Source organism: Drosophila montana, unplaced genomic scaffold (genome assembly GCF_035044405.1).
Source record: "Drosophila montana isolate Dmon_TW-CO22-7 unplaced genomic scaffold, ASM3504440v1 contig_3257_1, whole genome shotgun sequence".
NCBI classification, from domain to species: Eukaryota; Metazoa; Arthropoda; class Insecta; order Diptera; family Drosophilidae; genus Drosophila; species Drosophila montana.
Window position 1 is genome coordinate 108 of NW_026998140.1, and position 144,179 is coordinate 144,286.

Below are 144,179 nucleotides of genomic sequence, written 5' to 3' on the forward strand. Positions count from 1 at the left end.
GTTATACCATTTTCGACTCGTAAGGATGAGTACTATCAATTTGCATCAAAATCGATGGGTTAAAAAAGTTATTGATTAAAAAACGATTCGTTTATAAAGTCAACCTTTCTTGATGATTTTTGGAATATCTCGGCCAAATAATGTCTGATTTCGGAATGTTATACCATTTTGGACTCGTAAGGATCAGTAATGTCGATTGGAATTAAAAAATGGAAACCCCGTTTTTCGACATAAAACGTGATGATGAAATTGCCTTTTGATGAAATGTCGTCAAAATTTAGAATTTGAATGCAAATCGGTAGTATCGAAAATCCAAATGGTATGAAACTCTAAAATCTAGGTTTTTTTACCGAGTAATGTAAATAGGATATTTGAGGGTTCCATTTTCACATGAATTTTGACCATGAATACTGTTGCCAGACTAAGATGCCAAATTGATCTAGTTAGTCAGACAGGGGTTTTGTTTTTAATGTATTAAAGCTTTTAAATTAAATATGATAATGATTATTTAAAATATAATATTATTATGATATAATATATACATTACTCAGCAGGTTCAAATCTAGCAGAAATTTGCAATTGCTATATTGCTATATTTATTTATAACATTTGTTATTATTGACAAAGAAAATAGAAAATTCTTTTACCTGTGCATTATTTAAGAACCAAGCCAGCAATTGACATAGTAATAAGGAAACGAATACAAAGCATAAAAACAGACTTGAAGATTTTTGAAGAGTTTATCTTAAAAGTATTTCTTAAGGGCTGCGCAATTTTGAGTAATTGTTTGCACACACTGCCAAGTCATGGCGATTACATGACTGAATGGATAATGGCAAGTGGAGACCGAGAGAGAAGAGGGGAGGAGCGGCAGGGCACCATAAGGAGGCGATGAGTGGGCAAATGGCTGAGTGGATGAGCCACAGCAACAAGCTGTGCGGCAGCAGCAGCTGCGTCTCTTGGCCATAAATTGAGACGCTGGCCAAAAAGAGTGCTGCCAAATGGCTTGCATAAAGCTGGTCAACTCAATTCAATTGCTGAATGGCCATTTTGTGGCCTGGCCAAATCGATTTGGCCGCCACACGCCGTCTAGACACTGTGCCAAGTTCTTGACACCCTTCAACCCAATGCAGCTGCAACTGTTGCAGCTGTTGCACCTGCTTGGGTTTATTGTGGCAAATGCAGTGGCACATAACTTTTGATATTGGCCATGTTACCTGCTCTACTTAGCTTGTATTTAAATCAAATTCCCACTGGCTGCCACAATTATGTAGCAGCTCAACAAGTGGCAAAGGGTGCCCCGCCGCCGCCGTCGCCTGCTGCCGGCTGAGCTCAATAACTCAGTGCTGTGGAAAATTGCCTCCGGTTGTTGCTGACGTGTTGCATTGCATTTTTAGCATGTTTTTTGTTTAGCTATTTTTTCTCTCTTCTTTTTAGCTTATTTTCGCACACACAATTTGCATTTTTGTAGCTGCACATGCAATGGGCGTGATTAACTACTTCCCTTCGTGGAACAGGAATTGCCTTGTTCCACAGTTGGTTAGCTTCAAATTCAAATTGCAGTTGACACTTGAGCTGATTGCAATTGTTGTCGTCTAATTGTTGGGTAATATGATACGCGTAATAACTCAACTTGTGCACGGTTAAATATTAGAGAAAAAGTCCTTTTCCAGTTACAAAGAAACGGAACAGAAAAGTAGGATTGTGATTCTTCTTTCCCATGGGTATTTATTGTCCTATCGAAATGAAATTTTCAGGGAAATAAATATGAAAGCCAAATATGTCTCAATACCAGAGCCCAAGGCTATAGCTCTACTATTAAGTATGTCACTTCTTTTTCGTATTTACGTATATCTTTTCAGATATTAATGCTGATCACGAGGTTGTATACCTTATAATGTCGGCAGTCGGTCGGTGATGATGACAAAGTTTCCATTATACTAATATATAAAGAAACTTTTCACATAGTGAAAAACCCAACATTTATGCAGAACTAAAGTCCAACGATGAAACTGAAGGCAGAACAATAGAAGTTCATACAAAATCGTAAAAAATAATTCTAATTTAAAAGCTGATGAAGTCATATATAAGAATATTTATCAGTAATTTTTTACCAATATAGCTAAAATGCGGATGCAATGATTAAAATATAAATTTTTATAAATAAAATTGTTTGTTTTTTTCAGTTGACACCTTAAAGATACTTATGATAATTTGTATTTAAGCTCAGAAAATCATGATGAGCTCAAAAAAAAAAAAAGAAAACAAGAAGCTGAGTCACAGATCAAGAAATTCGTGATGAACAACTACGTGAATTGTCTAGCTTTTTGTGATTTATTTGCACTCACGAATCAAATAGATAAATATTAAGTGACTCGTCTATTGACTTGCACTTAACTCACAAATCTGAATACCAAAGGCCATAATGAACATATTAGTTGGCAACCAAAGCTGAGCTGCTCTTCAGATGCTTCACTTGGCGCACAAACATTTAATTAACGCTCTAAAAGCAACAATTTTGGCATCAATTCGAGTGCATTACCAATTTGAAGTGGACGTAATTGCTAACTGGATTGTGATTAAATGTTTTTGCGCCTTTGGCTGCCAATTAAGAGAAACACAACAACACAGAACATTAAATAGACAAATGTGCGGGAATAGAAACTGAGGAAAAGCACGTGGGCTGAGCCGTTAAAGTTGGTCTGAGATCCTTAAAATAAAAGCGAGAATATATATCTTTATATAAAAGTATTCATTATTGTATTTATTTATTAATTGATTTAAATAAATGAATTGACAGCAAAGAGTTCTGGTGTATAAAAACTTAACTTTATAAAAAATAAATATTTGCTCTAGTTAAAAAAAAACTTTTAACATGTTTTAATCTCAATTTATAGACAACTTTTATGGAAACTATTTTAGTTATATATTTATTTTATACATTTAGCTTATATTATTTATTATATTTCTTATTTAAGTAAATGAAATGTAAATATATGCAACCATAAATGTTTATTTAAGTTGAACTTTGGGTTAATAGCTGTCAATACCCTATATGAAGGGTAGAACAAAAGTGCAATCACACTTACTTTTCAATGTATTCCTATTTAAAATCAACATGAACAGGCAAGTCTATATTGTAGGCTATACAGTACGCTTAACTATACGATTTTCAAGAATTGTATAGATGACTTATCAATATACGTCACATAAGATAAGTTTAGATATAAAAATATTAATCTCAGTATACTATTTTAGTGTACTGTCTGCAATACAGGGCATTTGTTAGTCGAGCACATTGTATTCAAAACTTTCTTGTTTGCGTCTTTTCAGATAAAAAGATATTTAGTTCTAATCTAAAGAGTCGGCTGTGCGGTAAGTTTTTCCGCTCGCAAATGTGGAAAATCATTTACTGTCTACCTAGAAGTGCAAAAAATGTACCTGCAGTAAAATTGGGTTGTGAATTTTGCCAGTACCTAAACGAGCGACAAGAAATCTAAATCTAAATATTTGTTAGGATCTACTTGGGTATTCAGGGGAAATTTTGTTGATAGAGCAACAGACATGGGAATTGGCTGGAAATTGTGGAAATTTTGTAACATCCAAATTCCCCTCGAAGAGCAGACCGCAAGCAGGTAAAAGCAGAAGAGCTTACTTTTAAAATCGCTGATAAATTTGAGTATGTTAACATTAGATTATACTTCACAAAGTACTTCCTAAGTCTTATTCTAAGGCACTTTAGTTTGTTTCTATCAAATTTAAAAGGCACTTAAGATATAGATATAGCTTATACTCTTTTGAGCTGGCCTTGGCTTGATCGTTGGAAGGTTTTTTAGTTCTTCTTGATAAAAATCTTTTTCTTTATCAAAATATCTTTACTTATCTTGGTTTTTACTATTTTTTTTTTATACTTATATATATGCGCACAATTATATTAATATCGGAAGAGAGAATTGGTGCCAAAATATATTTATTTTATGAACAAAAATTTCTCTTTTGAGTACACTCAGCAACTGTGAGCTTCACTCCTAGCACATCTGCAAGTCACGGCATATAGAGGTTCCTTCTTGTTTTCAGTTTCCAATCGAACAAATATATAACAAATATATTGAAATATGCCGCGATTTGGCTGCAAGGGCATTTAATCTTCGATGTGCTGTACAGCTGTTTTATTGTAGTTATTGTTTTATTTATCAGCAGTGCAATCAATTATATGTAGCTTAGTTTTGAGTGCCTCCCCATCCAGACATTGTCTCAGACAGTTGACATTAAACGCTGCTCGGGATCACAGACAATTTTCGCACCAAGGTCAGTTTCCAGTTAGCCCTGATCGAAAAAGGCAAAAAAAAACCCTGCCACTTTAGACATAATACAGGCAGAACACGCCAGATCCAGTTTTTTGAGGTATGTAGTACAACTAATACCGAGTGTTAGTTGCTATAGAAAGTGTATACATAAATGATGAAATAATTATATACAGCTTATCACTATGGAGGCTGCTGCTGCAGTGCGCCGGAGCGAGAGGGAGATATGTAAACAAAAAACTGTTCAAACTGATACTGGGCACTGATAATAGCAAGAAGCAGAGGCGCCTGGTACAGCTGCTGCTGTATAAATTACTATCAGGACGCGGGCAGAGACAGAGCTCATTATCAGCCGCCTGGCTGCGAGAGAGTGAGAGAGCGGAAGATGCAGAGAGATATAAAGAGGGATTGAGGGAGAGAGAGAGAGAGGGAGAGAACTGGAAGGGCGATAGCAGTTGGTTTCTTTTCAGATTTTTTTTTTGTTCTGCTCTCACAAATTTTTGATATTTTTGGTCAGACAGAGCTGACTTGTTGCCCCGAGGAGCAGAGCAGAGCAGAGCGGACGATCGAGCCGAGCCGAGAGACTGAGACTGAGACGTGACTTTCGGATTGTGCCACAGGCAACCTGTCATAATTATCTGGGATACGCGCACTCAGTCAGTCCATCAACGTCTGCTTGTGCCTCAACATGTGGCTGCTGCTGCCGATACTCGTCTACTCGCTGATCTATCTATATGTTCGGCACATCTATAGCTACTGGCGGCGCAAGGGCTTCCCAGGCGAGACGACCGCATTCTCCTGGCGCTATTTGAAGCAGTTCTATCGCCGCGAGTTCCGGCACGTGGAGGCCATATGTGAGGCCTACCATCAGGGACGCGATCGTCTGCACGGCATCTATTGCTTCTTTAGGCCCGTGTTGCTGGTGCGTAATCCGGAGCTGGCCGGCAACATATTGCAGCAATCGAATGGACATTTCAGTGAATGCAAATGGGATTATGTGAAGGGCTATCGGCGCTTCAATTTGCTGGAGAAGCTGTCGCCCATGTTCAGCTCGAGGCGTTTGTCGCCGATGTTCAACAATGCCCAGCACGTGGCCCAGCACATGATGCAACATTTGCTGGACAGGGAGCAGCAGGGCAATGTGGAGCTGGATCTGCAGCGGCTGCTGCGAATGTGAGTAACAGGGACAAATCAAGTCCAACTCAAAACTAAACTTCTTGAAACCTCTCCCAGCTATGCTGTGAACATGATGGGCAATCTGGTCTACGGCCTGGATGTGAACAACTTTGAGCAAACGGATCACATACTCAACAGCTATGTGCAGCATCCCTCGCAATACGGCATGCTGCAGTCCTTGTAAGTATCCGTGCAGCGTCTCACTTATTCCGTAATAAACAGATTCCATGCCTAGCACTTTGAGAGGCACGCCACAAGACTCGAGGCTAAGTAGTCGCCTCAAGGACCTCATCAAGCAGAATGTGGAGCTGCGCGAGCAGAGCGGCATCATGCGCAAGGACATGCTCCAGCTGCTGGTCAAGTTTCGCAATGGCAACGATCTCGCCAGCGACAAGTGGCAGGTCGATCATGCATTCGGTAAGTTGCCCTCTCTCTCTCTCTCTCTCTGTCTACCCTATAGCATAGCTTACGTCTTTTTCAGCTACAGAAGAGGACAAGCTGATGTCTGTGAAACGCCTGGCCAAGGTAGCTGAGGATCTGCTGCACTCCGCCTTGGACAGCATTGCTTCGACCATAACGATGACGCTCTACGAGATCGCGCAGCAGCCGCTGATTGTGGAGAAGCTGCAAACTGAGATTAAGGAGCTCAACTTTGTGGATGGTCAGCTGACGTTTGAGCAATTGGAGGAGCTCAAATATATGGAAATGTGTCTGAAAGGTGAGCATATTAAAGTAAATTTACTTTGGCTTTATCATACAATATAGCTTACGTTTAATCATTGTACTCCTTAAGTCTTATCCCAGTCAAAAGTACTTTAACTTCATTCTATTTATAAATAATCGTACTGCATGAAAAACGTACTTTTGATTCATCCCATTCCTTGCATAGCGTACTTACGCTTCATCACAACTCTCGAACATGTTGCAACTCGAGCAGTTCGAACTTCAGTTAAAGAGTTCGGGTTTGATGAATCGTCTATTTGAACTCGAGAGTTCGAGTCTGACGCTTTTCGCTTAAATCGACTGAGCTTATTGCAAATTATTTATCCTACACTCGGGTCTAACTTAGACAATCGTAGGTCATTTTAGAAAAGCGTGATTTAGCCTCCTCCCACCACTTTAGATTAACTTCACGCCTAACGTAGCATACTCTGAGGTTACCTTTAACCCTTTACCACTTACATAACGTCCCTTAGGCTTTATTGTGGTTGCCATCTCAATTTGAGTAACCTTCATCAATCCCAACTAAATATCCCATTGTTCTGCTCCACAGAAACCCTTCGCAAGTATCCGCCAGTGCCCATTATAGAACGCATTTGTCGCAAGTCCTACACTTTGCCCGGCACCAAATTCAGCATTGGGGAGGGCAAAACGCTGATGGTGCCACTGCTGGCCATACAACGAGATGGCAAATACTTTGGAGAGCCACTGAAATATAAACCACTGCGTTTTCTGCATGACAAGAGCCAGGATATCGGACAGCGACGTTCGGCCTTCGTGGGCTTCGGCATCGGCGGTGCACAATGTGCGGGTAAGTGGCGAGAAGAAAGGTATTTTTAAAGGTGAACAAAATTAAGCTGTGTTTTCCCCTCATTCGTTTTACGTTTCCGCAGCACAAAACTTTGCCAAAATGGTCATTAAGCTGGCGCTTGTTAAGCTGCTGCAGAACTATCATCTGGAATTGGATGCGAGTGCTACAGTCGAGGTCTCACATCTGCCGGCGCCGTTCATAAGCTCCAAGGGCGGTCTCAAAGTTCAATTAAAAGCGCGTGCAATTTTAACACAAAGCAATTATCTTAAAAGTTCAAAACAAATTTAATTTATGCAACACGTGACGTATTTTCTTCTCTCTATATATATATTTTTGTATACTTTTCCAACACTTTATTTGGGTATTGTGTTGCTAGCTGTGAGCACCTAAAAATATGCCATAAATAAAATCAGTAAATAATGACCTGAAATTGCGTTGTTCTTGATATTATACCCTGTAACCAATGCGAATACGTAGAAGAGAGCATATAGTTTTGGGCGAATGTATGTTACAGGTGGGAGAAGACGTCTGCGACTCAATAAAGTATATATATTTATATTCTTGATAAGGACGACGAAGAAGACGTCGAACTCGGAAGCTAATTTTCAATATACATATGTCATTAACTTTTTACCATATCGATATATATCGATTTTGAGATTTTCTATGTATAACTTGTAAGTCGTAAGAGATAGATACGCCCAAATTGCTATGTAAGTATTTATGTATTAAAGGACAAATAAACATCAAAGTCATTGAAGAACACATTTTTCATATTGTGGGGGGGGGAAGAAGAAGCAAGGCAGCTCGAAGTTGGGTGCAGGGTATCGACTAGTCGGGCACTCTAGATTTAGAACACTTTGACTTGTTGTCTGTTCATTTCGCCTCGTTAGCAACGTGCACAAAGCCAAAGGTCCTTGGTCCTTGTGACGCGCACACGCTGCGTATACGCAACGGCGTTAAATTAGACATTCCATGTGTTTGTTGTTCGTGTTGTTGTTGCTGTATCTGTGGGAAAAACTCATCAGGCGTAAAAGACATGTTCAAGCACATGAGCTTATCATTAAATTTGATTTGCTTTATTGCCAATACACATGACATGCGGCATTGTCTCATTGGCACCGAAATGGAAATCTGGAAAAGTCGCATAGACACAGCAGCCCCTCGACCCCCCCAAAAACCAACCAAGGCAAAGTTTCGAACATCTCACTTAGTTGGCCATTAACGAGGCCACAATTAGGCCGCATTATGAACTCATTTATCAAGCTGCCAGAGGAAGAGATACCAGTACGAAAAGCAATTGCAATCAGTGTAAAGCATTTTGCAAAATTAACAACCAGGCTAAGCAATCGCCGTCAACCCATTCCAAGTCTTATGACCGAGACATCAAATTAATTGAGCTCTGTGGGTGACCAGAATCAGAGGACAGACTTTGAACTTCGAACATAGAAGCAGCGGGCAGCGAGCTGCTTGTAATGAGCCGGAAATTGTGTGCCTTGCTTCTAATGGCAACCGAATTATTAATTGCGTATACGCCTCCATGGACAAGGCCTGACTCGACTTATTGAAACGCTTTAAGCCAAAAGAAGACGCAGATGAACAGGTGGCTGGCGAAATTAAACGACTACGCAATATTCTGATGATTAAAACAGACGAAAAGAGTTCCAAGGATTACGGAATTCCAAACTTTCTGAACTATGTATATGCATATATAATATAGTTATATAATATTATACAAATAAAACTTATCTGCTTTCTGTCAGTATTTAAGATTGTTTAACTCTAGATATATAAATGATTGAGCTGTGTAATGTTCTTATAATCGCTAAGTAAAGCTCAAAAATAACCAAATCGATCATTATCGATTTCTATGAAATTGGGGGTTATCGATAATTTAAAATCTCTCAAGTTAACTCAAATAAAAGGAGGCTTCTGCCTCGATATTTATCGCTTCCGATATTGAATTATACTTGGTCTGCAAAATATTTATCGATTTCGATTAAATTGATAAATCGATAAATCCAATTGAAATTCGAGCATTACACACAACCAATATACCCCCTTAGCACTTTGCGAACAGCGCATAACAATTTAAAGAGCACACCGAATACGTGAGTTTTCAGTTACAACAACAAGAAGAAGAAGAAGACGAGGAACAGAGCTCTTCACATGCACTGACCCAGTTGCCACATGTCGAGGCACCGAATATAAATTGCTTGGCAGATTCGCTGCAAGATTTCCTCGTAGATTTGCCCAGGCCCCCTAGAGCCGAGGGCGTACAAAATAAAGCGATGCCCTGGCATTGTCCCGATTACATTTAAATATAACACATTGCATATTAAGTGGTCAAAATGCCAGGACCTCCCCCCCACCGAACTCCCTGTCAGCCCACTTGTTAAGCTTAAAGTGCGCGCTACAAAGCAGCCGACGCGGCGTGAAATATGCGAGCGCATAAGAATTTCATTTAAATGAGAGAGAGACACAGATAGTGAGAGGAGGCGAGAGAGAGGAAGTGGCATAAGTTAGGACATATTTCTCTCTTGGCGACATTTGACATGGAAAAATTACTTAAGTGTTTGCTAATTTTTTATGTAAATTTAATTTTTTCTTTCCTCCATTTTTTTGGCGCATAATTGCCATGTGAAAAACGCGCTGAAAGAGAACCCCAATTAGCAGCGTATTTACTTACCATAATTTAAGATTTAAGCTTTGCTCTGCAAACAAATTCCAACTGCAAAGAGGAAAGAGAAAGAAAATGTTGAAAGTTATTACGATTTGTATTGCTAATGAGTTTGCTTTATTAAATATCAAGTGTTATTTTAAGATACTTGGTTTTTTTTTTGGGTTGTAGACAAGTTCGTTACAAATAGTTTGTTATTGAATAACAATTTGTAAAAGTTCATTCCAGCAGTTTGTTATTGAACTTTTGGCATAACTTAGGCAAAAAAAAAAAATAAATTCAATGAAAACTTGAACTGCATTTGGTAAAAACAACAAGCGACAAAAGAGAAAGATACAAAAACAAGCAAGTTAGAGTGCTTTAGAGGAGTGTGTGCTCGACTGGGAAATACCCTATACCTCATTTTGCAGCTATCATAAATGTGATAAATTACAGAGTGTGTGCTATACAAGCGTCTATTTATTAAATTAGGACTATCTACCTCTTAAAAGCGTCGAGATATGCTCAAATAAATCAATCGATATTTATCAATTTCATTGAGGCAAGGCAATATAATATATTAAAAGATTTATGTACCTTAAAATGTGAATGCCATAGGAGAACTATAAGATTCTAGCTGATATGGTCTCTGGTATCACATGCTCCTATTAACACAGAGATATACAACCCTATCGATACTCATCGATTCTGTGAATATCGACTCGTTTATACGAAGAGAGAGATTGACATTGCTTCAGCTGTTCATCAGAGAGAGTCGTAGAACCTTACCTATGCCTGTGACATACGTTCGCTCTAAACCATCATGCCCATTCTCAATAGCTACAGGGTGCACAAAAAATGTAACGACAAAAAACTACACGATCTGACATAAAAGGTTATCAGCGACGTATCTTTTAATTAACCAATTGACATATGACTTTTGTCTGGCAGCTTGTTGTTCTTCTGCTTCTTCATATTTTTACAACAATAGATGTTGTTGTTGTTAAATATTGTTGGACAAAAGTTGTGCAAACTTTTGAAAACTTTTTCAAGCCAACAATCAGTAGACAAAGCGAATTCAATATTATATAATAAAAGAGATTAATAACGTGCGGGTTTTCTATAAAAATTTCTCTGCACATGAAATTTTAAGCAGTTGTCTAACTTGTGAAATCTGAAGAAATATTATGTCATTATAAAGAGGCGGCACCTAGCTGAAATCTCTGTCCCTCTTAAGCTTTACAAATGAGTTCTATTCACTTTTCCAAGTATTTTATGCGAACTTAATGAGCCAAGAACTCAGCTTTTGTTTATGTTCGGCTGAAAAGTCATTTCAACTGGAGAACTTGGCGCTTGTGCATTAAACTTAAGATTTAAAGGTGTGCGAATAATTTTTGTGGCAACTGTATGCGGTTTCTATGGGATTTGACTTGAAAATAAACAAATTGTACTTTTTATTACAACGAAGCAAAATAATGTTTTTAAAAAGTGTTGAAGCACTACAATTTTAGATGAGATTTATTTTATAGATGTTTGTTAAGTTTGCTTTAAGTTTTTTTAGTTTTGTTAAAAGCTATTCTTGCAAAGAATTCTTTTTTACAATTTTTATCGTTCACTTTTAAAATTACATTCAAAATATAGAAATAATATTTATTTCGAATCAGTCTAAGCTTGTACTACTTCTCTCTTCGTGTTTATTTGCTTAACATGGACACGCACGAGTTACAATTATTAAACACGAACACGATAATCGCTCCACACCAACTGCATAAATATAAGTATATTCTTTTTGGTTCCCACTCAACTTGAAGTCGTCTTAACTGGGAACTCTGAGCATATTTTCTGCATATTCATTTTACCACTTCTGTTAATTCGACACTTAACTGTGCTCCGGACTTCAAGAGCGCCCAAGCGTCGACCCACGCGACCTCAGGGCGACACAGTAATAAAAATAAATAAGCGTCAACCGTTCTTTACACACATACACACATACAACCCATATTATATACTTATATACACTCTTTTTTCATTTTTGTATTTGTTTAACAATTAAATTCTGTGTGTATTTTTATCATGATGATCTTGGTGTGTAAATGCTAAGCAGACAAACAGAATGACAAATTGTGAGGGACAATTGTTGTTGTCGTTGTTGTTATTGTGCTCCTACTTAAATATAATATGTATGCAACAACATATACACTCGAAGAAATCAAGAGCATTTCGTACTTAAATCAAATTTAGGCAAAAACTAGCCGAACTAATTTTAGAAATTTCAAATAAAATGAAAAATGTTTGATAATAATGATCGAAACTGAAATGGAAATTTCCATTCAAAATAAAATTAATATAATTAAATTAAATTTCTAAATTAAAGCAAGAAATATTGGTTAAAGAATTTAATTAAAATACATAAATAAGAACACTTCAAATAAACACAAGATTCTTTTTTGAGGAAATCTAAGTCCAATTTAAAAATTTCCAAAGACAAAAGACTTTTTTACAATATTCAATCCAAGAAACAACCAAAAAACTGTGAGCTTTCTTTTGAGAGCAAATCATACTCATTTTAAGTGTAAAATGTCTTATAATAAGTAAGATATATTCTATACTCATATCATGGCTGCTTTTTGCTCTCCAATAAGTATAGTCCACTTATTTCAGGACTGCTTTTTACTCTATAGTCTAATTTTGATATCAAATTTCATAAATTACTTAGGAATTTTCAGAAATAAAATATAAATACTTGAAATTGGAAACAAAACTGGTATACTTTAATATATAAAATCTATACATATAAATTAATAATTGTTCTCTAAGTGTATTTATATACATAACTAACCCCATCATCGTCGTTCATTTGTAATACAATAACTTTTCTCCAAGTGTATTTGTTTTGTAACTCCCATCATCCTCATGCATTTGCTATACTATAACTCCCATCGTCCTCATGCATTTGCTATACAATAACTTTTCTCTAAGTGTATCTATGTAGTAAACCCCATCATTCATGCCTACAATAAAATTTCTCTAAGTGTATTGTAGCAGTGTAATGTAGCAAACCCCATCATACTTTTCGATTAGTGTATCAATGTAGTAAACCCTATCATTATGCATACAATAACTTTTCGCTAAGTGTATCTATGTAGTAAACCCCATCATTCATGCATACAATAACTTTTCTCTCAGTGTATTTATGTAGTAAGCCCCATCATACTTTTCGCTAACTGTATCTATGTAGTAAACCCCATCATTCGTGCATACAATAACTTTTCTCTTTCATCATCGTCATGTTTTTCTAATACAATAAATTTTCTCTAAGTGTATTTACGTCATGCACTGGCTCTGTTGTTGCATTGGATTTCTTGATTCCCGGTTAACTTCGCTGGTTAGTTAGCTCGTTTGCCGGCTGTGGGGTTGACTTTTTCAATTTGTGTGCGGCGTTGCATACACATATATGTGTAATTGTCGCTGCAACGTGCAACGTGCAACATGCGGCAAAAGATGACGCGGCTGCTTCTTTTGATGCTGCTGCTGCTTTTGCTGCTGCTGATGTTCGGCGTTGTGCGTGCAGCTGTTTTGCTGTTTGCTTTGTTTATGCTGTTTGTTTTGTTTGTTGGCCTGGTTCTCGATGTTGTTGTTGTGCTTGTCACAATTGTTGCTGCTGTTGCTGTTGCCGGTGTCTGCGCACAGTTGCTTTAATTATTGTCGCAACACTCGCCTGCATGATTGTGTGTGTGTGTGTGTGTGTGTATGTTTACTTATTTATATTTATGTGTATATTTATATCTGCTTCCGACTTTTAATTAATTTATGTATATAGTATGTGTGCTTCTGCCTTGCATTCCCCGAGGCGCTTAAACAGTGCGTTGAATTCAGCCAACAGTCCGCAAAAGAACACTTCAATTACATTTATTTACAATGCACATCCATACAAAAAAAAAACAATGCGAATTAAGCAGTTAAAACCAAGAACAACCAGAAATTACTGCACAAAAGTAATTAGCAGGCAAAGTAAAATACATGTACATTTACTTTACGTGTGTGTGTGCAGGATTAAAGCGCTGAAAAACTAATTTTTTATATAACGAATAATTTATGTTTGTGTGAAATTAATTAATAATTGACAAAAAAAGTTGTACATAAAAATATTTTTGGTCTGAATATTATTGTCAAAAGGAAAAAGTAGAGCAAGCTTTTTAGTCATATTTACTATCTAAAATCGCAAATGTATCTGCAAGGCGATACTTTTTCTCATCCGACAGCAGAAACGTCTTCAGGGTACACTTAAATATTATCAATATTATTATTGTTATCTATTGTCATCTACCAGCAGAATTGCTGTCAAATTATTAATGCTGTTAAGTATTAACGAAAAATGTTTGAAAGTCGCAAATGTATCTGCCAGGCGATAATTATTCTCATTCATTACTCATCATTGAAACTGATACCTTAATATTGAAAACATTATTATTAGTTAATCTTAAATATAATATATCTTCCAGGCGATACCTGTTCTTATTAACTAGGCGATACACCTACCTAGGCGTAACGCCTTTATGTATCCCCAAAATTATCTTTCGCCTTGGAAGATAATAGGGCGAAATGTTAGCGATAGTTGTGATGAGCTGCTGTTTGGATTTGCATTCTTTTTGGCTGCCCAACATTCCCAACCGAAAATTAATATATGTGACCTATTTGGCAGGACTCCAGGCACACTTCGATTGAGGTTATGTGACCGGGGCGCAACTGTACTTTTTAAAATATATATTTATGCCAAATCAGCGCAATTATGAAGCGTAATGCAATAAATTGTTACAAATTGTGATTTACTCGCGTCATAAATTCAGAAACTGTTGCCAAATGTGCGAAACTTTCATTTAAATTATGCATTGGCCGTGCCAGAGGGGAGTGGAGAGGGGGTGAGGGGGAGGCGTGCCAAAGTTTAAATGCGATTATAATGATAATTAATTATGCATTTAAATTAATTAAATTAGCACGCACAGCGAATCGCGGACTTTGCATAATGCCAGCTAATGCTGCCGCAAATTCAATTGTATTTCCAGATGGCCAATAAAGCAATTGGTGCTAATGTTGTTGTTGTTGGTTGTTGTTGTTGTTGGTTGTTGTAGCGCATAAATTAATAAACATAATTTACACCTGTGTATGTTTGCCCATAGCATGCCCCAGAAATGTGCAAATTATGAATTTCAATTTTGAACAGAGTTACAAATTCACGCCCCCAACGAAAACTCGTGAATTTCATTTTTTTTTTCGTTTGCCAAAAATATTAAAATCCCAAAATGGCATGCACCATGTTGCTGTTATTGGTGTTGTTGTTGTTGTTATTGTTATTGTTGTTGTTGTTGTTGTTGTTGTTGCTATTGTTGTTGTGGTTATGGTTTTTATTCTTATATGGTCTTTCATGTGACAAACTTGGGCAATTTCCGTTGCACGGAAATGTGCACAATTTAATTCCTTTCCCCCATCTAATTTTGTTAAGCCCTAGCAACTACTGGGTATTATAATTAAGTCTACAAATATGTAACAACTTGATGGAGACATTCTCGGACTTAATTCTTATGCTCTGGTTGCCTTAAATTATAAGCTATTTTGATAAAATGTGTAAATATAAATAAATTGGTATACTCTTCCATGGCTAAATTATTAAGTAGCTTATTATGCAAGGAATATCTTTTCCAATTTCAAATATCGTTTGATATTGATGATTTTTAAAATTTTTAAGCATCAATCGAAACTTATATGAGCTAGGTAACTTATATGAAACTTATATGAGCTAGGTACAGCAACTTTGGTATGCAGATTTACATATAGTAGTTGCCCCTTCCTCCGAAATAGCAAAGAATCTCATCTGAAAGCTAGACCCTTCCTCTTTGGAATTCACAAACAATTGGGTGTCATATTTAATCCCTGAAAGTTGTACTATAATCGGATAACAAATACCGGAGCTAAGTAGGAACGCATTTCCCACGCATTGTGCTTAGAAGAAAGCTGAAATTCTTGTAAAGGCAGCTTGTCTCTAAGTTGAGGGCATCTTCTAGTCGTTCAGTCCCGCACAAAGCGCTCTGACTTGCTTTTCCTGCAAAAATGAAGGCATTTGCAGCGACATCTTTTGGTCGCGAAGCCAAGCAGAAGCTGTTTAGATGTTAATGTTTGATGGTTGTATTCGAGCACTTAGATCTCCCCACAGAGTTGATAATTTTCCGCATGAGTTGGACTCTCGGTTGGCTCGGTGCTAACAACTTCACTTGCTGTTGCTTTTAATTAGAATCAGAAAACTTGCCACAACATGAGAATCTCGCTGAGACTTCGTTTGCTTCGTACGCGCTTTAAGATAATTTTTGCCGTGAAAACATAAATTCAACTTGTTTTTATGTACAGGCACACACACACACACAGAGACACACGCACACACGCACACACGCTTTTGGGCAGACCTTCCATTTTGGGAGCCACAGTAATGCCTGCCTCCCTCCCTCCCTCCCCCTCCACAACCCCTGGCACATTGAGATTTTCTTGGAAAATTAACAGCACTCGTGGCTTTGATTTATCGCGATAAGCGGATGTGTGTATGTTTTACATTGTTGTTGTCTTTGCTGTTGTCGCTGTTATTGTTGCTTCTGTGTCTCACAGCGTACATTTTAGATGGGAGGGTGGCGAGGGGGGGGGGGGGGTAGCTCGGTGCTTTGGGGCACACAGATTTTGGCAGCACGTTGCCTGCCTCTCATAAACATGTGTATGCAGATTGACTTTGGCTTGAATTCGGTTATTTTTGCTTTCATCGCAAAAGAGCTGACATTAAACGGAAATCCTGTCTCCAGATTATCATCAACTTTCATAGCCTCGACGAAAGACAATTGATAACAAAATTTAAGGCATTTAAATTGGAATTCATATAGGTATTAAGATCTATCTTGAACGATTCTGGGAGTGTTAATTTAACATATTTAGACATTTTTATAATGACACGAAATGTGACTTTTAATAATTGGAAGTTCCTAAGGAATCCTTTTTAGATATTCATACCATTTTGATATAACATTTTTTAATTCTTATAAAGGGTATAGTCATTCCGTCATGAAATGTGAAGGAGACATCTCCGACCCCATAAACTATATATGTTCTAGATCAGCATCAACAGCCGATTTGATATATCCATGTCCTCCCGTCCGTCTGTTTGTTTCTATGCGAACTATTCTCTCAGTTTTAAAGCCAGAGTCTTGAAACTTGTCGAAACCGGACGTATCGTACCAATATAAATGTATATATATTCATATATCTGCTAAAGGAAAGATCCGCCGAAAAGTAGGTTCTTTCATGGAGAAAATATTTTCTTTTCATAGATATTATAGTAAGTAGTAAAGAAAGTATTAAATTTTCGACAAGCAGAAGATATCCTTACTTTCCCGTTTTTACTTATTTTGCCTAAACTTTTCTCTTTTAATCAACAAATTGAATTTCATATAAACATCCATTTAGTCAAAATATCTTCTTAATTACTTTGTTTTTCTTTTAAGTAAAAGTCGAAACTTTAAGGACAGTTGGCTTAGTTTTCAGGTAACTCTCGACCAATTCGAAACTTTACGATATTAGAGCTTGCGCAACTTTTGTGCAACATTGTGGATATATGCAGCAGTTGCGTAATAAACTCAAGTTTTCACCTCTGACCGGGCAACTAAGAAACTACCACAACAACAACAACAACAAGAAGAAGAAGAAGACGAGCAGCAATTGTGCGATTTCTTTGGTGCTCTGCGACTCACACACATCGCTGCACTTGAGATGCAGTCAAACTTCCAGTTTTGCCAGGCTTCTTCTTCTTCTTCTCGTTGTCGTTGTTGTTGCTGGTACAGTAAACATTGTCGTATATTAACCAAACTAACGATACGAGCTGTGCGTTTGCGGTTATGCAAGTAATCTCCGAGCCAAGTTAACTTCAATATCTAATCGTCAAGCGAACCGCCCCTTCCCTCAAAGTGCACTCCACCAACCTAATGCCCCGTTGAAACTTTTCCCCCATTGTTGTTACATTTTGCCCAGGCCAGAAGGTAACTGGCAAGCGGCATTCATGCGCCTCCTCCTCCTCCTCCTCCTTCTGCTCCTCCTTCTCCTCCTCCTGCGTCACAACCTAATCAAATGTTACATGGAACCAGCAATTTTTATTGTTGCTGCCGCTGGGCAAAAGCTACAAATATATTTATACTCTTGAAGCACATGTTCGTACTACATACTAACTAGAGGGAGGCGACGACATATGCTAAGATATACACTGAAAAAATAAGGGATAAGTATTTCTGGCTGTCTTTTGGACTTTGCTGAAACTTGATTGCACAGGTGTATACAAAATATATATAAATATTTAAAATATATTTTGTAGGAAATTCTAGGCCTAAAATTTAGAACAGATGCCTTAGGAAACTATTTATTTATGTATGTACCTTTAGTAAGGTAAGTGCACGATAAGATCGGGTATTGGCAAATTCCACATGCGAGTGTGGAAAATTCGCGGAATATGATTAAATGCAATTTTTTTTTACCACCCGATCGACCTTAAGCTATTTTCAGCAATATTTGTGAAAACTAAGTTAAGAGGAGTTTTACACATTTCGCAATGTCTACACTTGCTGGTAGGGTCAAAGAGCGAAGGAAGACGAAGGTTTGGGTTCAAACATTTACCAAAGATCTTTATGAATAATATATTTTAGCTTAGAACTCGTTTGCATACTATGTGACATGTTACTTGCTTTTATTAGAATTAATTTTTCAATTTTTCGTCTCATTCGCATACTTTTTTTACATTTACATATCCCACAAATAATCCATGGTTACATTATCTGTTTACTTACAATAGGAAAACAGCTTCTACATATAAATCTATGAAAATATGACATGCTGAATCCAGTCAAAAACTTCATCAGCTTAACATTTTATCAACCACAAATTGCACATGTTCTCCATGGTCACATTTTATGAATAAGTTAGAAGTCTGACAGTTCTATTTAGACTTTAATTTATATAAAAAAATAAGCCCAACTTTGGCACATTTCCTTAACATGCAACAGCTAACAGCTGTCCTCCATGGTCACATTTTGACTTTTTCATTAGTTAGTTAGAGGTCTGACTATTTTACTTAGACTCATTCTTATGCATTTCAAAATTAGTCTAACTCTAGATTTCCTCATTTCCTCAACATTCAACAGCTAACAGCTGTCCTCCATGGTCACATTACCTCATTTATATTAGAAAGTGCCTGATTTTGTCTTAAATTAAAGTCTCTTCTTAGCTGTTGAAGCTGATTAAGTATTCGTCATGCCTAGTCACATATTTGCGTATGTGCTCCATGGTCACATTGTCTATAAGCCCTAACAGGGAAATAACTTTAGTTGGGCTTAAAAATAAAAAAAAGAAAAGGTTCTCTCTGTGTGTGCGGATAGCGGGCACATGTGCTGTCGTTGTTGATGTTGTCATTTGGTCGCTTTTGTTGGGCCGGGCCCCCCCCCCCCCCCTGCAGCCCTTTGTAGGTGAGTTTGCCCCATTGATTTGATGCCGGCGCCGGAAGGCAATCGAGCTGCGGTGCGCTATTTGTGCTTGGCTACATGGTATCAACTTTAACTTTATTTACGTGCTTGATTAAAAGCTGGCGGCAGGCAACCAGCCGCAGCCCTGTCTATGGGGCTATCAATCCAACTGAAGAGCCGCCCCACATTTGACACCTCTAGCCCGAGGGGGAGGAGGGGGGGGGGGTGCTGTCTATTGTTATGACGAGGTAGCTACCGATCCCAGGCGCTTATCATTGTGCAAGCGCGAACTTAATTGAACGACATTTGACACAATTTAAGAGTTTGACTTTGTCGCCAGTTTCTCAGTTTCTCAGTTTCTCTGGCTCGTCTCGAATTAGTTTCACTTGTCTCTCGGTCACAAATCCCACGCGAAATTGCGCATCATCAGTGAGAAAGGGGCAAATTGAGTTGGAGACAACAGTTGCGAGTTGTGTGGAGCTTGTGACATGGAAACCCAAAAAACAAAAAAATTAGAAACTAGAAAGATATGGAGTTCCTCTAGATAAGTTGCATGTGCGGTAGGCAAATGTCATGCCACAAGCCAGCAGCGATTGCATGCGCTGCCGTCTTTGGGTGCTTTCCACTGATTGCAAAACCCAAGTAGAGCTTTTCATTTGGCACTCGAGCAGTGGCAGCTGCAGCTGGAGCTGCCATGTTGCAGCTGCAACTCGAATTCAGCAGCTCTTAAGCTTGCCATTTGCAACATGCAGCAGAGGGCAGACAGCAGGCAGGCTGAAATGTTGTCAATGCAACTTCAGCAGCAAGTTCAAAGCTCAAAGGGTTTCGGAGTGGCGTCCAAAACTCTTCCTGCAGCTAGTCGTGGGATTGAGTTATGAGCACGGACTGCAGCAGCAGGAGCAGGGGCAGGCGGGGCATGCCACATAAATGAGATGAAACTCAGGCAGCAGCTGAGACCTCAACAGGAGTTGCAAGTGCAAAAATTGTGCATTCTGCCTGGCATCAAATGAAATACTATATTATTGTTTTTCACTGGAATTAGAAGCTTAGCAGCTTTTCTTTAGTGCATACGAAATACATACGAAAGGTGGGAAGAATTCTGTGAAAATCAGGATATTTTAATTCAGAGAGTGCAAGTTCCATAAATAAATGATCAGCATATGAGTAAGAACATATCTATGGAATCTATTTTCTTTTATATAATTGAAGTCTTTCATTATTTGACAATAGATTAACAAGTTAGAAGAGTTTTGACTGTATTCAAGTTTACCTGGAAGATCCCTACTCTATCGTCTTTTCCTAAACAGGTAAAAAAATTATTTTGCTTGTTAAAACTTATCTTAGCCAAATTACCAGTTGTGCCTAGTCTATTCCAATATCAAGTATACATTTTATATTTTCTTAATATTATATAAAGTATATTTTTATTTGAATATATGTTAACAAACTGCGTTAGTAGAGCTTTTACTGCATTCAAGTTTACCTGGAACTTCGATACCTTAACGCTTCTCCCTGAACAGGTGAAAAACTTATTTTGCTTGTCAAAACTTGCTTTTGCCAACTTTCCAGCTGTGTGTCTTATAACTCTTTTCCAAAATCAATTTCTTAACCGATCCCTCACATAAGTTCCATCTTTCCACCAAAAATATCCCACTGTCTCTCTCTCTCTCTCTCTCTCTCTCTCTCACTCTCTCTCTCTCGCTCTCTTTCTGCGCCCTCTTTCTCCTTCCGCCTGTTTCAGTCATTTCTCATCGCAGGCGGTTTAACTTTTCCACGTGAATAATGTCATCATAGCGAAAAGTTATTGTCTTACGCGCTGAACTGCGCTTCAGCTGTGCCCAGCCCCTTTCCCTCCCCCCCGTCCCTCCCCTCCTGCCACTGTTGACTTCACCCCTTGCCATACAGTGCGCTGCATGTGCTGCTTTATGTTGGCTGCTATTTTGAGCGCATCATCAGCGACGTCGTCGAGTTTATTATGCAACGCCAAAAATTTAGTGCCATTTGTTGTCAACACGATGAATGCAGCAAAAACAACAACAACAACAACAATAACAAAATAAGCAGCAAAGTTTTACGACAACAATGGATGAGTTTGGGTCTGTTTTGGGGGGCGTGGGGATTGTCAAGCGAATTGCGCTGCATTTGCGCAGTCATTGTAATGAGTTTCAAAGCAGCAGCAGCAGCAGAGGCAGAAGCAGAGGCAGCACGGGGGCAGCAAACATCGTCTGCCACATCGAATGTTGCAATATGTAAAATTAACGGCGCAGCTGCCAACGAAGAAGCTGCAGAATTTTCAGTTTCCCCCATCCCAGAAAAAAAAAAGGAAACCCCAGAAAACAGTTGCCTTTGTTGGGAGCTTGCAGAAAATTTGTTAGCAACTAAAATGTTGTACCCTTTGAAAATCAGGCAGAATGGGTATGATAAAGTTAAGACAATATGTGTAACAGACAGCAGGAGGCATCTAAAGGTATGTATAGCTTATTCCCCATTAGAAAGATAGGATCAGTCGATCTGCCCATCAATAATATCATGAGTACTAAAAAAATTAGGAAACTTAAGATTTGAATCCAGTTTATTGCAGAACCAGTTTATCGCATACCTCAATAACTTTTCCATGCGATAAATATCGATTTTTTGCCCAATGTTTTTCAGCATATCTCGCTAGATATTTCCAATTTTATATAATCGTTGTATTCGCAATTAGATATGGTAGAAAGTTCGACAATGTCTTACAGCAATAAGCAGCTAAGTACAGGGCATATTCTAGTCGAGTACTCTCAAATGAAGCACTCTGCGTTGATCATTTTGGTCAATTTGTGTTTGTTGTAATTGACGTCTATTTAATCATGGCCTCTGTGCATGATAGATGCCATTGCACCTAGTCCCCTGCTCCCCCTTTTACACAATACCCCCTGTCATCGTACCGGTTGCAAGTTTGCCGTTTATTGCATTTCGCACGAGCGTCAAAAAACTCATAAAAATAAACAGGAGAGCTCCAATCGAGAGTGCACGACTAGGAGATGCTCTGATAATGGGTAGAGGTAGCCAAAATGTGGGATAAAATATCCTACATCCTAAATTTGATGTCTCTTGCTCCCAAAAGCTTCAAGATAAGGTCAATGAATAGTATGTCGATGTCGATTTGAATAGATTTTATAGAAACGGGTCGATCCTTTCCTTATAGTCTCTATAATACGGGACGACGGACAAACATACGGATATAGCTAGATAGACTGCCCTGTTGTTTCTGATTAAGAATATATATTCTTTTTGGGGTCAAGGAAATCTCCTTCTGCCTGTTACATAAATATGCAGAAAATCGATACACCCGTTTAAAACATTTCCAATTGGTGCAGGGTATACAAGCTGACGTGCAACGCATGCGAATGCCAGCCAAAATGATTGATTGATTAATGAACTGACCAAATTGCCGTACAGACATTATTGTCGTCCAATTAATGCCATGATAACAATCAAATTTATGCTAATCGACGCCATCAACTGACATTCAAACTTTTACAAACATTCAAATCGATCCAAAAATTCCAAATCAAAAACAAGATAAAAGTGAAATTCCATGAACGTTGGGGCACATGTTGCGGTTTTTAGCCTTTTTGGCTTCTGAGCGCCACCGCAGCATCCATCAAGCGCCGGCGCTGGACACGCCGAATGCTCTACGAGATCAATGCTCGTGAAAATCAAAAAAATCCAACAAAAATAAATAAAAATTGAAAATAAAAAAAAGAGTGAAAGTCTATTATGTGTGTGTTTGTTATGGGCAGGCGAGAGCCATAAGAAATGCCAGCGACATCTGCAGCACATCGCAAAACTTTGAACACCAGCTCAAAGATCTGCGCCATGCATGTCAAATTATTTACAAGACTCAGTGTGTGGCAGCCCGCAATCGATTGACCACGCCCTTTAAATCAACTGACTTAGATTCATGTATATCTATTTATAGTGCACAAGACAATTGATTTAATTGCACTGATTGATTGATTGACTGACTGCTGAGATACCCTGTATAAGGGTTTGAGAGGAGCTGTAGGTGTCACATTAAGTGCAGCCAGCAAAATTGTAAATAAATTTAGGTAAGTAATTTTATTTAAGTGATTGATTGATTGACTGACTGATGAGACGCCCTGCAGAATGGTTTAAGAAAATGTGTAACTAAAGCATTCATTCATAGTCAGTGAATACGACACGTGTACAAATAAGTAATATTATTGTACTGATTGATTGATTGACCGATTGATGGAACACCCTGAATAATGGTTTAAGAAGAGCTCTAAAAACAGCATTCAGTGTTTCAGAAGAAGTGTACATACAGTACACAACCTAGCCAGTTAAGCTATTCGAATGCAGCGATTGATTGATTGACTGATGATAATATAATATAAGCACTTATTGATGTACTGCCCTACACTGAAATTTACCACCTAAGGGCACTTTTAATTTCATTTGCGTTCACCTCTGTCTTACTTAACTCTATACTTTATTCGTACAGCCTGCTTACAGCTTCAATAGCTTAATATACCCTATAAAGTAGCTGTCTAGAGGGTACTTGAACTTTCTTTTGACGCCCCAACCTTAATAAGCGCATATTGTGTGGCCTTTTCCGTCACAGCAAAGGCCAGCAAAAGAAAAAATGTGTGTTAAATAAGAAGAAAAAATAATTAAAAACATAAAAAACACAATACGAATACCATAAAATGTCAGTTTTCTGCCTCTTCTTAGTTGTTTTTTTTTTATTTATATTTTTTTTCGGACAAGACCTTCAAAAGCTGAAAGCGAAAACTTTGCAATTGCTGAAGATTTGGACTTCTTTTGGAAGACAATGGACAAACACACACACACAGTCATCCGTTGTGGGTGTGATTTTATAAATGTAACGGCAACAATTGTAAGCCTCTTGAGCTGTCCATCAATCCAGCCATAAATCAATCAGTCAATCAATCAATCGCCCAAACACTAATTAGCATGCAATTCACTAAGCAATTGTAAAGTGCGACTTTGATGTCGGCGTACTATATATAGCTGATTGTTTTTGATATGTATATATATTATATGTATATATATATATATATATATAGTAATGCCTCGTAATGCCCACATTCAAGGGCTTTGCAAACGTGACGCGCTTTACAAATTGCAAACAATTTCTTGATGACTTGCAAAGGTCGCGCATTCACGTTGTCGGAATTAACGCGCTTTTGTTATAAATAAAATGTATATATATTATATATTTGTGCACATCAGCTTTGATTTTTTGCTTTACATTTAGCGAATCTGCGTTAATTTTTACACAAACACACACACTGAGCCAGTGAAAGAGGGCGTCAGGTAAGAGGCGAGGGAACAAGTTCTGATGCCCAGAAATTACTCTCAACTGCCAGCAAAAGTCTCCCGAAATAAAACCGGCTTCAAATACGCACGTTTCCTGTTCATATGCAACCCGTTTTTGGTTATACATTTTTTTCTTCTCTTTGGTGCCTATCGCATAACTCAAAGGCATTTTACAGCGCCCAACTCTCTGCACTCGCCCAAAAAAAACAAAAAAACAAAAAAAAACAAAAAAAAAACTAATTAAAAACTCTTGTTTCAATACACTATCGGGTGAAAAACCGAACCGACTACATTCCAATTTGATGTGCGCTTTGTGATAAGCAACAATTTTCGATACTTATTATAAATGGGCAGAATGGGTATGATATGTTTGATGAAGAGTATGTAAAAGGCAAGTGTGACCTTATACTTTTAGAAATATATGTGTAAATAATTTGAAAAAATATTCTTAAAGGAAACACCCTGCACTTTGGTGTGCACACTCTTTTTTATGGCATTTTGAAGCACTGCAAATTTCTTAGAGATCGGACTATAAGCACCGAGTCAAGGTTGAGTGAGGGGTAAAGGAAAGAAGATGCATAGCCGCTGCTTGACAAGCGAAGCTTGAGATGTATATTTTTGTGTATGTATGTATAGAAGGCAGCTATAATATTTGTAATGGGTATCTTCTAGTCGTTCACTAGAAAACTCTTAGTTGCACGTTTCTGTTTTATTGATGTGCTGCACAGATATTGTTGACAAACGTAGAGAACACACAAAACGAATATACACGAGCCAATAAAAAACACACACAACACACACATAATATACGTATGCATGTGTGTGTGTGTGTGTGTATGTATATGCATATAGATATAGTCCAATTCACTTTGTGCCAACTGCAGATGAGGCAAAAAGAGTGGCCCAAAAAATTGAGTTGACTTTCAGCGTCACGTGACATTTTGAATGCGAGCAGCACAAAACATATCCAAAACAAATTTATTTTTTTGGCACATAAAAAATGCCAATCTATGCAAATAAGTGGCACACATCCATATTCCAGCCAGAGCCCGGCCAATACTTCAATATTTCAATATTCTATGAGCTACGCACTGTCAAGATTTATGCGTGTTTTTCATATTGACAGCATTTAAACAATCAACAGCTTTATATATGGTATACATACATATCTATTTATTTATGTTTGCCATGGCAACTGCTGTTGATTAAATGTGTCAGAAATTGTTATTAAATTTGAGATAGTGTGTATTTGATTTGCTGCAAGCATATTGAGTTCTTGTGAACTCCAACTAAAATCTTTTGCCTAAATATAAAAAAGGAAGAGGTTCTAGTCGGGAGCTTCCGACTAGGGGATACCCTGAACCCTCTTCTTCCAACAGGCGATAGGTATAAAATTAAAGATACTTGATATATATATGCTATTCTGGAAGCTGCATGTTTAGTTTGGTAACTCTAGCTCATATTATTTACCGAAATTTCCCAGAAAACAGGATTTCGATATCGATTTTTATCGATAACTTGGAAACGGGGTAAGTTATCGAATATCAGAAACAAAATCGATCTGCGCGGGGACTAGGAGGATCTACATTGCAAGTCTCTAGCTCTTATAGGTTCTGAGATCCTTGCGTTCATACATACGGACAGACGGACAGACGGGCATAGCTAAATCGACTCGGCTGTTGATGCTGATCAAGAATATATATACTTTATAGGTTTGCCTGTAACATACATTTGCAGGAATACAATATACCCTTTTTACACATTTTCAATGGGTTCAGGGTATAAAATAATAAAAAAAATAAAAATAATTTGATGTGTAGCACGAAGTTTGTGGTTCGAAACCCTGCTAAAAAATCGTTAGTAATATTTATATTTCTTTCATTGCATTCTCTCTCTTAAGCTTTATTTACATTTTACATTTATATGAACTCTTTCATAGCTCTTGTACGCATTTAATCGTAATGAAAATCTGTGTCTTTTGATTGCTGCAACGGAGCCCGGCCTAATGATAGACACGCTCAGCAAAACTGGCTCGAATGCGCCTTTTAGCTGGAAATTGAAATCGTGCCGGCGCGCCAGAGCTTTAATTAAAGTTGGTCTTAAAGTAACATGGCCTGCATTAGATCGCAGCGACTGGGACAACGCCTAAACCCAACAACAACAACAACTGTAATAAACATAACAACAACAAAAAATCACCCAAATTAAGCCAACGACTTTCGCCTGGTCAACCGCAAAAAATTGTTCGAGCAATTTGTATAGACTGAAATATAAAAAATTTAAGTAACCAAAAAAAAAAAAACAAGTGAATATTGGCAATAAATCTGTAGAGAAAAAGAAAACTGGTTGGGGTAGAAAGCACGCACCGCGACTCGGAAGCTGGGAAGCGTTGTGTCTTTGACCAGAAAGAAAGAAAGAAAGAAGCTGAAAAAAAAACCCCTCAAACAGGTTAATCTTAATGTGCAGCAAAGCCCATAAACAAACATAGATCTGGTTGGTATGCGAGATACCGCAACGCGTCATGTTACTTTTTTTTCTTTTTTTAGGGGTGGGGTGGGGAGGAGCTGAACAACTATTGCGTGAATCGACGGCTTCCGACAGCTTGACATGCAAATCAGTTTTTGGCAACAGAGCATAAATAATCCTTAACAACATTGGCATAAATGTTGCTGTTTCATAAACACCTGTTAATCGAGTCAAAAATAAATAAATAAAATAGCTCGAAATAAAAGCAGCCAAAACTTTCTCGTCGCAAAAATTGCTTGGGTCTAGACAAATTGAACTCTCACTTACTCCCACGCTAACACCTCACCTGACAAAGCTGTCCACTGAGAACCCAAAAACTGAGGCGTCAACACAACCTGACCATTAGATATACATATACACACACAAGATAATGAATGCGTAAAGCAAACCAAACAAATTTGTTGTAATGAGCAGCGGGCAGTTTGTTTATGTCTGGCAATTGGAGGTAGACGGAAATTTTGTTTATATACCCTGTAACCACTGGAAGTAGGTAAGAGAAGGGTTGTGCATACGCATGTAAATTCGAATTCTCCATATCTCTGCTTCCATCGAAATGCGATTTTCTTCGATAACTCTCCTCATTTTCTCACAATCGATAAATATCGATGTTCAGTCTACATTCTATGGACGTAAATCTGAAAAAATGAGCGTTAGAGACAAACAATATTGTACTTTCTTTTATAACATACAGAGCTTAAGAATACGTAATTTCTTTTCACACCTTTAGCAAAACCTTTCCCTATCTAAACCTTTCGCTATTCTTTCCCCAACTCAAAACAAAAAAACCTATGTTGAGTTTTTATTTACAGACAATTGAAGATCATCGTTGGGCCTTAATGTTGTATAATGATCGTACTACATCTTTCCCTATTTATACTTTTAACCATTCTTTTTGCAAATCAAAAGAAAAAGCCTAGGTTCAGCCTTCTTTTGGTATACGCAGGCAATTGAAGATCATCTTAGAGCACTGAATATTTCGTAAAGATCGGACCATAAAAACATGAGTTACTTAAGACTACATTTTCCATAGTTTGGCCTCAAGTGAAGAGGAGCCAAGAAACTTTAAATATTATTCACAGACATTTCCAACTCGGGTACAGGGTATCACTTGTGACTAACACTCACTTGTACAGTTTTCCAGTGGCTCAGTTTTCACTTTCACAGGCAGGCAGGCAGGCGAAAATCTTTGGCCCACATGGCAGCTGCGACAGACTTGTATTCTGATTGCAAGGCCTGCTTTCATTTTCATTGAACAAAAACTGAGACACCAAATGCGGCAATGTTGGCGTTGCGGCCAATTGCAACAGCAACGGCTGCAACTGACAACCGACTCGTGGCCTGGCCCGGCCCGGCCAGTTGCTTAACCCAATTTTGATATCATTTGGCTCGTGGGCTACGCAACTGTTGGCAAAAAGCTGTCGATGCGGCTTGAACGCATTTTTTGCTTTGCTTAAGCCAGAGCTAAACAAAAATCATGAGCTGCACCTGTCTGTGGGCAGCTGAAATATGAAAGGAATGCGTAGCTGGGCCAGCCTCAAGTTGGGAGCGCACAGTTCAATTGAACTGGTTCAGTATTTATTCATGTATTTGCCAGGTAAATTAAATAAATATTTGGCCAGCTATTGGATTTGATTTCCATAATAATTATGGAATAATTTCAGTTTATTTAAATGACAGCAAAATAAATAAATATTTCCATGCCTCACGTATGGAGCACACGCACACTGAAGCTTTGTGAGCTGAAAGCTCTGTTTAAGCAAGAATAAGCAGAACTTTTTCAAAGCTCACTAATACATAAATAATATGTATATGTATAATATACACAAATAAATGAATGAAATTGCTTGATCAAAACCTACATATTTGTGTTATTTTGGCAACTGATTCGAATGGTTAAATCTCTTAATTTCCTTGCCAGCACCTGCAAATACACATCGAAATGCTTGTGGCACGAAAACAGATGCCATCAAATGCAATTTCATTGAACCACAAAAAAAATTATACATACATAAATGAAAACAAACAACATGCATTTCAAAGGCTTAAGCAAATGAATGTGCGCACAGAATGTAAACAAAGTTTTGTGTTTGCTTAAAAATTAATGACTTTCAATTAAAATATGCATATTGAACAAATACAAATTGTGCGTATTAAAACAAAATACATGCATGCATATTAAATCTCCCTCGCTTTAAAAATTTGCAAAGACCTCACAATACAACAACAATCCACTCATTCGTTCGCCCAAAGCTACGGGGCCTTTGGGAGCCAACCAAAATTGTAGCTCAATAAATCAAAAATGAAATCTTTAATTAATCTTTGCAACAAATATGAAAAAAAAACTCGAAAAAAAAATTAAATAAATGGCATAGAGCTTAAATGAAATGCTCAAAGCAGAGAGCGGAAAACATAATAAATGATTTTTAATGTGGCTAATAAAAAAAAGGGCATTGCATTTTGCTTTGATGAGGTCGGTAAAAAGTGTGTATGCGAACATAGTTAAAAATATAATGGAACATGAGGAACAATAAAACATTTTGCTATAAAACTCTATTCATAAAAACTGCAGCTACAGCATCATTATAAGCATTATGCATAATTAAATAAAATTCTTTATTTTTTATTTATTTTTATTTATTTTTTTTGGTTCCCACCAGACGACGGCAGAGCTGCTCAGGGTCACATGTGTGCGATCGCGAATCGAGTTAGTCGCCAAGTTCCTAAGAATAACTCAGACTCGGTCGCAGTCTCAGACCCAGCTCTGCCCCTGCATCTGCCCCTGCTCTATACTCATTCCACATAATTCAATTTTCAATTCAACGTGACGCTAAAAGCTTCATTTACAGTTATTATTGTCTGTCTATAGAGTATTTGCAAATGTATTCATGTTATGCATATGCATTCATATGCATACACTCGCGAATACTCGTTTAGTATTTATTTTTATTTTTTTTATATTGAGATGTTCTCGCAGCAGTACTTATCTTTAAACTCTTACGTCAGACATAACCCTTAGAATATGGCACGTCAATATGGCTGTGAATGGGTTTTTTATTCACTTTATTCGCAATGAGTATTACGAGAATTGCATGTGCAATGGGCCGCTTGGCGGGCAACAATTTCATGTTCACGTTGCTTTGAGACCTGTGTTAGTACATGTTTTTATTATAAGCTGACTTTAATGTCAGTGAACTGTAAATAATATATGTTATTTAAGTTTAAGAAGTTTTTACGCCCCATTTAACTTTAAGGTTATCGTTTTGCGTAATGAATGTATTTTAAATATGTATATTCAAACTTATTCAGATCTTTTTATTCTATATGCACATCCGAAAGAGTATATACATACATATATTCTGGATCAGAATCAATTAACTTAAAAGTTTCTTGACCCAGAATAATTATAATTAGTTTAAGACATTTTCCAAAACCTTTCTTCCTTATTTAAGGTGAATTTTGTATATAAAAAATGTATACATACATATGTAAACTATTCAAAAATTTAGATAATCCGGAAGTCCGAATGTTTTTTATTGACTTGTGAAAACTTTTAAATAAACTTCACCTTTAGTTGAAAATTTCGCAAATGAAACTTTTTTGCATGTTAAACTGAAAACTCGATCCGAAGCTTTCAAATTAGCGAGGGACTACTGTATCAGCAACAAGTATGCCTGATAAATTCTTATCAAATTCGACAAGATCTCTTGTTAAAAGAACTTTTTTTTGAATGGCAGGACACATAAATAACTTTGAAATAATTTCATTACCTCAACAAAGCTGCCAAGCTTTTCAAATAATAAATCAACAGCCTGAGCTGCTTCCACTTCTCTCATTTTTTTTGCGAATTCTCTATTCAGAATGCAATTTAAAGATTCTCCGAATTTTGAGTAAGCGAGAAGGCAACTTGGCAGGTAGATACAAAACACAAAAAAAAAACTCCAAAACAAAACCTCAACAAACTTCAGAGTTCGAAAAGCATCATAAATTATGTCAGAAAGTTAAACTACAATTAGAAGCCACACAAAGTGCGGAGCTAGGGAGGGTTCAGCAAGGGGGAGGCGGGAAGGGGAGGGGGTTGTGCCACGTGAGGTTTACCCAACAAGTGCACACATTTCAAGATTTTAACGAGCTTTTCAACGTCGCGAAGACTAATTATTAGTGGAGCCCCGTGAAATGGAAGTTCACAAACTTGCGGATCATACATTTATGTGATACGTGAGTAAATGAATGCAATAGTCAAGCGGAGTTGTCACATAAAATGACGAAATTTAGTGCGTCACGTAAAATGCACAACCCAATTAAATAGTCGCAAATGGATTTGGGTTAAATGAGAACAGTTAAATGAAGATTTGAAAGCGGGGGGAACTTACATTTCCGCAAGCGCACAAATGGCACAAGACAAAGTCGAGAAGTCGTCAAATCTGGAAAGAAAGAGAGGAAAAAGCAAACATTTAGCATAAATTAAATACATATTACAATCTAAAACAATTTGCTAAAAATAAAAACTTTTTTCAAGCGAAAAAAGACGAAGATTTATCTAACAAAAACTGCGCATTGCGCGCGCAACGAACGGAAGCGACTGCACACAGATATCGTACCAGACAAAGTACATATATGTACTATATACACATCTTATAATATGTTTGTATATATACATAAACAAATTAGTCGCGGCTTTTGTTATCTTTATTTTTTTTGTGAAGCCGCCATTTGAGGCGGAACACAAGTTCAAGGTGAGCTGGGGGAAAAACTTTGAGTTCATTAAAATTAATTTAAAGCTGCGCTGAGAATTACGCTAAATGACTGCAAGTCAGACTAACTGACTGATCAATCAGTTAGTCAATCATAGAGAACAACGTAATATGACTGCTAGTCAGTCAGTAAGTCAATCAGTCAATCAGTCTGTCAGTCCGCCATTCAATCGGAGAAACCTACGTAATATGACTGCTAGTCAGTCATATAGTCAATCAGTCTGTCAGTCGGCCTTTAAATCAGAGAGAATTTTGTAATATTACTTCTAGTCAATCAATCAGTAAATCAATCAGAAAGAACTAAGTAATATGACTGCTTGTCAGTCAGTTAGTCAATCAGTCTGTCGGTTCGTCAATCAGTCTGTCGGTTCGTCAATCAGTCTGTCAGTCAGTTAGTCAATCAGAGATTGAATCAGACTGCTAGTCAGCAAGTCAGTCAATCAGTGAGTTCATCAGTCAGTCAATCAGAGTGAACAAATTATGACTGCTAGTCAGTCAGTTAGTCAATCAGTCACTCACTCAGTCAGTCAGTCAATCAGTGTTGTTGAGTTTGTCTCTAGGCTTTTCTCATTAATCTCTCAATTAAATGCAAATTTTTTAATTATTTAAGAACACACTGCAAATTGAATTGTGTGCGCCTCGAAGCGAGACCTACCGCAGTTGTAGTCAGATTCGAGTGAACTCTTTTATTCCCAGCCCCTAACCCCCTCCGCCTCCTATCTCCCTTCTGCAATCTGCTGGCTGTCTGTCCTGGCTGGTATTAAATTTCCAACTCATTAAAATTTTGCGCACTGTGTGCGAAAAACTGGCGTCCAAAACCAGCAGCAGCAAAAGTAGCTGCGGCATGAGAAATAATTATATGGTCGCAGTACCCTGTGGTGGAGTTGTCTCTCAGCCCCTTTCCCTCTCACCCTCTCTCTCCCCATCTCTATAGAGAGCGAATTTACAGAGTGTTTGCATTTGCGCTTTTGCCCTGGCAAATGGAAAAATGACGCAGCTTGTCACTCATAAATGAAGCGCATACAAGAAAAAACTGGAAAAGATTTACATTTCATATAGTCAAAGCTTGAATTCCCTACAATATAGTTATATGTTTATTAGGGAAAGATTATTAGAGGATTTAAACCATCAAATTTGGAATATTTTTTTAAGAATAAAACGATAGTTTTAGATAAAGTTTAAGATGGATTCATCATAACAAAGATTTTACTTCTTGAATTTAAAAAAAGAAAACTTTTAAGACAAAATATATCTCTTTATTTATAAAGCTTCACAATTATCGAGTTTCCATTGAAACAGAAAGCCAAAACTAGCCCCTTCCTTCTCCCAATGTGTTACATGTCTCGTAAGAAGCTGAGAATGCCCGATGCGAAGGGTATGAGCACTTGTGCGCAGTGCATGCTGCAGCTTGATAACTTAATGGAGTGCAATGTTCTTCGCGGCAACTACACTCAATTATACGGCTCAATTATTCATGTAAGTTCAATAAAACCTTTGACTTGAACTTAATAAATGATTCACTTTGAAATTCTGGCATATTATTGATAACAATTGTTTGCGAACGACCGGAAGTGACCGCGCGACCGGAAGATAAAAATGTGTACGAAGCTCTAGAGCAATCTAATCGTAGCACACAAGCTGACGTCACTTGGCTATCATATACATATAATACTCTATAATACACTATACATATATTTGCAGCAATAAAATTGGAAAGTAATATGTACACAAAATTGGAAGATTGCGTCAGTCAATCGACAACCCACACAAAGACAGCTAAAACGCAAAAAACAAAACAAATAAAAAATTGCGCCAAATTAAGCGTCAGGTTTCTTGCTCTCAGTCCGTCTCTTTCTACTGGCATATAGCCCTCTCGCTCAGCTGCAGCTTGTTGCTGGTCCGAGAAGTGCTTACAAAAGGTCAGCCGCACACAATTTGCCACAAGCACTCGAGACAATAGCGAAGCGAAAACATAAAATAAAATAAAATAAAACTAATAACAAAACGTAGCAATAATACAAAATTAGAAGCTTGTGTCTAAATTAAACGGTTTTTGTGCCCTCCATTACATAATTGCCAAAAGGGGTATGCCTGACGCATCAGCTTAACAAGTCTATGACAGTTAACCTAACTATGAATTGTATTGTAGATATTTTCTTTTTAATTTTATGATTAATTGAATATTAGCAGCAATTAATTTGATACTCAAATATTTTTGGCTATAATTATGGAGGTTTTTTTTTAAAGAAACCATGTTTGAACAGCTATGTATTTAAATTTAATTTTTAATTAATATTTCCAATTAAAAAAGTTATTTTTGTGAGTTTCAAATATTTGATTTTTTCAACATTTTCAACAAACATTATGTTTGACTAGAAATGTTGGCAATATTTTATACTATTATTCTTTATTCTTTTTAAATTAAACAAACAAAATATTATCGCCAAGAAATTTCTTTTTAAGATTATTTTTAACTATTAATATTTTAGAAATTATTTTAAAATTAGACTAAGAAAATAATTTCAGCTAGAAATTAGATATTAGGAATATTTTTAATATATTGACTATTTTCATATTAAAAATATTTTGTAATATTATTTTAAAAAAAATTTTGTTTAGATATATTTAAATTCTCCTGTAGATATAGCAGATATTTTTATGAAATAACCAAATTCCCATTTACCGATTTCCCCGAACATTCGTATAGAACCTATATGATAAAGTATTTCCGCCATATAAGGTATTTTACTTAAATCTAAAAGGCATAATGAAGCTATGCGACTTTGGTTAAGAAATAAAAATCCAACATTACACAGATTGTCATATGATATAGTAAAGCGATCTAAACCGATTTAAGGCCTTGCACATTTGCTGACTATACTAAAATATCCACTATTGGGATAAATCTAATAGATCTTATGACATCACACTTATTTGTCGATATAGTATACAGGGTATCCTCAGCTTGACTAGCTACGATCTTAACACTGCCGTCTTGGCTGATTTCTTGTTATGCTTTTGGCAACTTGGACGACGACAAGCCCTTATTTGTGCTCCGTTGTCTGATGGAAAACAAATGCTGGCCAAAGAGTCGAAGACGATGTCGACGCAACGTTTATAAGCTGGATTAGTGCCATGTTTGGGGCGTGTACCGACAACATCGTCGTCGTCCTGGGCTAAAAGGCGGGCAATTAATTTTTAAATGGCTTAGACGAAACTGACTGCCTTTGGGTGTTATTAGAAAAGTTCGTTTTTATGGCGCAGAAAAACTGCTTGAAAATTGTCAATTAGTAAAGTGCCAAGGCAGGGAAAAGCTAAGAAAAAAAAGGAAAAAAAATACGGGAAGAATGCTGCAATTGACAGCAAAAGCAACGACTGCGCAATGCTCTATAAACTGGGCAAAAGGAGCTCAAGACTTGTTTTGATTATTTGACCCTTGAACTAGGTATTGAATTTTGCAATTTATGGACACGTGTCCATAATATATCTGTTGTCAATTTTATAAAAGGTCTGCCCAGCACTTAACCGATCTATATATCGATTTTTTCCCTTGCCTGCCCACCTTGACCATGCAAACTTTTGAAGTCTCAATAATATGCAATCAGGCAGGCCTCAGAACTTGCCACAAAACCTATACACACACTTTCTCCCCTCGCGAACAGCGTATAAATACAACCACAAAACCAGCTAAATGAAGCCAATTTGGCTATAGAAAAGCAGAGTTTTGGGCTGGAGAACAAACGGGCAACAGTTGTTTTCTTGACCAGCCAATTGAGTACAACTTGCATTTTTATGATGTTTAATCTAAATTTTTACGACCTGGATACATTTTACGGCACAGGCTCGGTCCGGCGGCTGCCATTTGCCTAACGAGCGGACAGCTCGAAACTCGTTACAAACAAAAACAAAAAATATTGCCCGGCGGTTGCGCATTTATTTATTTATTTAAAGCCTGCGCTGCCTGGGCAGCAATTTGTTTTGATTCAATGAAATATCAAAAACGTGACCCAAGTGCACTTCCCTAAAAACAAAAAACTCAAAACAAATTAGGGTGCTTTTTCAGTCGGGAGTGCACGACTTGGAGATATGCTGCATATAGTGTCACGCATGCCGCTTGCTGCTTCTTCTTCTCGTAGATCTATGCTAGGAAAAATGTGCCTTAAATAACTTGGGAATTTATTTACCAATCTTAATGAAATTTTCAGGGCTTCAATATGGCATACAAAAGTGCGTGTATACTAAAGCTCAAAGCTCTAACTTTAAAAATTCTCGAGGAAATAGATACGTATCAGATAATTGAAATATTCCCCATACCCAATATCGGTATATTTAGGTCTTGTAATTTTCGAGTTATGCTTAAGAAGTCATGTCTCAAAATCAGCTCAAAATCATTATACCCATTTTCAACAAGTTTAGGGCATAAAAAACCCTAAAAAACAAATGAATCCAGGCAATATTTTAGCGTCTTCGTGTGCGGCTGGACGTAAGGTAGGGTAGCATTGAGGTCTCCGCGCGCTGTGGGCACTTGGGAAAATCGGCACTTAAATGTATGCAAATTGCATTTAGCCAAATTGAGCGTTAACGTTAACCCAAGCACGTGCGAATGATTGAGCCAGAGCGAGGCGAGTGGCAGCGCATCTGATTCAGATACAGATACGAATACATAGATAGAGATAGCTTCTTATCGGCAAAACGCAACTGATTGATGGGCATTCGCTGATAACTAATCATGATTAGAAACGTCTGCTGTTGCTGACTCAATTGATAAGCAGCCAAATACGGAAGAGTCAGCATATGCATTCGATGCCATTCGCTCCTCGAGCCTGTAAGAGAGCGAGAGAGGATGAGTGGAAGCCAGCTACTTGACACCCGCTTTAATCGTGTTCAAGTGGCCAGTTAATCCTGCCACTTCCGCTGTGCAAGGAAATCAGCAAGCATTAAGCCAGGCGTCTGAATACTTCATCATATGCATTGCACTTCCGTGCGAATGTCCTTCAAGTGCTGCCTTAGACGAGGGTTATTCAAAGAATATTAAAGAAGCTGTGACAATTCAGTGTAGGTTAACTCACTAATACACCGTTCATATCTACACTTCTAAACACTGTTTATAAATATGTATATTTATTTATTGGCTAACTTATTGTGTTAAAACACACATTTTTTCCGCAATTTCTCTAACAGTATTTATATATATTTCTGTAAAAAAAAACAGTATTGACAACTCTTTATTTTAGATTAGCTTAATGATAACGAAACTTATCAACACTAGTTATTTTTATAAAAAGCAATATAAATCTTTAAGAAACCATAAATTTCCACAAGAACTGTAAGCGTATAAATATATTCAATTATATTAATATATTATAATACATGGAAAATCCATGACTCAAATGAACTTTAAGCTAAAATCAGTGTTGAGAAGTATCTAATAAGTAAACTAAGCTGTTGCTTATCACTGCTGTTCGCTTGTAATTAAGCATTCATGCCAGTCATATATATAACAATAGTTATCTTGATAAATTCAAAAGGTTCAAAAAATAATGAAATATATATAGAAATATATAGAGGAACTTCAAGGTTCGAGCCCCACGCTAGTGTACTATATTATACAGACGCCTAAGATGCCAGCGCCATGTTTAGACTTGTAGATCTTTATGGCAATACTTGTATCAGTCTAGGAATGATGATACGAATGTTTTTTATGATCGTATGACAGTTCCCGCTTTTTAAAAACAATTTTTACATTAATTCATTTGGCCTTCCCTCTTTGATCCATCTGATCTTTTCATCTGTCATAATTTCACCAAGCCAATCTAAAGATCTTTATCAAAGCAAAACTGTTAACGTCTCTCACCTTTCTGTTGATTTAATGACCTAATGAGCCCAATTAAGTTTTTCTAATGCCACTCAAGATTTCTGTTATAATTTATGAACTCTCTAGCACACATATCTGCCGTTAACTGCAATAAATAATGTGATCGCAGATTATGGCATATCGGCTATTTGATTTGCTTAGCTCATCCGGCTACGAGCACAATTCTTCCGCCCGCACATGGCAATTGGCATGCTCGTCGATCTTGGCCCATTACATGCAACTCGGAATGGCTTTGCCAACACGCTCCATAGAGTCCTCCGGCAAAACTGTCTCCACTTTTATGCGCTAACCATAAAACACAATTGAGGCAAAAGAAAAAAATGTACACCACAATTGGCAGATGGGCTGCTTTTTATACCCTGAACCCATTGAAAATGGGTAAAGAGGGTATAATGTATTTGTGCAAATGTATGTAACAGGCAGAAGCATCTCCGTCCCCATAAAGTATATATATTCTTGATCAGCATCAATAGCCGAGTCGATCTTGCCATGTCCGTCTGTCTGTCTGTCCGTATGTATGAACGCAAAGATCTCAGAACCTATAAGAGCTAGAGACTTGAAATTTTAGCTGTAGGTCCTTCTAGTCCCCGCGCAGATCGAGTTTGTCGATAACTTCCGATAGTCGATAACTTTCCCCGTTTCCAAGTAATCGAAATCCTGTTTTTTGGCCATTTCGATAAATAATATGAGCTACAGTCACCAAACTTGACATGTAGCTTTTAGAATAGTATATATATATCAAGTATCTTTCATTTTATACCTATCGCGAGTTGGAAGAAGAGGATACAGGGTATCCCCTAGTCGGGAACTCCCGACTAAAACCTCTTGTTTTTTTTTAGGATTTGGGTCTGGAGTCTGGGCAGAGGCCACTTGGTCGCGACCACAGAAGTGACTTAACTGGCTTTAAGCCCGACTTCGATGTGCTCCGCCGTCGCGTCGCATCTCTATTTCAGTTCAAACTCCACTACACATGCCATGTCTAGATGACACTTGACTGAATATTTATGGCCACAAATGGAGCGAAAATAAAATCGCCAAGTCACGGGCGGACGCGAATGCGAACAACTGCGGGCGGACACACATGGCGTTGTCTGCGCTGGCGACGGCGATGGCCATGTCGATGGATGCCTTTGTCTGGACTTGGGGCCACATGGAAGACATGCCCTTTTTGGGCGTGCTCTAACTGTTTGCCCCAGCTGCGGCTCAGCGGCCGCTTTTGTAGCTTTGTGGCACACACAAAGACAGAACCTCACACAATACCGTTAGCCGCCTGACCGGGCCCAAAAAAAAAATAAAAATAAAAAATGAATAAGCGGAAGAAACAAAACCTGATGACTGCCCCATTGGGGCTTTGGGCTATGGTTTTAAGCTTGTGGTTTTGATATACCCTGTAAATGTGTCTGGGCAACAGGCTGAGGATGGTATATGAACAGAGTATATAAATACTCTAGAACAGGTTGATCTGCCTGTCTGTGTGAAGGCTTGATCTAAAAAGAGTTATGGGTTGCATCCCAATTTCCTAATATCGATAATTATCGATTCTGAAATAAGGTTATTTAAGAATAAATCGAGAATTTTATAGTATATGTATATCTACAAATTTCGATTCTTAAACAAGGCTTTTAAAGCATAACTCGAGGATTATAAGAGCTACAGGCACCAAATATAGTATGTGGACTCTTTTATAGTATAGACATATCCCAAAAATTTCACTTCTCAGATAACTCCCACATTTCCCCAACGAAAAAGTTAGGATATCGCCTAAGGCTTTTGTATATGCACACATTTGCATGGCATATTTAGGCCCTCAAAAATTAAGAACAATTAAATATACACATAAGTTGAAGTCTATTTACAGAGTATCTGCCCGTTGAGCAATTACGTTTTTCCATTTTTTTTTCTGACTGTTTCGTGATCTTTATCCATATCTGTGCACTTAGCTTTATGTAGGCACATGGAAATATTAACAAATATTTACGCTTATTTATGTGGCCTTTGTTTTATCAGTTTGTTTATACAATGATTATGCTGCCAGAGTCGGGCAAAGCAGGCCCCAAGCCAAACATATTCCGGTCGCTTTCCAGCTTTAAGTCTGGGCACTCGGTACTTGGCGCTGATTTGCCATCAACCCGGTACCAGCCAAGCCAAGCCAAGCAAACCAAACCAAACCAGGCAAATATGTAATGAAGCATAAGCAATTATGATAATGTCGTTTGTGTTTACGTTCCGTTCCATATTTTTATACCCTGAACCCATTGAAAATGGGTAAAGAGGGTATAATGTATTTGTGCAAATGTATGTAACAGGCAGACGGAAGCATTTCCGACCCCATAAAGTATATATGTATATTCTTGATCAGCATCAACAGCCGAGTCGATCTAGCCATGTCCGTCTGTCTGTTCGTCCGTTTGTATGAGCGCAAGGATCTCACAACCTATAAAAGCTAGAGAATTGAAATTTTAGCTGTAGGTCCTCCTAGTCCCCGCGCAGATCGAGTTTGTTTCCGATAGTCGATAACTTGCCCCGTTTCCAAGTAATCGATAAAAATCGATATTGAAATCCTATTTTTTGGGCAATTTCGGTAAATAAAATGAGCTAGAGTCACCAAACTTGACATGTAGTTTCTAGAATAGTATATATATATCAAGTATCTTTCATTTTATACCTATCACCCGTTGGAAGCAGAGGGTTCAGGGTATCCCCTAGTCGGGAGCTCCCGACTAGAACCTCTTACTTGTTTATGTTATTTTTGTTGTTGTTAAAGCTTATCAGCGACAAACGACTCGAGTGAGCAGCGAGCAGCCTCCGAATTGTTGACTAAAGTGAAAAATATGAAAGCCAGTTGTCCACGAATTGATATGCTCTTTCTTGACTATTTTAGTATAAATAATAATAATAAAGAACACTCTTTCATGCATATTCTGTAAGTAAACTGTTTAAGTTCGAGGCTAGAATCTAGATTTTGCTAGACTTTTAAGCTAAACAAAACAAAAACAACTGAAACTTGTTTTCACTTTTTTTTTTGCTTTTGCCAAGCTCAGCTTAATCAGCTAGCTGACAAAAACAAATGTTCACAGAAAAAATATACATATATTTATAGTTGATTATAATAACCTCTGAACCGCAGCTCAATCAGTTCGCTTGCAAAAGTATTTTCACACAGAAATTGTACAATTTTCAATTTATTTTATTTTCGGTCTCAACTTTTGCTGAATGTTACGTAAAACACGCGCCGCATTGCCAGAGAACTGTAACAAATTCAATTTTTTCTTGGCTTTTTTGCTGTGGCACAATCCTAGCGGGCCACGCCTCCAACAGGTAGCAGCAATTTCAAAGTATTTCAACAAGTTTTGCGGTGGCAGCCAAAATACGGACACCCATTGGCAATTTATGCAAATCAAAAGTGAGAAACTCTAGCTCCAACCGAGAATTGAGTGGGGTCTCCTCCACTTTGGCATTTGGCTTTCGGCCTGGCGTACCACTTGAATTAAGCCATTGGCCTGCAGGCACAAGCGGCTCGAAGTAAATTAAAATTGACAAAAAGTAGCAGCTCTCTTTCTTTCTCCACAATCTGTTAACCATCAAAGTTCGCCTGGAGGGGTCTCTCGCCCAACTATTTCTCTGGCAATGGACCCCAGCGAGACTTGAAAACTCAAGCGTTTATCTAAAGTTCAACAACTTATGCAAATGTGTGTGTGTGTGTGTGTGCGTGTGTGTCGATGAGTGTGTGCTTCAATCAATGCTGTGCTTATAAAACACACTCACACTTGCATATCAACACTCAGATGTGCAGGAATGTTTTGTCGGGTTCATAAACTATGCACATGTCTTTCATGTGTTTATACCCTTTCTTAAAGAGTTATCAGTTTGTCATATTTCTCTCCTAAAGAGTTGACACTTGTATGGCAATTGTAAATATTATTATTAATGGGATTCGATACCTAAGCCTTATGCTCAGCGTGCCGACTCTTATCCCACTATATACAAATTTTTAATAATTAATATGATGTCTTAATACTTAGGCCAGTTTGAGACTCGAATGTACATACTTCAGTTTTTATAGCGACTAAATATGGGATATAGTTAGAAAAATATATATATCAGAATTTTAACTGATGTTTCAGCTCTTGAGTTCTTGTCTCAATTCCAAGACTAGCCTGGGATTCGATCCCGTTTTCTTCATTTCTAGATTAAGCTACTAAATCTGGGATATAGTTAGAAAAATATAAATCAAAATCTTAACCGTTTCAGCGCTTGAGTTTTTCTCTTAATACTTAGGCTAGTCTGGGATTCGAACCAACATCCTTCATTTTCTTATAGCGACTAAATCTGGGATATAGTTAGATAAATATAAATAAGTAGTTTAGCTGATGTTTTAGCACTTGAGCTTATGTCTTTTTTCTAGGACTAGTCTGGGATTCGAACCCGCATCCTTCATTCTTATAATTAGCGACCAAATCAGGGATAAAATTAGAAAAATATATATAACAGAACTTTAACTGATCTTTGTCTTAATACTTGGACTAGTCTGAGATTCGAACCTGCATCCTTCATTTTTAGATTAAGCTTCTAAATATGGGATATAGTAGAAAAATATAAATCCGAATTTGAACTATTATAATATTTCAGCATTTGAGTTTTTGTCTTAATACGTAGACTAGTCTGAGATTCCTTCCCATTTTGTTGCCCAAATATGTGGATCATTTAGATATCTACTCATCTACTTATTCCTATATCAATAAAATTTTCAGTTAACCAAATCTGGGATTAACATCTTATCATGTCCCAAAACTAACATGTTTAATAAAAAGAGTATTTAATCTTCGGCAGCCCGTAGATAGTTGTTCCTGCTTTTTCTTGGCACACACTACAATTGTATATCATTTTTTTTTTATAAGTTATCTTGAATCTTGTTATGAGTACACACACACATAATCTTTATGCTGTGCTTGTAGTTCTCTTCATGATTAATGTATATGTGTGTTAGTGTGTGTGTGTGTGTGTGAGCTGTGTGTGTCCAGTGCATTTGGAAGCGATTAGTCATGAATGTTTGTTGTTGTTTTTGTTATTGTTGGCGACGCTCTTGAAATTGTCGGACGTTTCAATGTTGACTGCCCGAATAAGCGGCTTAGGCACTGGCAAAAGCGCAAAGGTTAAGTCAATTGAAGTGGAAAAGCCAACAAAAGGGTCAAAAAAAAAAATATATCCACTTGGAAAACATTGACAATTGTTATCAATTGTCACATGGAATTGGGATTGATTGAGTGCGAGCAGAAAAGTTGACACAATGCAGTAGCCGTTTTTTTTTTCTGCTCGAAGTGAGTTTTCATTAGAAATGACGAGAAGCTAAAGAGAAAAGAACTTGACAATCTTAAGTAACTTACAAGTTTATAGTGCAATCTTTTTGAAAATTTCAGGGCTTTAATATGTAACAATAAGATGTGTGCATACCGAAGCGCAAGGGTCTAGCTTTAAGCAATAATTGTTTTTTTAATTTTGGCGGAACGTTGTGAGTACTTAAAAAAGTGAAATATTCTCACTCTGTGTACACTATAAATAAAACTTTATACCAATTTTGGTGTATCTAGCATTCATAATCCTCGAGTTATGCTAAAAAGAAAACAGTCTGCCGTGAGGTCTTTATCGCAGCTCTTGAGGCTAATCCACAAGGTACACCAAGGTACGTATTCTTATACGAAAAGGGTTCGAAATTGTTTTATAAAACGGCGACCGTATCAACTGACAACTGATAAAAACAACCAGAATAACGAATGGCATATAAAATGCGCATTAACCCATAAAAATCGATCACAATTGCCAGTCGAATGAGCTTATTAATAAACCACTTGTTCAAATACGTTAAATATAAAAAACTATCTATAAACGAATAACAGACACCATAAACAAAAAGCGACGAATTGAATTACTTCAGCTGAAAATTGAATTGAATATAAACTAGGCGAATACGAGTATTTCACAAATAGAAGCTTTTACTTGAATATCCTGTACAAAAATATGTGAGGAGGTTTGGTTAATGTGTGTGTATCAGGCAGAGATCCATTTAAAAGGCACAGCATCAATACAAATAAGTCCTTAAACTGGGCTACAGGGTATCATTAAGTCAAGCTTACTTTACTACATGTTAATACATATCTAATTATACAAAGCTTAAATATATAATTTGTATAAAACAGGCAGAGATCCATTTAAAAGGCACAGCATCAGTATAAATAAGTCTATTAGCATTACAGGGAATTATTAAGTCGAGCTTACTTTACTACATGTTAATACAAATCTAATAATACAAAGCTTATATATATAATGTGTATGAAACAGGCAGAGATCCATTTAAAAGGGAGAGATCCATTTAAATAAGTCTATTAGCATTACAGGGAATTATTAAGTCGAGTATACTTGACTAAATGTTAATACAGATCTAATGATACAAAGCTTATATATATAATGTGTATGAAACAGGCAGAGATCCATTTAAAAGGCACAGCATCAGTATAAATAAGTCTAATAGGACTACAGGGTATCATTAAGTCGATTATACTTTGCTACATGGTAATACAGAGCTAATGATACAAAGCATATTTATGTATATTGAATTTTTTCTATTCAAGTATTTTAGTATTATAGGATATCCACTTGGTCTAACATCCTCCCACTCTCTCTCTCTCTCTTTGTCTTTCCCTCTTTTTGCCTGTCCCTCTCTATCTCCCTCTCTTTCTACTCTACAGTGTTTCATTTGAATATGAGCTTAATTCGAAACTTAATGCAAGTGTTTCAAGTGCTGCTTAAAAACAATTATAAAGAGCTTAACTCAACAGAACGAGTACCAACTCCGGGAAGTGCTGATCCGAGCTATTTGCGTTTGAACTTGACCTTTTTTTTTTTGTTTTTTGCTTTTGTTGTTGTTGTGGGCATGGTCGGAATGCACTTAACCACTGCGCACTGTGGCTTGGCAGTTGGCTGAAAGTGGCCTTTGCAGTAGCTGTTAATAGCATAAGCATCGTCGTCATTCGTCATTATATGCATTGGCCTGGCCCGCCCCAATGTCTGACGGTAAGTAGCTGAGTCTAAGCCGCTTACCAGAGACGAATGGACACACGGACGGATGGATGGACGGACGGATGGATGGACGGATGGATGAATGTACGGACGGACGGACAAACGGAGGACAGTTGAGGAGCATTTGCAGTGACCAGAGAACCAAGTGATTCGCATTGGCATCGCGAGTCTCGTGCATTGTTTGACCCAATTTGTTGGCTGCACGTTTTCGCGCTGAATGCCACTCATACGAATACCCATACGAATACCCACACGAGTACCCACACGAGTACCCAAATGAGTACCCATACGGCGTGTATTTGTTGTGCAATGCACAAGTGAGCGCCTTGGCCCGCTGTGCCTGGCCTGGAGTGTGCCATGTTCTTTGCTGCTAATTGGATTAATAATGACAGAAAACAATGGGGCAGCCGAGGCAGAGAAATATCGGGGTATTATGTAAGCCAATCGACAGACAACTAAAAATGTGTCGGAGTTTAGTCTCTGTAGATCGCACAGAGCATAGCTGTCAAAATATAAGCCAAGTAATAAAGTTAAGTCCATGAGTTGGGCAACAATTGCCTAAAATTGGAAATTGGAGCATTTTTCGAGCCCAACTCAAATTTTGTGTTGTTTTGTATGCTAATAGGAAATGATTGTGGAATCGATGCAGCAACAATTGAACTAGTTTATTCAGTGAACTGCAATTAGTTTGAATATATAGTAAGGATAATCAAATATATTTTCCTATGTTGGATTCTTGTATTTAAAGAACATGTCCATCTTTAGTAGATGTTCTTTATTATTATTATACGTGGAATTGATAAGTGGGACTAGTTTTTCTTATTATCCAGACGAATTTGTATCTATGCTAGTGCAGCAATATGCATATATATATATATATATAACACAATGTTATCGTCAAAATAAAAATAGTTTTTTGATAATCATAGTCATGATAGAGAAATGTCGCTCAATAATATCACAAACTGGTGACAGTCGAACTAGTTATTTTGGCTTACAAAAGTATATAAATAAACTGAACAACAAATTCAGAGTGGAACTAGTTAATAAGACATGGCACATGGGAATGTTGCTTTTGTAGTTTATAAGAACAATGTGAACCCAGATCTTTCAGACAGATATTGTTCAAAAGAACTTGTGCATACAAATGTCAATAGATAATTATAACTATAAATATAGTAAAAGTGTAAAGATATTTATTTCGATCTGGTGGTTAAAGTCCAATGAATAAACTAGTTCATATGAACTTGGCTAAATTTTAATCAGTTTAAGACATACTGAATACAAAAGGTGGAACTAGTTAACGCAGCTGGATATTTTTTTAAAGAAACGAATATGTATGAAGTGCATTGTTGGAAGAAGAGATAAAAATGGAACTGGATCTTTGAGTTAATGTATATATGTATGTTACATCCAAAGAACCACTATATAATACTTTAGTTTCAATTTCTAAATGTTAATAGTAACAACAACTAGTATTTTAAAGAACCAGTTCAATTATGTTCTATCAAATTTGATTTCCAATTAGTTACCACATATTTGCTCAAAGGTCTAGACTACTCGAAACCAACTGCCGTTAAGTCTGGCCGCCTAAGCAGTTGGTAACTACTGTGACCCATTTTCTGCACCATTTTTTCAATTACCAAATTACTGACCTCATAAGCGAAGAAACGTCTTATATCATACTACCAACAAGTCGTAACTGCGACGAATCGGTAAACTGCTTTATCAGCAGAAGAGAACAGTTAAAAGAGCCAGCGAAAGAAAGAAATACTCTATCGATATGAATGTGCTTGGGTCTCTGTTTGTCTTAGATACGCTATCAAAACACAGTGCCCAATATTGTTATGAGCAATCGCAGTTCAACCAAAAACCAATTGTCGTCAGATAAGCGAAATGAACGAGAAGTTTTTGGGCTTTACGATTAAGTTCTAGAGTCGGAATTTGATTATTGCCGGACAAATGATGAGCTCACAATAATAATGTGGTTAGCTGAAGGTGTGCTATTTAAATATTTACCTGGATTATGCACGTTTTATTTATAAACTATGAATAAATAAAACAATTTGTTTTGAAGCTAGGAAAAATGCTTGACTATTTGTTGTGGCAGGCGGTGTGCAGGGCGCGGGTTCGAGTTCGGCTTTTTCTCTTTTATTTATGTCTGTGCCACATGAGTCAGTTGTTTTTTTTCTGCAGCTTCTTTTCTTTGGTAGAGTGTCTCGGCGTGGCATTGTTTGGCCCTCTGCCCGAGTTGTATCATGTTTTTTAGCAGCAAGCGGTAAAAAGCTTACGGTTCTTGGCCTTTTATTTGTTGTCGTTGTTGTTTGTTGTTCTGATTTTGCAGCTAAAAGTTCTCGACGGCAGCTGTCCTCATAAATTTAATTAAAAATCGTTTAAAATCCTTTCTGCAAAAATTGTTTAAGCACAACTTTTGCAGAGGTGACTGAGTGTCAACACGTGCCCAATTGTTGTTGTTGTTGTTGCTCTATGTTCAAAAGTTTTTTTTGGGGCAACAACAATAAAAAACTGCTGCTCCAACTTTTTGCTGCAAAGCGGCGGCAAGTGCAGCCCAAGTATCTGCAAGATAAAAAATCCACTAGATACATAGATACAAGTGGAAGTTTTATGCAGATGTTTTTTATCATGTTGTTCATTGTTGTTGTTCGTTGCTGTTGTTGTTGTTGTTGTTGTGGTTGTTTGCGTGACAAACAAATAGAGACATATTCATAATTGGCCACGCACCGAACCCAAAGCAACCTGCAGGCAAACGGGGATTGCGTTGTTGCCAGGCTGCGTCACCATGGCGTATGATGAATATAACGCACGTGCATGTCACACGTTGCGGTTGTTGTTGCTGCTGCTCTTCTTCTACTTCTTCTTCTTCTTGTTGTTGCTGTTGTTGCTGTTAGTGTCATGTCGCTGCTGTTGTTAAGCTTCCTTTAGGCCTTACGCGTTTGCTGAGTTCTTTGACTTAGTCACGTTGTTTGTGCCCTTCTGAGTACTTTAAATATCTTTATATATATCTATAAAGCGAACAACATTTCATTTGATTTAAAGACTAATTGTCTGTTTTTGGAAATTCATATACACCATTTTAAATTTTTTTTTAGCTTTAAATGACAGTTCCATTTATTTTTGAGCTTAAAATAACCCTATTTAATCAAATTTATGTTGTAATATTTTCAAGGCAAATATCTCTGGCTATTTAAATCATAAAGTAAAAAATTTTAAATCAAATAAATAATTAATAAAAAATATACAATAAATAAAAATAAAAAATAATAAAAAATTACAAAAATAAATAAAACTTTAATGCATTAAAAAATAAAAAATAACCTCTATTAATATAAATCCGAATTGGGTATTTCAGAGTTGATGTTTTTAACGAATATATTTCTAAATTATTGTACATTTATTATATTCATAATATACGATTTAAGTATATATGTTTGTGAATTAAGTACATATATTCAAACAAATGCTTTTATATTTATGAATGAACAAGTTTTTAAATTTTTTACAAAAAAACATACTAAAATTGAAATCAAAATAAAAAAAATGTAAGATTAAATTAACTATTTAATAGAGAATAATTAATGCATATACTAACTTAAAATATTTCACTTTTATTTAATGCACAAATTTTGTACTATTTTATATAATTTTCTTATCATTATATTTTCCATATTCCTTTGCTCTTCATATAATATTCAATATTATTTAAATGCTCGTTAGTGTATTCAGGTTTTACGCCTCAGCACTTTGCCGTAATTTCAACTTGTTTGTTGACATTTTGTTGCCGTATTTCAATCAAATTTATAAGCCATGTTTTCAGCATTGTCAACGCGCACACAAAAATTCTCATACGCAACGTTGACCCACATTTTTTTTTTTCTTTCACCCAACCCAAAAACACCCTTGAAACAGACAAGCCCACATACGGGGGCACACCGAAGAAGAAGAGACAGTCCAAATAATGCCCGAAACAAATAATAGAAAGAGATAGATAGCTAAAGTGCGAGGGGGGCAAAACGAAGACTGTAACAAGGAGGGTTGCAATTTATATATTCGGGGCGCGGTTTTTTTTTTCGGTGCTCTCCATTTGTTATGCATCTGGAAAATTGGGTCAGCAGCGGCACGTGGCTGCATGCTAGCTCTATGCACTTGCCGCATATTCATATGCCATATTTATGGCATTATGCAAAGGCCATTTGCAAGGCAGTTAGTTTCATATTTTAATTTAAGCTGCGCCTCGGGCCATCGCAGGGCTCATTAAGAGAGAGAGATAAAATGAAATTGTGCCACATCCTGCGGCCCATTTCAGTTAATTATGCGACTGCAGCGCCTCCAGCTCAGGGGGTTGGTCAACTGTGATGCAGCTTCCTTCGGGCACAGCTCGGTTCTCAAAAAAAAACAGAAAGTGGCCGCGTGCGCCTTGAGCTATTGTCCAAGTTTCGCACTCAGCTCTGTTGACCAAAGTGGCAAAGTGCTTTGTTTTCGTTTCCCTCTTAAATGTATTAAGCGTGGATTTCGTGACTATCTCCAGATAAAGTACTTAAAACCTTATAAAACGCGGCCATGTACAGCTACTTGTTAGTTTATGCAGCGCAGTTTAAGTCCAACAATAATTTATCTACTCTAGAGGGTATTCGTGTTCTCAATATATTCCCTCCGTCTGTCTGTTTCTAGACAAAAGCTAAAGAAAACAGAACTTGGCTTAAGCAAATGCTTAACCCGTTCGAGCCAAGTCAACACTGAGACTTACTCTATTATGACGCACATTTTTTCCCAGACTCACCCAACAATGGATACAAAAAAAAAAGCACTCATCAGCGATCAGCCGCAGCGAAGAGGAAAATGTGCATATGTCATATCATTTATCAAAATTACCATGGCCCAGTATTGAGGGAAAAGACAGAAAGGCAGGAGAGAAAGATAGAAATTTCAAATGAAATGTTATGCATATGACATGAGCTGCCAATGAAGCTATCAAAGACAAGAGGGAGACCCAACAGAAACAACAACAATATTTTTCTTGGGGTTCGTTGTCAATGAGATTGATTGTTCCGTAAGCGTTAAAGGAAACAAATACTTTATCGTGGCCCAAGTGGCGCCCAGTCTCAGGTGTTGGCCAAACAAATGTACATACATTAATGATGATGTTTTGCCCGAAGACTATGCGACAGTCAAGTTGTTGGATATATCGTGCTGATATCTTATAGGGAGATGTTGATGTCTTGAGCTTGGTCAGAGTGTGAAAAATGGCGCTGTGTTTACTTCATTTATTATGTTCACACCTAATGGAACGTAAATTATAAAGCTCAGCTCTTAAAATCTTAGATAATGTAAGTATTAAGCTGTACACATTTAGCTGGGGTTTTATTTTTATTTTTTAGAAATTACAGCTTACGAACAAGGCATAAACAATAACATTTAAGTAAGAACCTCTCAGTTTTTAATGGGCAGACTCTTCTCTCGCCTCTAGAATGCGAAGCTTTAACATATTGAGAATTACAAACAGACTTTTCTCTCATAGGTAGAATTCGAAGCCAACCAGACTTTTCTCTCGCCTCTCGTATTCGAAGCTTTAACTTGTTAAGAATTGCAACCAGACTTTTCTATTGACTCTAGAATTCGACACTTTAACCCGTTGGGAATTACAAGCCTTAATCAACAAAAAAACAACTAAGCGAGCAAAGGCAAAGTTAATTTTCTATGTGTTTTACCCCGTAAAGCAACTGCGTCCAAAAGCAAGTAAGAGTGCCCTAGTCGGGAGTGCCCGACTTGGAAATACCCTAACCCCTCATACCAACATCAAATGCAGCTCGTTAGCTGTAAAGAACAATTTCGATATCAATTAATATCCATTCTGACTGTTACATACATTTGCACGAATACAATATGCGCCTTTTACCCCTGTTCAGAAATTTAAAATATTTCAATGTATTTGATTTCCTTAAATTTAAGCTTATACATATTATTCAAGGCATTCCAACAAAGCCCGGCTATAGCTAAGGAGAAGTATGGAAATATGATGCACATATGTGTGCAAGGGTATTTAGTCTTCGGCACACAAAAATAAACTTATTGTTCTCACTTTTTTCTCTCATTTTCACGTAGAGTACTTTCTCATTCCCCTTGTGACTGGCGACACTTGCACAAATATGAAACTTATTTTGCCTTATTTTGCCTTATTTTGACATATTTATATTTAAGGCGCAACACTTGCTAAACAATTATTTGCATTTCGCTAAGCAACAGCTCGTGCAGTAAATAGCAAAAAGTAAAATATATTAAAATATTTTTGTAAACAGTTGGGTTTTTGCTAGGCCAAGTGGCTTGTAGAAACTGCTAACTCGTTTCGCTTGAAAATATTAAAAATAAAAATAATAACAAATGCGAAAAGCGAAAAGCCTTCAGAAATAATATTTTCATTTCCGAACAAGCGATTATTTGCAATTTGTCATCGATCGGGGCTCGGCGCTGAAATCTGAGTCTCAAAGTCGGCAACTGAAGCTGATTTTGCTTTTTTTTTTCTTTGGCATATCAAATAACTGGCAAATTTCAAGGAACTTTATCTGAAGCGAGCACGAGCAGCAGCTGAGGCAGCATAAAAGTAGAGAATGAGGCAAAACAAGTAGGAGGTTCTAGTCGGGAGCTCCCGACTAGGGGATACCCTGAACCCTCTTCTTCCAACAGGCGAAAGGTAAGTATAATATGAAAGATGCTTGATATGTCAAGTTTGGTAACTCTAGCTCATATTATTTACCGAAATTACCCAACAAACAGGATTTCGATATCGATTTTTATCGATTACTTGGAAACGGGACAAGTTATCGAATATCGGACACAAACTCGATCTGCGCGGGGACTAGGAGGACCTACAGCTAAAATTTCAAATCTCTAGCTCTTATAGGTTCCGAGATCCTTGCGTTCACACATACGGACAGACGGACGGACGGACAGACAGACGGACATGGCTAGATCGACTCGGCTTTTGATGCTGATCAAGAATATATATACTTTATGTGGTCGGAGATGCTTCCTTCTGCCTGTTACATACATTTGCACAAATACATTATAGCCCTTTTGACCCATTTTTAATGGGTATAATAAATCTAATTAGAATTAAATCTTGAATATAGATCTAGTCTAAGCTCAACTTCCCTGGGTAAGCAATAAGTTTTTTTCCGCAATATCTTAATGTGAATTTAATGGGCCAATATGAAGTCACAGTTCATTATAAAATACTTGATGTACCCTTTTATCTAAAACTTTTTTGCAAATCTCAACAAAAAAAAAAAACTGAAAATCAATTTGTTTTGCTTATTTTCTTTTTCATTTTTCTCCCAAACTTGTTTTTACACTTCAGCGAGCGCACAGACAGCTTGATGGGAAGGGGAAGGGGGAGGGGGAGGGGTAGCTGTGTATTCTAGGCCTACAACATGTATTCGAAACTAATTTAAATAAAAACCAATCTGGCTGAAAATGTCAAACATAATTCGAGCCTACTGCTCGGCATCTTATCGCTTTATGTGTTGTGACGGGTCTGGCAAACTTTGTCGTTGGCTTTGTTGTGCGTGTGTAAATGTGTGTGTGTGTGTGTGCGTGTGTGTGTGTGTGAGTGTGTGCTACGTAGCGTGACTGTGACTGCAACTCAAATCAAATTGCCAAACGAACTTTCCACAAACAATTTTTATTTTTATAGCTCTGCCAGCAAGCCCCTCTACACACCCAATACACCCCCCCCCCCCTCCCCACCCGCCCCTCCCTCGCTAGCCTATGCAAAAGTCGCCCCAAACACTAAAACGAAAACCAAATACCCGACACGTTTCACTTTCGCTGAACTTGAAACGACAACGAACTTGAGAACATGGCCGCGCATGCTGATGATTATCCCGGACTCCTTCTCAGAGCACCAGGCGGAGAGCATCCTTAAGCCTACATAGAGGATAAACCAGCCTTAAGTCGAGTATGCACGCCTAGGCGATGCCCTGTAAGCTGTTAGTCGGGTATGCACGGCTAGGAGATGCCCTGAGCTCAGACGTCGCAAGCTGCGCTCTTTTTTCTCCCTAATAAATAATCTGTCTTAAATAACTCATCTGTTTTTGCTGCGATTATTGTCAAATTTTCAGATCTTCAAGTTGAGGGTCTCATATGTGCAGGTACTTAAAATCAAGGCTGTACTTCGTACAGTTCTCGACTGATTTCAGGCGATGTATTGGGAAGGTATCTAGTAATATATTCTATATATTCTATTGATGGCAATAACTTTCATAAACTCTGGATATGCTGAGGATGAGCTGAAGAATATGTAAATCCATATTCCAAAATTTCAGCCCTCCCTTCTTAATGAAGTCTCATAACCATCATATCCTCTTTTAGGCATTTACCCTCCGCACAGGGTACACGAAAAAAAGAGGAGACAAAGCAAAACAGACATAAAAATGCTTAGGCGAAGGCAAACGACTGCGATAAGCGAACAGACAATGAAAAAGAAAGTGGACAGCCAAGTACTGCTCACTTTTAGGCGCTTTCAGGCCCGCAGACCCTGCCACGAATTTTCGTAAATAGGTCGGGCAAGTTATGAGCATTGAGGCAAAAAAACATTAGACTGCATCATAAAAGATTACAATGAAACAGACCGCAAATTGCAAATAAAAACGTCCGCAAGCAATGGCATTTATATTGGCCAATATTCAAGAGACCAAGCCCCGCCCAGCTACCCCTCCTTCCGCCCACTCTATATCTCTATATAGAGAGTATTTGGCATGAACTTCAATGGAAATTAATTAGCTGCTCATCAAATGTGGCAGACCGACAAATCAAGCAGGAAGACGGCCTGACCTCAACCATAAGGTCAGGAAATTGGATTTATTTTGTAATGAAACGCAGATATCAATATCCCAGGTAAATTGATTGGCCAGAATCTGTTGGCCATTGATTGTGGCCAAGGTTGTAAATAACTAATCAAACTATATGTCTACCAAATGTTGAAGTTCACATTGACTGCACGCAGCTAGATAACTTAATTAACTTTGAAGAATATTGTTGAAAAATACGTTTAATTAAAATACAATTTTAAAACGCAGGTGTTTTCATAGGTCTATAAATAAGACTTCTGCGTTGAGCATTTGATTTATTACTCTTTAAAAATAAAGAAGCAAGCGACTTTCGACTTTTGGGATTCCCCTTTTCGTTTGGCTGGTGAAAAAAAAGTTGCAAAAGCCAAAAACATTCATCAACTAATCATTAGATATTCTTTTTCATTAATTGAAGAGCTGTTAATTGCCAAGAATATATAGAATATATATACTTTAGGATGTCGGAGAAGTCGCCTTCTATGCGTTACACATTTCACGACAAAATTATAATACACTCTAGAAGGGTACAAAAAATAATTCTAATATTCGCTTTATTCAACACGCTTCAACAATATTCTAAAATTAAGCAACATTTATTTTGTATTATATTATAATGTTAAATATTTCTTAATCCAATAAATTTGGATCGCACTAATATGAATAAAATAAAGAAAGCAGGCGTCAAGATAAAATTACGTTAATGAAATTTTTGCGAATTCCTCACAAAATAAAAATAGAACTAAGAACTAAGAAATTATAGAATATATTAAACCGGTTTTAGATTTATAATTTAAGCAGACATTTTACGGACACTTTCGCTCCAAAAAGAACGAAAATAACTAATAAATTCCAAAAATATAAATAAATTTAAAAAATAAATCGAATTTAAATATATACATATAGTAATAATATATAATAAAATAAATAAAATAGCAAATTAAAGTTATAAAATAATAGAAATAGAAAAAATAAATAAATATATATAACAAAAAAAAAAATATATACGAAGTAAATTGTAAGCAAATAAAAATAAACAAATTAAATTAATTTATTAATAGAATATATAAAAATATAACAAAACAAATATAAATAAATAAACTTGATAAGTTATCTTTATGTATGAGCAAGACCTTTCATTATATTTTTCATAACAAAAAATGATTATTTAATAAAATTTGTTTAATCATCTCAAATTTCTTTACATGTAAAAAACACAGTACTACCCAAGTTCGTATATGTATTTTTTTTAAGTGCACTGAACCCAGCGTCTGTTGATTTGCATTTACATAAGTGCATGGCCAAGCCCAGGCCATAAAAACTGTTATCAAAACTCCAACCGACTAAACCGAAACTTTATATGTGTCCAAGTACATGTATATATATATATATATATGCAGCCCGTTGATAAGCTCAGCTCCAGACAATAAACTTTCTGTAGCGCACCCAATTTTCCCAAAACTGTTTTCCAATTCGCAGTGCATAAAAAGGGGCAACCACTTGGACCCTTTTATGTGCTGATAAAAAAACCAAAAAGAAGAAGAGTTTTTCAGCAATCAAAAGACCGCAACATGTTAACTGTTAATGCCCCAGACACCGATTCGAGTCCTGAAACTCTCCATATGTGCCAGAGCCCAAGCAGAACCCAACCGACAATGAACACTGTCCGTTGGCCATAAATGCGCCAAATATAAATTATATTAAATACAAGTAAGTTGTTGGCGAGAGTGCACGACTCGCAGATACCCTGCAAGCCGACAACAGCTGCCGTAACATAAATTAAACGAACTTTCGAGTTTATGTCTCTTCTTTCCCAAAGCTCCATAATATATAAAAGTTAATCTTAAATAACTTCTGTATTCGTTGATCGATTTCTATCATATTTAAGGCTTTCAAATATGGCATCCAAATATGGGTATATGCCAAAAATCAAGGCTGTTACTCAAAGAATTTTAATTGGAAAATTTTGAAAAAGTATATATATATTGAATCTGCGTATGCCACATATAAACATTTGCCCTAATTGTTAAAGAAGAAGTTTTCAGCTTTTGTGATATCCTAGATATGATAAAAAATCTTAAGTTGCAATAAGATATTTATAGAGTTCGGGCAAATGGGTATTACTTATCGAATATTCGAAAAGGAACAAATAGCTAGATCGGCTTGGTTTTTAATACGGATCAAGTATATATACAAACTTTAGTCATAGATCCAACCCTCTGACCTTAACTCAACTCAAATATACCCTTTTTTTTTAAAAAATAATTTTCGGGGCATAAAAAAAAAACAGAGGCGCAAACGAAGGGCTACCAAATTCTGGATCTCAATAATTCAAAACAATTTGATTTTATTGCGCAAGTTTTGGGGCAGGTTTCGGTTAACGGCACAAAGCACAGTTTAAGCTAACAATACGGCCGACACTATGCTGACCCGGGGTCGAGAGTGGCTGATAATGGGGGTGGGGGTGGGGGGCGGTTGGGGTTGTGATAGGGTACAGAGGTGGCCCTTTTTTTAAATGTGCGCGCATATAAAACATTTTGTTGAGGCAAACGCCGGCGGGTCAAGGAGGGGAAAGGGGTAGGGGCAGGGGGAGGGGGTCTATAAGGTAGGCGTGAAAAGCAACACATAAAGCAGCGAATCTGTCGGGGGTGCAAGGGGTGCGGGAGCTGCGCGGGTGCAGTGTTGGTTAAAGGGGCATCAACATACCGTTTGCGGATGTTGGCAAATATTTGGCTGGGCTGCTGCTCCTGATGAAGATGAACGGGTTCGTAATCCTTTTAGCGTCTGATAATGAAAATTCTGCCAGTCACAAGGCACAACACACACCTACACACGCACACCTACACACAAGCACCAGCTTCACGGCTATTAATGAAGTCTAGTCGAACGAGCGGGGGGGTTGGGCGGGGGCGGAGAGGTGAAAGGCGCGCTATTAATTAACGTTGTATTATACAAAAATATCTTTGGAGTTGCGCAAGATTTAATGCAAAATTAACCGCGTAATTAAAGCAATTGACCGGCTTAATTAGCGTTAATTACGTGTGTTGTTGCTTATGGATTTAACAATCTTTTTTCTCTTAGATTCGCACCCGCTAAATCGCGTTCTCTCTCTCTTCTACACTCGAACTTCTTTCGCACTTTGATTTTTGGGCTTAATACGACTTGTTGTTCGCACAAAAATCAAGCACTCGTTTGTTATTTGATTATCGTAAAAACACCGGGAAAATTTTAGCGTATTTTTTGTTGATTTGAAATTGATTTAAAAATCACGCAACAGCCGCAACGTAACGCACACCGCGAGTATCCAAAACCGAATGAAAGCAGCAAATATTTTGTGTTGTGTTTTCATATTTGTTCGTTGCGTCTAGCACAGCGCATCAAACCTGTTCGAACCGCAACACGTTCGAGCGCCAGTTGCGTGCACGGGCGTCGCTGCTGTGGAGGGGTTTTGCCGTTGTATGAACGCACAGCTTGTCGTAGCTGTGAGGGGAAGTAGGCGAGGGATTGAGTTTATAATAGAAGTTAATATGAATAAATTAAAAATTAATAAATAATACAAAAATGTTGTAGCTTTTCATTGCTAATATTGCTTAATTTGTCTCGAAATAGAATACGTCCATAAAAAAATTTAGTATTCAATCGTTTCTGCCTTTATTATATAGTAGTCCGATGTTGATAAGACTAAACTCATATCTAAACCGTATGGTTAAAGTCGGAAATGCTCATGGTCACTTTATCTTGAAAAAAACAAAACCAGTATTCATACAAGATCTTATTTTTTGGACAGATCATTCCTATGGTAGCTATAAGATATACTGATTCGATCCAGCATGTTACAGCATATGCACAGAAAGGCAGAACTTTGATATATTTCATGAATATATAGACATATGATAGATTGAAAACTTAAAGGGAAGACAGACTTTACGAGAGTATAAAAAGTTTTCAACTATATGAATAATCATTTTATCTGGACTTTATGGAATTTAGGGAACATCTGATATATTAGTAATTACGCATTAAATGATTCATTCCCATGTTTTGTGGACAATACATAAAAGGTTCGACAAATAAATCTTTTATTTAAGGTAATTACAATCAGTTCAAATAATTATAATTATTATACACGATAGACAAACCCCTATTAAGATCTCTTAACAGGCGCCAGCTGCAATTATTTGGTACGTAAATAAATGTCGTACACAGTTGCTCAGCCATAAACCCCTTTGAAAAACTCCGAAAATAGTATTCATTAATAAAAACACGACAAGCTATGCCGACAAATTGGCCCGCAGACACATTGTGGCTCATTCATTTGAATGAGGTACTAACTCAATTTCGAATACTCACAATATTCACAGGCAACAACAAAAGGTCCGCACCGAGGACAACTGAAGTGCTGGCAGGGTATTTGCAAAATTCAGATTTTCATTTCGTGTAATTAAAACCAAACAGCTACGGACGGACGGACGGACGGACAGCCCGAGAGTTTCGGTAGAAAAACATATCAGTAAGCCGGGCCAACACAGAAAACAACAACAGCAACAACAACAACAACAACAACAATAGACGGGCAGGTTGGTTGCCTTGACAACCCGCGGGCCCAAGCAATTGACAGTTGTTGCAGGTAGAGCAGCTCAGTAGGAAAAAGGCCACAGCAGAAAGGAAAAGCGACGCACCTGCAAAGAAAAACAGCAAAATTTCCCAACAAGTGTATCACGAATTCGGCGAAAAGCTGTGCGGAAGTGCGCAAAAATAGGTGCTGAAAAATCATTAAAAACCGACGACAACAACAATAACAACAAGAAGCAGAGGCTGCGGTGCCACGCCCCAACGCCAGGACCATGAACTATTACGACGAGGAGATCACAATCAGCGGACCAGCGGATGGCAAGCATCTCAGCAGCATGCAAACGGAGCGACAGTCTGGAAGGGGCGGTGCGGCGGGCGGACAGCGGGCGGGCGGTAGGCAGCGTCATATGGTAAGTAGCCAGCGAGAGCTAGAGATGGGAGCGTGAGTCGTGCCTGAAACTAACGTAAGTATTCTGAACAAGCGTTAGCTAGAAAAGTTTGTTAGAGATGGGTGCGTGTAATAATTGAAAAGTAAGTGCGATGTTCGTAAGACATGCTGGAGAGTTCTTGGCAAGCGATATATAGGGATGACAGTATGAGATGGCTCGTGAGTCGTGCGTGAGCATAGGCAGCGACAGCTAGTGATGGGTAAATAGATTAGCGAAGAAAGCACTGTGCGATACTCGTGAGCCCAATGCGATACGTTAGAGCTAGAGATGAGTGCGTGACACATAATTTACCAAGCTAATGATAATGTTCCATAAGGTGAGACAAGTGGAAAATGAGCGGAAATCTGTTTTGTGATATTTTAAATCTCCTTCAATCCTGATTCAACCCATTGTCATAGCTTCCAATCCTTTAAGCAACCTCCACTAAATTCCGTTTAATCCACAGCAGATGCAGGGCAGCTCCGCGGACGATGACGGACTGCTGCAGGATATCATAGATCACGACGACGATGAGGCCGACGACAGCGAAGACGACGACGACGACAGCGAGCTGCAGCTGGGCGGCATTGCTGCACCAGTGCCACGCCCCCAAACACGTCCGGGCAGCACACGAAATGCCAAAGGGCCGCAGCCAATGATCGCCGACGATCACCTGAGCTTCGGCAGCTCCGACGAGGCAACCGGCGAGCAAGCGCCAACAGGCGCCAAATTGGCGCACCAGAAGCTGCCGCTGCCCACGCAACAGAAGCGCAGCGCCGGGCAGGAGGTGTCCACATTTAATCTGACGCCGGACAAATGGGAGCAGCTGCCGTTGCAGCCGGAGCTAAAGGAGCTCTTTCCGTACATACTCAAGTATACGCCGCAGGCAATCGAGACGCCGTACCATCTGCAGCCCTTCATACCGGAGTTCGTGCCCGCCGTGGGCGATGTGGACGCCATGCTGAAGGTGCAGGCGCCGGCGCTGCTGCAGCCGCAACGGCAACGCGAGCTGGACGAGCAGCTGCAGCGCCTGGGCCTAATGCTGCTGGACGAGCCGTCGGGCGCACAGAGCGAACCGAGTCTGATGAACATCAAGATGCGCTCGGTGCTGAGCGGCAGCCGAGGCGACAATGCCCGGCATGGCGCCTACTCCGCCACGCTGGTGCCCACGGCCAAGTCTGGCAAGGATATCGAAAAGTGGATTGGCGAGGTCGAGCAGGTGCACATGACGCAGGCCATGTACGATGCGCAGCCCCGCAAGGATATCGATGCACTGCTGCTGGACTGGCCGCGCTCCTTTGGCGCTGCGGCCACCAAGGATGCCCTGGACGAGGCCTATCGCGCCTGTCTGCAGCAGCAAATCTCGCTGGCCGACTATGTGCGTGTGCTCTGCGAACGCTTCGGCGTGGAGGGACCACTCGAGACCCAATCGGATTACATACACAATATCCAGACGCTGTTTGCCCTCTACCTGGCCGCCAGTCAGGCCTGGGAGTAGGCGAAGGACTAGGTGAAGGAGTGGGAGCAGGAGTGGGAGCTGGTCACGATCCTGGTACTAATAACGCTAATGGCTTCGATTAAATGACAGCCAGACGCCGTTTGTTTGCCTTTGTGCGGAATGTGCCCGCTGTTTGGCCATTAAATCGCCTGGAAAGCTCGTTACTCTCGTTTGATTTGAGAATGGGGATGGGGCTGTGGGTGGGCAGCGGGAGTAGTTGTGGGAGCACTTGTGGCCAGTGTGGACTCTGCGTCTGCTGCACTCTGTAGTGCGAATTCCTTTTCGTGGCAACTTGCGAAATTGTCGGCTTTATCTGCCGCATCGGCAGCTTCAAGCGACAAAAATGAAATTTGGTTTGCAATTTTTTATGCGCTGCGTTTTGGGTAAGCGAATGGGGTATATTGAAGTGGGCTACGATTTGAGTCAGTCAAGGATTAAGGACCCGAGAGTGGACTTTGAAACCCAGGCTATGGATATGGTATTTGAGTCCATGGATATGGTAATATAAAAAAATTATTAACAGTCTATAGATACATCCCATTCTAATAAAAATACTAACGACAAAGATATAATACACCAAACGATTATTCTGATAGATCCCGATCAAGAAAAAGGGCATTTAATGGGGTCGGCGATGCCTCCTTCTACACAAAAGTATAATACCCTTTGTAAGCGTGTAAAAAGAAAAACAATCACCTAACTGTATTCTAGCTGAATAAAAAAAAATTAATATAAGAGCACAATTACCTGCTAAAGAACAGCTTCACATTCCTCTCTCTCTCTCACTCACTGACGCTTTCTTCAACTCAAAAGCGCGCCAAAAAGCATCACAAAACGGCGCGTACTTTACCGGCTGTCAAACATAATTTCAAGTGCGTAGAATAGCTGAAAGATTCTTTAATATGGTACTTCACAAATACACACACAGCATGACCTAATCGCATTTAATGATTTAATTAATTTAACTCAGTTAGTAAACGATTTGTTGCACACGCGCAGAGAACACAACAGATCAATACGACAGACGCGCACAGACTGAATTGCCTCATTAGACCGACGCCTACGCTAAGCCGGCATTCGCACTAACACATTAACAACTAAGAGCACACAACTATTTAAGCTCCTGCGCTCACAGCATGCACAATGCTCGCTGCGGCTGGATACTCAACTAAGATAATGGGATCAAAAGCGTTACGACCAATGGCGTGAAGGCAATAAGCATATCAATTACCTCTCTCACCATTCAAACCATTCACAATGCACGCTCTCTGGTGTAAGCAGTGAACATAACGGGGTCAAAAGCATAAAGCCAAATAATTGTTATTACTTTTGTGTAAAAGGAGAATCGCTTAGACGAAAAAATATTCAATTACTTAAAAGTAAACAAATGTTAGAAGATAAAAAGGGTTGAAAAGGAGTTTGAATTGTCAATGCGCTACATTTACTGATATACTCGCATTGGTATATACTATTATTAAAATATTTGCATTATTTTGTATTGCACTCTTACTACAGGGTATATAGCCGTCAAGCACCCTCGTTAGGCGCCTTCTTCCCTTTTGTTTTGTTGCTGTTTTTGTGTCTCGTTCAAGTGCCAAAAGGCATAACAAGTCACAATGGACGCAGAGGCGTGCTGGGCTGTTGCATTGAGAATAAAATGAAAAACTGCTGAAAAGTTGTGCGGAAAAGTGCAACAAAACGAACAAACAGAAAAAAAAAACAACAACAACAACAACAGCAGCAACAAGCAATAGAAATAGCAGCAGTTGCAGAAAAAGTGACTGAAATAAATAGTGAAATGTGAAAATGGAAAGCGCAATGCAATTTTCACAGCATGCTTATTGGGGCAGCAGCATGCCACCACGCCACCCCACCCCTATCTGCTGCAGCAGTTAAACCAATCATCCACTTGACCAAATCGTCAACAACAGCAAATGGCTAATTAGAGCCGCTTAAGACAACATTGAGCAGGCCCAAAGCCAACGATGACGTCGCCGTCGCCGCCAACACCGTTGCCGACCTTAATTATGCGTAAGCCTCCGCAAAAGACCCCATTAATGACATTTTGCGTTGTGCAAGCGGCTGCAGTAGACACGGCCGAGTACTCTATACTCACCCGCACTATGTCCTGGCGGGGATGGCGGGGGTGCAGCTGGCTGTCAATCAAAGCCGCCGTCATATGCAAAATGCATATGCAGTTAATTTTCGGCGCCTTTTGTGCTTGGCTGTTGCCTGTGATTGACGTTGCAAGCGGCATTCGACTCATTAACAACGGATGAGAAAGCAAATAATGCCCAAAATGAAGTCCTCGCAACAATTTAAGAAAAATATAACAATATACCATTATAGATACAAAACATATGGCAAAGTTTGAATAAGGAAACATTTGTTGGATAAAAAATTTAAAATTTTACAGTTAAAAACTTCAAATAATACCATATACTTAATACTTAAAATACCATCCAAAAGTTACTTAATGCTCTGGCTAGTACGCTGCGAAAGCAAAATACCAAAACAGAAAATAGTATTTACAGCATGCAGTCATGAGCTGCATACCTAGCACAACTTGTTGCCCACAAGCAGCATTTTTGGTATTTCGCACAGTGTGGCAACGCCGCGAGCATTTCAAGAAAGCGGCGCACGAAATTGTTATTATCAAAACAGTTTCACATGTTTTAAGCGTGCACAATGCCGCGTTCCAATGCGGCCGATGAAACTGAAACCGAAACGAGATGCGATTACTGTCAAACTGCCATAGAGGATGACAATTATCTGGATTGCCAGAAGTGTGAGCAGAGCGTGCACATCAAGTGTTTGCCACATGCGAGCACGCCGGGCGATCTGCTGGGCGATGTGTTCTTCGATTTCACGTGCATCAAATGCGTGCGGCTGGAGCCAACAGCGGGCGAAGACGTGCCCAAGGAGCGTTTCGTACGCCAGCGCATACCCTGGCTGCTGGTGTTGACGCTGACGCTCTACAATTTGTCCATAAAGTCGAAGGGCTTGAGCCATCATGGCTATTTCCACTGGCGGACGCACATCATCAGCTTCGTGGACAAGAACTGGAACTACATATTCGAGCCGCGTGTGTGAGTAGGGGCAAGTTCCGGTAGCTAAAAGACCAAGGCTAACATAAACTCCTCTTACCAACAGACGCCGCCGCAAGCAATGGGCTGGTTCCGTTTCCGGCGCTCTGTCGCACAACAGCCCGGAATACTTTCAGTCCGGCGTGAGCGTGTGCCTGGAGCACGGCTGGTGGCGACTGGCCAAGCCCAATTTAACGCCGCGTAGCGTGCGCGCAGAATGTGAGTGTGCATCAGGCGTAGAATAAATTAAAGAGTTTATATAAAAATTCCATTTGCAGATGAGCAGCGCCTGCTGGAGCGTCAGCAGCTGCGCACAGATCGCCGGGCGCCAGCGCTGGACGAAAACAGCTGCGGCAGCGATTTGTCTGTCACAGATCATCTGAGCGATGCACAGGCATCCGTCACAACGGAGGAAACGGCAGAAGGCCTGTCGCCGCCCAGCGAGGGCTGTGCGCGTGCCATGTAAGCGCCCAGATCTTATGATGACTTAACAAATTTATTTAAATATGTTCTTCACAGTCCCTATATGGGTCGCCTGCCCAAGCTGCAACAGGAGGAGCAGCTGCAGCCGGAAGAGCAGCTGCAGCAGCCGGAGGAACAGCTGCAGCAGCAGGAACAGCTGCAGCAGCCGGAGGAAACGCTGGAGGAGGCCGCACAACAGCAGCCGCTGAGCAGCGTGCAGGCCAGCCTGATGGACTTTCTGGCCGAGAGCTTGGGTGGCGATGATCTGAGCATGTTTATGCCGCCGCCGCTAATTGGCGCCGGCGACAAAGGCGACTTTTTCATGTCCGATGCGCTGCTCGAGGCGCCCGGTAATAGCGCCAGCCTGTTTGAGCTGGAAAATAACTTTGGTTTGCCGCCAGTGGAGGAGCCCGAGCTGGTGCCAAAACTGCAGCAGCCAAAGCTGTCGTCGAGCAGCAGCTCCTCCGAAAGCGAGGAGGAGCCCATGGAAACAGAGCAGCCGGCAGAGGAGGAGAGCAACAGCTACCAGCCGCGCATAGTGCAGGTGACCAATTTTCAGGCACAGGAGCAGCAGCAGCAGCAGCCGCCAGATATCAAGGAGGAGCCGCCGGAGGTTAAGGAGGAGACGGAAGACGCGGAACTGGAGCCGCCAGCGAGCAGCAATAGAGAGATTTGCCTGGAGCCGTGCAAGCCAAGTGGTTTTGTTAGACAGCCGCGTCGCAACTGGCCCTGGCTGCAGGAGACCGAGCAGGAGGAGCCGGAGCTGCAATCGGAGGCGCCGCAGCAGCAGCAACTGCGTCTCATGAACGTCCAGGAGGAGGAGCAACTGCAGCAGCAGCTGCACAAAATCTTCGCGCTGGAACCGCACAAGCAGGGCGATGTGCCCGCCTATGTGCGGCGTCTCTATCGCAAGCTGTGCGTGCGCCAATGGAAGCGGGAGCACAATCGACCCATCTTTAATCTGGACGAGCATATCGATCCCACGGCGCGTGCCCGCCGGCAGCTGGCCAAGCAGCAACAGGCCCAAATACTGGATCGCTATCAGCTGCTGGAGCAGGGCAATCCCAGCAATCGCAGCTCCTTCTATGCACGCATTGCGGGCCACACCGAATACGAGCTGTTCGAGTCGCCCTATACGCAGCGCGTGCTGCATCCGTTTATCTATCGCAACCAGAGCATGGGTCCTCCCTGGCTCCAGCTGATGTGTGAGCTGCAGTATCGCGTCAATCGCTGCTATCCCGATCGCTCCACCATCGACTTTTGCTATGTGCGACCACAGCACATACCGGCGGTCAATGCGCTGCTCCAGAGCGTCTTCTGGCCGGGCATTGATGGTGAGTTGGGACTCCACTTATCTACAAATACATGGCCTAATCTCTCCTCTATTCCAGTGAGCGACTGCCTCAGCTATCCGGACTACAGCGTGGTGGCGCTCTACAAGAAGCTGGTCATCGGCTGCGGCTTCCTCGTGCCGGACGTGGGCTACAACGAGGCGTACATCTCTTTTATGGCCGTGCGCCACAATTGGCAGCGCGCCGGCATTGCCAGCTTCATGCTCTACCATCTCATTCAGACCTGCATGTCCAAGGACATTACGCTCCACGTCTCGGCCAGCAATTCGGCGGTCATGTTGTATCAGAAGTTCGGCTTCAAGATTGAGGAGGTCATCCTCGATTTCTATGACAAGTATTTGCCGCCGGACTCCAAGCAAAGTCGCAACGCGTTCTTCTTGCGGCTAATGAGATAGGGAATACCCCTAAATGTGCGTGTCGAACAACAGCCAAAATGAGTTGCTAAATAAATTGTAGATTATATTAGTTCAAATACGGCAGGGCTACGAAATAATATTCTCAACTAAGCTAAAGTTTAGGATAGGATATAAGTAAACGCATGTAAATAATATTTGAATGAAGACGAATTTTGTTAAAATATGTTTAAAATAACTTGAATTTTTTACCCATGGTACCTTTCGATATAGTTAAAGATATAGATATATAAAAATTAGACTGTTATTAGAGGAGCTTGGCCAAGCACAAAGAATATATCTAGATTCTAAATGTAGTTAAGATTTGTATATCATAAAAAGTTTCTAATTTATAAGTTTGATCAAAAACTCTTGAAAAACAAATAAAATACCCTTTAACAATAATTATAATACCCTGTTTAATACCCTGTTTAACTTTCCAACAAATCTCGTTTCTTATAAACATAATCTTTAATGTTCCTGCCCAGAAATCCTGCATAAAATTCGGTTCATTTTGGCGAAACACATCTCAAGTTTAAATATTTTTTTATTTAGTTTCAGCTTTTTGTGAGCTTAAGCAAATATTTTCTCCTCGCGTCGCTTTTTGGTGACGACGGTGCCGGGCTTGTGCTGCGCCTCCGGATGGTTGGTGAGCTCGGGCGGGCACACGGACACCGGGCTGGCTGTGACGCACTGCTTCAGGTCGTAGAACAGGCCGCTGTCGTCCTTGGTCACAAAGGAGATGGCCACGCCCGTTTTGCCTGCACGACCCGTGCGGCCAATACGATGCGTATAGTCCTCAATGGACTTGGCCATATCGTAGTTGATGACCAGCGAGACGTCCTTGATGTCGATACCACGACCAGCCACATCGGTGGCCACCAGTATATCCTTGGAGCCGTTTTTGAGCGATGCTAGAGCATACTCACGCTGCTCCTGGCCCTTGCCGCCGTGCAGCGTGCAGGAATTGTAGCCGAGCTTCTCCAGGCCCTTGGCCAGAACATCGGCGCCCTTCTTCTGGTTGACGAATATGATGACCGGCGGCTCAATGCCGGCGGACAGGATCTGCATGAGCTTCTTGCGTTTGTCATTCTCGCCCATCATGTACACGATCTGGTTGGTGCGCTCCGTCGGCTTGCCGACGGAACCGATATAGACCGTGGCCGGTCGCCGGAGATAGGAGCGCGCCAAGCGCTCCACAGCCGGCGGCATTGTCGCCGTAAACATGACCGTTTGCCTGTACTTCTTCTTGGTGTAAAAGTTCTCCATCAGCTTCTTTTCGTCCTCGGCCTCCTCGGAGTCGGGCTTGAGATTTGTGACCGGCATATACTCGAGAATCTTCTGCACGTCCGGCTCGAAGCCCATGTCAATCATACGATCCGCCTCGTCCAGCACAATGTACGTGCACTGGTTGAGCACCAGATAACGATTCTCCAGCACATCGATCAGACGACCCGGCGTGGCGATGACAATCTCACAGCCCAGACGCAAACGGAAGCCCTGCTCCTCCCTGGACAGGCCGCCGACAACGACGACCGTGCGTATGCCCAGGGGTTGGCCAAATTTGATGGTCTCCTCCTCGATTTGCTGGGCCAGTTCGCGGGTGGGCGCCATTATAATGGCATACGGGCCCTGATCCACATCCTCCAGACGCTCGATTTTGGGCAGCGACTGAATCCACGAGAGCAGCGGTATGAGGAAGGCCAAGGTCTTGCCGGAGCCCGTCTCGGCGACGCCAATAATATCGCGATTCTGCAGACCGATGGGAATGGCCTGTCGCTGGATAGGCGTGGGCTCCTTGTAGCCGACCGTGTCGATGATCTCTATTATCTCGGGCGGAAAGCCGGACTCGTTCCAGCTGCGTATGGGATTGGGTATTTTGCCGCCCTTGATGGTAATGTTGTAGTCCTCGCGGAAGATGCGCCAATCGCGTTCGGTCATTTCGTCATTTTCCTTCTCGGACCAGTGTCGATCGTCCCACTTTTGTTTGTCCTCCTTGCGCTTCATCTTCTTCAGGCGCACCTTCTCCTGTTCCTTCTCCGCTTCGGTGCGCCGCTTCTCGAGCAGATCCCCATAGAATTTGCTCTGTGTCCGCTTCTGCTCCTTGATGTCAATGCCGGCGACGTTGCCACGTCCGAAGAACTGCACATGATGCCGTTCCTTGTACAGATTATTGTAATCTATGGAGGTGTCCTCGCCAGCATCCCAGTCGAACACAAATTTGCGATCGTTGAGGCGTCGCACACGTCGCTTCTTCTTCACAATGCCCAGATAGCGTTCGCGTATGGCCTCCAGTTCCTTCTCCTTGTCCTTGTGCGTCAGATCCTCAACACGTTTGTTGTCCCTGTCGCGATCCCGTTCACCGCCCCCGCCGCCACCGCCGCCGCCGCCGCCGCGATCTCCGCCACGTTCGCGTCGCTCGGATTTCAAGGGCGCCGGTGGCGGCGGCGCCATGGCGACGGGCAGCGATGCCGACGCTGTGGCTATGCCGCTGATGGTCCTGCTGTTGTTGGCCGATTGCATTTGATCCCGCGCGGCATCGCGGGCGGCGCGCATGCGCTCCACCTCCTCCTGGCGGCGCTTGATCGCCTCGGCGGCACGTTGCTCTTTGGTCAGAAAAACGGGCTTGCTGCGCGCCTCCTCCTCGCGCTTCTTCTTGTCCAGCAACTCCTCCAGTGACAGCGGCTCCTTCTTTTGCTTGACATCGCCTTTGTGTTCGAGTTGTTCATCTTCCGGCTTAACGGACGCCGAATTGTCCAATTTGGGCTTCTTCTCTGGCTCGCCGTTGCGTGCTCCACGCTCCCGCGACCGTTCGCGCACCTGACGCTGGCGCTCCGGCGAGCGTCCGTTCCGTCTGGCACGCTCCTCCCTACGCAATGGTTTTATTAATCATTTTCATATAACTCTTTTAATTGTTTACTTGCCTGGAACGCGAGCGTCGCTGCCGGCGCTCCTTCTCCCTGTCCGTCTGCCTGTCGCGCGGATCCCGCTCTCTGTGTCTCGGCGCATCTCTGTCCCGTTGTCGCTCGCGTTCCCGTTCGCGCTCCCGATCTCTGTCGGCAGTGGCCGCGCCACGTTCGTCTCTGTAACGTTCCCGGGAACGTGAACGCCGCTTTTTATCATTCACCATTTCGCAATTAACAGCGAAAATAAAACAATTCTCCGCAGTTAAACGTTTAGCAGAAAACAAATCAGATGTGCGTGAATTAGAGATGAGCGCAGCCGGCGTAGCTGTAAATGAATGCAAGTCACAGTCACGGGCGAAATAAACAATTACTGCACTAATTATTCAACACTAAATTGAAAATTTATTATGTAAACCATATAACTAAGAATTGAAATTGGATTGGATAGGATCAGATAGATGTGCTTCAAAATGGGGCTTGATTAATAATTTATACATTTTGCCGCAGTCGCAGTTACTTAAAAAGTGACAGTGAGACCGTTTATTGGCAGCACAAAAATACGGATTTCGATTATTGTAAATAATACCAAAAAAATACCGTCTAAACACAAATGGCGTCGGCCAGCTGTGTTTTAGTTTTTGGAGCCTCGGCCCTTGCGGGGCATTGGGGGGCTCAGTTTTGCGTGTTTTCTCTGTGCCAACAGACAAACAACGACTCAGCAAGTGACGCGTTGAACCAGAAAGCCAGTGAAAAAACGAGCAAACAAAAGAATCAAAAAGCTGCGAACTGCTCCAAATAGCAGACATCAAGTAATTCCCTTGATTTGCGGCAATTGTGGGCGTATAACGCTTTGTGCCTGTGTGTGTGTGTGTGCGTGTCAGTTAATTTCCCGCAGCTAGCAGCTGGCAGCTGCCATGAGCAATAGCAGGGATCAGGAGACGGCGCCCATTGCAGCGCCGCGCAATGGCAGCGCCTCGAATATGTTTCGCAGCTTCGGCTCGCTCTTTGGTGCCGGCGGCGGAGCCGCGGACAGTGCCCGTCCCATAACGCCGCAGTCGAGCGATGGCTACGTGGAGTTCGGCATGCAGGATCCGGAGCGCAGCGGACGCACGCTCGGCACATTCGCAGGCGTTTTCAGTCCCGTGGCGCTCTCCATGTTCAGCGCTTTGGTCTTCATACGTGTGGGTGAGTGTGTGTGACGTCACATCTCACACTTGTTAGCTCTAACGGTGCCATTTTCCCCCCTCCCACCTTCTCTTCTCCCACAGGCTACATTGTCGGCAATGCGGGCTTATATGTAACATTGCTGCAGTTCCTCATCGCCTATGCGATTTTACTATTTACAGTCGCCTCCGTTTGCGCTATATCCACCAATGGAGCTGTGGAGGGCGGCGGCGTCTACTGTGAGTACCCACATATGGGAAAGCTTTGCCTATTTTTAATTTGGACTTTTTTCAGTTATGATTAGTCGCACTTTGGGCCTCGAGTTTGGCGGCTCCATTGGCACGCTCTTCTTCTTTGCGAATGTTGTGGGCTGCGCCATGGCCATATCCGGCTGTACGGAGGGCGTTATGGATAACTTTGGTCCTGGCGGTCATTTCATTAACGAGGCCAGCTCCCATCTGCCCGATGGGAAATGGTGGCGCTTTCTAGTTAGCAGCCTAATCAATACCTGCATGTTGCTGGTGTGCCTGGTGGGCGCCGCCCTCTTTGCCAAGACGTCAGTGATTATTTTGGGAGCGGTGACAGTTTGTCTTTTCGTAACGTATATCAGCTTTCTGGCGAAGGGCCCCACAAATGATACGGTAAGAGCTTATGCCCGCATGCCTCAGCAATGGGAATTCTAATCAATCATGCAGCTAAATCCCCGCCAGGCTTATCAATCTCTATGCTAGCGAAGTCTCAGTCCAGCAGGGGAAAGTCCTTGTCTAATATTTTTAGAATGTGTAGAAAACTTACTTATAAAATTGTTATTTAATTTCATGTACTTACGATAATGTCGTGCGGTATATAGATAACATTCTGTTGCATTATTCTGGGCCTCGGTCACTTTAATTTTCGCTGCTTCAAAAATCCCTCTGTGCTTAACTACAGTGATCACTTCCTATGACTCACTTGTATAGACAGAAACATTTAGAGAGAGTTCGACTATATAAATATTGTTAAATTAGCTTACTTTAAATTAAGAATTTTTAGCTGCACAACTTGCATTTAAAGAAGAAGTTTGAGAAACCGTTTTACTTAGTCAATTTGTACTGTACCAGCGCTTAGCATATCTAAAATTGTAGTACACAAATGACGCGGAATGTGAATCACCGGGCAGCTGCTGATAACAAACTAACATGTCCGCAAATTCAATTAAATGAGTATCAACTAAGTGCAATAATCTTCCGCTATCTCTGATCTATATACTATACTCATGTACTTACACTAATACACTTTCAGATTCCCGTGCCCGTGGAGAATACGAAAATGAATGGAACAAAGTTTCTGAATTATACGGGCCTCAGCAGCGACACGTTGAGGCAGAATCTGGATTCACATTATGGCACGGATTATACATCGAATGACAAGGATGTGGACTTCTCGACGACATTTGGTGTGCTTTTCGCGGGCGTTACGGGCATTATGGCCGGTGCGAATATGTCCGGTGAGCTGAAGAGTCCCTCGAAGAGCATACCCTGGGGCACACTCTCCGCCGTCTGCTTTACATTCGTCTCGTACATTATACTCTCGTTCCTGATGAGCTGCACCACGCCGTATCAGACCATGCAGAATAATTATCTGTTCCTGATGCCAGTCAACTTGTGGCCGCCATTTACCGCCATTGGCATTTTGACGGCCACCTTCTCGACGGGTCTGAGCAATCTGATTGGTTCCAGTCGCATTCTGGAGGCTCTCAGCAAGGATCAGGTCTTTGGTTCGCTGTTGAATTTTGTGCTCCACGGCACCTGGAAGGGCAATCCCATATGTGCCGTGTTTGTCAGCTGGGTGCTGGTCGAGTGCATTCTGTTGATTGGCTCGTTCAATATCATCGCTCAAATCAATTCGGTGCTGTTTATGCTTTCCTATCTGGCCACAAATCTCGCTTGCTTGGGCATTGAGCTGACCGGTGCTCCCAATTTTCGGCCACTCTTCAAGTACTTCACGTGGCACACGTGCCTCGTTGGCCTGCTTGGCACGCTGATCATGATGTTCGTCATCAATCCGATTTATGCCTCCTCCTGCATCATTTTGTGCCTGATCTTGGTCATAGCGCTGCATCTGTTCTCACCAGCCACACAGGCGGCGCAGTGGGGCTCCATTTCCCAGGCCCTGATGTTCCATCAGGTGAGTTAGCGAATCCAAATTGGGTTTCATTGATAGTTTTAACTCCCTCTCACGATATTCGCAGGTGCGCAAGTATCTGCTTATGCTGGATCCACGCAAAGATCACGTCAAATTCTGGCGTCCACAAATTCTACTCCTGGTCTCCTCGCCGCGCTCCTGCTGCCCGCTGGTCGACTTTGTCAACGATCTGAAGAAGAGCGGCCTCTACATCATTGGCCACGTCAAGCTGGGCGATTGCAATGCTGTTGAGGATGCCGTCGAGAACCAACTGTGGTGGTCCTTCCTCGATCACATGCGTGTCAAGGCCTTCACCGAGGTGACCATCAGCCGCAGCATCCGTGAGGGCGTTCAGCATTTGATACGCTTGTCCGGCATTGGCGCCATGAAGCCAAATACCATTATTTTGGGCTTCTATGACAATGAGGTGCCCAAGGATTTTTTTCAAAAGTGAGTAGCTGGGTGTTGTATAGGTCATCTAATTCTAAAATTAAAAAATAGAGGGACGTTTTATCAAATTTCCCAATATTAATTTTCACGAAATTTCCCACTGTACTTTTGAAGAAATTTCCCTATATTTAGAAATACATTTTCTACATACCTTTCTATGCTTAATGATATTTTCATATATTTTAAAATATTTCCCCATATTTATCTGTAACAGATTTTTATTTCCCTTATTCTATTAAATAATTCTCTATAATTTCAGTGGCACCTCCCCCTATAAAACGGATGGCTTCAACGAGGGCGACATACAAAACTTTCCCATACGACGCGATGGTGAATCCAAACCTTTTGAGGTTCAGGAATATGTGCAAATCCTCTGCGATACGCTGCGCATGAAGAAGAATCTGTGCTTGTGCCGCAACTTTCAGCGCCTGGACAAAAACTTTATTACCATGTGCGTTGATAATGAACGTTTCATAAGCAAATATATAATTTCTTAACTTACAGAAGCAAGCATGTTAAGTATATCGATGTGTGGCCCATTAACGTATTCAATCCCACATCGGGTGATCCCTTTGACATGGTCTCGCTGTTCATGATGCAATTGGCAGTCATCATGTTGGCCAAGTGGAAACATTTGCGCGTGCGCATCTTTCTATGCGAAACAAATGAGGAGCGCACCGTGGGGTAAATATTAAAAGGTACTTATATTAAACTTTGGCTAATTATTAAACGCCTGCCCGCAGCACCTTTGAGACGCAGGCACCACAAATGGATATATTCTCCAAGCTGAAGCTGGAGCAATCGCTGAAGGAGCTGCGTATTAATGCGGATATTATAGAGATTCAAGAATGGAGCCGGGACACGGAGTTCACACGCCATGCGCGCATTCTACGACAATTTACGGCGCAAGCGGACGAAGCTTTGTTGGACGATGGCGATGAAATAGCTGAGGATAAATTCAATCGCTCGCTGTTGTATATGCAGCGTGTCAATCAAGTTATACGCGATCGTTCCGATCAAACAGCTTTATCGTTTATATACTTGGCGGCGCCGCCAAAGCCCACGCTGCCGGACTTTAATGATCGCAGCGCCAGCTATGTGGAGCTACTAACCGAGCTAACAGCCGAGCTGCCGCCCACAATTCTGGTGCATGGCGTCAGCACGGTGACCTCGACAACGCTCTAAGCTAAAATAAATCCCAACCAAACCGATTTCTCTGTTTCTCTGTTGTTGGAGATTGCAGGCGCACAGTGATATCAAATGCATTGCATATGCGGCACATAATCAAGTTTAAAAAAAGCAAATTTATGCACGTTCGGTCTTTCCTTTAAATTGTGAAACCCATGTCTATCAATTAACATATAAGTATGTATTTGTTTTTGTGTTGTGTGTAGGCTGAAAGCTCTTGAAAATTATAGCGTATAATCATGTATTCATGTTCAATTTTAACTCGATTTTAAATTGTTTAGCACACACAACAACAACAACAGCAACAACAACCACTCTCTAATATCATCGAAACCCTTTGTACTAATTATCATATCAGCAATTCACAAATTAACAACTATATTTTATATGAACATTAAACAATATTTAACACATACGTGCAGACCATTTAAAGACAACAAAAAAAAAAAACACACAAACACTTTATCAATTTGTGCTCTGTTCGATATTAAAACGTTTTGTGATTCGAGAACCTGCTCTCTATATAGCAAAAAGTATTATTAAAAAACTATTGGTTTCGCAATAATAGATTTCATTTGTTTAGCATTTAGTTTCAACATTTCTACATATTTACGGGCAATTCACAGTCAGCCGATTAACTGCTGCAACAATTTTTAAGCTAGACATATAAATTAAATTATACAAATATTTTTCTGATTAAGCAGAGTTAATTGTGCTTTGTGCCTGTGAATAGCCCAATTATTTGATTATTTATATATTTACTAGCAATGTATTCGGTTCTTTCCAATAACAAAATAAACATAGCGATATTTCTTAATTTAAAACTCGACTTGTTTGATGATTTAAGTGACGAAGGGGCACGTTTAGACGGGGGTTTCATTTTAAAAGATTTTTGATGTAATTCAGTTAAGGAGTGTTTCACACCTCTCGAAAAATGCATTCCTTTTAAGTTCGCATATATTTGTATGCCTGTTTGTGCATACATGTATGCATGTTTGTTTGTATATATACAATATTTGCGAACAAGCATACGTACATACGTACATACATACATACACATATACATACATACATACATACATACATACATACATACATACATACATACATACATATATACATACATACATACATACATACACATATACATACATACATACATACATGCATACATACATACATATATACATACATACATAATATACATACATATATACATACATACATACATATATACATTCATACATTCATACGTACGTACGTATATAGACACACGCACACACATACATACATACATACATACATACATACATACATACATACATACATACATACATACATACATACATACATACATGCATACATACATACATACATACATACATACATACATACATACATACATACATACATACATACATACATACATACATACATACATACATATATACATTCATTCATTCATACGTACGTACGTATATAGACACACACACACACATACATACATACATACATACATACATACATGCATACATACATACATACATACATACATACATACATACATACATACATACATACATACATACATACATACATACATACATACATACATACATACTTACATACATACATACATATCTACATTCATACATTCGTACGTACTTACATATATATAGACACACACACACACATACAAACATACGTACATACACAAAAAAAAAACTACAATAAAAATGGCACTTCATTACTGGCTAAACATGAAAAATTGCAGAGCCTACTTGAATTCTTGAGAATCGAGGAGGAGAGCACTTGGTAGAAATTCCTTTTTTTTTTAAATTTGCAGCACAGCGACAAATAAGCTTGGTCTGCGTTTGGTATTAGAAAACGAACATGCATGCATACATAAATGCATACATACATGCATGCATACACTAACACACATACGCCCACACACACACGCATACATATACATAAACACCCACCCGTGAGGCAAGCGGCCTATAGATACTATGTATGTATACATATATATAGAGCTATATATGTATATATGCTTCAAAGACTTGGCAACAGATGCATTTTCACGAGGTTTGGCTCTATGTTTATGGTTTGGCTTTTAGAATTATTTGGCATCTAAATATGGCAACCTTATTCTTGGCCAAAATCCATGTAAAACTTTAATCCTTAAATATCCTATATAGACATGAGTCGCAATTTCGCACCCCATAACCTGGTCAAATAGATTTTTACAAGGCTTGGCTTCTTGTTCATGGTTTGGCCTCTAGATCACTTTGGCATCTAAATCTGGTGGCATTTTTCTGGTTCAAAATTCATGTGGTACTCTCAAATATCGTATATAGACATGGGTCGAAATTTTCCACTCCCAAAAGTCGGTCAAAACTCAACCGATTTTTAAAAGGTTTGGTTCATTGCTCATGGTTTGGCCTCTAGATAAATTTGGTATCTATATCTGAAAACATGATTTTGGGTCAAAATTCATGGTAGAGAATTGAGAGAATTTATTTTATACGTACCACGGACAAGGCCGGGGCATACCCGCTAGTATTACATATGAGTCTATATGTTCGTTAGACGCCTCCTTCTGCATTATTTCTTGATAAACTTAGAATATCCCCTAAAAATCGAGTACATTTAAATTAAATGCCAGCTAATCCCTTGGCCGACACGCTGTCTGGATTTTGAGCACAGCTGGTACGGAGAAAGCAAAACGAATTTTCGCAGAAACAAACAAAAATATTAGATAATATTGCACTCATAATGCTGGAATATTACATGGTAATTTGGCTGAGAACTGCAGACGCAGAACAATGCTCGGATTGGAACAAAAGAAGGAAGGAGCAGCAGAACGGGCATTGTCTGGCGAAACAAAAGGGCTGCGGTTGGGTCAAGTGCGAGTTTCGTCCCAAAAAAGAGGGACAAAAGGCAGATTGCCAGCGATTGACATGGAAAACAATCTCACGCAATAGACGAAACAATACTTTTTGACTTAACTAATCGCATTTTCGCAATTTAGCGCCAACGCATAATCCGCACAACCAAAACGATTAATCTAAATGGAGAGGGCGAGGGCGAGGGAAAGGGAGAGGGAGATGGACGAGGGATTATCATCAGTTGGTTGCATTGTTGTTGGGCTGCTCGAGAGGCTCGCCTACTCGGCCTATTGTTCGCTATTTTGACAAGGACACGCAACTGGCCAAATGTTGTTGGGCAGGTAAGCGACATGCTAATTGGAAAACTCACCCACGAGGGCGTGGCCGATCTTTAGCTGATCTGCAGAGCTCGTTTCGCTGGAAATTGCGGCCCTGATGTCGAGTTGTTTTGCGGTCGCGTGGCACATCGATCAGCGGTTCATCAGGTTCGTCCTGATCACAGAAGCAGAAGCCAGCGTCAAGATCAAACGTCATGATCCTGCCGCTGCCGCCTTTGTCGGCGGGTTCAGCATCTGATCTTTGTTCTTGTCAATTTGTGTGAAATTTTCTTTGGTCAACTCTTGCGACTGGGTCCATCATTTGTACATTTTAGCCATGCCCGGCGCTCGACGCCAGCTTGTTTTGGAATTGTTTTGGCCGTCTTCTATAGAAATGCAGCCAAGTGTTTGAATTGATTTTTATCTTTTGCCCTACATCGTGTTAATTAACCTTTCGTTGCGGCTTCTTGAAAGTGGGCTGGAGCTCTGATGGCCATTCCAAGCGGATCACTCAAATGTTTTGTGTGCATAATGGAGTCGAGTCGAGTGCATCGTTCCATACGGAAATTGCACGCAGAGCATGATATGCACTTCTTCGCAGCTAAGTATATCACGATCTAGATCTGATTGTCATTGTATACCTATTCTCTTAACTGAGACAACTTTTTCATTCATGACAGAAGTAAACTAAAATGAACGGGTATTTTCGTCATGCCGAAGATCAAATACCCTTTCAGATATGTAAACTGGAATGTCTTCAGCAAAAGCTAAAGCTGAGGGACATAAATATTCGACTGATTATTCCTTTGGAAGCCATATTATATGGTAGACCGATCTGAAGCTGGTAATTGGTCGTGGTATATTCAAAAACAAAAAAAAATCATTTTTCGAGTTTTTCAATTCTATCTAGAACATATATATGGTAGCTATATAATATATTATTCCACGATATTTCTCATATATAAGAAACTCTGGCTTAACTCGTAAATGCATAGTTTAATTATGAAAAAGTATTTCAAAACCGATCTGAACTTTCACCGATCGTCCCTGTGACACATATCTCTATTTATAAAACCATGACTGACTGACTGACTGACTGAATAACTGATTGACTGATTGATGATCGACGCACAGCTCAACCCTTAGCAGCTAGGAAGCTAAAATTTTCACGGCAGTTACCGTAAATGATAAGGAGGCCATTCAGGCAGGGAAATTTTGGGTAATTCCACCCGCAAGAGTGGAGAAACAGCGAAAATCGCTTGCATACAACTTTTTGGTTTACCAGCCGATCGGCCTCAAACTCATTTTCATAGATCTCTTGTTCAAATTCATTTGAGGGATGTTTCACATGTGTTTGTGAATGTTTGTTGGATGTTTGTTTTAATATAACTTAATTTATTATAAGCCACATGTCTAAGCGTGTATTTCCATTACTCATACTACAATTAATTGTTATTTAAATATATTTTTAAATTCCCTTCGTTATTTTTGTCAAATTAAAACTCTTTTCTAATACTTATATCTCTAATCCCTTTCCTCCTTTGAATATAATTTAAATCTCGATTTCTAGAGCGTGCTCAGTTTCTAGGAAACGGCAGCTTCTGCCATAACTTAAGACACACGTCAAGTCCCCCAACCCAGCCAAATCCTGGGACATATCAGCATATCCGTTAGGCCCAAAGGGTCTGATAGCCCAAATGTGTCGCTGCAATTGCAACATTATATGAGAATTTATTGACACTTAAGCGTGATTTGGAAAACAAACAGAATAACGAGCTAAATACCCCTCATTTGGCTGCTGGCAGGGACCTTTGGCCCAGAGCAGCAGCAGCAGCAGCAGGTAGCCTCAGGCTGAGGATGAGATTGCGGCGGCAGGGTATCATAAATAGTCATCGCATAAATAGCGCGTCCTGTGACATTTATGACTCCATTGCGACTGCCGTTGGGTAATCTGTGTCCTTCTTCATCTTCTCCTTTTTTTTTTTCTGTACACAAAAACTTATCTTAATAAGCATTTAATGGTAGCGGTAAAAAGGCGCACAAACATAGTTCCACGTGTTGTCAGGCTCTTCCATTCCGAGGCAGCGAGAAGTGTTAAGTGGGCGATAGATAAGTTTTACAAGCGAGAACAGCTAGCCACGGGGGTGCCAAAAATTTGATACCCTGGCGATTTAGTCAGCCGATATTCAAGCCAATTCATTCATCTCAATTCGAACAATTCTTAAAATTGCGTGACTGAAACATTCGGTTAGTTTGGGCAACTGAAAAGGAAGTATCCGAGCTGGAATTCCTGGAATTATGCATATACTATTGTGGATATAGATAAAGATATCCATTTAGTCCATACTCTTCATAGAACTTTATCTAGTATAATATAATATAATATAAATAACATAATTTAAAGTAAATTCAATTAAAGAGAAATTGAATTATTCAATTAAAAACTTGAGAACCAAGGTCTTAATTAAAGAAATGCAGAAAATCAGCTTGATAATTCTAAAGAACTTTTCTTTAAAATATTATTTATAATTTCAAATTATTTTTATCATATATTTTGTCAAGCATTCTATATAGAAATATATCTATTTTATGATAAATTCATTTTAAAAGAAATTGCCTTCTTCTATTAAAAATTTCAGAGCCAAAAGTTGTTCATTAAAGTCTGTTTCTTGGATGCAGAAAATTTGTTTGATGAATTTGAAGAACTTCTACAAGAACTCAGTTTATATTTATTTTTTATGTCTCTTACATTTTGTCAATCATTCTATTTAGAAATTTATCTGGAGGATTTTGAAAAAAAAAAATAAAAATAAAAACAATAATATATAGAAAATTAAATTTAGAAGAAATTGATTTAAAAACCAGGGATTAAAGCAAAAACTTAAGGCGAGGAATAGGAACGAACTGTAAACGAAACGATCGAAAATTGTTGTTGACTTCTTCGAGAAAATAAATGCCTTATGGGATTATGGAAATACATCAATATCAAGATTCTAAAAATCGAAACAAATAAAACGTTTACCAACAAAACCTTGGGGTTTAACCTATTATTGCTAGAGTTAGCTTTAAAAAATAAAAGGTAATTAAAGGTTTGCAAATTAAAAAATATACCTATAAAAATTTAAAAAAAAAAACAATACTTATATTTTATTCTTTGACTTGGGTTTTTAAAATTAAAGAAACATTTTTATGGTAAATATAATATAGATAATTAAAATACATATGTATTGCAATATAAAAGTTTCAAATGTTTCTTGAACTTTCAACCTATGTACATTATACAAACTCTCTCTGTGGTTTAAAGAGAAAAGTATTTTGAATTTAAAATACAAAATTTAGATCGTGTGAAGAACAGTCGCCTTTCTTCTCTGAACCGCAACACTTTTTGGGCTTTCCCAAAGAAAGCGCTCGAATAATTTGTTTGTGCTTGTGACCCAATAAAGCACAATGCCTAAAATCGAAAGTACAACAAACCAAGTATAAACCGCACTTGGGAGAAATTCTTTTGTGCGGAGCCGAAAATGTGGTGCAAAGCATTTAACGAAGGATCGCTAGACCACAGACATGCAAACTAAATTGGCAACTGGCCAACAATGATGGCCCACACTGCGGTTATCATGAGAGCCAAACAAAAAAATATAACAATTGCGATCGAATAAAATGCAAAGATATTGGCGCAAGTATCGACAACAAAAGGTGTCTTTTATGCTTCTTTGATCCCTGATTGACCTTGGCAACAATTGTTTGACATATAACATTAAATATATACAGCATATATGTGCGAAGTGTTGGTAATGCTCGACTGGGAGATACCCAGCGTCGAGCTGCCGCTGCTAGCTGCCTTTTAAAAGCTGTGAAATTTATACAGCAACTGTGCTTCTTCTTCTTCTCGAGGCCCATATTAGATCTTGCAGTCTTCCGTAACTTTGTTGTTTATCGTCCGATCTTCATGAAATTCTCAGAGTACAAGTATGACATTCAAAGATGTGTACATACCAAAGGTCATGGCTCTAACTTTATACTTATGTTTTCTTTCAATTTTTGGGGTAATTGGCGGAGGTATCAAAAAGTGAAATATATTTAATCTAAATATACTATACAAGTATCTACATATCAAGTGTGCTCTATCTAGCTCTTATAATCTTCGAGTTATGCTCAAAAAACATGTCTCAAAATCGAAAAATAATATGAAAATGGAAGGAGAAATCGAAATTTAAATTGTAAACCAAACTGTGTGGGGCATAGATGAACATATACATATATTAAAAACTGCAACTCTCTGGGCCAAGATCGACGCGTTTAGTCTGAAGGAAATTTCTGGTTGAGATTGGCTCGTCCTGATCAAGAATATATATATACTATATGTGCCTGCCTCGGCCTGTTACATGCATTTGCGCAAAACGTTTATATTTTTTTGGGGCAGCAGAACAAAAGGAGCCCTAAAGAAAAACTCCTGTATGTATTTATGATTATGGAATGACAGCAAATGGCAGGTCAGACAAAGCGAAGCCGATTCCTCAGGTGGCAATTAAACGTTTTGACCGCAAGCCAGCCAATTTAGGGCACGGGCTAGGGCCAGGTAAGCGGGGCAGGTAAAAACAGGATCAGGGCCGAGGCCCAGCGAATCAGGTAAGAGCTGGCCGCGCAGCCAATCAACATTGAGCGCTGCCTGCTGCGGCTTCTGCTCCTGCTGCGGCTATTTAAGGGCCGGCTTGGTAGTGCGTCTGCGTCAGTTATCCTTTGGGCTAGCACACACGCAGACAACACAAACATGTTGACGAACAGCGAGGAGCACTTTATCGAGCACTTCTACTACAGCGCCGAGTGCCTGGAGGCGGACAGAGCCGAATCGCATGGCGAGCAGAGTCTCGGCAATCTGCAGGATCAGCTGGAGCAGTTCATGAGCCAGCAGCAGGACAGGGATTTCAGCGGCAGCGCGGACAGTCTGTCCGACGGCACCAATAGCTGCTCCCTGGAGCTGTACTACGATACGCCCGCGGTGCTGGAGCTGGAGCAAATGCTCAGCGCGCAGACCCAACTGCAGCAGCAGCAGCAGCAAATGGGCGCCTCCAAGTTCCAGACAAAGGCCGCCAAATACTGGCACAAGACGGCGCGCAGCAGACCCTACGATGCCACGAGCAGCAGCTGCGGCAGCTCCTATCCCGGCGCAGCTTGTGAGGAGCAGGAGGAGCGCGACGATTGCGGTCCAGATGTCCTGCGCAAGCGTCGGCTGGCGGCAAATGCACGCGAGCGTCGCCGGATGAACAGCCTCAATGATGCCTTCGATAAGCTGCGGGATGTGGTACCATCGCTGGGCCATGATCGACGTCTCTCCAAGTACGAGACATTGCAAATGGCGCAGGCGTACATTGGGGATCTGCTCACGCTGCTCTCCAGGGACTATTGAGGGGGGAGGAATGGGAGAGGGGAGCTGCGGGAGGCAATGCAACCGGGACGTGTTGTAGCAACACCTGAACCTAGTGTCAACTTTTAAAGGCTGTTAGTTCTTAAGCTTAGCTGCTAAACTATTTAAATAAGATTTTATTCATAGAGTGTTAATAAAAGATAAATAAGATTGAAAGCAAACTAAAACGATTATATTTTTATATTTATATTTTTAGAGGAGACATTTTAAGATATACATAATACCTCAGAGAAATATCGTTAAATATGTTTAATTTGATGCCGAGGAATTTTCCTTTCCCTGGGATTTTGATTATAAAAACTTCAATTTTTGTTATCTGGTGCCCAAATTTATTTAATATACTTTTATTCAAAATTTTAGTTTTTGCCAGATTTATTCTAGAGGCCAAACCATGAATAAAAACCAAACCTCGTGAGAATCGGATGAGATTTGACCAAGTTATGGGGGTGGGAAATTTCGACCTATGTATGTCTATATAGGATATTTGAGGGTACCATTTTTACATGAACTTTGACCAGGAATAATGTTGCCAGATTTAGATGCCAAATTGATCTAGATGCCAAACCATCAACAAATAAACAAACCACATGAAAATCGGATGAGATTTGACTGAGTTATGGGGGTAGGAAATTTCCACCAAGGAGGCATGGATTTTCCGAAAGTGCGAAATACCCCTCAAATGAGCTTGAACAAAGATCTTTGATAATGAGTTTGAGGCCAATCGGTTGGTTAACTTAAAAGTTTCATACAAATGTTTTTCGCGATTTTTTCACACTTGCGAGTGGAATTGATAATAAGATAAAATATAGATAAATAAAATATAAGATATAGGATAATATAAGATTATAAATACGTATCGGTTTTTTCAATGGCCATATTTGAAATTGAAGCCGCTTCCTCTGCCAAGGCGATAGCCAGCGTTTCCTCCATAGTTGAATCCACATCATTTATTGATCAAGCTGCCGTCTCCTCCATATTATAGCCGCAGCCTCCTCCTCCTTTGCTCAGGCTGGCATCGCCTTCTCCATTGCTAAAGTTGCCGCCTCCTCCATAGTTCAAGCTGTTTCCTCCAATATTTAGGGCGCCGCCTCCTCCTCCTTTACTTAGGCTGCCGTCTCCTTCAATATTAACGACACCTCATCCTCTATTGGTGAAGTCGCCGCCTCCTCCTGAGCTCCAGCTGCCGGCTCCTCCAAGCCGCTGCCGCCTTTACTTGAACTGAAGCCTATGCGACTTACTTGAATTCATGAGAATCGAGTAGTGGGGCACTAGTTAAGCTTAGCTAGAGGTAGACTTGATCTTGCATATAAACATACAAAATATATGCAAACATTAATTGACATATATATATGCATATATAATATATACATGTATACATACACATGCATATATACACGTATATTGTTATATATACACATACATATATATATACATACATACGTACATACAAACATATATAAGTACATACACTCATTCACGCACGACATATATACATGCATACCTACATACATTCATACATATATATATGTACATGCACACATACATACATATATACATACATACACACATAGATACATACATTCATACATTCACACACATACTATCAAACACATATACATACATATATGCATAATTACATACACACGTACATACACACATACATACATACATATATACATGCACACCTACATACATTCATACATATATATATGTACATGCACACATACATACATATATACATACATACACACATAGATACATACATTGATACAAGCATATATACATTCACATACATACTATCAAACACATATATATACATATATGCATAATTACATACACACGTACATACATACATACATATAATGTTGACTGTCAACTTTGCTTCAAAGCTTTTAAATGTAACAAATATGAATATTAAAAAAAAAATTCACACATTTTTCAGGTGCTGAACTCTTGAGGAATACCAAAAATCTGATGGCTTCACTAAATAATTTTTAAATATAAATACAATTTTTTTGTAAGATTTTAATTTGAGTTTTGAAATGTCGTTTCTTAAAGTCCCATCTAAGGATATGAACTAGTTATGCACATATATTAAATTTAGGGCCAACGATTTGGCTCATTAATTCACATTTTCCACATCTCTGGTCCTTGGCGTACCATATTTATTTTGAAAAAAAAGGTTATCCTTGAGAATAGACAATATCCTTGGGAATATATAACTAAGTAGCGGGGCGTAACGCCCACAAGAGTCAAAACAACAACACGATTGATGAGTTCCGACTTCCGATGCCGACACAGAGAACCGAAAGCCGAAATTGAAACTGAAACCGGCCACTTAACTGGAAGGTGATTAAGTGCCGCAAACGTCAACAGGTAAACCAAACACTGCGATCCTTAGATCCTGTGCTGAGCAGGACACGAAATTTGATTGAAACACAGACATATGTTAAAGAATTAAAGACAACATTTTTGGAAATTTTAAATATCACATTATCGTTTGTATTTATACAACTAAATACGCAACACGAAACTTAACTACGCTTAAGCATAATATATAGACTATGATTTAGTTACTCTAACTAGCATACTATATATACTAAACATATGACTTTGCTGCTCAACTGAGTTCTACATAAACATATATATATATATATATATTTTTTTTTAATTTCTTCACAAATAGTTTTAGTTTTTGCATTTGACGATATGATTTTTGTATTGCTCATGGTTTTGTACTTAGAGATTATAATAGGTCGAGTTCGAGTTCGAGATTTGGACGTCAGATTTGTTTAAACGAAACTTAAACTTATGTTCGGCATAGCCCCCCGAAAAGTCAAGAGCCCTTGTATAGATATAGTTTTCGGAAAGAAACGTGAATCAGTCTTGAAGTCAGTTTGGAATATGTCAGATTTGTCACGCTCCAAAGTGGAGCTCAGTCATTCCAAATAGTTAAGTCCATAGGATCTGTGAAAATATATATACGCTGTCCTTGTCGATAAGATGGGCCCCCCTTTATCAGTCCTTTGTTGTTTGTTAAGTAAATATTTAAAAGAAATCAATCTTTATTTAATTTGAAATTCTTTTTGAACGAGATTTTATGTTTTGTTATTACCGAACAGAGAGTTATTATTTGAAATATATTTCTTGTATGTGTAGACATTTAGTGAAGAGCATAAAACTTTGGCATGACCGAAGTTCATATAAGTAGATACAATTTAGTTACTAATATAATTACATTTATATATATTTTATATTTACAATATGCTTTGCTTACGTCTAGTGCTGAAAACTATAAGCAATGTTCGAAGTTAACTAAATGTTAGGTATATATATTTATAGTATGTAAGATCTATGAGCTAAGGCAACTGTAAACTTAAAAAAAAATGTTATAATTTGTTACTAAACAAGTCTTGAAAAGTTTTCCTCTTTTTTTGTGTATTGTGAGAGCAATTTGAATAGAGAGAGATTCGGATCGTTGAACTATTAATAGACTATAGGCCACGTAGGAAATAAACAGAATTGACTACATTTCCACTTTTGGCACATGGTTTGAAAGATTGTAAAACACAAATCTTTTTTTAAATTTTTATCAAAGCGGGGAAGACCCAAGTAAACCCAAAAATTCACGTACTGAAGACCGTAGATGCATTTTATTGAACGTGCTATAAAATAAACGCTTGAAGGCTTTACTCTGAATATTGCTTGATAGTTTAAATGTGTGTGCCTCTTAGCATAGCCCAACTGATATTGCATATAAGAAATTGCTTTACATCATATAAATATATATATATTTTTTTTATATATATAATTAATACATTTGATCGAGACAATATATTTGTTTTGGAAGGGAGACAAGGCGCAAGACTGTCATGCATATAATAAATATATATTATATTGTGTTTATCAGGAAATCGTTAAACTTTATGCTTATGCATACTGTTGCGTCCAAACAGGCTTCTATATAGTTTATTAAATAGCCAACGATCCGCAGTTTAAAGCATGTTAATTAAAACTACGCGTGTGTTTGTGGTGTGTTGTGTGCGGTCTGTATATGCATCGTAAGGCTAACTCCAAATGAGATAAAGTCAACTAACAACTAAAAAAACTTTGCACTTGCATACGCGTATGTGTGTGTGTTCTGTGTGGGTGTGTGTGTGTATATATGTGGTATGTTTTATATAGAAGCTATAATACGTAATTACATCCAAGGTTTACCACGCATGCGCCCGCGTCCGCCGCCACCGCGCATGGGCCCGCCACCTCGAAAGAACGGTCGCGGTCCTGGCCCGCCATCAAAGGGTCCAGGCATGCGCTGATAATTGGGCCTATATGGTCCCGACCAGCCGCGACCGCGTCCACGTCCGCGATTCATGTTATCCGGACTATTGCCAAATGCCTGAAAGGGAAATGGGCCACCCGTAAATGGCGGCCTGGGCGGCGGCGGCACGCCGGCTGGCCCATTGTTGCCCTCACTGCCGTTCCAGGGCATGGGCGGTTGCATTTGATTCCACGACTGTTGCTGTGGCGGCAACGGCGGCTGCTGTTGTTGTTGTTGTTGTTGTGCGTCGGCCTGCATGTCCTGCATGTTGCCAGCTCCAGTTGCTCCAAGAAAACTGTTATTAGCATCCCATTGAAATTCCTGCGGCGTTTCCAGCAGCACGGGACGCGGCGTTAAAACGCCATTAGCATCCAAATCGCCATCGGCAATCTCCAGCTGCAGCTGCTCCGGATTGGTATTGAGTTCTGCATGGAAATTGTTACATATAAGCTTTGCAAACTAAAACTAAGCAATTGATTGAAGGCCGGCTGCTACCATTACCTAGCTGCGACTCTTCCAGGTCCTCGTCGGACATGTCCATGTCGATAACCATATCTGCGGGATCATAGCGTGCCGAGCCATCCACGCGATCCGACTCTGAAGAGGAACCTGCAGGCAAACATTGGCTTTAACTTGATGCGTATCTATATTTATTTAACAGTTCGCCCTTACTCGCATTGGATTTCTGCGGCGAGCTGGTCTTCTTCACAAAGCTGCCCGGCGGCGCCATCATGGGTGAATTGTTGCCCAGACTGCGTATAGCACTGCCGGCCTCCTCGGCATTCGTTGTTAGCGCTGTGCGATAATCGACATCCCCGCCGCCGCCGCCAAAGTCCTGCAAAGCAATACATTTTAGTCCGGTTTTATAGACGTAAATTTGTTTAAGTTGGATAAGCCTTTAAATATGTCTCTAGCAAGTATTTAACGTTAACCTATGCGATTCTCATTCCTCTTACAACTTAAACAGTTAAATATCTACCTTTTTTTTTATAAAATTCTAGTTAATTACATTTATAACGATTTATCCTCATGCTTTTCCTACTCTTTAAACATCATATTTAAATACCAGTCGCACCTTTTCTGCACCACCGGGCGAGCCCGTCAGCGATATTAAATTTCTATGATCAATGTCCACCAGCTGCCGCGTTTGCTCATCGCTCAGCGCTGTCTTGGGTCGAAAATTAAATGCCGGCGGCAGCTGAACCGTGCGATGATCCACATCCTGTGCACCCAGGCCGGACACATTGTGATGCTCACTGTACTCGATGGGCGCGCTGCTGCCTTTGCGCTCGAAATGCGGCGGCGAGTGCGGCGTCGACTGCGATGGCGTTGTGTAGCTGGAGCTCGCGCCGCTGCTGTTCAGGCTGTTGTCCAGCGGCGTCCACGTCATGCTCATGTCCCAGGTGCTGTTGAAATCATCCGCGCCGCCCGACGATGATATGGCCGGCGGCATGGGCGGCGGCGGCGCCATCGAATTGCTGTTCAACGGCGCGGGCGTATACTGACTCTCCGTCTGGCCATAGCCAAGATGCGGCGGCGGCGGCGGCGCATACTCCTGTGCCGTGCCACCGAATATTGGCGGCGCTGGCGGCGGCAGCACACCGCCATAGCCCGACTGCACCTGACTTGGATTGTATTCATCGCTGGAGCCGTTACCCCCGCCGCCACCCAGACCCGGTATGGCACTGCCGCTATTCCCATTCGCATTGGTGTTGCTGTAGCTGCTGCTCAGCGGCTCGGGCTTATAGTAACTGGCATTGGGCGTATAGCTCTCATCGTCCGAACGTGAACCAATCACCTCAATGGCGCTGCCACGATCCTTGCCGCTAGACTCGCGCTTGAAGTCGTTGATGTCGAACGGCAGCTGACCGCCATCCAGGTAACTGGCGAAGCCGTTCAGACCGCTGCCGCTGAACAAGTTCTGAGGGACAGAAAAATCAGAAGAACTATATAGGAGTGTTCCCAATATCGCCTTATTCTGAATATTAGTAGTGAAATGAAATAAATTAGCAGGCGAAATTACAAAGAAGTTCAATAAATAAAACTAAGTTAGACATGGTTCATAATTCGATAAAATTATAGAAAGGTAATGTAGCTAAAGCTGAAAGGATGTTCAGTGTGGTTTAGATAGTAAGTTAGGGGTTCGAATCTTCGTAATGTAATTTTAAACTGAAGTTTCACAATTTCAGTATCACTTTGCATTTCTAACATTGAATCCGTGCGAAGCCGGGTAATTTATATTAGTTTTAAAATAAATAACTTGTTTAATGCATATTATAGTTTCATGTTGGAAGTTAGAACTGGCACTTTTACCCTATGAAACCTCTTGATTCAAATATTAGCTTTTGATTTGTTTTTGTGAATATAGAAAATATATAAACCTTACTAACAAGACTGTAGAAACAATACAATTTAAACGATAATAAATAATTATCATTAAATTTTAATAAACTGAACATAATTTCATAAATTTCTCAAAAATTAATCTATATAAGTTGGAACCAAGTTCGTGCTGATGTCACAAGTTCTTTAAGCTTACCACGCCCAGCGGTGAATTATTCTCATCCGGAAGTTGGAGATCCGCATCGCGTTCCGGTGACGGCGCATTGATATCCGGTGAGGGTATCGGACTGGAGAGCGTGGGTATAACCTCTTCCAGCTTGCGTTTGACTATCTTAATGCGCGTGCCAAAGCTTTTGTAGGCCTAAAATGCATACAAATTTAATTAAAATAAATATATATACATAGTTTCCGGTTCGACTTACACTGGCGACAACTTTGACTTCGCGTCCCTGATGCTCGTAGAACTTTTTGGCCGCCTCGATGGTCTCCACGACGGATTTGCGACTCTTGATCTCGTTCTGCAGATTCTTGTTGTACGCATTGATGAAGGCCACACAGCGTTCCAGCTCCTTTTCAATGTCGCCCGAGTGGCTTTTGTCCTTTAGCTGCTGTTTGATGGCTTCGATTTCGAAATTCGGTGGCTTTGGTAGCTTCTTCATGCTCTTGTCCGTCGTCTCCGCCAGCTCGACACATTCACGCACCTGCGCTATGAGCGTTGCGTTCTGATACTCATTGCTGGGATCGGTGCTGGCTGGCGCCTTCTTTGGCGGCGCTATATTGAGCAGACCGCTCAGATCGCTGAGGAATTCTTCGTTGTAGATTTCGCGCTGTTCCCAGATCTTAAAGATGCGCAAGATTTTGCCCTTGACACGTTCATCGCTAGAGGAAGAAAAAGATATGTTTATTTGGTTTGTGAACTGTTTTGTAATAAAATGAATTATAAATTTTAATTTGAAAAACCTTTAATAAGATTTCAAGACTATAGTTTTTATAATGTAACCGAAATATGTATTAATTAATAATGAGGTCTGTTTCTTTTCATATATTTAAAATAGTTATAAATAAAAAAAATATTTATAGAGTATACACTAGTCGAGAAACTTTGTATCAAGCCTCCGTTCTCTATATGAGCTAATATTTTAATCAAAACAAAGAGAAACACTTGGTTTAGGGTGACCATGCAAGATTTTGTAAAAACTAATATATTATTTTAACATATGGTCACACTTTTGTTCTAAGTAAATCTATATAAAATTGATCGGGATCTTCAAAAATATTACGTTTAAAAGAGATTAGGACACTTGATTGTTAATTTTTAATCAGTATTAAAATTTTTACAGGGTATAATATTTTACAGGGTATACCCAGCCGACAAATAAAATTTGTAGTCTACACACCACATATTATCTTTTGTTTAGAGTGACCATAAATGTTTCATCGAAAAAGCTTAGTGTATTCCTATTAATTTGTTGCTGCAAAATACAATTATAATATGTTGTGCTTGTTTTATGCTTTTCAAAGAAAATATGAACACAAAAAAACATCTTACACTTACATAACTGCTAAAACAGATGTATGTTGAACATTTTTACAGTGTATCTGCTAGTCGACCAATTTATACAAATAATGGACAGCTAGTTCATCTACTTACCGCACCATTGTGGTGGCTCTCTGCAGCGCCGTGGCCCAGCATTCGACGAACTCGTAGCGCTTGCGCTTGCTGTACTGTATGACATCGTTGGCCAGATAGAAGAGCACCAAGCGATGATCGACGCGAACTGCGAGGGGGGAAGGGTTAGGCGATTTTATAGCTATATTGATAATGTGAGTGGGCAGGGCAGGGCTTGGGCTTGGTCTTGGGCTACGCACCTCGCTTGAAAACGTTTAGCCAGCATTGGATGATCTTTTTGTGATTGAGGCGATGCTGCAGGCACCAGTTGGACATTTGCTGTATGCACTCCTGTGTGTCCTTGAGCGCCTCCAGGCGTGTCTCGAACAGTTCCTCGTCAAAGGTTTCACTTGTTTTGGGCATTTCGGTTTTTGTTGTTGTTGTTGTCGTTGTTTGGCTCATGTTGCAACGCTTAGCGCATTACAGTGGCGCGCCAATTTATGTTTGCTCTATTTTTCTGTATTTTGCGCCCAGTTACCCTCGCAGCGGCAGCGGCGACTTTTTTTTCTTCACTCTTTCACAGGGCCACACAAACACGCGCACTTTTTTTTCCAGCCGCAATTAAACAGTCAAACGGCGCTCTTGAGCTGCTTGCATGTTGTTTAAACGCTGCGGTGTAGCCGGGCTTAGGTTTTGTGTATAATTATAGCACTGAATTGCACGCGGTTTTTGCTAATTTTGTTGTTTTTCCTGGGAGTTGTATCTCAAGTGAACATGCTACCAAAGTGAGCAAACAATGTTTTACTCAACACTGATAGCTACATATGGCAACTGTGGGCACCCAAGAATGTTAACATTTGCAGAAACGTTATTAACAGCGCGCACAAATTTGTTCACAGAGAAACTGGGGTGCCGCTAATTTGCGTTTTGCTTAAAACGATGAAAGCAGTCCGGTAAAACTTGGTTTGAATAACGGTTACACGCAATTGAAAATTGTTCAGAGTGCGTTTTGCCTAAAAAAAAGCACTTGCGAAATGTTACTATGTAATGCACTAATTAATTATAACAGAGTCATAACAGAGCTCAGACAGAGCAGCTGTTCTGTGGATAAATTCCGCTTACAGCACTAGAATACACTAAGCATAATGTTAGACAGGCAGCAGCAGATATACAAACGCTTTTCCATTGGTATTCAATCGAGGTAAGAGCATTAATACTAATGTAAATTATTATAGTTACTCATGTATTTTAGCTATTAATATAGCATACAGTGGATAAATGCTTAACTCGGTTATATATTTGATTGTTTAAATAACCCGCGCACTTGACTGTGTGGCAACGCTGTTCAGGATGTACATTTGGTATTTTTGTTTTTGGCATTTTTTGGAGCTACTTGCTTGGGAGCACGGTGCATTGCAGCAGGTGGCGCAGCTTTGGCGTCAGTTTCGTTTGATAAACAGCTGCAGCAAGTAGGTCTCGCGCAAATTTTCCCAGTTATCGCGCGTAAAATTTCTCGCGTACGTTTGTAATATTCTCATTTGCCGGCAGTGTAAGTGATAACAGTAACGCATTGATAACGTGCGCGTGGGTGTTGAGTTCTTGCTGTCCTTGTCTGTTATACAGTCTGTTGTTCTTGTAGCGGCCGCACGCTCGTACTTGTGCTTCTTCTTCTTCTTTGCCGGCATATGGCGTCTGCCTGGCTGTTGGTCTTTCTTGATGCTTGTTGTTGTTGTTGTTGCCAGACTGCCCCTGGCACGGTCAAAGAAGCTAAGGGAAAGATTAAAGCTTCAATTGAAAACATAATTAAGGCATAATTATGCTTAACTTGCATAAAATGCGCATTACAAGAATTCGTGTACCCTGTAAAAATGGCGAAATGGGCATCATGATTTGTGTTATTATAGGTATGTATAAATATTCATGATCAGAATTAAATCGATCTGGCAACGTTTGACTGTCTGTCTGTTAAAGTTCGTCTATCAAGAGTTAGTCTGCTGGGCTGCACAAGTTCGTTTGAAATTATCGATAACTTTTTCTAATTCGATATATTTCGATTTATAGCCTACGTTTTTTCGGCATATCTCAAAGACTACAAAAGCTAGAGTCACTAAATTTGGTATGTAGATTCTCGAGTAGCAGACAAAACGTTATATATTTTCACTTCTTTGCAAAGCTCTTCCAGTTGCCAACAAAATTGAATAAAATCATAATTAGAATATCTGTAATTATGAGGCAATTCGCTGCTCATTACAGGGTATCTTCTAGTCGGGCACTTTTTAGTTGTTTGTCTAGTGCTTCTCGAACTGTAAGCTGCTTCAATTGTTTTGCATTCGACGCGTCCTTCGGCCCATTAGGGCCACGTAATTATTTTGATTACTTGGCATAGACCAAGTCAACAACAACAACAACAACAACAACAACAACAACATAAGCAGCAGCTGCAACAACAACAACAACAACAACAACAACAAGATGAAATTCCCATGCTGCGCTACTGACCCAGTGCCGCCGCCAAGTTGTGCGCCATTTGATTGGCGACGTCACCAGGGGAAATGCGCCGCAGCAAGCAAAAAATAATTACGCTTCAATTTGCTGCTCCCTTTCAGGATATCACTTGATTGAACCGCACATTAGAGAAAAAATAGAGCGGCGTTTAAGTGATTTCTGCTTAAAGCGCGTGTGAGAATCGCATAGAACAGCGTTAAAGCGATGTCTGCTTAAAGAGCGAAAGAGAGGCGCAAGAGACTCAAAAATAAAAAAGCAAATTAAAAACATTGAAAATTTAAAGAGCATTTAATGGATTTGAGATTTAATAAAGAGAGGCGCGACAGATAAAATATTTATAAAAATTACCTTAAAACAAAGTGAAGTTTTTCTTGACGGGTAAGTTACTTAACATTAACTTTCTTGTTTTAAGTTTTACAATATTAATATTAAAAGCAAGCCTTAAAACTATTAAAAAACTTACGATATATCAAATGAGCCTTGGGTACTATATACTAAATATATAAAAAATATTTGGCTTTCTTTATAGTCTGAATTCAAGCTTGACTATTAAATAATTGTAGAACTTGCAAACTAAATGAAAAAATAACTATATAACTTACTTTTAGTCCCCATGTTCGTCATTTAAATAAGAACTTTTGAGACAAATTCAACAAGAAATAATTAAATAAAAACCCAATAAAAAAGCAAATAAATAAATTATTTTAAGTCTTTATATTCTTCATTTGAGTAACAATTCTTGAGACCAATTCAACATGAAATAATTAAATAAAGAACTGCAGTACTTGAAATAAGAAAAAGGAGGCTAATTTCAGATTTTAAGTATTCATGTTCTTGATTTAAGTGAGAAATCTTGAGACAAGTTCAACAGGAAATACTTCAATGAAGAACTTAAAGAAAAAAAAAACTAAATAACAGACTTTTAAGTTGAGTAAGTATTCTTAAAGCAAGTTCTATATGAAATAATTACAAGAAGAGCTGAGTTACTAGAAATAAGAACATAATGAAAACAGATTTAAGCAACTTATTTAAATTATTAATGTTCTTGATATAAGCAACAAATCCTGGGACAAGGCAACATAAAATATTTATATGAAAAGCTGCAGTACTTGAATTAAGAATTTAATGAAAAAAGATTCAAATAACTTAACTTAACTTAGCTTAATTGAAATATTTAATAGAAGAGCTGAGAAGTACTTGAAATAAGAAAGAATATATTCTAGATGCAGACTTAAAATTGGTTCGTCTGATAATTCCTATGACAGCTATATGATATAGAGTTCCCATTCGACCATGTTAGAGATATATTTGGTTTTTTGTTGAGATTCATTGAGGTATCTTTTAGGCTGTTTGATAAGTTTTTAATGAAACAGACAGGCAATCAGACAGGCAATCAGACAGATAGCTATCAAGAATATAAAAGTATATATACTGAGCTACTAAATGTTATTCTCTTAAAACCCATTTTAAGCTCAAATTCGTTTGCACTCTTATACGAAAATATGATTTTCTCGCTCGGTTCTTTAATTAGCAGACAGCCAAACTATCTGCAACTTATGTGCGAATGACGTCAATAGTTTCTTGAATTACCAAACTTATTTAGATTGTTCTAACTGATCCCACGCACACACACACACACACACACACACACGCAAAACAATAAACTTTAATTAGCAACTAATTCAGCGGGCGACGCTGATGTGCTGCGTTTTAACGTTGCCGCTTGTAACCTGATTTCCAGCTGCCCTTTCGGCAGGATGCGCGTTCTCCTTCCACGCACACATTTGTCAATTAGCTGTCCATTTGCAGCGACAGCTTACCGCAGCCCCTACTCCCCTCCCCCCCTGCCCTGCGCCCCTCCTTCACCACATAGAGCCCGCCCTAAGTCCTTTAGGTCGTACTCCAAACAATATTCAACTGCGTCGCAGTTTCATTCGAAAATCCCTTGGGTCCGACACTTCCCGGAAAATTGTGTTTAAACTAGCTTTTAAATGGGGTACGCCGGGATTTCAGATTTCCCCATAATTTTCTTTAATATCCCCCTCGCTGCGTTTCCAGCTAACGTGGCTGCTTTTGATAATATTATGACAAATAATATAAAAGGGAAAACTTTCTCTGGCCTTTCCTTGCACTTGCAGTTCAATTTTCAATTTTAATTCCGGCTTTGATTTGTCTGCGAGGCAGTAAAAGTAAAAACTGTAGCACACTTTTCAGCGCCCACACATGCAATATTCCCATGCAAATAAATAAATACACGGAGCCAACGTTTTTAATATTGTCTGTTTGAAAGATGGATAAATATCATTAGTAAACATGCCAATCGACTCGCCCTTGCGAGGGGAGTACGATAATTTAGTCAGCTGGGAATAGATTTTGTTGTACTTAAACTTGAAATAACGAGATTGAAAGCAAATTGCTATTGAACCAAAATGAACCTAGCTAGTTAGTGCATGAATTGGAGAAGTCTTTAAATAGGCTGCTGTCAAATATATCTTAGCCTTAAATTCAGCATTAATCTGAAGATTAAACCTTGATCAAAGTAACGGCAATTATGAAAATCGTTTCAGTTTTGACCAAGTTAAGCTAGTTTGAAGTCTGGAATGAGATCTTGAGAGCTTAATATATCACAATTCTTTTTATTAAAATGCCCCCGTAGAGGAAATACATTATTTCAAATATAATATTTAATATATTAAATATTATTCTTAAGTAGTTTAGACAACTTTTTTGTACTCTTTTCAAGATATTTTGTCCTCTCTCGACATTTAAAAGTTTCACTATGCTTAAAATCTTATCAACATCGAACCCCAAATATCATCGCACATATCTGGCAAAGGCAAATTTTAAATACATTCCTCAAAAATGTGAGAAAAAAAAATATCTTAAATATTAAATGCGAAGTTTGTTTTGGATTAAACCTAGAACAAAATGTCATCAATTATGAAAATCGGATTAGTTTCGAAAAGTTCTGGAAGTTTAAAGTTTCTGATATATTTACTAGGAGCTTGGTCAATTGAATGCCAAAATCTTTTTATATATATTGGGCATTATTTTTGATTAAAAATTGGAGCACTTCAAAGGCTGTGGTATTCAAAAGCATTTAAAAAAATAATTTATATTAAAAGCATAAAAAAATTAATATTAATAAAAAAACGTACAGGAGGAACTCTTGGAAATAAATACTTAAGATCATAAACCTCTGAGAAATACTTGTTTTTTGCCATATTTAAATTAGATGCCTTTATCAATGCTGAACTCTTTTATCTTATCTTTTATACCTCTGTTAATTTGTGTACTTTAGTGGCAGCCCTTGATTATGCAAGGCATCAGCTGTCAGCTCGTATGTAGAACACAATCAGGCAATAGACGTCATCCCAGGCGAACGAAGTAAACAAGTTCACGTGAGTGAGTTGCATAAGGTAGAAGGGGGAAGGGGGGGGGGGGGGGGTTATGTTACCTTTGCCTGGGTTTAGTTGAGAATTGTTGTGGAAGGTGCATGCCAATTGTTCGTTGCAAGGTGAAACCTGCAGCTCGGCTAATGACAAATTGAGGGAGAGGTTTGCCATGATGGATTGCAAGATGGCAAGAATTGAACGCGAATCAAAATATTTGCTTGCCATTTTTAATTTGCATATGTGAAAGGCAAATGTGCTGTGACTTGACAAAGGACACGCGATTGCTAGTTAATAAGTTAGCAGCGCTTTGCTATACTCTTCCAGATGGGGGGTATTATAAATTTTGTAAAGATTTGTGCAGTTCATAGGAGACAGCTTCGACTTCGTGAGGTTTATAATTTCTAGATTAGCATGAACAGGCGAGTTTATATAGCCAGGTTAAGGCTCTCAATTTTAAAACTATCTTCTTGATGCTTTGCATAGTTCCGTCTTTCTGTTGCAGGAAGGAAATATATAGGGATCGATTAAATCGGATAACTATATCATATAGCTGTCATAGAAACAATCGATCGAAAAGTAGTTTATTGTATGGCAAAATATTCTCTTTCCAAGATATTTTCATCAAGCTCGACATTAATCAGCTCAACTATTCTCACATAACTGCAAGGACATCAAATCTTTTCCTGCCTAAGATATCCTTAGTTTCTCGTTCAAGATATATTCACCCAACTCAGCTATTACGAGTCTTACAGTTCTTTTCACTCCACTGCAACTCTGTTTGTCATATAGGGTAGTCAAAGTTTCTCCCTCTGTTTTTTTAATAATGTTCGCAGAAAAACCGCAGGGCGCCTGGCAATGCATGACATATTAATGGGATAAAGTCCAATGTCCCTCCCCCGCCCTCCTCTGTTTGGCATTGAAGCCAGCTCATCATTCATATTGCCAAGTCATTAATATTTTATTTCTGCCACAGTGGCTGCTCGCATATTGAAAGGCTTTCTAGTCAGAGCTGATATGTATAAGTCACCAAAGTTCTCGCTAGCGAGTGCACACTGTAGTTTTCTAATGTCGCTTACTTTGCATTATCTGTTAATTGAGCGCTCAGCGCACCCTTGAAAAATATCCTATCCCATCCTATCCTATTCCTCATTCCCTTTCTCTCTCTCTCGCTCTCACTTTCTCTCACTCTCTCCCACACTTTCTTTTTTAGCTAATAAACGTTTTGCGTCCCATGCGGCGTATACGCAACTTGCAGCCAAATGTCTGCTACGTGATTTTTTGTTTGTGCCACACGCGACACTTTTTGCGCGTCAAATGTTCATTTTTTGCCAATTGTCTTTGTTGTTGTTGTTATTGTTGTTGTTATTGTCTTCGTTGTTTGCCTTGCCAAACACTTGCTTATTGTTGACGCGCAGTTCATAAGCTCCGGAGATTGTACAGGGTATACCTAGCTGCAATGTCTGTGCGTATAAGGCAAGATCTAGAGGCTTATAAATATATGAATACTAAAATATATAGCCTACGAAATATATGAATACAACAATTAAATGATTAAAGCTACTATCTATACATTAATTTATTTATTTAACTAAGCTGAATTAGTGATCAATTTATAGCATAAGGCAACAATTACTTATTTATTAATTATAATAATAATAATAATATGTTGCCCTGTTCCAGTTTTAAGTTCATAAAGCGTTACAAAAATTAAACAAAAAAAATTTAATGTTTTTTTTGCGGGGATTACCCGGCCTCTTCCGTGGCAAGTTTTGTTTCAAAAATGTTAGATATTACTTATTTACCCAGTTACCGTACTCGGAAATTTTTAAAGTATTAGTTTACTTTGCTTTTATGTAGTAAAAATAAGTTTGAATTCGAAAAAAGCCAAAAACTTCCTTATATTACCTACCATTTTTCAAAAAGAAGGGGTGGATTTTCCGAAAAGTGTGAAACATCTCTCAAGTGAATTTGAACAAAGATCTTTGAAAATGAGAGAGGAAACAAAATCTTTTATGATAGAATGGGAATATAATTATGATAAGAATATGTTATTACTTCTATTCAACTTTCTCTATCTACTTCCTTCACTTAAAGAACTCTTGAATCGTGCACTGCAAACGCATTTAATAAATTACAGGGTATGCTGCAGTCATGCAACTCAGCCCAACTAGCTTTACGTTGTTTTCCTTTCTTGTATTTGTGTTGACTTTCGAGTGCGTAGATTTTGCTGCTCAGCTCGGCGACTGCCTTCTCAGTCTCACTTTGCTCACTTTTCTCACTTCCCACGCTTGCCACGCCCCGTCGCTAAACGCCCCTACCCTTACTAGGGGGGGGGGGGGTAGTGTGGGAACACACGTCAGCACGTTTGAGCACGTTTTATTTTAATGGCACTTTTGTGGCGCATTTCCTTTCACTGCGAAAGAACTTGTCGCTGCCTTCGAGTTGCTTAGAACGCATCTTCCATTGTCAGTTTGGGGTAAGGACTTGCCACGACATGGCGACATTTCTGCCATATAATATTATATGTACTCGCATTACGTACTGGCCGAGTCAGTTTGCATTTAGTTTCAGTCGCATTCAATTTCCTGAGAGTGCAGAAAGCGTGTTTCCATTTTTTTCCCCTCTTTTTTTTTGGGTTGACCTTTTTGTGCTGGCCACAAGAAGGCGAACATCTTTTTTATCTATGCAAATTCTGCTGAAAGTCAAATTGTCGGATTTCGAGGAATTCTTATCTTTCACAACGAATTCAATATGCAGCTTGCAAACGGGTTTTAAGAATAAATTAACTAGTTAGTATTTTTTCTAACCATAAGCAAACTTTAAGCTTTATTTTCATAAGTTTCTTATATTATTCAAATTTTTTGTTTTATTTCCAGTTTCAATTAAGTTTAGCTTGAGTTAGTTAAATATTCTTGTAGCAAGTGTTGATGTGCTTGAAACGACATGGAACTGAAACAACTTTGAAATGTTTTGGAATTTAAACGATTAGTAAAGTGTATTTTCATTCCAACATTTCCTTAACCTTAAAATATATGTAAGAATATGGAACGAATTGGAATTGAAACGACCCAAAACGTGTATTTTGAGTCCAATATTTTTATAAATTGCTTGAGTATTCCGACTATGCAACGAATGGAAACGGGCTTAAAAGTTAAAATCCTTTAAGATATATATGACTATGGAACGAATTGGAATCGAACGACGTGTATTTTGAGTCCAATATTTCTATAAGTTGCTTGTGTATTCCGACTATGGAACGAATTGGTATTGAAACGGGCTTAAAAGTTAAAATCCTTTCAAATATATATGACTATGGAACGAAGTGGAATTGAAACGACTTCAAAAGTGTATTTTGATCCCACAATATCTTGGAATTGTAAGCCAGTTTACAGTTTTTGATTTATTGATTGGTTCCTTAAGAACATATGTTAGACTATGGAACGAAATGGAAATGAAACGCTCCAACATACCTTATCCTCAAAAGGATATGGAACGAATTGGAATTGAAACGCCCTTAAATGTGTATTTTCATTCCACCATATCCTTTTATTAAAACATATGGAACGAATTGGAATTGAAACGACCCAAAAAGTGTCTTTTTATTGCCATTTTTCTACAATTTAAAGCTTCTCGCTGTCAATTTCTTGATCCTTTTGTCTCTCAACATCGGCGAGATAATTTCTAAGCTTTTTTCATTTTCAATTTTCTACTATGATATTTTTCTCACTACCTCGTTTATCTGTCAGTTGTCCTTTACAGAATGTGGCTTCGTTTGGCTTGGCATAAAATATGCCCCGATTTGCATGAGAAATGCAGTCGACAAATTTGCCAGAGATGGGAACTGTTGCAAATGTTTCTGCGCCCCGTCGCACTTTCGGAATGCAATTGAAAAATGCCTTTCATCTGCTTCTGCTTCTACTTGTTTCAATTTCAGCATTTATAATAATCATTAGTATATAATTCATATTTCATCTTCACATTTATTGCATTGGAGGTGGGAAAAAGCATTTGAAAATTCTAAACACTTCAACACTCTGAAAAATGTCGGGTTTCGGGGTCAATGCAGCTATTTGAACTGTTCGCTGACTCAAGGTGCTTTAGTTGACCAGCAACACACACACACACTCGCACACACATACACTCGCACACACACACACTCTCGCACACGTCCACAGTCACGCAGAGCAAGGACATTGGAGTGTCCCTGTTGGCATCGAACCTGATCCTTTTATTCGTATCAATTTCAATTGCTGTTGACTTGAATGTGCTCGCCGCAATTGGCAGCACTTTAACCAAAGCTATTTCCACCATAATTTCTCCATTTCTCTCCCCCCCCCCCCTCTTTCTCTCTCTCTCCCCGACCTTGAGCTACTTTTATTTGGCAATCGTTGAGTTCTCGTCCACAAAAAAAAAGCAAAAAATCACTTCAGCCAATTAGAGCTGTTAATCTTTTTTTCGATTCTCCCACCTCTTGAGTTTGTTTTTTTTTTTTTTTTATGGGCAACAAAAAAACCTTTTTGCGTTTATTTGTTTTCCTGGCGATAAGCGCTGAAAGCGCACAATAATTATATGCAGGGTGTGCCCGACTAGGCGATACCCTGTACTAAGCATCGAACTGTACTCTGCTCTTTGGCATATAGATTTTTGAATAACTTCGGTGCATAGAGGTCGATCTTTATAAAGTTATGTGGGCGTAAAAATGGCATCTAAATACGGAACGGGGAAGCTTATTAGGAAGTAAGATATTTAGATGGGGTCAGAGGAAGCTAACTGTTTACATCTGCTGGGTATACGTAAGAAACCTTTTTCCAAATCGATATTTATCGATCGAAGTCGGTGTTTATCGGTCTTAATCGACATATTTATCGTTCTTAATCGATTTGTATGTACCTTTGTCGACATTTGCTTATCTTAATCGATAATTATCGAGCGTACTCGTAATTTATTGATCGTACTCGATATTAATCGATCACAATCGACAATTATCGATGGTTATATTTATCGATCATAAGGGATATTAATCTATAATTTTCTATATTGCTATTTTTCGATTACTTATTGTGCAATATATATTATACCCCATTTTAACAATAGGAACAGGTCATAAATTAATATATAGGCTACAACTCTGGGCGTTTGCCTGTGTGTGTGTGTGTCTGTGGTTGGGCACTATCACATTTAACACTCCCCCTCCAGCTTCTGTTTCGGGTTGGCTTTTTGCGACTGTTCAGTGTGTGCTGTAAAGGCGCAGCCCATTATAATTAATCATGACGCCGGCAACAAAAGCAGGTGACAAGCTCAAGAATTTTTGTTCATTTTGCCGCATAATTTAACTTTATTGCATTTTGCGTTGCATACTTTTTGGGGCTTTGAGGCGTCTTTAGGTTGTCTTCGGATCTCGCCCAGCCGTTATTTACATTGGTGACATTTTCAATGTTCAAATCATTTGTGTGTTTGTGCGTCGAGACTTAATATTCCATTTTATGGCGCAACAGAGCGTAACACCTTATGATTTCAACAGAACTGACTAAGGTGGCCTGACTTGACGGGAATTTGTCTGTGTTAAGGTTTCTTGAATATCTTTAGATATCTTCCAGTTGTGATGATTTATTTCGCACTATATCTTGGCTATTTTACAGATGATAGCCTTTTTTATTGCCTTACTGAAGGCCCTGACGAGCACTTAAGATATTTAGTACTGTTTATCCATTGCAAAATTAGACAGATATTAAAATCGATGCTACTTCAAAATTTGGAAACTCTAAATACGTTTTAAAAGCGATAGGTCTACTTTTATTTATCTTCTTGTTGTCATCCAGGCGAAAAGCTTTCCTATTGCCAAGACAAAACACCTTTGTTAGTTGGCAAAATTTCGATGAAACATGAAAAATCGAATGAATGTGAAAGCCTTGAATCGTATCTAACAAGTTCAGATCGTACTATCTCCATATTATCTGCCAGGGAAACTCTTACCAAGGCGAAAAACCTTTGCTAGTTAGCAAAAGCTTGGTAAGATTTCGATGAAAGATAAAACAGTGAAGAAGAAAACAATGAAGGAAGAATCTGAAAGCCTTGAATCTTATCTAAGCAATAAATTTTGTTCGTTCTATCACCTTTTTATCTCCCAGGCGAAATGATTTCCTATCGCCAAGGCGAAAATCATTGACTAAGTTAGATAAAAGTTGAGAAGAGGTATGCTTGACTAGAATCAGAAAGCCTTGAATCTTTTATCTAAGAGAGAATATTTCGGCTCGTTCCATCAACTTATTATCTTCCAGGCGAAACGCTTGCCCATCCCCGAAGCTTTCCATAAGTGAAATAAGTATTTTTTTGAAATTCGAGTTATTTCCTCGCATGTGTCATTGGAATTCGCTTAATGATGACTTGCGGGAGGGCAACTCATTTGCAGGCAGTCGAAATGCAATTAGATAAAAGTAATGCATGAGTATGACTTTGGGGCGTGCCCCGCCCGCGACCTTAATTTGAAGCTTTGGTGTCATTAGACAACTTTTTGGCATTGTCCTTGGGGCGAGCTTGTGGCAAAAGTTTTATTCAGAATAATGCCAAGTGTAATTAGTCGGCAAATTCTTAATGCTAATTGGCATTTAATGCCGCACGGGCAAAAGCTTTTGTGGCAACATTTGAGCCGCAAAGATCATTACACGCACGGGCACGCACGGCCACGCCCATGCCAAATGGCTTTTGGGGGGCGGCTGCCCAAAATACATATATACCCTCTGGAGGATTACTTGTAAATTGTGGGAGCAATCCTTTTAAGCTGTCACTTTAATATTGTGAATAATTTTGTGTTAAAATCAAAATTGCGCACACGCGCCGCAAGAGAGAAGAAGAAAAAAGAAGAAGAAGCAAAATGGAAATGGCAAACAGGGGAAAACAAATGGAAAAACTGCTTGAGACAATTGCTTTTGCATTTGTGCTAAGCCGAACCCAAGCCTAAGCCGAGGGTTTTACCCTTTAAGCCTCAAATGCCATTCTCGAGATTTACATGCCATACACACAACACACATCAGCACACACACATATACACATAAACACATACATACATACACACAGTCACACACACGTACGCACACTCAGTCAGCGACCTGTCGCTCTTGTCTTGTTTCCTAGCAGCCAAACACAAAGTTTGCCTCAGTTTGTTGCTCATAACAATGGATAAAAAAGCACTTCAATATTGTTGAAAACTATGCAACGTATATAATTTTATCTACAAAAAGACCCGATTAAACTTGGGTACTCTATATCGCCAGGAAGATAAAAAGGCGATATGGTTACACTCGCTAAATAAGCCAAGTTATCTTCCAAAGTGAGAGCTCGGCAACAGGAGAGCTTCGATTAAACAAGAGATCAAGGAATGTGGTGCTTTTAAAGAAAGTTTTTTACTATCGCCATTATATCTTCCACGCGAAACGTTTTCTACTCTACCTTTCGAAACTTTGTTCTAATATTATTTATCAGCCTGAATGAAGTTTCTTTAAAAAAACTTTAATAAGAGTTTGCCTTCATAAATGTTGTGCGCCATTTTATCTTCCATTAACTCAAGTGAATTTCAAGAGCGTATCTTTTGTTTTCTTGTGAATAAAAAATAAAAGGTCAAAGAAAAACAAAAGGGCTAAAATAATATTAGAATGTTGTCATAATTTTAAAAAAACATACCTTGACTCGGGCTCCACTTCTGATGTTTATGCAATAAAAAAACATTTGCTTTAAATACTTTGTTGTCATTTTTTTATTGGAGGAGTTTTAGCAGAGCGTAGAGTGTGTTTCGCTGTAAAGTTTCATATTCTTCTCTCTTCTCGTTATCATAATCGTATCTTCCAGGCGATACGTAATCGTTTTAGTTACTCAAAGCTCAACTGAAAGGATTTTCTGTGCGCCTCGCAGAAAACTTTGTCTTTTATTCAAGTAGACACCTTTAGCTGTATGAAGTTTAGCTAAGTTTGCGCTTATCGCCCTTGTATCCTCCAGGCGAAACGCTTTCCTATCTTTCACACAATACGCTTTTCTATCTACAAGGTGAAATCCTTATTATAAATATGAAATAAATCTCCAGCTAAAACTAGTTGCAATGCGCCAGATAAATGTTGTTAATCTTTTGATTTCGTTGCGAAGACAGATAAAAAGGCGATAAAAAAGCGATATCCTTTGATTCATAATGTAGTACGGCTTAAGTTTAGAAACTATTTCTGCATTTGTGAGTTTCCGCAAATGTGGAAAACTTGTGAAAATAACCAGGACAAAAAATGAAAAGAAATAAAAACAAGAGAAAGGGCACATGCACTTCGCATTTTCCTCTTATTCATTTCCTTCAGTTGTTCTTCCGTTTGTGCGCTGCCAGCAGCAGTTTTCAATTTTCATTGACGTGTGTGAGTGTGTGTGTGTGTGTGTGTGTGCGTGTGTGTGCGTGTGTGTGTGGGATATCCTGGCACAGTGCCTGCCTCTATGTTCGCCCTGCCTGCCATGTAATGAAATTGTGTTGCCTTTTTTTTTCACTCTCAAATATCTACGGGAAAGTGTGTGTGTGTTGTGTGTGCGTGTGTGTGTGTGTATTGTGTTTTGTGTGTGTGTTTCTGTCGACGCGTGTATTTATTTATTTTGGCTTGAATTTCATTTTGTGGCTGCCATTTGCTTGTACAAGCATCCGATTCACTCTCTGTCTCTTCCCCTTTCCACATAATTCTATTTATTTTGTGCCGGCCCCAGTTGGCAATTTTTTATTTCTTTTTGTTTGTTATTTTAACGCATTTTGAACAACTTTGCATTACAAATATTCTACTAGCTGGCAAAATGACGTGCGAAAATTGCCGACGCCTTTTGCTCTGAAGTGCCAAAAATTGACGTCGACTGGGCTTTTATTCTTTCGTATACCCTGTAGCTATTATGCTAGAAGGGTAGCTGGCACTTGTGGCAATATTTGCCACAAACAGCAAACTCTACAGGCTTAACTTTTGGTTTTCTGTCTCTAAGGTAGACAGTGACAAAGTCTAGAGACTCTCACATATATTAACTTATTAAGTTGAAGCCTTAATATATATTAATTCTTCATTTTTATCTAACATTCCTGAAACTTTTATCCCAATTGATAAATAACTACAGAATTTATTGAAAAGTAATTTTATTTTTAAGTGGAGCATGTAATTTTGCTTATGCTAATTTCATTTTTATCTTAGAATGCAGGGTAGCTGCTCGTCGAGTCTTCGACTTGTTGCTAGCGCATTTAAATTGTCGACTCGTTTGGCTATTTGCATGAAAAAACCATTAGAAGTGCGTGAAAAATGAATTCCGTTTTTGTATTTCGCAAACGTTTTGGCAATAAGTAACTCCGCATGGAGAGAAGTGCCAAAAAAAAAGAAAAGACAAGATAAAAGCTCACATGTTATGTCAAGAGATAATGGATTTGGTTAGGATCAGAATCAAGCATAGTGCGAGAATGCAGAGCAAAATAAATGGACATAGAGACAGAACGTATCGCAGAGATAGATCAAATTATAATGATAGAAATGAGCCGAGATATTAGTAAATCGTTTGAAATAGCAAGAGAGAGAGAGAAGAAAATGGATAAGGATAAGAATAAGGCTCAGCTTAAGCAGGAAGAAGCTGGAAAATAGAAGCTGCCTATCTTTTGTGAGACTCTCTCCTGTGAGACTCTCTCGCTTCTGTTCTAAGAATGCATCTTGCTCTTTTGTGAGACTCTCTCTCTATTGTGAGACTCTCTCTCCTCTATTGTGAGACTCTTTCTTCTAATTTGAGACTATCGCTCTTTCCTCTATTGCGAGACTTTATCTCCTCTATTATGAGACACTCTCTCTCTCTCTTCTTTATTGTGAGACTCTCTGCTCTATTGTAAAACTCTTTCTCCTCTATTGTCAGACTCTCTCTCTTTCTTCTCTTTTGTGAGACTCTCTCTATCCTTTATTGTGAGACTTTATCTCCTCTATTATGAGTCTCTTTTTCTCCTTTATTGTGAGACTCCCTCTCTCTCTTCTTCTTTTTTTTAAGACTCGATCTCTTCCATTTCGAGACTCCCTCTCCTCTTCTGTGGCACTAGCTCTCCCCAATTGTGAGATTCTCTCTCCTTTAATGTGAGACTCCTTCTCCTTTATTGTAGGAGTGTCTCTTCTCTGTTGTTAGACTCCCTCTCCTATCAACTCCGTTAATATTTGTATGGATAAGAATAGATCAAAGAATTTCAATAGAGATCAATATTAATTTAATGGAGTAACTTATCTATTTATGATACTTTGATTTCTTATCGCTAAAAACATTATAAATAAAGATTGATCAAAGTCTATCTATGAATTAAAGATTTATTCAAGCGAGTAGCTGGCACAGGCAGATAGATTTTAAGACAAAGCTTTGTCTTATATAATTCCATGCTGCTTATAATTCCCAATCGGTTCAAGCGCTGAATTGCAGCAGCAATAACAGTTGTTGCTGATAAGCTACGCCTGTTTACTTTATCCCGCCTGTGGCAACTGTGTCAACAGCAATAATTTTAATATACGAGTGCGCAATAATTTCCAGATTAGCTAATCTAACTAAAATTGATTAACGTCTTGGGCCAGCCAAATTGCCGCCTGCTGCTGCAAGATGAACTCTGCTCAGTAAATTTACGCACACACCTCGAGCATATGTTGCACTAACTACATCATTTGTGGCGCAACACACATTTTCTATGGTCCAGGTCGGGCCGCCCACGTGTGATTTATGCGCACAGTCATGACTTTATCAACGCTGCATTTACATAACAATGTTTGTTCTAGTCCGTGTGTGCGCCCGGCCTGGTAATTTATTGATAAGAGAGCCTCGACTGCCACGTGTCGCTGCCACACTCTCAATATGTTTGCGATTAAGGTGCCTGGACACGCAAAAAAAAAAAACATAATAATAATATTAATATGGGAAAATAGAAAAAAAGCGGCATTTTCATGGCCCAATGATGCCAAAATAATGTGCCCTGATAGCCGCACAAAAGCCACGCCAAACTCAAACTCAACCAGATGATGAGAGCGTAATAACAATGATGATGATGATGATGATGATGATGATGATGATGATGATGATGACCATGATGATGATTTGTTGGCCCTGAAAGCTGGCTTTAATTTATTGGGGCTGGCCTCCTGACAGGCTCGTTTATATTTTTGCTCTCCTATTTATGAGCTACTCAATAAATTTCAACAGAATTTCTGCGGTTTCTAATTGTTTTTTCAAGTCACGCGAGAAAAAAAAAACTCTAAAGAATGGCCTCTAAATATTGACTAATTGCTGGACTTGGAAAAAAACAATCCATTTGTTGATTGCTCCGCTCCAGGTAAATTTAAAATCGATAGCAAACTCTTCAAAACCCGCAGCTGGCTTTGCCTGGCCGTAAAATTTCGTAATTCAATTTAAGCCTGAAAAGTTTTTACTTTTGCATTTTCGTGTACACTGCAAACAATTTGAGTGTACATACAATTTATATATTTAAAAATATTAATTGATAATAAACTCAACTTGTACATTTAAAATTTTTGCTTCAAATAAAATTTCAATATATATTTAATTTTATTTAAAGTTTTTTCCTTAATAATAATTTAAAGAGGATTTCTATTTATCAAATTTGTACAAAATTCTTTGCAAATCTAAAAAGATTCTTGAAAATTTAAAACAAATTTTGGGTTATTTTGCTTAAGCAATAAAATTTTTTTTTTAATTTTAAACAAAATATTTTACAGTGTACTCTTTTTTATAGCACGGTCAAGTTGCGAACGAACTCTGTGAAAACCACAAAGCGCAAGTTGCCGCAGCGTAAATTGAGTGAAACGAACAGCGTCCGGGTGTAGGCAGGGACGGCGGGTTGTGGGTGGGAGGGGAGGGGTCATGCAACAGGACAAAGCAGAATAAAATGGAATGAAACGGAAGTCCCAATGGTCGAATTTATGATAGCCTTCGCCCGAAGGTCGCCTTTGACCAGATGACATTTTGTTTATGGGACTCGGCGCCGCGTTCGACGCTTGAGCGATCAATTAATTTAAGCGTCTCTCTTGTCAGCTGGCCAACAAAGGGGTAGGCGGGCGGGCGGGTGGGTTGGGGAGGGGAGGAAGGGAAGGGGAGTTCGGAGGGTGATGCTTTATTTGCCAAGGCTCCTGTGTTAAGGTTGAGTTAAGGCTCACTGTCATTTGCATGCCTCACGAGTCTTTTTCTTTTCCTTTATTATTTTTTCAATTTATGAACGTGAATGAAGGGCAATTATTGTAATGGAAATGACATCATTTTACAATTTAGCCATTGAGCTGCGTAAGTAATGAGCATTGTTATTCATTGGTAATTATATTATCGAGGAAATTACCCAGCGTCGCCCGGCTTAAATGCATATTTTTCTAATTGCAAGTGGCACCGAAATTGTTTTGGGTGATTCTTTGTAATTTTCTTGTCCTTACGGATGTTCGATTCCTTAACTTCAGGCTCAGTGGGCCGACATTTAGCCCAGCGCGTTAGTCAAACGAACTAACAACCGAGTGGAGCTTGCCACGTTGGCCTATAGGATGACGTTCATCACAGACTCTATACGATACTTGGAATATTAGTTTTTGTCTGACATAACCAAATCAAGCTTATTAAAATTTATCGATAACTTCACCCGAAATCGGTGAATATCGACATTCGGAGCCTGTTTTTTTTTAGTATATCTCGATTCAAAGACAAGGTTTTTAAATGTCATACCCGGAAAAAGCTTATTTAAATTATCGATAACTTCATCTCAAACCGGTAAATATCGATTTTTTATGTCATACTTATTTATCGAGCAAATAAAGCTTGTTTAAATTATCGATAACTTCAGCCGAAAACGATAAATATCGATGAACATTTTGAACATTTCTCGATACAAGGATGTGTATGTATGTGTTTGTCATACCCGGATCAAGTATATTTATAATTATCGATAACTTCCCAAGAAATCGATAAATATCGATTTTCAGCCTGTGTTTACTGAGTATATCTCGATTTGAAGCCTATAGATTTTTGTGTAATAACCGAATCAAGTTTTTTGAAATTGAAAATTATCGATTTTGAGCCTGTTTTTTTAAGCATATCTCAACTCTTGACTTAAAAGCTCTCATATACAATCCACGCTGTGATTATTTGACTAGGTCAATCTCATTGTTTTAAAAATTGAGCAATATATTCCCACCCGACCTAGGTTTTTTTTAAAGCATATTTCATTAGAAACTAGAGCGAACTAGAACTACTTCAATTAAATAATTGATTAATTTATCGATAAATTTCATTGTTTTAAAAATTGCGCAATATATTCATACCCAGCATAAGTTTTTTTAAAGCATATTTCATTAGCAAGAAAAGCAATATACTTCAATTACTTTTACTACATACTTACCCCCGCTTCTCCTTCAGCTTACGATAATACGGGTCGTTCTTGACTTTGATCTCTTAATTATGCCAGATTTTCCGTTGTTAACGAAAGCAAATCACAAAATTAATTGCATTGCTTCAACATCAATAAAGTACGCACATAAATTAGACATTACTTTTAATGGGCCCCGTCTCTCGCTCCCCCCTTAGGCAATGCCAAATTTTAACAACTTGCTCAAAACTTTGGGGAACCCCACTTAAAAAAAAAAAAGCAAGAAAACAGAAAATATGCCAACTCATAATATGCCGAGCTGCCTGCCACAAAAGTTTGCCAAAATATTTTCCGATGAGTCATGTAGATTCATTTTTTGTTCTGTTTTTTTTTTGATTTTGAATTAAACGGTCAATGAACTGGATGGGTTCAGATTTTTTGTTGTTAACTTGTTCCTTGGCCCTGCCAAGTTGACCATGTCCGGCGCTCATTAGATAATCATCGCATTTGAAATGTCAAACAGCAGGACATTGCCATTAAGATCCTTTATGCTCCATCTGCTCCAATTTTCACAAAACCGATGCGGCATGCAACACTTGACCCCCCCCCCCCCCCCGCACTCTATCTGTGCCCCGTTGGTTTCTCTGTGTGATTTATGACTCTTTGTCGAGTTCGCTTGTCATTTGTCGCCAACGTCTGTTGTCCGGGTTACGAGCTCATTGAAGCACAAACGAGAGTCCTGCTACCAAATTGAAGGCTCGCCGCCTCATCGTTAGCCATAAAAGTTTTCTGTTGTCCGCAGTTGTCGTCGCGCTGCCAACTGCCAAACAAATGCAATAACTTTTAATGAGAATTTATGCTTTTGATTTTATCAACCGGTTTCCATGAATTAATCATGTCCTTTACAGCGACTTTGATTCGATAAGGAAAGAGAGTTGGCACATAGAGCTGTATTGAATATAGCTTAAGCTAATCATAAAAATTATTATTTTTAAGTGGGTTGAAAATTACTTGACAAAAAAATTTTAAATTTAAGAAATCTAGCATTTTATTTTGTAAAGTTCTCTTGTGTTGCCCGAGCTTAAACAACTAGAAGATACTCGGTTGGTTTTTTTACACTCTATGATTAATTTATTTTATAAAAACTTGTTTATACCCTAAACCCATTAAAAATGGGCAAAAGGGTGTTATGTATTTGAGCAAATGTAAGTAACAGGCAGAAGGAAACATCTCCGACCCCATAAAGTATATATATTCTTGATCAGCATCAACAACCGAGTCAATCTAGCCATATCCGTCTGTCTGTCCGTCCGTTCTTCTGTCCGTATGTCTAGATAAGAGCTAAAGACTTGAAATTTTAGCTGTAGGTTCTCCTAGTGCCCGCGCAGATCGAGTTTGTTTCCGATATTCGATAACTTTCGCCGTTTCCAAGTAATCGATAAAAATCGATATCGAAATCCTGTTTTTTAAACAATTTTGGTAAAAAATATGAGCTAGAGTCACCAAACTTGACATGTATCTTCTAGAATAGTATATATATATCAAGTATCTTTCATTTTATACCTATCGCCTGTTGGAAGAAGAGGGTTCAGGGTATCCCCTAGTCGGGAGCTCCCGACTAGAATCTCTTACTTGTTTTATTCTCCGATTGTTTTGCAATTTTCTGTACAAAAAGACAACACTCAAAAAGTTGAAAGCGCTTTAAGTCCAAATCCGAATCCGGCTTAACTTAACAAGGCTTAAAAGCAATTTAACCATTTATTCACTTAAAAGGACTTCAGGATTATCCGTATCCTATGATATATTAAAGACTTCGTATACGAGCACTCAAGGTTTTCAGACCCACCTCCCGCTTGGTTCTCCATTATATATATCCCCAACCTAATTTTTCTTCATTTATTTCACTTTGTCTTACTTTGTGGCTAACATAAAGTGTTTTTCGCAATTTGTTTTCATATTTTGGACCACAGGTTTTATATTTTATGCTTAATCAAATTGTGCTACATTAGCGGCTTTTAGTGCCGGCCATAATTCTGTCATGCTTCGAAAAATTGCTTTTATTCGCGTTTAAAATTGAGTTAAAAGCCGGCCGGGCCTGTGAAAATGTATGTAATAGTCTGAGGAAGGCAGTTACGAGTCCATTAAATATATATATACCGGATCAGGCCAAATTCTAGCGTATCAATGCGTCGATCTCGTAATCTATAAGTATCTATATATACTTGAAATTTGAAATAATTATTCTTCTATACGCAGTACTTGTTTTTAACTTATATTTCGATATGTTCTCTTCTTTTCATATTATCGATAAATATCGATTTTGAATCATGTTTTTACAAGCATAGCTCGAAAACTACGAAAGCTAGATACACAAAACGATGTATGTGGGCTCTCGCATAGTGTACACATATTACAAATATTTCACTTTTTGTATACTCGCCCCCATTTCTCGCAAAATTGTAAAAGACTGAGCTATAAAGGTAGACCCACGCGCTTTGGTATGTACTCAGTTTTCTATACCATATTTAAGCCCTGAAAATTTCATAATAATCTGTTCATAAGAACCCAAGTTATTCAAGAACGTATTTCTCATAGTGTAGGGCAAAATAGAAGAAGATGCGCAGACTCTGCATAAAGTCTTCAGATTGTGTGTGTGTGTGTGTGTGTGCGTGTAAAGAGAAGCTAGAATGTTTTACACGGCAATTCGGCCTTGGTTAGGGTATCTCTTAGACCGGCACTGCCCACTGTAGCTTGTATTTTTAGTTGTGGCCAAGTCAGAAGGACATTAAATTGAATTAGCTGCACGCTAATTGACTTGGCTTATTGGCAGCATAACAAATAACCGTAATGGAGCTGGCCCTAGGGTAAGGCTTCCAAAGCAGCAGCTAGAATTGTGGAGGGGGAGGGGCAAACAAAATTCCCATACAATATACATTTATGGTAGTTGAAAGCAAACATTGAGAGTCATGTGTATCCTGTGGTTGGTGGAGTAAACATAACTTGCTCTGCAATCCACTTATTTTTAGGATAATGTGGCTACAGAGTTGAATTTAAATGGGATTTTTTATGTACCCAATTCGACATATAAAGTTGGCTAACCGAAAATGTTAAGGAGTCAACCAAAAGCGTTCCAAGGAGCGAGAAAAATGTTCAAGTTCCTGCTTTGGCAGAACAAAAGCAGATTCCCTTTATCACAACAGAGCGTGCTTTAAGAATTTAAACAGATCCACCTTTACGTGTGGAAAATGAGTGTAAAAAAAGAGGAAAGAATGAAAACGAGAAAGTAAAGATTAGTTCGGCACGTCAAAAAGTTAATATCTTTAGCTTAAATAGACAAAAGCACCCTTAGGCTAAACTTTAGTTTAAAATTTTAAGAAAATATTTCTTTATTAATGCCAAGAAATTAGAAAAATAGAAATAAATAGAAGTATTTGTATTTATATTTTTTAGCCAGCCAAGCTGAAAACTTTTCATAAACATAAATTCCAATAACTTAATTCAAAATCTATTTAGCTCATATTGAAGTTCCATCAAGTCAGATTATTTGCAATTACATTTCAGCTATTTATTAATTAATTTATTTATTAAACAATTGTGGCATAGCTTAAGGCAAATCTTTGGCATTCCGGTAATTAATACTTTAGCTCTATTCACAAATGGAGGCAACCATTTAATAAACCCCTTTGTTGTGCAGTTGAGCCCCAGGCAAACAATTTGCGCTCGGGAGGGGATGAGGGAGGGGAGGGGGTAGATGCCGCTCAAAGGCTAAGCATAATTTAATTGGCTGCCAATCGAAGTGCCGTGGCAACAGCAACAGCAAATAACGAACTACTTAGAAAACGCCCGGCACAATTATCACTTGCCCGAACTTGGGTAATGAGGTTTTCCCAGCAGCAGCAGCAGCATCAGCTGAGGGCAAGGATTTCAGGCGCTTAATTAGCCACACGTCGACGTGCAACTTGCGCAGCTTTAACATTGCCTAATTGAAATTATGTGTGTGCGGGTGTGTCTGCGTGTTTGTGTGTGTGCGGTGTGTGTGTGTGTGCGGTGTGTGTGTGTGCGTGAGCGAGTTGGTTACTTGCTGATAGCATTAATAATGCGCCACATGCACAGACACGCCCTTTTAGAGCCTTTCGCCAGCCCTCTCACTCTCTCTCTCTCTCTCTCTCGCTCTCTCTCTACACTCAGCAAAAAAAAGCTTGTCTATTTTCTAGTCAGACTACCTAGAGTTCAATTCGTTTTGTACTTGCATTGCTTAAATATCTTAAATGAAGTCTAAAAAATAGCTTTGTCATTTTCTCAATTCGTTTTGTTCTTGAATTGTATCAATTTATTATTAATAAAGTTTGGCCAAATTTTAATAAAGCTTGACCAAAAGCTTTTACATTTTCTAATCAGACTAATCAGACAAATGTTAGAGAAATCTCACTCTTAAATATTCTTAAATTAAGCGAGAGAAAACAACTTCTCTATTTTCTCGTCGTCTCCTGGAATGTTAAAATATTAAGACTGAAAATATTGGCTGGCCGATTCGTGGCAAAACAAATATCATATATGTATATTTAAAATAAGTACTTTTTATTCTTTAATTAAGCTTGTGAAAAAAGTTTTTCTATTTTCTTAATTCGTTTTGTTCGTTAAATTTTAGCAAAATCTCAATCTTAAATATTATTAAATTAATTTTGTGGGATAATTTATTATTTTTTAGTCATGAAAATTTAGAAAATTGTCATTTTCAAATAATCTTAATTTAAACTTGATAGAAAACTTTTATTTTTTGTCAAAATAGTTGGTTTTTAAAAATGTTAGAAAACTTTCATTTACTTTCACTTGCAAAAAGTTTACACCAAGAATTTTCAAACAGAATCAATTCAATCAAAAAACTATCAAAAACCTAGAAAAAACCTCTTGATTTAAGCATAAAATGCTTATTTAGTGGATTTTCAAACTTAAAAGCAGCTTAAAACTTTCTCAATCATACGTACAACATTTTTATTAGATTTACTTGAATGCATTGAAACTTAAATTTAAAATTGTAGGCATTGTAGGCAGAAATTTGTAAACTTAACTCAACTTTTTTTTTTGATTTATGTGCAACATTAGTTTGATATTTTTCGCTAAGTGTAGCTATCATCCATTCTATTCACTTGGCATATTCATGTGAAGCGGTCAACGGCTTTATTGGATCTGCTGCCGGAGGCTGCTTTTGCAGCTGTTGCCAGGGATATATTTTTGCTACTCTTGTTGTTGTTCTTCAAGCGTGTTGGCAACGCCTGTTGTATTAATATGTGAGTGTATGTGTGTGCTTTTGTGTGTGTGTGTGCGTGTTGGCGTGAGTTTGGGCGAGCTGCGATAAAGCGCAAAAAAGTTAACCTAAAACAAAAAGCAGCTTAAAGCATTTTAGTTGCTTTTGTTGCAGTTTCCGCCGCTTTAGCTACTCCTGTTAAAAGACCACAGCTAAAAGAATCGACAAAAATTGTGACAAAAACTTGCCCGACTAAGTAAATACCCTGTCAAATTCACTTTTTGCTGTCAGTCATAAGAAACTAAAGATCAAAGCTTAACTGAGCCTGATTTAAAGTATATTTGCACACAATATTCTCACCTGCAGCTTTAATGCGCTTTGAAAGCTTTTCAAACAGCCCGAAACACTTGGAATATTTGAGCTTAAATTTGAATTATGTGCCAGCATAATAATTATCACTTAAAGCTTTGATGTGCTTTATAAGCTCTTGAATAACTAAAAATCAGCTGACAGTTTTTAATTTCAGCTTTCATAGTGTGTGTACTCACATAACTCTTATATTCGCTTGGAAAGCTCTAAAAAAATTTGAAAAGCAGCTATAAGTAATGAACTTGATTGGAAGTCTGCACATTGTGTTTTAAAGCTCTTCAATAACTGAAAAAAGCTGTTAGCTTCATTCTCTTATTTTATGCGCTTCGCAAGCTTATTACAATTTTAAAACTAGCTTAAGTTAATTGACTAGAGAATTCCGTAAAATTATTTAAATATCTCGTAAAGCTTTAATGCGCCTTGGAATTTTAGTTTTGTGCTTTGATTTAAAACAATTTTACGGCTTAAAGCTTTAATGCGCTCTTTAAAGCTCTTTATCAACTTAACTTGCAGCTAGAAGTATTTGACTTGAGCTTTCAAGGATTGACCGCAATTGTTCAGACTCAAAACTTTTATGCGCTCTTTAAAGCTGTTGAGAAACCTAAAAAGCAGCTAGAAGTATTTAATTTGAGCTTTAAGTAAAAGTTCTTCAGCAACTAAATCTTCTATGTGCTTTATAAGCTCTTTAAAAAGCTTTAAAGTTTTATTTTCATTTGGAGTTTTATTTGTAATTTGTTAGTTCTTCTGCCTTTTAATTGATTTTCCAGCCAATCGAGTTTAATTACCAACCAACGTGCCGACTGTGCATACCCTGTCTATGAAGAGTTCTTAAAAGCGTGCACTACACTTTCGCATTCAATTAAATTAATCTGCATTTGGCCAAGAAAACTTCGCAGCCAGCTGCTCGACCGCAGCCTGTTGTTTTTTTTTTTTTGCAGCCAGTGCTCAACTTTTAATGAGTACTTAAATATCAAATAAGAAACTTTTCGCCGCACACAATTCAAAAACAAGTTGAAGTTCTCGCTGCTTGAGCAAAGTGTTGTAAAACGCCAAATGATGCATTAAGCAAAATGGCGAATGCCGCAGAATTAATTAATTATGTTAATTGCCAAAATGTTGTCATTAAAACAGTCGCTTCATCATTTTTTATGGGCAACATTCTTGACATTCTTAACATGCATCATAATTATTTGGGCCTGCCCCAAAAAAAATGCGAGCTACTTGCAACAAGTGGCAAGTGGCAAGCTGACAGAAGGTGTCGAAAGATTGTCCATTGCCATGGAAATCGAGGATTCGTTCGCAATGCTCTTAGTGGAGGGTGTTATGATTTTGTTAGCAAGTTTGCAACACATATATGATAATTCTCTCTGGTTGATTTTTGAGTTGAATCGAAGTATGTTGGAGAAAAGAGACATACTTTGTGTTTACATGAATATGAGCTAAATCCCTTCATTATCGAAAGGCATACTATATGTTAAAGCTTCAGTTGGAAAGATCGGGTGGAGTATGAGTTAGACTATAAGTAATACGAAAAGAAAAAGAGTTCGTAGATTTCTGAAAGAAACTCCAAACCAATCATAACTTCGCAATGCTCTTCCGACATCTTAAACGTAACTATATATATCGTTAGATCGGCTTATAATATGGCTTTCATAGAAACAACCGACTTAAAATCATCTTCGTTTAACATTATATTCCACAAATATATTTTATATCCTCTATATCCGACTACAAGGGTATTCAATCATGAGCTTCGAACAGCTTAAATGTATCGTAAAATCGGCTTACTATATTATATGGCTCCCAAACAAATGATCTATTTCAATTTGAGTGTTTGCTTGAAATCAACTTCATTTCTCTCTTTTTATACCAGAAACATATCTGAAATCCCTTATATGTCTGCAAGGGTATTCAATCATGAGCATCGTGGTGCTCTCAACATTTTAGGCGCATCTAACATATATACTATATCATAAGATCGGATGACAATATAATATGTGTACCATGGAAAAACCCGACATCAATTTGAGTGTTTGCTTGAAATCATTTTCGTTTAACTTTATATGCCACAAATATATCTTATATCCTTTATAATGCTCTACAAGGGTATTCAATCGTGAGCTTCACAATGCTCCCAACATTTTAAACTTATCTCTATATATATCATCATAAAATCGGCTGACTATATAATATGGATTCCATAGAAGCCGACTTCAATAATAGTATTTGCCTGAAATCATCTTCGTTTCACTTCTTATACCACAAATATAACTCATATCTGTTATATGTCTGCAATATCATAGACTTATATATATATATATATATATATATATATCATAAGATCAGATGACTGTATAACATGGCTACTATAGAAAACCCGACTTCAGTTTGAATTTGCACTTGAAATCACTTTCGTTTCACTTTATATACCCCAAATACATCTCATATTTGTTATATGTCTGGCAGGGTATTCAATCTGCGGCTTACCAAATATCAATTTCCTTCTGTCTACACCGCAGACAGCTGCTGAGTGCAGTGTCCTCAGCGGCGCTCGTGGCGCCTCCAATCGAAATGCTCAAGTGTTGCTCGTTAAAGGTGCAAAATAATTGGCCATTTAGCATTTTACAGTAACAACATTTTACAGTAACAACAATCAAGAAAAGGCGGGTCGAAATTGAATTTTCCAACTGTTGTAGGTGTTTAAATTTTTCATTTGTTCATTTCTGGCCTGGGCCTGGGCATCGGACGGGAGTGGGCGTGTCTGGCGTGGGATTTGGCATTTTTGTTGCCACTTTTATGAGCATTATCTGTGGCAATGACTGGCCACAGGTGGTTTCATGTTGCACGTTGTATGCGGCCTGTGCGGCCTGCCACACTTCGGTCACTCGCTGGGGTCAATTTACAGTCACGTACGCAATGGCCCGGAGTTGAATGACACGCTGAGTAGGTCCAAGGTTCTGGGCAAAAGGGGGGGCGAGCTGCCACATAGATGAATCCATACGAAATATGTGAGCAACATATTATATGTCGTAAATTTCATGTGCGTGCGCCTCGAAGACAGGTCAGCAAAATATATTAAAAACAATTTAGAGTGATCTAGTCGGGATGCCCGACTGAACCTTTTTCTAACAACACCAAAAATGTCAGATAATTTAACTGTATATACTTTTGATTGATTTTTCATATTCTTAATTTGAATAAAAATTAAAAAAAGGCTTTCGTCTTAGTTTAATAATCTCATATACTATATATATTTATACAGATTTGCATCTATTTTTATTAGTAATATTTATTATATATTTAAGTTTTAAATTTATTGAACTTTGAAAACTTAGTTATTCCATTAAGATTTACCTCTGCAACCAAGAAGTTCTACTTTACTTTCTTTAATTATTTATTTTTCGTTTAATTTTTATGTTTCTTATTTTATTATTTTGTTTATTACTATACTTTATTTTTTTATTATTAATTATTGCTTTTTATTTTACCATAATTAATTTAATATTTTATATCATTTTACTAAATTTTATTTATTATTTTATATAATTTTTTACTTAATTATTTAATTTATCAGCATGTTGCTTATCGTTTACGTTAAAAGCTTTTATCGTTTAGCGTGATTCGTTCGCGGCTGTGGTAGGTGTCTTGGCTAAATGGAAAAGCTTGAGAGCTTTGCGCGACGTAAGCGCTTGACGTAAGCGCGTTGAGTGAATTCCCTGTCAACGCAGCTTCAACGTTGCGTATGAGTAATTTTTTGCAAGTAAATTACAAATTTTACGATAAGAGGAAAAAATGTGAAGAATTTACAAAATTATTTTATTTGCTTTTACATTGATAAGCGTGCGTCATAATAGATGAGAACTCACAAAAAATTGTATGATAAATATAAAATGTAGACTTAACATAGAGTATAGCATGAAGAACTGGCAAAAGTGTACTAGAAAATTTGTACTCTTCTGTAGTACTCCATTTGGATAGGTTGTAATCTTAAACTAACTTCTAGCTTTGATTTAAACATATATTAACAATTTTTCAATTTCAGACTCAAACTTTCGTCTCTAATTAGTTAAGACAGCTTTCCTGCTAAGTATGACATGCAAATTGATTTAAGCACATTGACAACTAAACTTCAATAAACAATTTCTAGTTGAATGCCTCTTGTCAGGTAACTCACATAATTTATTCAACTAATAACTAGACACACATTTTTTGCATATCTCAATTTGACAAGCCTCCGTTTTGCAATGCAAAAAACATTTTCAAATGTCGTCAATTTGACTTGGAAGTTATTTTAATGACTTTCGTGAATGTTGTCAACAATTTCGAATTGTTGCGGTTAAAAAACAAAAAAAAAGACAGAAAAAACAATGAGAATCGTTAGAGAATTGCATTTTTTATTTTTCATTTAGCTTTTCACATACAATTTCCGTCATTTATTGCTCAATTAAATTGTTCGATTGCGGTTTGCATTTGCAATTTGCATCTTGCGACGGGGCGAGGTGCGGTCATTGAGTTAGTCAGAGGCAATCGGCCGATGTACGGTCATTCGCTGCGTTATATATATATATATATATATATATATATACACATCTATATATACATAGACCCGCACTGTTATGTTTTATGCGGCTCTCAAGTGCAACTCGCGACCCTGACGTTGCGACAAGTTGTTGCCGTAAAGTCGTTGATTTGTTGACTTATCTGTATGTAACTGTGCTTGTAGGGTATCTGTAGGGTATATCGTGCGCATATAGCAGCTACCGGGCTTCAAATTGGAAGCATCTGGAAGGGAGTCCAAAGGTACTGAATTGTTTTCGCTTTTCTAAGTAAGATTAATTGCTTTGCCCGAGTTTGAGTCTTAAATAATGATTGGTATAATTGATTCTGACATGTTTTCAAGCATTTTGCATACAATGATTGAATATCTAAAATTAAACTAATCTTGATGTGTACTTGAAAGCTTAAAGCTTAGTGTAAAATTAGATTAGAGTTATCTTTAAAGTTAAATGTTTTAAAGCTTCTCAAATAAAACTTGGTTAGTTAGATTCCCCTAAGCTTCAAATTGAAGTATCTTTTAAAGTCTCTAATTAATCTAATAACCGCTTATTATAAATTGAGATTTACTTTAGAACTTTAAGCACAAATTAATACGAAAAAATTGATTAGATTTCCGTTAAGTTAAAAGCCAATCTTAAAAATATTTGATTTTTTTCAAAGTCTTGTTCATCTAGTTCTTGAGAGTATACAAAGGTTTAAAGCTTTGGGTAAATCAAGATTCGATCTATCAATAAAAGTTTAAAAAAGCTTTTGCAAATACTCACATTTTAAGAGAGAGTTGATTTCTGAGTTACTCGAGTATTTATGATTAACATTCAAGCTAAAGTAAAGTAAAGTTCAAAGCTTGTATTTGGGTAGAGGAGCTTTCTTAGTTCATCGGGTATTTATGCTTAAGCTTCACTCTGAGAGCTTTAAGTAAAATTGAAAGCTTATAAAATATTTAAAGATGGAACTTTCTGAGCTGCTCGAGTATTTATGCTTAAGCTTAAAGCTGGCAGCTTTAAGTAAAGTTTAAGGCTTACACTATTTTTTGTGAAATGAGCTTTCTGAATTGTTTGAGTAAATATTCCCAAGCTTAACACTGGCGAGCTTTAAGTTAAGTTTAAAGCTCTTAATATATGTGAAGTGGGGAGCTTTCTGATTTGCTCGGGTATTTCAAAGTCGCGTTTACAGCGAATTTCTAGAACTTGTAGTTGCTTAATTTGTGTGCTTTGCTGTTGTTCCCATTTCCACTCTCCGCTTGCATCCTCTGTCTCTGCCTTTTCCAACTGTCTGTTGTCTACTTTGTTGCTCGTGCTTTGTTTTTTTTGTCATGTCGCATTCGCCCGGTGCGCATTCGATTAGCACCTCGTTTTGTTTTGTTTTCTGTATTTGTTTTGCTGTTTGTTCTCTCTGTTGTCTTTTGCCATCCAGCTGATGCGTTGCATTGCGGTTCATCGCATTCTGGCGTCAGTTTTGCATTACAAATGTCCCGTTGCTGTTGCTCATTGTTGTTTTGATTATCTTGGCTTTAATTTTGTGCAACTGTTTTCCGTTCTCTGTTTTCTCACCCCTCCCTTACCCTCCGTTTCTGTTTCTGTTTCGGTTTCGTTTTCGTTTTCTGTTTCTGTTTCCATTGTGACTTGGGCAATTGTCGGAGCTGTTGATATAACACTTAGATACCAGGCGCAACGACAATGCATTTGTTTGGTTCGCTTAAAACGTGACCGTTATTAGCGCTGATTTGTTTTTGAATAACAGAAAACTTGTTTTAATTTCTGTTTTATTTCGTTTTTTTTTTAGTATTTTTGCATTGCAAATAAAGCTTAGTTGCTGCATTAAGTGGGAGCTGGGATCTGAGATATTGCAAAACAGTTCTTCGTGAGAAATGTGTCAAAATTTGTCAAGCTTCTTTTAAATGAATGATAATCAAATACAATTAGCAAAATATTTTCTCATCATAAGACACTCCTCTCCAAGAGAACATTTGATTTTGACATTCTTTACTGTGCCTTATTCGTAAACGTTGAACATATAAAGTTTGTCAATACAAACCTCTAAAGATATTTTATTATCCCACTATGAAGCATTTCTCTCTCAACAGAGACCTACGCAAGAACCCTTTAGGAAAGAAATATATTTCTTCTTTTTTTGAATTCCTCTTTAAGCTGCATCCTTAAACGTTTAGAAGAAGACTTTAAAAGGTACACCGCATTTTAATTTTGATCTCTTCTTAGTGCTTTTAACTTACCTACTTTTCAAGGCAGAGAGAAAAAATTCTTCTCTGTACTTTAAGCGACAAATTTCTTCCTTATACTTTTAAAGGCAGACTTGGGGAAATCTTCTTTAGACAGACTTTACATGAAGAGTGAATTGAACCCGTATACTTCCCCGAGGGTACATTGAATTTTCATAATTCTTCTTTGTGCCTTGTCCTTAAACGTAAGCACTTTGCAATAAAGTTAAACTGAAAAAGGCATCTAGCACTATTTTTGACAAAGGGCTGCCTTTTTCTAAACCCTTTCCCTATAGAACAATTGCATGCGTCAACTGATTGATTCAAGTTCGACAAATGTTCACATAAGTTCATTGAGCTAAATCAATTCAGTCTCGTTTTCGCTTAGAGGAGGAACCCAGTCAACCCGCAGGTTTCCACTCTATCGCTCAGTCTCCTCTCGTGTCTCTTTCTCTTTCTATCTATCTAAATATGCAAAGAGGGAAACAAATTGCTGCCAAAAACCTAATTGAATCAAATATGAGCGCCAATCAAGAGCAAAAGATTTTCCCACATACAGCGAAAATTACACAGTTGCAGCTAACAATTGGCGCACGTTGCCTTTCAATGTGTATTTTATTTTTAATGGACCAAAAAGACGATGATGTTGGGAATGGAAATGTAAATGGAAATATGATGGCTACAATTTGTTAAGCTATTTTAAAATTTAGAAATATTAACGCTTCTAGTACAGATATATAGAAGATGTATATAAAGAAAGAGGCTGCATTTAGTTCTTCCCATTCCTCTTTGTGCCCTGTCCTTAACCGAAAGCAGGCATATGATGAATTGATTTTCATTTAAGTAGGTGACGTATGCGTAATATTTGCTCAAGTCAAAGATATTTGAAATGTTTCTCTATATTTGCACACAATTTGTTTATGTTTCACGTGCCTGGTTTTTTTGAGCATCAGAAGTTCTGTTCTTTTGTTCTGTCTGGCTTCGTGTCTGGCCTCACACATCAGCTATGTCGTCAGTCTTTGTCTGTCATTATATAGAGCACACAGCCATACATGTGAATATTTATGTATTGTATACTTTCTGCATTCAATTGGTGTTGCGCGTGTGCTCTCCTAGCAACGTTCCACCTGGTAACATATATCGCATGTCTGCCTGCTGCTCTGTTAACTGCGGGTAAAACAACTTTATCAGACAGTTAGTAACAGTTGGGTAATGATAATGTTAGTTTTAATGTTAATGTTAATGTTAATGTTAGTGTTAAAGTTAATGTTAATGTTAATGTTAATGTTAATGTTAATGTTAATGTTAAGGTTAATGTTAATGTTAATTTTAATGTTAATGTTAATGTTAATGTTAATGTTAATTTTAATGTTAATGTTAATGTTAATGTTATTGTCAATGTTATTGTCAATGTTAATGTTAATGTTAATGTTAATGTTAATGTTAATGTTAATGTTAATGTTAATGTTAATGTTAATGTAAATATACATATTAATGTTCATGCTACTGTTCATGTTAATGTTCATGTTAATGATCATGTTAATGTTCATGCTCATGTTAATATTTCTAATTGTTCAATCAGTTTGAGCTCTTAAGATATATTTGAAGGGCGCAAGTGTCTCGTCTTTAATTTTATGTTTAAAGTTTACAAACATAACGATAGTTCGAGTCTCGAATGTGTCATGTTGTGTTATTGGCGGCCAATTGCCAATTGTGTGTGACTAATAGCGCTTCGGACCGGCGGCTGTGAAGCTGCTAATTGCCTAAATCAATCGGGCCGATTTTTCATAGAGAAGCAGCCAAAGGCAGATACCCGATAGTAAGTGGCCGGGCATCGTAGCACACATATGAAATTGTAGTCTATACTCTATATATATATACTGTATATGGCTTCAATGTGTGCCCTCAAATCGCTGTCCCATTGCCAACAACGTGCAAACAGTTTCGTTTATTGTCCGATTCTCTGATGATGCGGTTCATGGCATTTAACACAGCTGCTTTTGTTTTTCGGGTCTAAAGATCTGTCGAAATCGCAATTTGCTGTTTTGTGCCACCAAAAAAGTACCGCAAACAAAATAAAATAATATTACAACCAGAGTGCACTAGGCGGGAGTGCCCGACTAGGAGATACCCTCAACCCAGCGCAGAGTTGCCTTTACAAAAAATTGAACTTTTTTTTATATAAATGTAATTCAAATCGATATTTATCGATTATATACAAATGGGAGGAGATACAATATAGACTTACCCTCAAATATCCATACAGACATGGGTTAAAATTTCCCATACTCATAACTCGGTTAAAACTGAACTGATTTCCACAAGGTTTTGGGGTTTCTTCATGGTTTAACCTCTAAAATAATTGGGCATTAAAATCTGACAACATAATATTTGGTCGAATTTCATGTAAAAATTTTACTCTCCTAAATCCATATGGACATGTTCAAATTTCCCATACTCATAACTCGGCCAAAACTCAACCAATTTTCACGAGGTTTGGTTTTTTCTTCATGGTTTTACCTCTTAAATAATTCTGCATTTAAATCTGACAACAAATTTTTTGGTCGAATTTCATGTACAAATTTTACCCTCCAAGGGTTAAAATTTCCCATACTCATAACTCGGCCAAAACTCAAGCGATTTCCACGAGGTTTGGTTTTTTCTTCATGGTTTTACCTCTTAAATGATTCTGCATTTAAATCTGACAACAAATTTTTTGATCGATTTCATGTAAAAATTTTACCCCACAAAATCCATATGGACATGGGTTAAAATTTCCCATACTCATAACTCGGTCAAATCTCAACCGATTTCCACGAGGTTTGATTTTTTCTTCATGGTTTTACCTCTAAAATAATTCTGCATTTAAATCTGACAACAAATTTTTTGGTCGAATTTCATGTACAAATTTTACCCTCCAAGATCCATATAGAACTGGGTTAAAATTTCCCATACTCATAACTCGGCCAAAACTCAACCAATTTCCACGAGGTTTGGTTTTTTCTTCATGGTTTTACCTCTAAAATAATTCTGCATTTAAATCTGACAACAAATTTTTTGATCGATTTCATGTAAAAATTTTACCCCACAAAATCCATATGGACATGGGTTAAAATTTCCCATACTCATAACTCGGCCAAAACTCAAGCGATTTCCACGAGGTTTGGTTTTTTCTTCATGGTTTTACCTCTAAAATAATTCTGCATTTAAATCTGACAACAAATTTTTTGATCGATTTCATGTAAAAATTTTACCCCACAAAATCCATATGGACATGGGTTAAAATTTCCCATACTCATAACTCGGTCAAATCTCAACCGATTTCCACGAGGTTTGATTTTTTCTTCATGGTTTTACCTCTAAAATAACTCTGCATTTAAATCTGACAACAAATTTTTTGGTCGAATTTCATGTACAAATTTTACCCTCCAACATCCATATAGAACTGGGTTAAAATTTCCCATACTCATAACTCGGCCAAAACTCAAGCGATTTCCACGAGGTTTGGTTTTTTCTTCATGGTTTTACCTCTTAAATGATTCTGCATTTAAATCTGACAACAAATTTTTTGATCGATTTCATGTAAAAATTTTACCCCACAAAATCCATATGGACATGGGTTAAAATTTCCCATACTCATAACTCGGTCAAATCTCAACCGATTTCCACGAGGTTTGATTTTTTCTTCATGGTTTTACCTCTAAAATAATTCTGCATTTAAATCTGACAACAAATTTTTTGGTCGAATTTCATGTACAAATTTTACCCCCAAATCCATATGACTGGGTTAAAATTTCCCATACTCATAACTCGGCCAACTCAACCAATTTTCACGAGGTTTGTTTTTTCTTCATGGTTTTACCTATAAAATAATTCTGCACTTAAATCTAACAACAAATTTTTTGGTCGAATTGCATGACAAATTTTACCTCCAAATCCATATGACTGGGTTAAAATTTCCCATACTCATAACTCGGTCAAAACTCAACGATTTCCACGAGGTTTGTTTTTTCTTCATGGTTTACCTCTAAAATGATGCTGCATTTAAATCGTGACAACAAATTTTTGAGTCGAATTTCATGGTTTTACCTCTAAAATAATTCTGCATTTAAATCTGACAACAAATTCTTTGGTCGAATTTCATGTACAAATTTTACCCTCCAAGGGTTAAAATTTCCCATACTCATAACTCGGCCAAAACTCGACCGATTTCCACGAGGTTTGCTTTTTTCTTCATGGTTTTACCTCTAAAATAATTCTGCACTTAAATCTGACAACAAATTTTTTGGTCGAATTTCATGTACAAATTTTACCCGCACAAGATCCATATGGACACTGGGTTAAAATTTCCCATACTCATAACTCGGCCGAATCTCAACCGATTTCCACGAGGTTTGGTTTTTTCTTCATGGTTTTACCTCTAAAATAATTCTGCATTTACATCTGACAACAAATTTTTTGGTCGAATTTCATCTACAAATTTTACCCTCCAACATCCATATGGACACTGGGTTAAAATTTCCCATACTCATAACTCGGCCAAAACTCAACATTTCACGAGGTTGGTTTTTTCTTCATGGTTTTACCTCTGAAATGATTCTGCATTTAAATCTGACAACAAATTTTTTGTCGATTTCATGTACAAATTTTACCCCCCAAAATCCATATGGACATGGGTTAAAATTTCCCATACTCATAACTCGGTCAAAACTCAACCGATTTCCACGAGGTTTGTTTTTTTTCGAGGTTTGACTTCAAATATATATTGAATATTACTTCCAAATGTTTGATTAAATTTCATGTAAAATTTGTACCCTCAAATATTCGTAAAGAAATGGGTCCACATATTTCAATCTCCTAACTCGTCTGGCTGTTACATACATTTGTACAAATCCCATATACCCCATTTAGCCTGTTATCAGGGGAACATACATACATATACACACGATATTTGACACACTTTCGATTTGGCACGGTGATCGACAAGATGAAACAATTGAATTCTAGGAATTACCAAATATTGCATGTATTTATGATTGTTTTTATAGGCACATTAAAAATGTGAAAAATCTTATTTCCATTTGCACTTTTCTAATTTACAATTATTATCTTATAAAATGGGTTACAGACCAAGGAAAATTGTGGAATTTTTAAAACTTATTCTCAATGCTTCTCTTCTGTCAACCAATTTATTTTCATGGTAAATGCATTGTGAAGCATTTTCCGGCGAAATTGTTTAACCAGTCGACAGCTCTGTCGATAAAACATTGCACTTACTCACAATATTTCCGGGTTCGATGCCAGCTTATGACAGCTGGTTTTAGTTGAATGTGTCTTAAGAATAAATAAATATTGAATACTTCAGCAAAACATGCATGCATATGATTATAAATCATTTGGTGCTAACATTCCAGTTAAGAGCTTATTTCCAATATGCTTAGAAATAGCCTCAAATAGAGCGTGAACACACACAAGGGCATTACATGGGGTGGGGGGCGGCTAAGCACGGCGAGAATACGTTTTAATTAGCACCTCAGCGGATGCGGCGGGGCCAAGTGTGAAGGCAAACAGCAAGGAAAAGAAGAAGATGAAGAAGAACAGAAACAACAACAAAACAAAGCAACTGCAAGATGTTTACAAACAACTGTTTATACCCTGTACACCTAATACCAACGGCTATGATTATTTTGTGCAAATGCATGTGACAGGCAAGAGGAAGCAGGCTCCGACTGCATAAATAAAATCTACATGCACAACCGAGTCGATCAGTCATGGTCCTTTAAATACAACTATATTTAGTTGTATCTCCGTAACATCGATAAATTCAGATACAGGGTATCTTCTTAGCGGCCACTCATAACTATAACACTCCTTTTTTGGCCTTTGGGCATTGGGCAATTGAAAAGCGCAGACGTTGCGGCTGGGAGACTGCAAATTTGCCGTCCCCCTTCAATTTAGACTTTGGACCCGTTAGTTGCCAAAAAGGCAGCCCACAGAGTTTAGCAAGAGAAGGGGAATTGTCTGATGTCGGGCGCGGGGGCGGGAGGGCAATATGCAAGAAAGAACCATATTACAACGTTTGAGCAAAGCTGGAACAGCGCACGCCATGCTGGGAGAGCGCTCTCCCACATTGGCTCTCCCCACACTAAACTCTCAGGGCATAGAGTAGCAGTGGCAGCAGCAGTAACGTCGGCAGCAGCTGTGGTGGTGGCAGAGACAGCGTCGATCAGTCAACGCTGAGAGCTCGTCGCGTGCAGTTCGTTTCCGTAGTGTGTCTGTACGCTTTTGCCGAAAGTTAAAACGAAAGCAACCGTCGTCGCCCTCGCGCACGCTGGGAACATCATAATCATGCTGATAATGATGATCTGATCCAGCGGCTGATCGTGTGTCGAGTGTGTATGTGTCTGTGTTAACTGCGGCAAAGGCAGGCAGCAAATACCAAAAACAGCAACAGCAAAGAAATTAAAATTGTGAAACGAACTTTTGTACCTGGCAGCCCAAAAGGTAAACCCACAAAAAATATAAAGAAGAAAAAGAGCAAAGTGCAAAAAAGAAGCAGCAGAATTTACCAATATCCCCCCTCGCTGCTCTGTTTACGCGCGCTCATATGTGTGTGAAGCAAAAAAAAAGTATTTCTATGTATGGGTTATTGTAGAAATGTTGTTGTTCAAGTGCTTTGGCGGCTAAAACAAAACAAAAAACGCGAAGAAGAAGCAGCAGCAGCAGCGACCGCTGAGTTTGTTTAATAATTGTTTTTTAAAAATTTCCATTAAAAATAATGAAATAAAACGCAAACTTGGCAGTTTCGTGATTAATATTCATAATTTTCTAAGGCATGCGAAAAGAGCAGCAAAAGAAGCCAAGAAATTAAATATACATATATGTATGTGTGCGTGTTTGTTTTTTTTTCTTCTTCTCCTATTGCCGTCTCTGTCTCAAGCACGCTTTAATTTATTATACCAGCGACAGTTTTTTGTTTGTTGTGTGTGTGCGTGTGTGTGGTTGAGTTCCCCCCAACCCAAAAAAAAAAAAAAACGCACAAAACAAAACGCGAAATTTTCAAACGAAAGTCACGACGCGTCGACTCGGTCAAATATAACTGAAATATCAATATATATATGCACATATACATACATATATACAAATATATATATTTATACTTGTATTAATACCGAGTCTCTAAGCACTCGCATCTGTGTATTTAAATGTGATTTCAATAAGCGCTAAAACAAAGGCAAAAAAATCAAATATAATTAATATTTTTAAGCGAGTATTTTCTTGTTTGTGTTTGTGTGTGTGCGCGCAACCTAAACTAACTAATTAATCTTCAATGTAAGTATAAGTACATATGTATGTATGTACATATGTATGTATGTATGTATGTATGTATGTATATTGAATGAATCTTATTAAAAGCAAATCAATGCCAATTGAAACTAAATCAATTTTCAGGCGTGATAAAATTTTTGTTAAAACCTTTTAAATTCATGGATTATATGAATAACTGTTTTTTTTCTTTATTTTACAAAAATTAGTTTATTTCTCTCTTTTGCTTAGTAATATTGTTCAGCATAGTTTTTATTCATCAATCTGGAGCATTTATTTTTCATTTTTGTTCTCTCTGCTTTGATACATTTTCTTAGTTCTTTTTGCGTCTGCCAATAAAATTCTTAAAGTTTTGTTTATATTTCGACCGTCTCTTTTTGCTCCAATTTCTTTCTTTTATTTTTCGGTCTTCTGTTTTGTGTTTTTGACTGAACGCTTGAGACTGTCCAAAGTTTTGCACTCTTCCTCTCTTCTTCTTCTTTTTGTTTTTGAAACTTTTAGCGCGCATAACGGTGCATGTGGGCAGATAGATTGAGGCTTATACGAGTTTTTACCAGTTGAATATGGGCTACATGTTATACGGTCAATGAGATAACACATTCAGACACTTCAGACAGCAGCAGAGCAGAGCAGCAGCAGCAGCAGCAGCAGCACTTGAAGTTTATGGCCGACCCCCTTCCCGTCCTCCTCCTTCTCTTCCTCTTGCCCAGCCCCCTCTCAACCCATTACCTTTGCTACGTGTCTCGGCTAAATTGTAAAATCAGCTTTTATGGCCTGTTCTTTTTTGTTGTTGTTGTTGTGTTTTTTGTGGTCTACACAAAACCGAATGACACGTTGTTGCCTTGGCGCATCAGCTTAGTTTACAGTTAGTTAATTAACGGTACTGCCAAGGAAATTGGCTTGACATCTGTGTGTGTTAACCGGATACACACTAAAAAATATTGGCTTCCATTTAATTACTTGTGGCTTAAGAGTAAAATAATTTTACCTAAATTAAGATAAATTTTGAAGCCTGAACTTGAAACTTCACATAAACTCTTGCTTGGGTAGCGCAGTGGGTTAAGCGTTGGTTCACTAAGTATGAAGTTTGGGGTTCGAACCCCTTAAAATGTAAAACATATTATTTGTTATAAAACATTTAAAAATACATTCTTTTAAATTTAACTTGGAAGTCGACTAATTTCTCAAATTTTTCGATACATATTATATATATTTTAATAATATTTTTGAAAGCTGAACTTAACATGTTTTGACTTTTAGCAGGAAGTTTTAATAATTTAGCTTAAATTAAGATAAATGTTAAAAACTGTACTCGCAATTTTGAGACTTTTTGGGAGTCGGGAGAGACTGCTTGGGTAGCTTAGTGGGCTAAGCGTCGGCCTTCCAAGCACGAAGTTAGGGGTTCGAGCCACCGCAAAGAAAAAGGTATAATTCTTAATAAAATATGTTAAAATATATTCTTTAAAATTTAACTTCGATGCCAGGAAATTTCTTGGAATTTTATCAATATATTTAATATTATCAAAATTAAAATATTTTTCCTATTCAAAACTGTTCTTATAAGCACAAAAAAGACTTTTTTTTGAACAGTGTAACCGCACCAAAAAAAAAAAAACCTTTTGAAAGTGCTGAGAAACTTACGTTAACGAGCTGCAACCGTAAAAAATAAGCTACTTAAAGCTAAAATGCAGAGCAAACACACTCACACACACACACACACAGTGACAGGCATAAGTATGCACCCCAAATACAAATAACTCGTGCATTGACTTCCCCATTTAGACATATAGACAAATAGGTGTTACGAGTGTGGAACTACATAAAGTCTCTGTCGCACTTCCTGCTCGATATCAATCACGCAAAATGTTCTCCGGTTTGACATTTACCTTTCAGCACTTGATCAAATTCAGGTGCTTAAAACGTGACTCGCCTGCTAACTGGCTAATTGAATTACCAGAATTATCAAGCGACTTTATTTTTCATCCGTTTGCACATAGAATTTTTATGTTTATTAATATTAGTATTATTGTTGGTAGCAAAAGTTGCCGCTAATTAGCTCGCTTTGGGCGTTTTTATGGAACCACTCGAGTGCTCTTCTTATTATGTGGGCGGAGTGCGAACAGATATCATCTAAGTGCCTGCCTACCTGTTCGTCTATCCACCTGCCTGTCTCTCTGTGTCTGGCCTTTGTTTTCCGCCAGGTGGCAGGCAGTCAGATAATTTTGACATTTTATGTGGCACAGCCAGAGATAAGTGAGGGGTTTTTACGCTTTTGACATTTATTTCGGTAGTAAAAAATCAAGTGTAAGTTTTCCAAGACACAAAAACAGTTATGTTTAGAATAAGAAAGTCGGACTTACAGCAAAATAAAGCTTACAATTCTATTAATTAAGTATTTAAAAGAACTAAACGCGACTCTTTTAAGAGTGTGAACTAGTTCAGTTGCTTTCTAAAAGCATTCTAGCCTTGAACTAGCTCAAAAGTAACAGTCCATGCTTGTTAAATGAATCAGTTCCTTCTACGCACTTACTAGCCCAGGAACTAGTTTAAAACAACGACTGCAAACTCGTTTCAATAATCCAATGCCAAAGCAGTTTGAGAATATAAATGAGCTTTCAAATTTAAGAGTGGAACTAGTTCAGGCTCTTTCTAAATGAATATGCGCCTGTGAACTGATACACAAATTAGGCTCTATGAATAAGTTCCTTATGGTAGTTTACTCGCCTGTGAACTAGTTAAATAGTAAATGTATGAACTAGTTCCAGTTCTTAAATTAAAAACATTCTTATAAGCAAAAAGAGTTTGTGGATATAAATGAACGTTAAATTTGAGAGTGGAACCAGTTCACTTGTTCAGAAAGTCCATGCTCTTCAGAATCAGTTCCTTACTAAACTAGATTAACAGTAAAAGTGCGAACTAGTTCCACTTATTAGAAGTAATAGCAGAACAAAGTGTTTTGGCCTGCGAACTAGTTTTAATTCTTAATATTAATATGCTTTCTTAACTCATAATTATGTAGCTTTCCCTAAAGTTTTGGAACCAGTTCTTGACTTCTTTTTGAAAGTTTAAAGTCCTGAGCCAAAAAACAAATGTATTCAGTCGAATTTCAGCATTGAACTAGTTCAAAGCCCGCGCAAACTTGTTGAGAATTAGTATACACTGGCAATTTCGGGATTTAATTGGATATAATTATGACACTTCGAGCTGCGTTCTGCAAATGCCACAAAAACTGTGCCTAAAACTAGTTTTAAGTCAGCTTCAATAAATTGAAGAGTTAATCAGTTCCGCTTGCAACATTTACGGCTCAAATGAATCAACAGGCAACAGGTGCAAAGCATTTCTTATCGGCAGGTACGCATTTCCTGCATTTGGCGGAAATAACCAGAAATAATTTTGAATTTTGCAATAACTTCGGACGTCAGACGAGAAGGTTGCCAGATGTTAAGACGTCAGACTTTAAAAGGGGAAAAACTGCGTCAGCCAAACGCAGACGTCATGAAAGCATACATTAACATTTGCGAGGCACTGTTAATGAAGCGTTACCAATTGAGACTCCGGCCAAAGAGATATCGCTAAGTGAAGTTGGCCATCTGATCCGGCCACAAAGTATCTGGCAATGAATCATGCGACGCATCATTAACAGGTGTGCCAACAACTTGGCGTTGACAATTTCGGGAAAACACTTGAACGCGAATTCGAACTCGAACGCGAACTCGAAGCCCAACAATTGATCCAGTCAATCAGCACATTTGTGTTAATTCGTGATACGCGTGGCTTTTAACACACAGTCTACAGAAGCTCACTCGGAAACCGATGACTGGCAGCCTTTGTGCAGCTTTTATTTGCCGTTGCCACTGAAAGTGTGTACAAAGTAAGGGTATATTGCACTTATCTAAATGTTAATTAGGCGGGGGTAATTATATTCAGTCCCAGCGAATGACAGAGACTAAAAGAGTTGAAACCTTTTCAGTTTTACAAAAATCAATAAATATCGCTCGGATTATAAGCGTATTTTTTGGCATCATATCTATGACTATAAGATTGAATGTCTTTAAAGTTGGAAGATAGCTTCCGCTATTTTCAAATATCGATAACTGTTTTCCCAAAATCGATAAATATCGCTCAGGTGATAATCGTATCATTTAGCGTTGATTAGGAAACACTCTTACACTTGTTCGATTCCTTTCCTATTGTATCCTGAAAAGCGATAAAAAGAAAGCTATATTATACCCCAATGATTTCCAGAGAATATACAAATTTAATTCCCTTCTTTTGTGCACTTCTATACATTGAAAAGTTATAAAAAGAAAGGGTATATTGTTGTTGTAATTGTGTAAATGTGTAAATGCATAAGATTTATAGTCTTTAAACGGGGAATGAATAGAATACAGGTTCTGCTTTATTCCAATATCGAAACCTCTTGCAAAAATCGATAAATTTCTATAAGTTCTCATTGCTACAATCGTATATTTTGCCACGAATCAAGAGTATTTCGCTTATTCCATATTCTTCCCCACATCTATCAAATCTCTTGAGGTATACTCTTGATGTTTACTAAATACATACAACTTGCTGTCATATTAAACCCCTGAAAATATTATAACAATACAAGACCAAACACAAAAGTCATTTAAGAGTTCATTTTTCATATTCTTGAGCTTAGGGTAACATTAGCTCAAGGCTGAAGGTTATAGGGCATCTCCTTGTCGAGCAGTCTCTAGCATAGCACTCCTCTTTGTTGGCCTTTCTCATCTCTGAGGCACACAATCGCACACACACACACGCACACATGCAGGCACACACACTTAAACAGTCATTTTATCAGCGCCAGCAAATCTGCGCAAACAACAAATATTTACCAAGCTTATATAGATATAATATTGTATATACAGCAGAGTATATGCCCACTCGTATATCTTATCTATTGTGACATGCATGTCAGCATTTTGAACGACGCACTAACCGCAATACCACACAATTTATACACAATCCCATTCACATTCACATTCACATTCAGTCGCTCCCCTGGACTCCCAAATATGAGTTTTCGCTCCACCAGGGTTGCCGTTTGGCATGCAGCAAGTGTTGCCACCGCCGCCCACATCAAGGCGACAATAACTGATCGCTATATAAAACAATATTTATTATACATGCTCAACTTTAAATTTTATGTGCCAAACAATTACCAAAAGCAAATATTATTCGGTGCTAGGCAAACCGAATAGTTTATGCTCTGTAAATTATAAAATTATGTATATAGAGATTCACGCATATTACACATTTCTGGGTGAAAAAAAGTGAACATATTCAGAAATAACCACAATTTGAACACTTCTTCAACACATTTTTATTCTGTAGAACTTTGAAAATTAGTTTCAGCCGAAAAATAAGTTTTGTACAACATATTTTCACTCAAATTCCACGTTTTAAGGTGAATTTGTTTTGATTTTTCCATTGTAAAAGTATTAATCGGAAGTTGAATGAAAAAGAAAGAAACAACAAATGGTAAAAAATCAATTTCGCACATTACCTTTTTACCGAAATTCCACGTTTTGAAGTGAATTTGTTTTTATTGTTTTTTTTTCGTTTTGCTTGATTTTGATACAATTTATCTTGACTTTATCGTTAGTTCTCTTCTGCAAGTGACAAACTTGACGTCCATTTCACAACATCTTTCGCTTTTTTATAGGGTATACATCAAGTATTAAAATGCCGGTCATGGATCGCGCATATTTCGGCTGATTGATTTGTTGTGCTCGACTGTCGCCTTGGCCAAGCGACTCTTCTCTGTGATTCTCACTCCCCCCCTTCCCTCCCTCCCCCCCTCGTCTATGCCCACTAGCTAAGTCTCACCTATATTTTTTGTGTGTTTATAATGATGAGATTTGTGTGTCGAAGACGAGTGTTTACCCATCGTCAGCTGCTGTTTGGTTTGTGCGTTCACAAGTTGCGAATCGCAACAATTGCAACAATCATTTTTTACCCCTCAATCTCGTGGTCTTTTCTCTGTACGTGTTTAGCTATTGTTGTGTTGATTATTATTGTTATGATTACGCATTTTATTGCTATTTTTTATTAATATTTTTTTTTTTTTTGGCCTTTTAGCATGTACAAAATGGTCAACATTGCGTGATACGCATCGGGCCTGTTATAAATTATTAATTTGTTGTAGCTTAAAAATTTGTTATTGTTTATTTGTTATTGTTGATGTGAAATTGAAATTGTGGCCACGATAATGTGCTTGCGTTTTTTTCCCCTTCATGCGGTTATCTTTGCGGCATTTCATCAACTTTTTGACATTTTTAATTGACTGCAAAGTTGAGGAATTTTTTCGCAGACTTGAGTTTTTATCAAAATGATTGAAAGGCGAAAAAGTCGCTTGATTTGATATGAAGTACGCTTTTAAAGAGATTGATTATTGGGTTAAAAAAAGGCTAATCGACGTATATATAAGAATATGACAAACCGATTGTTGATTAACGGAAACGGAAATTTGCTTAGAAGTTTTCATTTTGGAGAAATTTGTCCTAAAAGTGGCTAAAAATTGTTGTTATAATTCGTATGAAAGCATGCCGACATGATGTCATGAGCCTGCATGGCTTTGCTGTCTGCGCGTTGAACTAGCAAGCTAGAGGTAGCTGGTTCAAATCAAGCAGAAATATGCCCCACGAATGTTGGCCTTATGAATAGAAAGCATTATCCATTATTACTATTTTATCAAAACTTAAATTTATTTTAATAAATCAAGTCTAATTTAAAGAGAAATCATTATTAATTAAATCAAATCTAATTTATTTAAAAATTAATATTAATTAAATCCAATCTAATTAAATCATTATTAATTGAATCAAATATAATTTAAACAAAGTTCCAGTTAGCATTAATTTAAACAAACACACACATATTTACGCTCAAACCTGTTGCATGTGTGGTGTGTGTGTGTTTATCTTCCATCTATCTACTATCTACTAATTATACACTCGGATATATCCAGTTATCTAATGTACACGATTTGCGGTTAACAATATAACTCCCCTCAGTTCTCTACTCCGTATCGTAACATTTTCCTACCTTAGTCGATCTTTATATACCCTGAACCTATTGAAAGTGGGTAAAAAGGGTATTTCGATTGTGTGCAAATAGATAGAAAGCATATATATTCTTGATCAGCATAAATAGCCGTCTGTCTGTCCGTTCGTCCGTCTATCTATCCGTATGTACAAACGCGTGGATCTCTGAACCTAGTGTCCGCGCAGTACGAGATTATCGATAATCGATAACTTGCCCCGTTTCCAAACAATCGATAATAATCGATATCGAAAACTTACTATTTTTTAAACAAATCTCTTGTGTCTTAATAGCTATAGGCGCCAAATTTGAAATTTAGCTTCTAGAATAGGAAAGAAGGGTATCTCCTAGTCGGGCACTACCCACTAGAGCCTAAAGTTTTTAATTTCAATTTTGTTGTTATTGTTTTCCTTTTCTCGCATCTGCCAATTGGAATTTGTTTGTTATTGTCTTGGGGCATTGTGCAGCAACTAATTGCATTCAATGTGCGCAGTTTCAATAATCAAAGCCCGACCGATTTCCCACATACATGCACATATATGCACATATACATATATAGGGTATAGTTAACCAGGCCCAACTCGCCTGCCCTCTGGCTATGATAATAGTCGACATTTTGATCGACACATTCGACAATTTGGCGCCGCAATAAATAATTTTCTGAAAAGAGACAATTACAACAACAATAATAATAATAATAATTGCACTCCAAAGGCGACGCATGTGGCGACTTTTTGCACAGTTTCGTATTTATTTAATTGCAAACTAGTTTTTGTTGCATTTTTTTGTTCGCCTTATCAAAAAATTGCAATCAAAACGTGCAGCAAAAGGGCAAATAACAGGTTGAACTCTTTTCTTTTTTTTGTATACACTCGCAGAGAGTATATCAATATTGTTATGCAATTTGCCACGCTTTGCGTTAGCTATCTATATGTACATATATATACTCTTACCTGAGTACATTTAGTTCTCTATGTGGCATGTCTCTAAAGTTGTAAAGATGCTTTATATATCTTGAAGTCGAAGCCTATATCGGACCATTATATCACATTATTACTATATGGAATATTTATTGCAATAAATAAATGATAGGTCAAATTTACAAATTTATATTAACTAAAAGTCAATAAATAGAATAATAAGAAATTATTAAAATAGGAAAATAACTTTAAAAATTTTGTAATATGACAAAAAACAAGAAAAAAAATGAACATGTAATAAAATATTTATTTTACTGATAATAATAGAAAAGAAAATGAGATTCTGTGAGATGGAAAGAGAGCAAAGAGAGAAAGAGAGAGAGAGAGAGAGAGAGAGAGAGAGAGAGAGAGATAGAGACTGAGAGAGAGAGAAAGATAGAAAGAGACAGAGAGAGGGATAGACAGGGAGAGACAGAAAAAGAGAGAGATAGAGAGATGCAGAGAAAGAGAGAGAGAGAGAGAGACATAGGGAGAGAAAGAGAGAGCAAGCAAGAGAGAGAAAAGAAAATGCGATTCTGTGAGATGGAAAGAGAGCAGAGAGATAGAGACTGAGACAGAGAGAGAGAGAGATAGAGACTGAGAGAGAGAGAGACTGAGAGAGAGGGAAAGATCGAAAGAGACAGAGAGAGGGATAGACAGGGAGAGACAGAAAAAGACAGAGATAGAGAGATGCAGAGAAAGAGAGAGAGAGCGAGAGAGAGAGAGAGACATAGGGAGAGAAAGAGAGAGCATTAAAGCCAAGAAAATGCGTATTAAAATTGCAAGCAAAGCACGATTAAGAGAAATTTAAACATAAAATTTTAATTAAATAAAACTTTTTAAAAATATAAAAAAAAACGTTATATAATATTTAGTTGATATGTCTGTCATATGCCGGCAAGTGTATACAAAGTACGGCATATTTGAGTAATATTTTTTCTTGATTTTTTTCCTCCTTATTTTATTATTTTTTTGCTTCTAATTAGTTTCTTTTCGTATAGTTGAATTCGAAAAATATTAAAAATCATTTCAAATGTATAAAAAATATTTAATATTATAAAAAAATGACTAATGATAATATTTAATAATTATTTTCCTTGCAAGTGTATACAAAGTGCGGCATATTTGAGTAATATTTTTCGTTGACTTTTTTCTCCTCCTTTTGCTTGTTTTGTTTTTTTGTTTGCTTCTAATTAGTTTCTTTCAATTAAGTTTAATTGAATTCGGCTGCGTTGCTTTGTTGTAAGTGTTTCGCATTGTTTACTATTTCGCCTGCTTTGTGTCTCTCTCTCTCTATTTTTTTTTATTATTATTTTTTTTTTTTTTTAGCAACAACAAAATCTAAGCGCAATCTGTGCGCCGCGCCAAGTTGGCCCAGTTCATTGACTTTTCCGCGCGTTTGAGGGGCACAATTTGACATTGAGTGGACATCGATTGAAATGCGCGCGCAACAATTGTCAGATAAAATATACATATATATATATATATATATGTGTGTGTATGTATATTGTCAAGGTCGTTGGCGCGCCTGATAACGAAGAAGAGGAAGCAGCGCGTCGCTGATAAGAAAAGCAGCTGCAAAAGAGCGCGTTTTTCCTACAAATTCCTGCTCGGAATCAAGTCTATATACAGTTCCACATATCAGCAGATATATGCATATATATCTCTCTCTCTCTCTCGATATATCTATATATTGTCTCGATATTATTGCCGCTTTTCATTTGTAGTTTTCATTCAATAAAACATTTCATTCAACAACAATTTTTGCCCACAATGCGCCGTATAAATATTTATTATGGCATTTTATTGTATTGTATTGTTTTTATTTTTCATGACGCATGCCACCGAAAGGCGCATGTCATAGAGATTGTCAGATTGGCATACGTATATACATATATATATATATACATAATACTATTCTAGAAGTCTGTTAAATGAATCATGCCATTTGTGAGAAACTTTTTGCTGTGCATGGTTTTTCTCCAGAAACAGTCTTAAGTGCTTCTGATGAATGAAATGAACAGGAAGTTTTACGGTCGGATAGTGTATTGTCTCAGTCGGCGCTAAGCATGAAAGTTTTCAATGAAAAAAATAATCTTAGCAATATGTAGTCAGAGATTGGAGTCTCTAAAGTAAATCATTAGCTTAAGACATATTTAAAGAGAATGTTAAGGAGCTTGTGTAGTGTAGTTTAAGCCTTATCCAGGATATATTCTTCACGCCGAAGATTTAATACCCTTGTGGGGTCGAAGTTGTCTCCCTCTATGACAAAATTAGAATACCCTCTAATAATATGATACTATATTAATTAATGGAATTTACAGTAGTTAAAGATGCACAAGTGGAAAAGATATTGACACTTTAAATTGAAATATGTCGCTTGTTTTGAACCAGCGACCTCTCGTTTGCTAGTTCAACGTTCAGACAGCTAAGCCTTAGTTTGCATTGTTGTTGTCCTTTTCTTTGTACAAACATTGACCAACTTTTTTAACTAGATAAAGGTCGAAGCTCTTTCAAATTTAAGGCCAAATATTCGGTCGGTCAGTCAGAACAAACTCTTTTGCATATATATGTATATAAATAGATCTCCTGAAGTATTTTTCAATTTTATATACACACAAATAACAAACCCAAATTGAAAGCAAACTTTTCACAAAACAAATCTTAACTCTGGATATAAAGTTCATTGTAGCCAACTCTTCACATTGGCCTAATGATGTTTTGTCTGGCTTCATTAATCTGCGCTGTCATTCATGATTTCGCATTCGGGTATTTTCAGACGGATTTTTGAGGTTGTTTTTGTTTTTGCTGGCGGATGTGCCTTGGCATATTTTGCGGATATTGACACAAAAGATTGGGCAAGTTTTCTAAAAACCCATTGCATAAGGTCAAATATGCGCACAATCGATCAGTTAATTAAGCAATCTTTTTTCAAATATGATTAATAATTTGTTAATATTCATTTATTTGACACATTTTACAGATATCGGCTATAAGGCAACTATATAGAAATGGCCTCTTCGCCCAACCAAGCCGCGCCTCCAGTTCTATGGCGCGCTCGCCGCAAAATTGGTAAGTTTCAGTTCTTTTACTAGTTCCAGTTCCAGTTCCAATTACAGTTCCAATTCAAATCTTGGCATACTTAAGTAGTTTTTAAGCGACAATTTATCAATATGACATTTATCCATTTGACATTATTCATGAGCTGCGATTTTAATGACTGGCTCGCAAAGGACAGCTCGTCCAGCGTCCTGCGTCCTGCGTCCTCGGTCAAAGTTCACTGGCATCCGACATGTTTTGTTCAATAATTCGCAGCACGTTTAAGCGTTCATTATCCCAGCATTGTTTCAGTTTAGTGAATGACTCTGAAATGGCGCCCTTTTTCGATACCCTCTAGCCATAAAGTGGGCCCAAAAAGCGTAGCTAAAGAAAACAGGTAGCAAAAATGGAAAAGGGGTTTTCAAAAGGGCGTACGAGATGAAAAGTGGTAACAATTAGAGGAAAATGGGGAATCGAAAGTAATAAATAAGTGGCATCAAGTAGAGTAATAAGAAATAAGTTTAGAAAATGTGATCAAATTCGATAACAGAAGAAAACTGGTTACAATGATGAAGAAAGGGTTTCAAAAGAGGAACTTAAATAAAAGTGTTGAATAAATGGCTTTAAATAGTGTATCAAAAAGTTAGGTAAAAACATTTTATCAATATATAAACCAAAAGAAAGAGAAAGAAGCAACAAAAATTGGTTAAAATTCAGCAGAAAATAAAAAATGGGTGCATCAAAAAGTGGTTTAAAGAAAAGCTTTCTAAAAGCGGTTTTAGAAAAGAGGTTAAAAAGATATTTATTAGAAAATTGATTGCTTAAAGTAATCAAAGTAAGTAAGTGCGCTATAGTAGGGAGTGCTCGACTAGCGGATACCCTGAAACTTCTTCTACACCAAATGCAGCTCGTTGGATATGAAATGAAAGATAATTGATCTGTATACACTATTCTAGAAGCTACATATCAAATTTTGAGACTTAAGCTCTTAAAACCAAAGCGATTCTTTCGTAAAACAGCATTTCGATATCGATTATTGTCGATTGCTTGCAAACGGGGCAAGTTATCGATTATGGGAAAGAAACTCGATCTGCGCGGGCACTAGAAGGACCTGCGTTCAAAATTTCAGAGCCTCTAGCTCTTATAGGTTCCGAGATTCTTGCGTTTATACATACGGACTGACGGACGGACAGACAGACGGACATGGCTAGATCGACTCGTCTATTGATGCTGATCAAGAATATATATATATATACATTATGGGGTCGGAGTTGCTTCCTTTCGCCTGTTACATACATTTGCACACAATCATGATACCCTTATTAACCCTTTTTAATGGGTGCAGGGTATAAATAGATTTGAAAGGCAAAATTGGGCTATATATTTAAAGGTCATATATCAGCACAAGGGAAGTACGTAACTTGAAAGAAAATTGTATAAAGAATCGAATAACCATCATGGAAATGAAATTAAGAAATTGAGAAATCAAGGAGCCATTAGATAATGCTTAATAACAGGGTATACACTAGTCGAAAAGGCTTAATCTTCTCTTCGATTGTTATTTCTTGTTGTCATTTGCGTGACCAGATAAAATATTAATGAGCCCTCGCTGAATTTGAATGATGGGCTTAAGCCGAATAAAGATGGCTTTAAGTTAGTGGGTTGATTTAGTGCTTGGCCCACAGCAAAGTGGCCAAAAGAATACATTTTGTTGCCGTGTAAAGTTGTCAATAAATTTGGAGAATTTAACGCCCAGTTTTTGGCTAACAAAAGGGCTAACAAAACCTGTTGCCGGGCTTAAATAATGTTAAACTATTTTATGGCTTTTTTATACGAGTTTGAATATGCGTAAAGGCCCTTTTGTGTCCTGCTGCTTGCCACAAATTGTGGCCAAAACTTGACTGCATTTCACTCAAATAGATTTTTGTGCGTCGGGCCATAAAATGTGCACAGAACTTCTGAAAAGTTGTAAAAATGCTTTTGGGCCAATCAATAGAAAATAGAAAATAGAAAATAGAGAAATTGAAGATGGCTTAAAAAACAATTGGGCCAACAGAAGCAGCAGCAGCCCGCAAATGCGCTTGTAAACAACAAGTCAAGTGATTTATTGGCCCCCTCAACTATAAGCCAGGGGGGGGGGGGGGGGGGTGCACTCAAAACTTGTGCGCAACAATCACATAAAGTTTTAATTAATTTCAAACAAGCGTAAACAAAACCAAACAAACACAACTAAAAACATTGGTAAAACCGAACTTTATGGCCAATTTGTGTGGCCATGGAAAGCGTGAAGTACAGTGAAGCGCGGCTCAAGTGTCCAAATGCGTGCCGCACGCTCTGTCAACACGCTTTGCAGCTGCCGGCAGCGGAAGCGGCGCTGTCACGTTTCCAAGCTGTTGCCAGCATTTCCGTTTCCGACTCACGCGCACACACACACACACACACACACGCACACAAAGCGCCGAGTGAGACCAGCTAAAACAAACGTTGCCGGCAAATTGGCATTGAGCAAAACAAATAAATACACTCGACAAAACTTCACTCGAAGCGCATATCGTAAGCTTGCAAAGCTTTTCGGCTTTGCTTTTGCAAACACAGAAAGCTATCGAAAAGCTTGCAACAGCTGGCCGCATTTATTGAGCGCTTTCTACTTTTGCACTCAAACTCAAAGCCGGTTTCTGTTGCGCTCAGTTTTTGTTGTTGTTGCTTGCATACGACAAAATTTCTTGGCGTTCGTTTGCCATGCCAAAGCTGCGCTGCGCTGCCGCTGCTGCTGTTGCTGCTGCTTGTTGTTGTTGTCGTTGGCTGGCTTACTAACGGTGCATTCGTGCGCTTTGAGTCATGCTTGACAAAATAAATACACACATAAATGAAATAACACGAACAGACAATAACAACTAAAACAGCTGCTCAGCTGTTGTCTGTTCTTTGATAACACGATTTTTGGCATTTTTTAGCGCTTTTCTTTATGCTTGGGTGAGAAATTTGACATTAGGTTAAAAGCTCATGCTAATATCTGAAAGTTCTATTTATTAAGCTTGGATCTACAATATAAGCACGTTCTATGCATGTCCTTTAAAAGTTTAAGCAACAATTGATAAGTGAATATGGTTTGGAAAAGATAAGTTTATTTGTTTGATGAGAAGTCACTCGAATTCGCCTTAAATTATCAAATACAAAGAAATTTGATTTCTCATAGGCGAATTCGTCAGTCTAAATGAATATATAAGCAATGTATTCCATTTTATAGTGCAAATATATTCAAAAATATATTATAAAAACTTTAACTTAGAACAAATTTTATATACTAAGCCCAGAAAAATTCAGTTTTCGCATATTTTGCACCTTTTTTTTTCATTTTCTGGCAACTTCTTGTGCATTGTCCATGCTTACCGTTAGTCCACAAAGCTGCCAGATTGCAGGCAGACAAATATATGTTTATTTACGATTTACGAAGACTTATTGGCATCTCTATCTGCAGTCAGAGAGCGGCAATCAATTACGGCCATGGCCACAACAACAACAACAACAACAACTGTTGCCCATTTCCCAGGTCACACACACACACACGCTCAGAAGCAATTTAGCGACTGATAAGAAATCTGGCAGCACCAAAGCAGAATTAACGCTATCAACTGTAAATTGTGAATGCGAATGCAATTGAAAAGGCGAGCAAATCTACAAAAGACAACAAACTACACACACACACACACACACACACACGCAAACGCACTCGCTTAAGGAATGCGATTAAGCTGAAGAGCGCACGCGATAGACGCTAAGAGAGTGCTGCGTGGCAAATGAGCGGAGCGCAGCTGAAGTTCATTAATCGCTCGCGCGAATGTAAATAATACGCAAAGTCAGAAAGCCAACAAAAACAAAAAGCGCTCAATGTTCTTTTGAGCGTTTTGCTTTGTTTATTTTAGGCGAAT

At 38.3% G+C, this 144,179-nt stretch overlaps 7 protein-coding genes and 1 long non-coding RNA gene across 11 annotated transcripts; 5 read left to right on the top strand and 3 right to left on the bottom strand.

Annotated features, from left to right (window-relative positions):
- Nucleotides 1–4,832: 4,832 nt before the first annotated feature.
- Nucleotides 4,833–7,435, top strand: LOC135433988 (probable cytochrome P450 310a1). Of its 2 annotated transcripts, none has more exons than XM_064690311.1 (6): nucleotides 4,833–5,477; nucleotides 5,538–5,660; nucleotides 5,716–5,897; nucleotides 5,968–6,198; nucleotides 6,754–7,011; nucleotides 7,094–7,435. In XM_064690311.1, exons 1-6 carry the CDS (start codon nucleotides 4,993–4,995, stop codon nucleotides 7,297–7,299), a joined length of 1,485 nt encoding a protein of 494 aa, XP_064546381.1. In that variant the 5' UTR covers nucleotides 4,833–4,992; the 3' UTR covers nucleotides 7,300–7,435. The 2 variants fall into 2 exon arrangements, with proteins under 2 accessions (XP_064546381.1, XP_064546380.1); XM_064690310.1 differs by having other exon boundaries at nucleotides 4,834–5,477; nucleotides 5,962–6,198; nucleotides 7,094–7,433.
- A 2,265-nt stretch (nucleotides 7,436–9,700) lies between these two features.
- On the bottom strand, nucleotides 9,701–56,747 carry LOC135434030 (uncharacterized). The gene is made up of 3 exons (XR_010437169.1): nucleotides 56,346–56,747; nucleotides 31,449–31,499; nucleotides 9,701–9,742 (listed from the first exon to the last, which is right to left on the bottom strand). It is a non-coding gene; the product is annotated as an uncharacterized LOC135434030 (long non-coding RNA).
- A 1,736-nt stretch (nucleotides 56,748–58,483) lies between these two features.
- On the top strand, nucleotides 58,484–60,137 carry IFT46 (intraflagellar transport 46). The gene is made up of 2 exons (XM_064690412.1): nucleotides 58,484–58,621; nucleotides 59,106–60,137. The coding sequence occupies exons 1-2, from the start codon at nucleotides 58,484–58,486 to the stop codon at nucleotides 60,135–60,137; spliced, it is 1,170 nt and encodes a 389-aa protein (XP_064546482.1).
- A 2,491-nt stretch (nucleotides 60,138–62,628) lies between these two features.
- Nucleotides 62,629–65,834, top strand: Atac2 (Ada2a-containing complex component 2). Its single transcript, XM_064690304.1, has 5 exons — nucleotides 62,629–63,226; nucleotides 63,291–63,442; nucleotides 63,502–63,685; nucleotides 63,743–65,019; nucleotides 65,077–65,834. Exons 1-5 carry the CDS (start codon nucleotides 62,826–62,828, stop codon nucleotides 65,430–65,432), a joined length of 2,370 nt encoding a protein of 789 aa, XP_064546374.1. The 5' UTR covers nucleotides 62,629–62,825; the 3' UTR covers nucleotides 65,433–65,834.
- A 163-nt stretch (nucleotides 65,835–65,997) lies between these two features.
- On the bottom strand, nucleotides 65,998–68,667 carry LOC135433985 (probable ATP-dependent RNA helicase DDX23). 2 transcript variants are annotated; one of them, XM_064690306.1, is made up of 2 exons: nucleotides 68,350–68,667; nucleotides 65,998–68,294 (listed from the first exon to the last, which is right to left on the bottom strand). In XM_064690306.1, exons 1-2 carry the CDS (start codon nucleotides 68,557–68,559, stop codon nucleotides 66,003–66,005), a joined length of 2,502 nt encoding a protein of 833 aa, XP_064546376.1. In that variant the 5' UTR covers nucleotides 68,560–68,667; the 3' UTR covers nucleotides 65,998–66,002. The 2 variants fall into 2 exon arrangements, with proteins under 2 accessions (XP_064546376.1, XP_064546375.1); XM_064690305.1 differs by having other exon boundaries at nucleotides 65,998–68,298; nucleotides 68,354–68,666.
- A 321-nt stretch (nucleotides 68,668–68,988) lies between these two features.
- LOC135433998 (solute carrier family 12 member 9) lies at nucleotides 68,989–74,124 on the top strand. The gene is made up of 8 exons (XM_064690326.1): nucleotides 68,989–69,520; nucleotides 69,604–69,738; nucleotides 69,794–70,140; nucleotides 70,781–71,665; nucleotides 71,730–72,112; nucleotides 72,372–72,563; nucleotides 72,617–72,796; nucleotides 72,856–74,124. Exons 1-8 carry the CDS (start codon nucleotides 69,250–69,252, stop codon nucleotides 73,295–73,297), a joined length of 2,835 nt encoding a protein of 944 aa, XP_064546396.1. The 5' UTR covers nucleotides 68,989–69,249; the 3' UTR covers nucleotides 73,298–74,124.
- Nucleotides 74,125–81,279: 7,155 nt separating this feature from the next.
- Nucleotides 81,280–81,915, top strand: amos (absent MD neurons and olfactory sensilla). Its single transcript, XM_064690313.1, has one exon. The coding sequence runs from the start codon at nucleotides 81,280–81,282 to the stop codon at nucleotides 81,913–81,915; it is 636 nt and encodes a 211-aa protein (XP_064546383.1).
- Nucleotides 81,916–85,684: 3,769 nt separating this feature from the next.
- LOC135434012 (uncharacterized) lies at nucleotides 85,685–91,015 on the bottom strand. Of its 2 annotated transcripts, none has more exons than XM_064690348.1 (8): nucleotides 90,467–91,015; nucleotides 90,249–90,375; nucleotides 89,020–89,476; nucleotides 88,794–88,958; nucleotides 87,330–88,175; nucleotides 86,927–87,089; nucleotides 86,756–86,863; nucleotides 85,685–86,679 (listed from the first exon to the last, which is right to left on the bottom strand). In XM_064690348.1, exons 1-8 carry the CDS (start codon nucleotides 90,666–90,668, stop codon nucleotides 86,135–86,137), a joined length of 2,613 nt encoding a protein of 870 aa, XP_064546418.1. In that variant the 5' UTR covers nucleotides 90,669–91,015; the 3' UTR covers nucleotides 85,685–86,134. The 2 variants fall into 2 exon arrangements, with proteins under 2 accessions (XP_064546418.1, XP_064546417.1); XM_064690347.1 differs by having other exon boundaries at nucleotides 87,330–88,232.
- Between the last annotated feature and the right edge of the window lie 53,164 nt (nucleotides 91,016–144,179).

What these genes read in the sequence shown, in the direction of transcription:
- LOC135434012 (XM_064690347.1), bottom strand. Translation starts at nt 90,668, where the DNA reads ATGAGCCAAACAACGACAACAACAACAACAAAAACCGAAATGCCCAAA. An exon ending in AAGTCAAAGTTGTCGCCAGT is followed by an intron (nt 88,959 to 89,019) that starts GTAAGTCGAACC and finishes TATGCATTTTAG; the next exon opens with GCCTACAAAAGCTTTGGCAC. An exon ending in CGCCCGGTGGTGCAGAAAAG is followed by an intron (nt 87,090 to 87,329) that starts GTGCGACTGGTA and finishes ATTGCTTTGCAG; the next exon opens with GACTTTGGCGGCGGCGGCGG.
- LOC135433998 (XM_064690326.1), top strand. Translation starts at nt 69,250, where the DNA reads ATGAGCAATAGCAGGGATCAGGAGACGGCGCCCATTGCAGCGCCGCGC. An exon ending in AGGGCCCCACAAATGATACG is followed by an intron (nt 70,141 to 70,780) that starts GTAAGAGCTTAT and finishes ATACACTTTCAG; the next exon opens with ATTCCCGTGCCCGTGGAGAA. An exon ending in GACAAAAACTTTATTACCAT is followed by an intron (nt 72,564 to 72,616) that starts GTGCGTTGATAA and finishes CTTAACTTACAG; the next exon opens with AAGCAAGCATGTTAAGTATA.
- IFT46 (XM_064690412.1), top strand. Translation starts at nt 58,484, where the DNA reads ATGAACTATTACGACGAGGAGATCACAATCAGCGGACCAGCGGATGGC. An exon ending in GCGGTAGGCAGCGTCATATG is followed by an intron (nt 58,622 to 59,105) that starts GTAAGTAGCCAG and finishes TTTAATCCACAG; the next exon opens with CAGATGCAGGGCAGCTCCGC.
- LOC135433988 (XM_064690310.1), top strand. Translation starts at nt 4,993, where the DNA reads ATGTGGCTGCTGCTGCCGATACTCGTCTACTCGCTGATCTATCTATAT. An exon ending in CTGCAGCGGCTGCTGCGAAT is followed by an intron (nt 5,478 to 5,537) that starts GTGAGTAACAGG and finishes AACCTCTCCCAG; the next exon opens with CTATGCTGTGAACATGATGG. An exon ending in CGGCGGTGCACAATGTGCGG is followed by an intron (nt 7,012 to 7,093) that starts GTAAGTGGCGAG and finishes ACGTTTCCGCAG; the next exon opens with CACAAAACTTTGCCAAAATG.
- LOC135433985 (XM_064690306.1), bottom strand. Translation starts at nt 68,559, where the DNA reads ATGGTGAATGATAAAAAGCGGCGTTCACGTTCCCGGGAACGTTACAGA. An exon ending in GACGCTCGCGTTCCAGGCAA is followed by an intron (nt 68,295 to 68,349) that starts GTAAACAATTAA and finishes TTGCGTAGGGAG; the next exon opens with GAGCGTGCCAGACGGAACGG.
- Atac2 (XM_064690304.1), top strand. Translation starts at nt 62,826, where the DNA reads ATGCCGCGTTCCAATGCGGCCGATGAAACTGAAACCGAAACGAGATGC. An exon ending in TACATATTCGAGCCGCGTGT is followed by an intron (nt 63,227 to 63,290) that starts GTGAGTAGGGGC and finishes TCTTACCAACAG; the next exon opens with ACGCCGCCGCAAGCAATGGG. An exon ending in GAGGGCTGTGCGCGTGCCAT is followed by an intron (nt 63,686 to 63,742) that starts GTAAGCGCCCAG and finishes TGTTCTTCACAG; the next exon opens with TCCCTATATGGGTCGCCTGC.
- amos (XM_064690313.1), top strand. Translation starts at nt 81,280, where the DNA reads ATGTTGACGAACAGCGAGGAGCACTTTATCGAGCACTTCTACTACAGC.